The following is a 122,991-nucleotide window of genomic DNA, read 5'->3' as shown; positions in this document are numbered from 1 at the left end:
GGAGGAACAGAGGAAGATTGTGTGGGTAGAGCCTGACCTGTGGTGAAAGGAAAAAGCACGGGTTGAATTCAGACCATTAGTTACTACCTAACAGAAATGAAGAATTATTTGTAAACAAGAGTATGTATCTATGATACTTCAATATCTATATTTGCTTGTTTTTAGACTGTGAATTGATGTGTAGGAAAAGCTCTTTCTATTTCGCCATGTTTGTAAAATAATTAAAAAATTACATTTGTAAAATGTGTATTTGGAGTCCTGCCTTTCTGTGTGGAATCGAAAGGGTGTGCTACTGTTTGAAGATTAAAAAACAACAACTAAAAATTAGGTTTTTAGATCTATTAAAAAGATGAATCAAAGTTCAAAGCGAAATTGCCATCCATTCAGTTGTTCAGTCCCACATACAGGGTTCACAACAATATGTGAAATTTAGTTGACTTACTTGTGTGTTGCCTCACAGTAATATCATTGGGAGGTACCATTTCTTCGTATTCATCCGTCCATGCTTGTCTAAAATTAGAGTCTTGAAGCACAGTGGAATAACAGCCACAAATCTGAAACTTTACCTGAGAAGTTGTCCAGGAAAGCATGCAGACAACGGCTTGAATTTAAGTTGACAGGATTTGACAGGGGCGGCACGGTGGCGCGAGTGGTCAGGGCGTCGGCCTCACAGTTCTGGGGTCCAGGGTACATGGTCCAGGTTATGTCCATCTGTGTGGAGTTTGCATGTTCTCCCCGAGCCTGCGTGGGTTTCCTCCGGGTACTCCGGTTTTCTCCCACATTCCAAAAATATGCATGGTAAGCTGATTGGACACTCTAAATTGCCCCTAGGTATGGGTGTGAGAGTGCATGGTTGTCCGTCTCCTTTTGCGCTGTGATCGGCTGGGCACCGATTCATGGTGTCCCCCGCCTCTGGCCCGGAGACACCTGGGATAGGCTCCAGCACCCCCCGTGATCCTAATGAGGCTAAAAGCGGTTCAGAAAATGAGATGGGGGAGTAATGGACAGAAAGTTATTCAAATTTAGCAGAAAAATAATTTGTCCCAAAACACAATGTCTTCTGAATTATCTATAGATTGTGTCAGTTATACCCCAACTGGTTAAAAGCAGGTGCGGTTAGTTTGCTGTGTAGATGTAGTGGCACGGTCTAGTATTAATACTGGTACACTTTAAACCGCACTTAACACACTTTGAATTCTGTGGCCCTTCTACATTACAACTCATTCATTCATTTTCTGTACCAGGGGGCAGCTGGAGCCTATCGCCAGCTGAGTTCGGGCACCAGGTAGGGGAGACCCTGAATTGGTGGCCAGCCAATTGCAGTACATTACAATTAATACATTTTAGATTGGTAACTAGTATCCATCTTACTGCTCTAACACAAATTCCGCTTCTAAGTTTTTAAATCCTTTACTGAAATGGAATGGTGTACCTAGAGATAACAAGATTATTTTTTTGATGTTAGATTGTGAAGCAGTTTCCTTAAACCGGTCTATAAGTCAACATTCCGTGGAGTTCAAGTCCACCAAAGAATAGCCATTTTAAGCCACAGCATTGCTCAACAGACATGCAGAACACGGTCTACTCAGACTCAATGTTTATATTAATTGTAGCATAAACACAATGTATGTACAGTGGTACAAGTGAGCAAACACCAAAGCAGATCCTTATTGGGTTGAAAGATTTCACAAGTGAATCATTAAAATGTCTAAGTGGAGACTAAGACAGCATTCATGAAACGTCCTAAAACCAGAGGCATCGTCTAGCTGGTTACCACAAAAAAGGAATAAGTATTATTGATCTACTGTACATATTTATGTATATTTAGTGATAACTGTGATCAACCACTTAATTATTTTATCAACCGCTGCTCGTGCTTCCTTCGTGAGGTTCTATTTGTTCTGCCAGTGACCGCAACACCTTCCAAAGGGCTCCCTGGTACTTTGGCATCTCCACCCAAACACGTCGAACGATAGTGTTTATAGTATGTACTCGGTCTGTCTCACCCTGCAGAGCAGCTTCAAGTGAAGCAGTGGTTGATGGAGTGCCATCAATCATCTCCTGGATCTTCTTGGCCCTCTGCTGATATTGTTCCTGGAAAAGCAACACCGACCAGTTTAATGCCAGCAATGAATTCACAAAAAATTGTCATAATGAAAGGTTATTAATAAATGAGATTGCTCTTACCTGACCCTCTTGCATTTCAGTGATCTCCTCATCAGCTTCTTTCACTGACTAGAATAAACTAAATGTCAGGTAGTCGAACAACACACTTATATGCTTTAGAGATAAATTCCCAACCTTGATTAAATCTTTGAGCTTTCGCCGTAAACCGTCATTCTTCAGATTAAGTTCACCTTTGGTGGAAATATTTGTGGTACCGCGAGCCATGACCTCATTGCGCTCAATGATGTATCCTCTCCTTTCCACAACTGCTATGCTGTCTTCCATAAGCCGTTCACCCTCCTTTATCAGCTGATGGAGCCAACGCTGTCATAATAAACACATACTCAGTCCAAACTCCATAAATTTTAATGGGGGGCTATTTAGGTTGCTCAACTAGCCTCCATGTTTTTTGGGACGTGGAAGGAAGCCAGATTACCCAGAGAAACTAAGACGATATTTTGTACACATTTAACAATATCAGTTACCAACCTTGATTTTTTTTGACAGTTTTGTTGTGCATTGTGGAAACGTATTTACATAATTGAATGAAAACTAGTCTTCATAAACAGTATACGCAACTGTCCTGAACCGTATATCGTTAAATGTTACAGCCGTACTTTTCAACAACACATTCCATTTTCAGGAAAACAAAAACCCCTGCAGGTCAGTGAGGAAATAAATATCCAATGTACCCTGCATTTGCTTCTAGTGATACAGTTGTGGTCAAACATTTACATACACTTGTGAAGACCATAATGTCATGGCTCTCTTGAGTTTCCAGTTATTTCTACAACTCTGATTTTTCTCTGATAAAGTGATTGGAACAGATACTTCTTTGTCACAAAAAACATTCATGAAGTTTGGTTCTTTTGTGACCTTATTATGGGTTAGCAGAAACAGCTGTATGTATATTTTTGACCCAGCAGACTTGATCACTTTTTCTGTTCAACCATAATAAAGTAAAAAAAGAACCAAACTTCATGAATGTTTTTTGTGACAAAGAAGTGTCTGTTCCAATCACTAGCAGAGAAAAATCAGAGTTGTAGAAACAACTGGAAACTCAAGAGAGCCATGACATTATGTTCTTCACAAGTGTATGTAAACTTTTCACCACAACTGTATATGGGTTGAAATTTCAAACACAACATACTTTCTGATTTTCTCGGGGCAATTTTTATGTACCTCCATACGGTGAATGTCATCCCTCATAGTTTTGATTTCTTGTTGGCCCTCCTGCACCACTAAACGCGTTTCTTTCATGACATGGGTCTTCTTTTCCCATAGCATGATCTGACGCCTGTTATACCAAACAAGCAGAGTTGCATATGCCGCTGAATAAACGGTTAAATATACAATACATTGAAATATATGAGCTTTAGTTGATCAGGGAGAAATAAGAGTGTATCATCAACCTACTCAGCTTCAACCAGACTGCTGAGAATGTTTTCTTTATCCTCCTGGATCTTTTCCAGTTTCGCCTCAATTTGTAAAGATTCACGCTCTGCCTCCTAAACACACAACGCATTAACCAACAACATTTTGAAAGGAAATAAGACTAGTGCATTAAAGAACGAGAACAGACCCTGAGCTTATGAAGAAATTCAGTCTCAATCACAGCGTTCTCCTGTTCAAAAGCATAACGCAGCTGGGCGTTCTTGTTTAGAAGGGTGTTGAGCTTCAGCAGGTCCCTTTGAAGCAATTTATTGCTCTTGTCCAACTCATTTTCCTCACGCAGCACAATTTCAAGTTGGCCTGGAAGAGAGTATTACAACTGGTGTAGATCTGATCACCCTTAAGCGTTTGTTTGAATTAAATCTGACGTACGTTCCAGATATAGTTTCTTCTGACAGATTACAGTGTACTTGGCCTGAAGTTTATTATATTCCTTGTTGTGTGTCTGTATCGCCAGGGTTAGTCCTATGAGTATTCCTTGAAGCTTCAGCCACAGGTGCTGATCATGCTTGATTTTTCCTGACAATGTGTCAACTTGTGTTTTTATTGATTCTGCCTTGATTTGCAGCGGGCTGAGGTCCTCATGCTGGAATCACATGCACACAAATTAAGCGAGTAAACAAGGAGAATCCCAACAATTTCCATCAATCCGTGGAAATCGTCTAAAATCTGTCTAACACTGATTTGATCATAGAGAGAGAGAGACAAGGATTCCTTACCCCAGTTCGTGATGCAATGAGATCAATTTTCTTGTTGATGTTTGAAATGGTGGTTTGCTTCTGTGAAATAAGTGCATCGATGGAAGAACTGTTTGTCTGGTTAGATTCAACCACCTTGTTGTACTTTCTAATTTCCTCATCAAGTTCCTTCTGAGTTCGAGACAGGTTTTCCAGTTTTTCATTGATCACATTGCTCTCTAGGGCAGCCACCATTACCGAACTCTCCAATTGCCATAGCTGATAGATCTAAATACAGACAAAAGGACATGGAATTTTGCATTTGCCTCAGTCAAACATCTCTTGATATTACAACTATCTTAAGTATATGTACCTTTTCTTTCTTAAGATTGGCTTTTTTGTTGGTGAGACGTTGATAGTACTGAGCAGCCTTGCTGTCCATGAGCTTCGTCAGCATTTGGGTCATGATGGCGTTTTCTAATTCCAAGTGTCTATTTTTGTTTTTTTCCAGTTTTCGTCTCTGATCGCTCACATCACCATGAAGACTGTTATCCTCCTAAATAAGCAGAAGACAAGACATGCCAATTTGCTGGTCCATCAAATCACATTTGCCATTTGAAGTCACAGTAACCTATCACCTCATGATGTATACATTACGGAATTGGATAGATTAGACTTTCCTTTGCCACAACCCATAGGCCTTTTCTTTGTAAAATAAACAAATGAGCACGTGGTTGCAGTTTCAATCCCATTTTGCTGTTGGCCAGTCTAGTATTGTATCACTACGGAGTGACATAATGGACGGAGAATGTCATCATTCAATTAGTACAACACGAACACTACCGACGTAAGCCTCTTATTTTTACAGTCGAGCAAGCAGTAACCTGAGTGAATTTAGCACAAAAATAGCCTATTCTGTTGTCTTGATGCAAAAATTTTACCAAGTTTGTTGTTGTTGTATTCCTTGCAGGCATTGTCAAAAGTGCAACAGTAAAAAAAATAATAATAGAAAATTAAAAAAAGAAATCCCAGTTTTTATTTCAGATGCTAAATTATTAATTTTTATAGAGATGAGAGTTGTGAAAGTAAGATATTTAGCATTTAGTAAATGCCATGTTAAAGGAGCCAAACATTCTTCTGTTCCAGGCTCTCCTGTGTTTCTCCTTGTCTCTAACTCACACATTATGAAGCTTTGGCCTCTAGTTTGATCCTAGACTGTAAAATCTGATGTTCCTCGGGTCTTACTTACTCATCTGAGCCACTTTCAATTTTGTATTTTGACAAAACACAACAAGTATATCTCATTTACCTACTCCTTTTCCATTGAGTCATATGCCTTGTGCCGGATTCTGTCCTCCTATTACGCCATCAGTTTTTAAGAAAGCTGATCCACAACACTACGTAAATTATGTGACTTTGATAGAATTTCAAAAGATACGGATCTGTGTTTTTAATACTCTTTGACACGATTCTGTCATTGCTAGTGTGTAAAAATGGGTGAGTGGGACCTGGACTTTAAGCGTGACTAACCTATCTACCTTAGTGAGTTCTAGGAGTGTCCGCTCTGTTTGCGCCACAGCACGAACGTAGGTGCTGTATTGGGTCTGCAGGATTTCAAACTGGGACTGCTTCTGACTGATCATCTTTTTGGAGACATCACAGTCCATCAGGGCGCAGTTCAGCAGCATCGTGAGCGTCTCGCTTTTTTCTTGCAGTTCAGAGATGGACTTCTTATTACCTTCAATCTCTCCATCCAGCACCCTCACTTCATGTTGTGCCATGCTATGGAAAACATGGGTAGCGGGACTATTAATTTAAGAGATATGACATTGTGAGATAGATTCATATATTTGTTTAATTGGTGTTATACCGATTATGAATGCCATCCACTGATGCCAATACGACATGGATACCATGTTAAAAAACAACACTTTTCTTTCCATTTTTATTAATAAATTACTGCATACTCACTTGAAAGTATAAAGTAATTGCTATGATAGCTTGGTCAGACACTGCTTAACTCTGTCTTGTGTGGCATTGACTCATCGTGCTTCAATCAATTTGAAGTGGGCTTGCAGTGAACTAACAAATTCTACTAGTGACAAACTCATTTTAATTTATACCAGATGCATGAATATAAATTTCATCACCCCTACAACCAGGCCTCAGGGTGGTCATGTTGGTAGAGACGACATTCCCATTAAGTGATCAGTTGTTTATTTCACAATACATTTACTTAATTTACTGCCACCCTGCCACTTTACATGAATTGAATGTCTACTAATGATCAATACAATTAAATTGGACCCTCAACCCCAGAATTGTGAGGCGGACGCGCTAAGCACTCTCCACCATGCCGCCTTACTCAATACATATTTCTAATTAGAGATTATTCCATTCCATGAGGACCGGACAGTCAAACAATAACAATGAGATCCTACAACATTTGTTTCATTCTCTAATCTAGAAAAACAATGGAAATGGTAGCATAACCCATGGCAGCTTCACCATGTCAACGCACCTACTCATGATACCCTGAATCTTTCACATTTTAGATCAGGCTCAAAGAGTTTACTCTAATCTGAGCATTTTTCCCCTGCAAAAACAGCAAAGAGGTTTTTTTCTGGTGCCTTTATCCTGACCAAGTTCACTGAATCTGCTTGAAAAAGTGTAAGGTCGACAACCATCAAATCTTAAATTGTTCACTGGCATAAAAAATGTAACCTTTACTTTTAAATGAGGTAACAAATCAAAGTTTGAGACACCAATTTTAGTTTTTGGAAAAGCAAAGAACATTTACTGTCAATGGAAAAAAGGGGCTATATATGGTCACTGCAGGTAATCGCAATTATAGCCAACTCTTTTTACTATTCTATAAAATGACTTAATGTTTCCATAAGTCCCCATGTCAAAAAGAATAATATTGAAAAAGTACATACCCAAACATTGTGTGTGAAACTTTGTTTCCTTATTAAAAGGAACATACACTAATCCGTCTGCTTGAAAAACATTCTCACCTTACAGCCTCTTGAATTGTTCCAAATTCTTCATTTTGCTTCCTCATATTGAGCAGGCTAGCATTCCACTGCTGCAGCAGTTGTTTTTGTGCCATTGCCAGAGATTCCATTTGCATTTCAGCCTGAATACACATTTGCATTAAGTACTAATGAGTTGCCACATCCTCACTACATGTCAACAGATCACCGGTCAATTGCAGGGAATGGGCAAAGGATCAATTCAGCTATCTTAAAAATATAAAATTTAAAAAACAATCTTTCAGGATCTGAGAGAATTGCAGGAATTTTGTGCTGTATTTACCTCAGAAAGAGCCTCTTTGGTTGCTTGTGTTGTCTCTGCCTGGGCACTAGTCTGGACAACATAAAGCTCCATCTCTTGTGTCAGTCTGTCCAATTCCCTTGTGAGGCGATCTACATAAATATCCTGTAGGTACAGGCAATTTCAGTAACAATTAATCCTTTGATTTATTCATTTAAGAAGTCTAAGCATTTAATGCATAGTTTAAAAAAAACAAATATTTGTGGTCAAGCATGCTTTTATTCTGTTTTGGTGGTCAGGACAAAACCATGTCAAATATATTTTATATGGGTTTGGTGCCAATGTGTGGATCTTGGTGTTAAGAAATCAAATGTGCAAGTGAGGAAAAGAATTTCATTATGTTGGGCTTCAGTCTCGTCCAACAAAACTAACTGAAAAATGTTTGGCGATTTTCCTTTACGGTTAATTATTACATAATTGTTTAGTTGTCTACACATTGTTTCTGTGAACCAACTCCTGGCATGTATCAGTTAGTATTCCAAACCAATCTTATTACATTCCATTCATGTTAGTTGACGCTGATGTGATGAAATAATAGTTCTGCGGTTCAGAAAAACAAAATGTATTCTTCAGTTTACCCAGTGCTTTTGTTCCACAAAATGTGATTATTCTGAACACCTGTTTTCAACCTAATTATGTTTTCATTCTTTTTAACATTGAATTTAATAACAGACAATTTACCTGCTTTAACTTCTGGTCTTCGGCCGCTGATTTATCAGTTCCCACTTTCTTTGTGACATTCTTCGTAGCTTTTACATCAGAACGTAAATCTTCACTGACAGCTTGTGTGAAGGTAACATGCAACATCACCTTTTCTAGTTCTGTCTGTAGCTTGGTTACTATACAACAAAAACACACACACAGTAGTATTAAAAGAGCTTCTTGCACTATAGTTGGACATATGTACTGTGACAGAACTGTCAGAAACATGTTATGAAGATGCATGGGCACTGTTTTAAATCATCAAAAACTGCGTAACTTGAGCGGAAGCTATTGTGAGCCTTGATCACCTTGAAATAAATCAGGAAAACAAGTGGAACTGTGCAGGAACATTAACATTGTTGAAATTAATGAGCATAACAAATGCCAAAACTACATCAACATATCAAATGTCAATTGCAAAAAGCAGCTGTTCTTCTATTGCCAATATTTGTTCCAACTTGACTTGACTAATGCACACACGGGCAAACTAAAAACAGTTCAGACATCTTTTTTTTTTTAATGGCTGTTTGAGGCATACCAAGAGCGTAGTTAGACTCAATTGCAGAGAAGCAGGCAAACAGAGGGAATGAGTGGACTACGGTAAACTTTAATTACAAAAACAGAAAAATAAAACCTTAAAAAACTAAAAAACGGGGAAGGTGACAAAGAAACAACTAAGACAAAGAAAGCAAACCTTACAGAGAAAACATGGAGGCACGTCAACAAGGCTGACGATCCGAATCAGAATCTCTTTCACATTGACCTATTTTAAAGGGTTTAGTTCGTCGTTGTGTGAGGACCGTGGAACAAATTAAAGAGTTTACATATAAAGTACAGCTCTACTTATGAAATTTTCCAGTTATGAAAAAAGTTCTGGAACCATTTAATTTTATAAGTAGAGGTACGACTGTATATTATATGGTGATATGCATTTTAGTATATGGTACCGTAAGTTTATAGAATATATATATATATATATATATATATATATATATATATATATATATATATATATATATATATATATATATATATATATATATATATATATATATATATATATATATATATATATATATATATATATATATATATATATATTCTATAAACTTACGGCTTGTTTTGAAACGGTTTGCGTTAGGCAATGAGATTCTTTTCAATTCCTCGATGTATTTGATGTATAGCCCTTTTACTCTTAATGTCTTTGCTATACACGTGTGACTTTCTTATCCTCATGCATTTTTAACACTGGATATATATATATATATATATATATATATATATATATATATATATATATATATATATATATATATATATATATATTCTATAAACTTACGGTACCATATACTAAAATGCATATCACCATATAATATACAGTCGTACCTCTACTTATAAAATTAAATGGTTCCAGAACTTTTTTCATAACTGGAAAATTTCATAAGTAGAGCTTATATATATATATATATATATATATATATATATATATATATTAATGGCCCCAAAATACCCAAAAAGGCTCAGGAACATAAGGATAATTGACATTTCTATTTTGGCTGCAAAGAGGAATATAATTGATTATATGTAATATGTACATTCTTGATTTAAAGTTTGTGAGTAATGCATTGATAAATAAATGTTTTCGATGTATGTTTAGAGCGTCTCACCACTGGCTCTGGTCCTGGTGCGCTGGTCGCTGGTACTGGAATGGCATAACTTGACTTCCTTCAGTTCATCTGTTGCCACTCGATGTTTGTCTTCAGCCAAAACCTTGGTCTTCTGTATAGCTTCTAGTCGTACCTGGACTGTTTTCAGCCGTTGCTGTTCCCCATACAACACGGCGTAGAAATCCTCTGTTTGAGTTGCCTCGGTCTTGGCAAGCCCTGTCTGCAGAAGTAGCACAAAGAGCAACATAATTCGACTTTCCCCCCAGTTGCACTTGACATAGCTCTTCAGCTAACAGACATTGATGAAGAAGTAGGTCAGATTTCTTACCTCTTCATGCAGTTGCACTCTTAGCCGCTCAAGTTCTTTGAGGATTTGGCTCTTCAGTGCTGCTTGCTGTTTGGCAATCTGAGGCTGTCAACGGATGACGTGGGAAAATTAGGGTTATGATTCTTAATTCCACAGAATCCATGCAAACTCCACACACTAAGGACCCACCTGGGATCGAACCTTCGAGAACTGTGAAGCCGACCCGCTAACCACTCGAGCACTGGGTCACTAACAAATAACATATGTATATGTACCTCTACTTACAAAATTAACTGGTTCCATTAGCTTTTGTAACTTCTAATTTTCGTAAGTAGAAACATATTTTACATTGAATTAGCATAATTTGTTCCGCAATCTTTAATACTAAACCCTTTAAAAATGGATAAAGTATACCAATTCTGATTGAAAATGTATGCAAATGTAAATATGTAAGCAAAAAAATAAAATAAAGAAAATTATTTATTACAATTAAATCAATAGCTCTCCACACACCTGTAACCATACGATGTCTGCTAAAGTGAAATCTTTTTTTTCCATTTCCCACAAGTAACAATAATATCAAAGGAAAGGAAGAGTTACATACATGATCAGCATCAAGAACAACAAATTCTTCTTCCTCGTCATCGTTTGTAGCTGTCTCCTGTTCATCCTCCTCCCTGACCATGTCCGTAAGTCCGGGAGTTGACAGAACTTCAGAAACGTCTGCCAGCTCTGAAGAAGAAGAAAAAAGATTGCCATGCACCTTGATCATCATAACGCAGGGTTGTTTGCAATAAACACACCAGACGCAGGTTGCAGCACAAATTCTTCTTCAGCACCACTGATGAATGGTAATGGGCCGACATCAATTAATTCAGATAAAGGATTATCCTGTGACAACAATGACAGTGAAAGGATAAAAAAACAATTCTGCAGATGCATAGTTTGTTGTTGTTTTACTCAGGTAGATTAATGGACAATAACTGATCTAAAACATTGTCTTGGCGTGTTAAAAAAAAATACCTCCTCAGAGGCACCAATATATGGGGGACCATCGGTTGCAGGTTGTTCATGTTCATCCTGCTGCTGTGTTTCCCCCTGATCATCATTTTCGTCCGTGATGTTCATAGAGTCGGAGGTTAAATGAACTGCAAACAGAAAAGATGAACCCTTTTGAGGGATAGTGGTCACTACAGTGGACATCTACTTGCAAATTAAATTGCTTCCAGAGTAGATAAATATTTTGCCTTGATATTATTAATAATTAGTTCCACAATCTTTATTACCCCCCAAACCCTTCAAAAATGAAAAAAGTCTCATTTGATATTAGGTCATCTCCTTCCACTTATCCGAAGTCAGGTCATGGGGGCAGCAGCTTCAACAGGGAAGCCCAGACCTCCCTCTCCCCAGCCACTTCATCCAGCTCTTCCGGGAGGATACCAACGCATTCCCGGACCAGCCGGGGGACGTAGTCTCCCCAGCGTGACCGAGGTCGGCCCCGTGGCCTCCTCCCAGTGGGACGTGCCCGGAACACCTCACGGGGGAGGCATCCAGGGGGCATCCTGATTAGATGCCCGAGCCAACTCATCTGGCTCTTTTCGATCCTTAGGAGCAGCAAGCGGCTCTACTCCGAGCCCCTCTCAGATGACCAAGCTTCTCACCTTATCTCTAAGGGAGAGTCCGGACATCCTGTGGAGGAAGCTCATTTCAGCCGCTTGTATCCGGGATCTCTTTCTTTCGGTCACGACCCACAGCTCGTGACCATAGATGAGGGTGGGAACGTAGATCGACCGGTAAATAGAGCCTCACCTTTTGGCTCAGCTCCTTCCTCACCACGGCGGATCGGAGCAATGTCCGCAGTGATGCGGACGCCGCTCCGATTCGCCTGTCGATATCCCGATCCATTCTTCCCTCACTTGTGAACAAGGAGGCCCCAAGATACTTAAACTCCTCCACCTGGGGAGGGACCTGATCCCTGGACCGTAGAGGCCATGCCACCTTTTTCCGACTGAGGACCACAGTCTCAGATTTGGAGGTGCTGATTCTCATCCCGACTGCTTCACACTCGGTTGAGAATCATTCCAGCGAGAGTTGGAGATCACGGACTGTTGAAGCCAACAGAAGCACATCATCTACAAAAAGCAGGGATGCAATACTGAGGCCACCAAACTGGACCCCCTCAATGCCACAGCTGCGCCTAGATATTCTGTCCATAAAAGTGATGAACTGAATCGGTGACATATGGCAGCCCTGGCGGAGTCCAACCCCCACTGGAAATGGATCCGACTTACTGCCGGCTACGCAGACCAGACTCTGACACTGGTCATAAAGGGACCGGACCCCGCACAACAGGGGTTCCGGAACCCCATACGCCTGGAGTACCCCCCCACAAGACTGCCCAGGGGACACGGTCAAACGCCATCTCCACGTCCACAAAGCACATGAACACTGGTTGGGCGAACTCCCATGATCCCCCAAGGACCCTGCTGAGGGTGTAGAGCTGATCCACTGTTCCACGGCCAGGACGAAAACCACACTGCCCCCCCCTGAATCCGAGATTCGACCTCCCGGCAGACCCTCCTCTCCAGTACCCCAGAATAGACCTTCCCGGGGAGGCGGAGGAATGTGATTCCCCAGTAATTGGAACACAACCTCCGGTTCCCCTTTTTAAAAAGGGGAACCACCACCCCAGTCTGCCAATCTAGAGGCACTGTCCCCGATGTCCATGTGATGTTGCAGAGGCGTTTCAACCAAGACAGCCCCAGAACATCCGGAGCCTTTAGAAACTATGGGCGGATCTCATCCACCCTGGGGCCTTGCCACTGAGGAGTTTTTTAACCACCTCAATGACTTCAACCCCATAGATAAGAGAGTCCGCCCCAGAGTCCCCCGGCTTTGCTTCCTCATGGGAAGGCACGGCGGTGGCATTCAGGAGGTCTTCAAAGTATTTCGAAAATTTCCTTGAGGCCACCCGGAAGTCGTTCTCCATGGCCTCACCGAACTCCTCCCATTCCTGGGTTTTTGCCTCAGAGATGACCAGAGCCGCGTGCCGCTTGGCCACCCGGTACCCGTCAGCTGCCTCCAGAGACCCATGGGCCAAAAGGGCCTGGTAGGACTCCTTTTTCAGCCTGACGGCATCCCTTGCCGCCGGTGTCCACCAGCGGGTTCTGGTTACCGCCACCACAGGCACCGACCACCTTGCGGCCACAGCTCCGGTCTGCCGCCTCAGCAATAGAAGCGCGGAACATGGTCCACTCGAACTCAATGTCCCCGCCTCTTTCCGGACATGAGAGAAGCCCTGTCGGAGGTGGGAATTGAAACTCCTTCTGACAGGGGACTCCGTCGGGCGTTCCCAGCAGACCCTCATGAAACGTTTGGGTCTCCCGGACTGCACTGGCATCTGCCTCCGCCATCGGAGCCAACTCACCACCAGGTGGTGATCGGTTGACAACTCCGCCCCTCTCTTTACCCAAGTGTCCAAGACATGCGGCCGCAGGTCTGATGACACGAGCACAAAGTCAATCATCGAACTGCGGCCTAGGGTGTCCTGAAACTAAGTGCACATATGGACACCCTTATGCTTGAACATGGTGTTCATTATTGTCTATCCGCGACGAGCGCAAAAATCCAACAATAGAACACCCCTTGGGTTTCGATCAGGGGGGGCGCTCTTCCCAATCACTCCCCTCCAGGTCTCACCGTCATTGCCCACATGAGCATTGAAGTCCCCCAGCAGAACGAGGGAGTCCCCACAAAGGGGCACTCTCAATCCATTTCAGTTTGGAGGTGTTGGAAGCAATCAAACTCTGCATTCCATATCAGTTATTCCTTCTCCGTACGGCTATTTATCACAAGGGTAACTTGAGATTGAATCCTTGATCTCATAACTGTGAGCATGACTGCCCAATCTATTCCAATTTGTTTGAATTTTTATTAATAAATTTATAATTTATTAGAATGTTTTACATTTGTATTACTGATTGCTTTCTCATTTTCACTTTTTAAAATTTCCATTGAAATATTTTTCCCAAAATTTGAATTATGAATTCATTCCATTCATTAAATTATGTCTCTTTTTTGCCCATAACAAAACACATACAGGCAAGGCTAATATTACAATTGGATATCAAATGGGCCCCACAAAATATTGTCCCAGAGCTTAATTTTGGTCAATAAAAACAATTAAGCAAAATAATATAATTCGTCCAGAAAATGGAAAAATTGCATCGTGGTCATTAGCCCCCAAAGCATTATAATAAACAGACCAGACTGAGTGTCTTCTGGAGCACTACTGCTGAATGGCTGGGAGTCCACATCAATTTGATCGGATCCAGTCTGATTCTGTCAATAATGACAGTGAAAGGATTAACATAATGAATCTGGAGGGGCATGATTGATTATTAAAAATATCTAAATCCTGGGGCACCAAACATTTACCTGCGAAAAAATAGAGAGATTCTCTTGATTATTGTTTGTAGCTTGGTCATTTCCATCCTGCTGCTCGGTTTCTCCTTGTGCCTCCAACTCTACATCACTTATTTCAGATCCAGGCTGATCCTGCGACAACAAGAACCATAATACTCTTTTTCACACTTTCATTTTTTTAAATCATTATTTCGAAGCATCTTTTAAAACACTCAAAGCCACTGTATAAGAAAAATGAAAACGGAAAAAGGGAACCCATGGTGGGATGCTGAGCAAGAGAGACAAAGTTGGAGCGTCAAGAAAGAGTGAAGTGGGCAGAAGAGTGTTGATGTAGGGGAGGTCGGAAAGGTCGGATGGAGCAAGACTGAGGAGCTTTGAATGTAATGAGGAGAAACTTGGAATTTAGGGTCTTTCACACTAATTGTTTGGTTTCTTTGGACCAAAATGCAAAACAATTCTTGTTTGATGCCATTTCTTTTCATGTGGCAATTTTCACAAGAGTCCTAGGATTTGACAACAAACCAGCACATATCCAAACATCATTCAATCTTTGGACAAAACTGTCTAGTGGGTAATACGGTAAAAATGTGTACCGTATTTTCCGGACTATAACTCACAATATTTTTTCATAGTGTGGCTTTTTTTCTCTCTCTCTCTGACCAGAACAACCTGTTATATATTTTATTTTAGGTTAGAATTATCTGAAAATACTGTGTTAACAGATGCTTATTCAGACCATTTCCTCCATTTTTCTATTGTTACTTTAACGTAGGTTTGTTCTTGGTTTCTGGTCAAATAAAAAACATACCACCCGTGAAAAGTGTTACGTTTTATTTCCTCTTGCATGATATAGCTGGTGTGTCTTATACTGAGCTGCGACTTATAGTCCGGAAAATACGGTAAGTAAAAAAATCATGGAGCTCCAGCGTGCTGAACTCGTTTTCCCCTTTATCCTGCTGATAAATATCTTAAACGTATAGGTATTTTTATGTGTGTTCTTATGTTGGCGTTGACCCAAATTTCAAGTACTACTTAGACATTCCATCTCCTTGTTTCCAAAAATGCCTGTGGTTTCGGAAGAAAGATATGTACGTGCAAAAAAGTGTGTGATTGCAGAACAGGTTTGAACTACGGTGTGTCACTTTCCTACATATAGCACCACGATTCTCTTGGAAGCAAACCGAAATCATCTCTCCGGAGAAATTTGATCTGCACCAGAGTTCACTGGTTTGTAGTCACACCAGCACAAAAGGTGTGCAGTACAAGGTTTTGGGGTTTAGTTGTAACCAGACAGGGCAGGTGTGAATACGGCCTTTGTTTGGTAGGAAGCCAGTTGAGTTGGTGGAAAATTAGGTGTGAGACAGCATTCTGTGTGATGAAGTATGCTGCTGGGTATTGGATGAAATGCAGCTTCTAGATGGATTTGTTAGCGAGACCCCAAAAAAATTTAGTTGCAATCGCCTGGGAAGTGACTAGGGTGAAAAGGGTGGAGGTGGTGTGGAGGTGTAGCAGGAAAGATTGCCAAAGATGTGGAGAAATTTGGACTGGTGATAATTTAATAAATTATGTGAAACCAGACAGATAGATAGGAGCTGAAACATGAGAGGTGTGGGGGTGATATCAATAGAAAAAGAGTCAGTGAAGAAGAATGCTGCAAGAGATAGTATCAAATTCCACTGTGAGGTCCAGTAAAATGAGAATTGAATGTCAACCCAAATCGGAAGCTACAAGGATACTGTTAGGAAGAGCAGTTGAGTAGTTGCAAGTACACTTACCGGCCCAAGGGGAGATACGTTTGTTTGACCATTATTTGCAGTCTGATCAATTACATCCTGCTCCTCCGTTTCTTGCCCTTCCGCCTCACTTCTCTGCACATCATCAGGCTCGTCTTTGACACTCTCCATTAGAGCTGATGAAATTGTACATGGCAAAACATAAACAAGCATGCAAAAAACATAAATAGTAAGGGCAATAAAGCTTCATTCTCATTTACAAATATCAGAAAATTTACATAAGATCAGAAAATATGTCTGAAAATGAGTGGCTGCAATTCCACAGTAAATTCAATGGCTTATGAAAATATTGATACATTAATTTTGACCTCGTCGCTGTGTTCAATCACCGAAAAACAGGAACCAAAACTCATGCAAATTCCATTTGCGCCATATGAAATTAATCTGTTACCTTAATTGATTTAAATACACTGCAATTATTATGGATGTGCAGAGTTAGGAAATCGGGGTATAATCAGGAAATGGGCAACAATCCAGCAAGATGTTCTACAACTTTTCGGCGTGCACTATCGCCTATTTACATAATTATTATTGACAAAAATGAAGATAATCGTGTAAAACAAGCATTTTTCACCGTTTACCCGCGTATTCACTGACGTTTCCGTTGCAATGTTTGAATTTCCATAACAAGCCAAGGTGCAAACAGACAAAAAATCGTGCACAATGACATAGTTAATGAGACATCATAATGGATGGTAAGGGAAATTCTTTGAACGCCAATCTTTTTGTATTCTTTTGATTATGACTGACGATGATTAACGTGCATTATTTTGCCTGTTAGAACGACATAAATAGTCGACACGAGATTTAAGCACATAACGCGGTGGAGAACCCACCTGGTTCGTCGTCACGCGTCGTATTTTAATCAATATGAGTTGAATTGATTGTTTACCACTGAAGTAAATTATTCCTCTTCAAAAAGATGATGTTGATGTTTGCATTCCAAACATTTTTGCTGTCTCGAACGTAAACGCGTTCAATCTCGCGCACGCAACGGCGAGTATTCAATTAGCAATTGGAATTTTGTCCATTGGCATAACATTTTTTTAATTAAAACTGAGCATTATGAATTTCAAGTGTTTGGTTAAAAAAATATTGATTAAAAAATGTGAGAGGACATGCAAGTTGATTACACTTCCTGAATCCAAGCTGATGCTCATTAAGCTCTCCTCTTAATATCCAATGACAATATCTATTCAGAATTAAATGAAAATAAGGTTTGCTTCGAAGCAAAAAATACTATATATATATATACATATAAAAAAATAATTGAACACCTAGGAGGGATATTGGCCATATTCAGGCAGTTTGCATTCTTTTACCTGATATGTCATAATAAGTGGTGGACTTTCGGCTTGCATGTCATGATGTTCAAGTGCCACAACGGGGCAGTAGAGGGACGCAAGTATATGTAGTTGGGAGTGGTTGTCAACAACAACAAGGTTCCCATTGGCAATGCAGGCAGCCATAGCCTGTGTTTTATCTTTCTCTCAACATGTGCAATAGAAAAAAACTGCATTTTTCCCCACACCTCCATTGTTGCCAATTTTCTGCAAGAGTGTTTCTTAATGAGGCCTAAGTTGAATTACTGATTCCCTTTTCGTGTGGGTGTCAACATAGTTTCTAAGCATTCATATGTACCTTGGAGCAACTTTGTTTAGGAGCCAGACAAATATTAGTTTTTTTGGTCATTTTAAAGTAATTTCTATGAAAGAAGAGCATACGACTTTGTGCCCGAAGTCAGCTGGGATAGGCACCAGCACCCCCCTGCAACTCTTGTGAGGATAAGGAATATGAATTCATATTTAAAATTAAAATTACACATTTTATTTAATTTATTGAGTACATTAACACATCTCTTATCAGTGAAGTCAAGTCTTTCCAGTTCACACCAGCAAGGAATGGTTTACTAAACTAAAAGCATATTATCAGATCAGAATTGTCAAACTTTATGACGTCAATCATAAATTGGTTAGAAATTCATGATCAGAGGTAAGACTATGTTCGGTGTGAAGGATGGGTAAATCGGCCAATCAGATTTTAACTAAGTTGCACACAAAAAAAGGTCCTGGGCTGTCCTAATGTCCAGGTTAGTAGGTTTTTAGCCACAGTGAGGAAAATGTTTCTCGAAACAGACAAGCTGAACTAATCGAATGTATATTAGCCCCCGTTAAAAGTTCTCCATATTTACTCCTGCAGTTGTTTCATATTTTCCGGCTAGTAACTTCTGTTTCTGGGCGGAAAAAAAGGATCAGACATAGTCCTTTTTAAGATTCAAAGTAGTGGTGCAGCTTTATGTTAATTTATATCATATTAAAGAAACCAACTAATGCACTGTCCGCTGGAATTTGTTGTGAAACCATATGCTAAAATCGTTGAGCCTTACATTTGTTCTCGTGTGTTGCAATTGTGCGCATTAGATTCATTGTGCTGTTGCTATGACGATGCCGTTTTTAGACAGTGATGGCTGAAGTGAAAGATTAAACCCAAAAGATGACACATTAACTTTTTGATTTGTTTTTGTTGTTGTTGTTATTGCAAGTTCTAAAAATAGAAGGAAATAAATTACCCTTGGACTTGTTAATGCACTTATGAAAATCACTACAAAGTGCACCATGTCTCTACAAAGTCCACCATCGATACAGGTGTAGTAGTAACATTATCTGCTCATTCATTGTTCTTCTAGGTAGAATTTGTCGTAGAAAGCTTTTCCCATCTCTAAATGCGAAAAGACCTTCAATTAGCTGACCTGCTTTCACCCAAGTAGAAGACGATCAATACACACCAGTAATGATGTCATTTTGTCTCAGTGAAACTGACAAGACCGCAGGTCTACTGTGATGACCCATTTAATGGGTTTTGTCTCATTGCAGGTGTGTACATGTTATTGTGAGAAAAAATCATGTGGGTCAATCACTGCTACATGCGGCATTAACTCATTGGCTGCTACTGACGGCGATAGCCGTCCAATCCATCCAGTTACTAATCGTTGCTTTCCAATTTAAAATGGATCAATCATTGGCATTGGCATTGGGAAGGAATTAGGTAGATAATTTAACAGAACAGGAAACTAAATGGAGTAGTGGTTATACAGTAGTTCTCTTCCTACAATGTATATTAAAAAGTCAACTTACAAGCTATAAAAAGGAAGAAATATCTGTCATAAAACAAGCTGAAGGAAATTTCGGTCATGGTTTAATTGGTTGTGATTTCAGATTGCAAGACAATGTTTTTATGCACAATATTGTAGATTAGTGAAGTTGGAATGCACTTTAAATGCCCAATATCAGATTACACTTTTGAACCAATGGCATATTCATTCAGTGATTCTAAAAAGGAATAAAATAAAACCCAAGAAGTCATGCAATGCCATAATTTATCAATGCATCTTTTTTTAATACAACTTCTCATCAGGTCTCAGGGGGTGTTGGACAATCTCCAGTTACAAGAAATTCGAAGTTTAATGCATGTGCAAGTGTGTGGCTAAAACAAAAGTTGAAGGAGCATAGATAGTACTCACACAATCACAGGCACATGTTTCTTGAGCCTGTCTTCATGTTCTTCTTCCCATGAGCCTCCCCTGACCCTTTCCTCTCTGCAGAATGCAGGTAAGGGAAGCCAAGCAGCCTGAAGCGAATGTCAGAGAGAATTATTCACCAGCAGACAATTTGATTTCTTTGTCTCAGAAGCCTTCTTCTGGCCAATACACACAGGTGGTGGTCAAGCAGTTCTGGACAGAACTTGCAGATAACATGTATGATGTAGCAAAATGTAATTGATACCATCCTGATTAGATTTCAATAGTTCAGATCTGTAAAACAACTTCAATTACTTAAAAAGGGAAAAAACGGTATATGGAATTGACGTTTATATCGTTTCTCTAGACGGCCCAGTGAAAGAGTGGTTTGCGCGTCGGCCTCAGTTCTGGGATCGAGGGTTCGATCCCAGGGTTGGTCCTAACTGTGTGGAGTTTAGATGTTCTCCCTGGGCTTGCGTGGGTTTTCTCCGGGTACTCAGGTTTCCTCCCACATCCCAAAGACATGCATGGTAGACTGGTTGAACACTATAAATTGCCCCGAGGTATGAGTGTGAGCGTGAATAGTTGTCCGCCTGCTTGTGCCCTGTGATTGGCTGGCCACCAATTCAGGGTGTTCCCCACCTGGGCCCACAGTTGGCTGGGATAGGCTCCGACATTCCAAGCGACCCTGGTGAGGATAAGGAATATGGAAAATGAATGATCCAAATTGAAATTGATCAATTATTTCTAAAGAAAAAAATTAAATTATGATGGCTGTCAAACTTTTTCATATACCTATCCATAGTATATACCTACAGTATATATACAACAAGCACATATTTTTAAAGAAAATCTGACGTGATAGAGAAAATCAGATCAGTTTTGGACTCTGCGCCCCTTTTTTTTTAAATGCTGACCTAGTTGAACATAATGTGTGTTCTCCAGCCTTGTCATGATCATTACAGTTATCCCTTCCCCCCGACCACTGTATCTACATCTATACAAATTTTATATGAGAAAAACAGCAAGTAGTTAAGTCAAACCAGAAAAGAAATTCAGAAAACAAGACACAGAACAAGAAAATAGGTTAGGTCATCCACTCTATCCACTTTATCCACCCACTCTCTTCAGTCCAAATGGGCAGATTGATGGCTCTTATAATGGAGACCACACTTGCAGTGGGCAGCACAAACTGTCCACAGTAACTCAGTGGTTTTTCCCAGCAGATTTTCTGCTTCTTTGAGCGTGCACAGTTGCCAGTGCAGTGTATTTGTGCACCTTTTTTTAAAAGGCTAACACTACATGAGGAAGAATAGTCTTAAAACCCGAGGACTTCAGTTTACAAATCTCCCTACTGTAGAAGTCAATATTGTAGAATGACTAAAAATATTGTCTCTCTTTAGAAATCAAGGATGAGGTAAAATTGAGTCAACTTTAATATTTTCATATGTTTCAATTTAATCTTCATTTTAACGGTGAACATACAATAGCATACACTACAGGTAATCTGCTGTCAGGCTTTTTAACAAAACAAATGGCTGAATGCTAAGACTAACCGTATGTATACATGTACATCTATGTATATGTATGTATATGTATATATGTATATTTCAGCAACACACTTATTTATTTATATATTTATTTATTAACTTATTCCTTACCTATTTATTTATGTCTAAAATGTCTTTTCCTGTGTCTATTCTCACCCTATTGCTACTGTGACAATGAAATTTCCCAAATACGGGATGAATAAAGTTATCTAATCTAATCTATCTGACATTTAAAAGTTCTTTTCACCAATTTTATTCATTTGTAAACTGATTGTTGTTTAAAAATGCCATAGTAAAACAGGAGGTATTCTACTGGGTGGTGGAGAATGTGGTGTTACGACAGTATACTGTGTATGACAGTGAGTGCCATCTGGCTTTGATAGAGAGCTTAAACAAGCTGAGAAAAATTTCACCCCTCATCATATGTGCAGACATAAAAGATGGACTTTTTCTTTTTTGTCATGGTACTTGCTATGACATATCAAGCAAAAGAATGCAAACTGCCAGAATATGGCCAATATGCCTACCAGGTGTAAAATTCTTTATTTTATTCTTTGTATTGAGACAATCTTCACAGTTTTTTTTTCTTTCTTTAAAAAAAAAGTTTGATGTTCTGTGCGTGCATGGGTATTCTCTGGGTACTCAGGTTCCAGCCACATCCCAAAAACAAGCATGGTAGGCTGATTGATCACTTCATAATTGTCCCTAGGTATGAGTGTGTGCATGCATGGTTGTGTGTCTCCTTTTGCCCTGCGATTGGCTGGCAACCAATTGAGGGTTTCACCTCCCTGGTGCCCATATTTAGCTGGGATAGGCTCCAGCACCCCCATGACCGTTGTCATGATAAGTGGCTCGGAAAAAGAATGAATGACTGAATGGCCTGAGTTGAGGTATTATCATTTGAAGGTGCAATATAGTTTGTTCTAACAAGGAACACAATTTGAACGGAAACATGAGCACTGATGGTAGTGCTAGCCCAAGAAAAAGTAGGATATTCGAGAATGAATTTCATCTACAACGAACAGTGGATGTTGTATATTCATCTGTGCGATTTCTGGCTGCGACTACCCCCTGTTGAAGTGCCCTTGGGCACTCAGAATCATAGTGCTACCAAGTGGGAAACGAATACACACAACCCGCTGGGCTACACTTTCTATGACACTTGACACGGAAAGACACAAAATCTGTTCACAAAAGCAACAATGCATTGGTTACATTATGACTTTAGCACCCATTTACCAAGTGCTGGTTATCTATCCCTTTCATTTCTCTCAGTTTTTTTGTCAGCTCTTTCAAGGAGGGAGAAAAAAATTAGAAGAGAAAATATATCTGCTGTGAAAAAATCCTCACAAAAATGAGTCAAGTTGTTGGTCTCCCAAGCCCAGAGGCTTTACCATGCAATGTACTGCCTTGTTTACCTGCTTTCCCAGATGTAGGTTGCCTGATGGTAGAAAACAGATACAGCCTAGAGGAGGTCTGTGGCTCCGGTTGTGGACTGACGCCATGCTGGGCCTACTTATTATCTCCAGATGACATCAGCCTGAGCAGCAGATGCCTTTTTAGCCATGGGGACAGTGAGAAAGAGAGGGAGGGTTGATGAGAGATAACATGATTTTGCTATTTTATACATCTACATTCATTGACCTGCCTCATTTTATAAGAAGGGCAGATTTAAGGTGCATTCATATGTAGTTCAACATTTTATTAAATAGTACAATATATTAGGAGGAGCATCTATTCTCACAAACAAAAGGCTCGCTTGATAAGATGCATATTTATCAAATCTCTTGGTGCAAATTGAAAGCTACAGTTAATGTCCAGTGCTGCTTTATGTTACCCTGGAATTTAGATTAATTAACGTAATCGAGTGCTGCAGGAATAATCCAACTTTTCCAGATCATCTATTGCTCCTGGGAACCAAATTGCGAGAAATGGTTCACCACAAAATATTTTTAGTCATTCTACACTAGACTTTTAGCTAAGATAGGCTCCTGTGTTCACCATTTGACTCATGTATTTCATTTAAATCACACTTCAGCATCCACACAAATGAGTGCACCATCCGCAAATATATTATAAAATATATGTTAGACTGAATGCTTTTTGTTCCCTCCAAATCACTGTAATAAGTACCGTCACTTGTTCATGTTCCTGTACTATGCTTTGTTAGGGGTGCATGCTAATGCACTTGACAGACACTAATTGGACAGTTTCCTCCCCTTTATTTTATCTGTATACATTTTTTTGCCAGATATTCAAAACTAAACAAAGACAGGTGATTCTCATTCTGTTTCATGTTTTTGTGTACACTTGTTCATGTATATGTATATGTTTCGCTGTGCATGTGTACAATGTTGATATTATTATTCCCCCTGTTGCCATCATATTCCCAAAGAAAATTGATTGTTTTGTTTCTTTTTGTCAGGGATACGAAGCTTAAAAATAACCTTCACAAACTTTGTAAAATATAAAACAAATCCAGCATATGCTGGTGCATACTCTGTATATTTTATTACTTCTTACTAGTCTCACAAGCATTTGACATATTTGGTAGCCCTGCCTCATTATTGCAGTCAGAACTGGAAGAGCAGCAATAATCCTGTAGTATGAGGCGGAGTGGAGCAGAGGAAAATTTAATCTTCAAAAAATTCTTTTGTCTTGCTTTTTGCTCCTTGCCTATTTTATGCAGTGTGAAATATTAACGGCACTGAATGATACAAACTCCCTACACAGATCCGAGAGATTTAAAGATTTCTTTTAATTATGTATGTCTTTATTTCTGTATCCATGGAAATGTTTCTTTCAAAAAGAATGGTTTTGTGTGTAATCACTGAGGCTCCAACTCAACTTTCTAATCAGTCTATTCCTACTCACATGATCTCCACATTAAAAAACAAATAACATGAAGATAAATATATTTCTACATGTATATTTACCTAGAGGGCAGCCCAGTGAAATAGTGGTTCGTGAGTCAGCCTCACATTTCTGAGGTCGAGGATTCAATCCCCGGTAGGTTCTGACCTTGGAGTTAGGGATGTTAAATCCTGGCTTGGTTGGGTATTCTCCAGGTACTCCGGTTCCCTCTCACATCTGAAAGACATGCTTGGTAGGCTGGTTGAACACTCTAAATGGCCCCAAGCTATGGGTGTGAGCGTGAATGGTTGTCCGTCTCCATGTGTCCTGCGATCGGCTGGCCACCGACTCAGGGTATCCTCCGCCTCCAGCACCCCCCGCGACCCTAATGAGGATGAAGCGGTTCAGAAAATGAGATGAGACAAACAAAATAAAATCGTTCATATAATTTGGGGTTTAACTTGAGATCTTTTAAATAATTGATTTTAAAGCTTAATACATTTCAAATCTCAGACCATCACTGTGTCATAAATAAGAGAATAAAAGGAAAAAAGAATCGAATTACTTTATTCATAGTCCCAGATACTTACATTTACAACATGGACTGATTAAGCATTTATTAATATTGATTAACACATCCTGCAGCAAGATAGATAGAACACATTTTTGTGTCATTCCCACCAAATGTTGCACACTGGGTGTAATAATGACATTGTGATTCAATTAATTTCCTTTATATTGTTCATCTAACGGTAGGTTACAACAAAGGGTTGATGCTTTTTTGGCACATAGGAAGAATACCTCTCAGCACTTTTATTTTCCTTTTTCAGTAGCATTTAACTATGGCCTTGTCTGAGCAGGCAGAGTCGGGGCAGCCCTTTTAATGGGTATTGACAACCGGTTATAGCTGAATTTTCCAGCACACTTAAAAGCCCATGTTCAACTGATTAGCTAATTAAAACCTCCAGCTAAAGCCATCGACCTATAGGAAGGACGCTTCTCTTTTTTTCACCTTCCATTTCTCACGAGCACACACACAGAAGGACAAATCAAGTGTTCAATTTGAAAGTAACAGCAAGGATTAAAACCCTGACACTAAAAGATCAATATAAAAGAGGTTTTGGCTATGATTTGGGCTATCAAACTCATTTTAACTCAGGAACCACATTTACCCCAATTTTACAATTCCGGCAAACATTCCAAATGTTCTCACTGCAAAAAACTTGTCAATCTGCTCTAGAAAAGATTCACAGTTGTGTTGTACTTGTGTTAAGAGAAAAAAACACACAAATATTAAAGACGGTAAATGAGCGAACAAATGTGCGAATAGTTTGAGATAACACAACCAGATGAGGTTTGCTCAGGTTTACGGAAAGCAACTATTTCACTCATGCACTTATGCAACAAGGACACAATGTGCACAGAAAATAGGCCATGTTAGTTGCATAATCACACGCATAATGAGTCTTATCTAACTCTATTTCAACATGGCGGTCATTTTTATATGCATCTAATGTTACGTGTACTTCATTTGTGTTAGAAAATTTATCAATCCTTTGTTTCAGAAGCCCACGTGAACTCGATTCCATGGGAGATGAAGTGTTTTTTTTTGCAAACTTGCATTTTGTCCTCTGTATTCATTAGCCTGCTGCTCATCTCTCTTGGGATGGAGGATTAGGCCGAGAGGGGAAATGAATGCTTTCTGGGTAGTCGGCCTTCTCTGTGCTAACAGCAGGAGGTCTATTGTCTGGTTTGATAAGCGCGCGGGACACGGGACATTTGATCTGGCAGAACTGACGCACATGAAACAGTTTGTTAGCACAGGGCTGGAGAAGAACCACAATCGTGTTGGCAAGAAGTACGGATGTTTCCATATGAGGGCCACCGTGTGAAGGAGAGTTTTGTGAGATTTTACAATCTGCGAGACAAGGCAGCTCTGTTCTGATCCAATGAGGGGTGCAGGGTCGGTTAAATTTTCATGCAATCAAACGTAAATGAAAAGGCATTTCCATATCACACAAGAACAATCTTACTTCATTATTCATCATTCCTGGCTAATGCAATATCCCATTTTTTTTTCACCATTCAGTTTTGCCGCACCGGAGCGCACTGTTCCCCTTTTTTTCCACAAAAACCCATCAAGGGTATTTAAATCGCTAATAATGACTTCCCTGTCCCCATTGAGAGAAGATGAGACTGAGAGGGAAATTAAGGGAGGGCGGAAAAGACTTTTAAAAGAGCTCACGCTTTGCTGTGGCACAAATCCTCTCAGACTAACAAAACCAAATCAGTCTACAGCCCGCAGCAATCCACAGACCAATCTATGTTCACACGCACTGGAAGATGATCCTGTAAATCTATGGTCTCAAGGGGCTTTTTGAGTGCTTCTCCAGAGGCGGGGGGCTGGATGGACGGGACAGCACGGTTCAAGGATTGAAGGAAAGGCGTTAATGTCCCCCAATTGCAGCTAAAATGTTACATTAGGACATGTTAGCTCCAATGTGGGTGTAGTGTTCCACCGCACTAAATTGGGACAAGCCATTAAGTCAATAAGGAAGAGATTACCTGAGAAATAGAGGCTAGCTGTCTGCTTGATCAGACTCGAACACCCCCACCCCCGTGGCAAAATTAGACTCGGGGCCACAGGAATTAGGTATTAGTGTACATACTGCCACTTTGACCTCCAATAGTTGGTTTGAGAAGGAAATACGTGTGTGTTTAACAAAGACAGGTTTGGTGCCTGGAGAAAAAATATGATGTGTCATATGAATTCACGTGTTTAATCAGGTACTGCTGAGACACTGAGGCATAATATTATTTTTATAAATTATTTTTAAAATGTAACAATATGTCTAAAGATAATTTCCCCCTGCCTGAGACTATCATGCTTTGTGTTAAAATTGTATGAAAAAGAGAGTGGTGTCTACTTGTTATAAAACTATACTCTTCAAGCTTGCCATATCATTTTTGTATAAATCAAACAGATCTCAAAGTGTTATATAATAAATAGATAATCTATAAGTAAGTAATAAATAAATAAGTAGTCAACAACATAAATAAGGAGTCACATATAAGTAGGGAAGTATACAAACAACAACAAACAAACAAACGGACATACAAATTATCAATGAATGAGTCATAAATAGGTAGTCAACATGAATAAGTGATCTAATAAGTAGGTAGTGATAGACAAATGAAATGACTACATTGGTAACGACACAGTACTTGATGTGATTCTTGTTCTGTCTTAGCTACAGTAAAAACAAGCTCCACTCTTGTCTGGTTTCATGCAAAGAGTGAGTTGGATGAAGGAAGGAGTGGGTAGGCAAGGACTGCAGTATGTCAGGTTTCATCCGCTCTACACTAGGTGACAAATCCTGTTCTGACAGCGATGCTACACCTTCTCCTCCAAACTGTGTCTTTTGCTCACATGAAAACACTCTGCCTCTCATCGGTGGTTTACCTGCATCACCCTTCAGGCTGCCATTTTGCAGCATATGGCACTCACACACAAGTGTGTCTGCTCGCACTTCCTCAAAAGCACTTCAAGTCCATTATTGTGTCCTTCCTCTCTGTCACTCTCTATTACTACATCCATGTAGTCCATTATAACAGAGCAAACTGAAGGTTATTTGTTGTTTAATTATTGTGATACTTGGGTTAATACATTAGGGCAGGATCCAGAGTATGATACAAGTAAGCCCAGTCTATTTTTAGAAATGAGGAAACGTGTACCGGCCACACTTACGTATACTATAAAGTATGTATTATACGTAATCAACAGTTCTCCCCTGGCTAATCATGGTAGGTGCCAACTCCCTCTGAATTTCTGTAATTATACCTCTCTCATAGCACGTCAGACATCAGATTGATCCTTCAGTGCCTCGCTAAACGAGTTTGAAGATTAGACCAAGAGGGAGCCGAGCTTCAGCAATTTCTGTCTGTCAACTAGTCCCTGTTGGATCTCCGTTTCAATGTTTGACATGATGAGCTTCTATGCCAGCTTGTTTAAACCTGCACATCAGCATGCGCAATACTGTAAGACAAACATATACAGAAGAAGTTTCATTGGAACAAGGTAGCTCATTTTCCTGCATTTAATTCTGGAACACATGGAAAACTTCAATACTGTCTGGAATAAAATTCATTCTACTTAAGTGTACTAAAAGCTGGATCGAAAACGGTGCTGCCAAAGGAAAATCATTTCTCATTGGTAATCAATAAAGAATTGGTCTGATTACCTGTCCTTGCATTGATCTGCCTGATTTGCATTACATTGTTACATCTCTTTCTCTCATTGTAAGGATCTGCACTATTTTATAAATCTCTGCTTGTTTATTTTCTTCATTACTGTGACATTGTTTTGCTGTTTGACACTTCGCTTGGATTTTATCAAATATAACACAGTTACAAAAAAAAAATATAACACACACAGACACCTCGTATCCAGCGTCTCCTGACTTCTGAAATGATTAAAAAATATGCCTTATTTTGACAGGAAAATAAAATCTTTTGAATTGCAATTGGCTGGCCACCTATTCAGGGTTTCCCCTGCCAGATGCTCATAGTTAGATGGGATAGGCTTCAACACCCCCTTGGCCCTTTTGAGGATGAGGGGTACAGAAAATGAATTTAAAATATGTAAAAATCATGAATTAACTGCTTGCGATCGGATGGTCACCGATTTAGGGTGTCCCCCGCCTCTGGCCCGGAGTCAGCTGGGATAGGCTCCAGCACCCCCGCGACCCTAATGAGGATAAAGCGATTCAGAAAATGAGATGAGAGAGAGATTTCACTGCTGTTCAGTTTTATGATACAGCAGCCACCTTCTTTTAGTGTGTGACATGATAGGTTAAGCTTGGAATGGATTAGCTCAACCAACATTACTTTATGGGCGAAGAACATTTTGTCTCTTACTGTAATTGTCTCTATGGATTTGCTAGAAAGAATCCTTCATGTACAGTGTTTGTGTATCTTTTAGATAGTCTCAGTGAATGCAGGTCATCTATGAGTTAACTGGAGCCATCACGACGTGTGTTTATATGTATGCTTGCTGTTTGTTGGTTAGGATCTGCTCCTGCGGTGCGATCGCAGTGACCGCTGTGATATTGCTCTTTAATTATCAATTAAGGCAGCCCCCCCATCATCCTAAACGGAGTGGGGGCGTGGAGGCGTATGCGAAGGTGATAATGAATACAGAACTGCCATTGGAACGGTAACCTGACTCATCCTCTGGATTCAGTGGGAAGGAGGAGAAAAGCTGGCTGGTGCGTTAATGAAACAGGCTGTGGCTCAGACAAAAGAAAAGACCCCTCCCTTTCATGCACATCTCAATCTTGTTTTGATCATTTTCACAGTATTTTTTTTAGTTTGTGTTTTTGTGCTCATTTTGCATCATTTTTGCCTGACACACACACAAAGGCACCCCAACCTCAATAGACAGAATGTTCACAAGACCATTCTATAACACCTTCCCAGTTTCCCTTGACTGAGGGGTCTTTTTTTTAGCTTTCTGCCCATCCAGTTGAAGATCTGTACTTCAATTACATATATATATATATATATATATATATATATATATATATATATATATATATATATATATATATATATATATATATATATGTATGTATATAAATGTGTGTGTATATATATATATCAATGGGCACCCTTGGCAAGTAGTTCAACATGCTCCCTGTCTCCTGTCCATAGTTAAAAGTGGAACAGATGATGAATGAATGGATGGTTAGAAAGAGGAATGGGGAAAGAAAGATAGATGGATGAATGAATAGATATAACATAAATTTGCTCTTCAATAATTGAAAAGAAAAAGGTGTGATTGAATATTCTTTCATCCGAATAGCTGATACACCTGCCAAGACTCAATGAATCTCATCCCCAGTTAGGTGCAACCTTCAATCATAGACCCTTTGCTTGAGAAGAGAGAAGATTGCGAGCTCCCAAGGTTCAATGCAATGCAACATTTTGAGTCGAAGCCATTGAAGAGCTGCAAAAGGCATGAAGGCATGGGTTTGTGCCAGGTAGCTGCCCGTAAAAATCACAGATGTGTGTACAAGGCGGCCTGCTGAAGGTGGTGTGCCGTTTCTCTGGATGGCACTCAAAGTAGTTTCTTTATCTGTTCATCTTGGACACCCACTGTTTGACTGTGCTGCCAATTCCGGCTTCAGCCATCAAACCTTCAAACAAGTATTTGAAACTAAAACCATGAAAACTAACCTTAAATGTTCAACAAATGATTAGATAAGAGCCAGTCCACAATATAAAACATGCAAAAGTCTAACATTTTTAACACACCAAGACAAAACAACCTCCACTGTTCGATGAAATTGTAGATTAAAAAAGTATTCTCCGATGTCCTACTTTTTCTTGGGCTAGCGACTACCATCAGTGCTCAAGTTACCGTCTAAATTGTATTCCTTGTTAGAATTAACTACTATATTGGATCTTCAATGAGAACGCTTCATTTCAGGTCAATTGATTGCTAAAATGCCATTCTTGTTGTCACTGCATATGTGTTTTGGGCAGATTCCTTTTGCTTTGTTGTCCCATCTTTTTTGTTTTGTTTGCTTTTGTGTTGAAACAATATCTCAAAATACTCATGTTTGCTATGTGAACCACTATTTACTTAGATCTAAGTTAAATCTTTAGCTATACGGAAACCCTGGTTGACATAAAAGATCTACAACTGGAAAGGTTGAGTTGATTTCATCATGCTTTTCACTGCCCAAACAGTCATATGCCAATTTCGTGTCTGGAATCTCTCATGCGAAAAGCACAATTTAACGCACCACCCTGTAACACACAGCCAGTAAATCACAGCCTTCCCATTGAGTACATAAAGCAGCGTTCCAAGACATTATATCAACAGTGCTCACATGTAAATTAGATGATTTTTTTTATGGCTGACATGTATCATTGCAGCAGCAAAGCACAAGAAAAACAGCACAGGCAGTGAGAGCTGCCCTTTTGCCCTCCTGTTTGCTTGATGGACTGCGTATTATACCAGCAAGTAACAAAAGGCAAATGCTCCCCTAAGTTATTCAAAAATATTTTTTTACATAGAAAAGAATAATGAAAGCTTGACAAAATCCTTTTCCACAACTGTATACAAGTTGGAATTTCTATAGGGAACATGACTGAGAGTCAGATTCCTCGTTACGTGCGTCGTCAACCTGACCGGCCACATTGCTGAGTGCAGAGAAGCTGCCACACCTGTCATAAATCCGCTTCCGTGATATAATATGGAAAAAAATGGAAAGCTGGGTAAAACCTGACATGGAGGAGAGTGAAGAGAGCTTTGCAGTTTTAAGAGAGAAAAAAAGCTCGTAACATCAGTTTAATAACTTTACACTGAGAATAAATCAATGCTTATATGACGCCTAAGAATATATATATATATATTTTTTTAATCCATTTTATGGTCAAAGCAGGAGTTATTTCTTCACCAAGTCAGACAGTCACATGCTTTTAACCATTCATTTGTTCTACACAGTCATTCATCATGCAGGAATGAATTCATCGCAAATGTCAACCGGGTGAATTGATTCATACTGCAGATGCAATGTAATTGATGAAATTGCAGTCGCATTTTAGGTGATATTTTGTGTAACACGTTTATTTTATTTTCATATATATATATATATATATATATATATATATATATATATATATATATATATATATATATATATATGTATATATATATGTATATATATATATGTATATATATATATATCAGGTTTCAGGTCGGTCCACCTGTGTGGAGTTTGCATGTTCTCCCCGGGCCTCCGTGGGTTTGCTCCGGGTACTCCGATTTCCTCCCACCTTCCAAAAACATGCATGGTAGACACTAAATTTCGTTGTTGTCTGTCTGCTTGTGCCCTGCAATCGGCTGGCCACCGATACAGTGTGTCCCCCATCTCTGACCTGGAGTTAGCTGGGATAGGCTCCAGCACCCCCCGCGACCCTAATGAGGAAAAAGCAGTTCAGAAAATTAGATGAGACATTAATTTACTTACCCAATCCAAAATAGCAGCATTATTTAATTGATGAAAGCAGCAAACTACTGACATGTACTGACATTGCTGGATGAAATCTCACGTGATTCATAAATGTAATAAACACCTTAATTCATAAGGAACAACTTGGCAAATAAATGAGTACTAATATGTTTCTTGCTAACTCACTAAATTACACGTGTGTTTCACACACTTTATTAAAGACACACATTAAAGAAAAAATGTTTTCCATTTTTGAGATTAAAATAAAACCACTGTCAGCATTATACCAAGCAAAACTTTTCCGTTTGATTCAATGCAACCAAAGAATTGTTAAAATAAGATTTTTTTATAAAAAGAAAAGAATAAAAAAAATCTATTTAGCATTGAGTGTTATAATATGCAGGGGGAGTTCTGCTCATTAAGTTGTATAACTGAGATTACACAACACACCACACCACACCCGTATAATGATGGAAAATTGAAAGAGACAAAAGAAATAAGAGAACAAAAGAATAATGGCAGTAGCAATAAAGAAAGCAGGGCAACCTTCAATTTTAATTGGGACTTTTCACAAAAATTCAACACAAGGGGGCCGATTGGATACCATTTTGTCTCACTTATATACAGTATGCATTCACGTACTAACACACGTGCCCAACCATGCATTTGGAGTAATCCATACAGATCACAGATCAATTTTCTGAGGCTAATGGGGGTGGTGCGCTACACCACACACGAGCTAAAACTCGCCCGGAATTGTGGAGCCTCGTCTGCAAGCCATACAAAAGAAAGCATTTTTCGAGTACTACTGTTGCTTTCTTCAGAGCGCTCTTGATGTTGTAAGAAAAGAACCTTAAACAGTACTACTTCCAAGAATACAATGAGCCTTTTAACCCTTAGAGAAACTAGTCAAAAAGTTAAAAAAAAGAGTAAAGAGGAAGAATGCAACAAGTTAATCATTTGTTAATTGGGGTCTTTAGCAATTTCAGGGACAGTGGTCAGTGTCCTTCTATTCAAAAGTTATCATTAACTTAACATATTCACTGTCAGTTCAGCTCACTGGGTATGTGTTGTGGTAGTTAATAAAAGAGGGAACCTGATATTGGAAAAACTTATTGACATCAAATCCGATTTAACTGAGAGGAGCGGTAAGCAATGGAATGATGACCAGAGGCAGCCAGATTTAAACTGTGTAAGATCACGAAACTAAACTAAAGAAAATAAATAAATCAAAAACTTCCAGAGCGGGATCACCGGGGCCACATTTAATATTTGAATTTATGTCTTTAGTCTTTCAATTCATTATAATTTGTTTTTGAAGTTATATTTAAGAAGAAAACAAACAAATTATATTTTATTTAATTATTATTTTTTTACTTGTGGTTTTAATCATCATTGTAAACTTGTTCCTTATTTGTTTAATGAATGATTACATTTCTTTGAAAATGTTTATGTATTTTTTATTGTCTATTGCAAAATACTAGCTAATAAAACAATTGGATTTCAAATGCAGGCCGCAATTGGCCCATTTGAGACCACTGTCTTATGTGAATGTAAAAACAACTTTTAAAAGGGGAAAGAAAAATCATAATTCTTTTAGGAAAGCATTTATAGGGTCGATTAAACTCTTGACTCACAAATACCATAGAATTATAAGTGAGCCAAGACATTTAGAGATTTACTGAACATGCATTTTCACTGTGTGATAAACAAGTTTATCCAGGCACATTTGATGCATACAAGCAAGCACCACAGAAACTCTAAATTTGCAGGTTGGTTTTCAGGGAAAGAGCGTATCGCTACAATCGACCAGGCAGAGAATGTTGTCGTTCAACCACACAGAGAATGGCGTTGTTCGTGTTCAGGTTGAAACCACATAGATCCCCAGCCAGTGTCGACAGGCAGACAGATTGACCAGTCAGGGTGAGGGGAGGTGCGGGGGTGGCAGCAGTGTGTAAAGAGCTGCTCATGTTGTCATCTCGCCAGCCTCCAGCAGATGTGCAGAGGGAGGAAGGGCCCTCCCTCCTCGTCCTCATCTGTCTGCATCGCTACTGTCTTCATCCCCCCATCTCTCTGTCTCTTTTACTCTACAGATTGATTAGCTGTTCACATGTCCTCTGCCAATCACCTCCTCATGCATCATGGCATCAATTCCTTTTTATCCACGCCTCCTCTGGCTCCCCTCCTCCACCCTCTCACACGGACTGACAAAAATAGCCCCTCCTCCCTCCTCTTTATCTTAGAAAATAGATGCTCAAGCTTGCCAAAGTGCCCGCGGAAAGCCTGGACAGGGCTTTCACTAAGCTCACTGCACAGTAATAGGCAGACAGGAGGAGAAAAATACAGTCCAATTTAGTCCATGTGTCTTGTTTCAGGAAATTGCTTTTTAAGTGGCAGCAGGTCTTTTTGCACCCAGGTGAAAGAGTAAGAAACCTTCACCTGCACACTTGGTTATTTGGGAACAGTCACTTGTGAGCATGTGTTTATTTATTCATTTTTAATTATTATTTTTTATCCTAGCAAGGTTCACGGGGGTGCTGGAGTCTATCCCCGCCGACTTTGGGCAGTAGGCGGGGAACAGCGTGAATTGGTTGCCAGCCAATCACAAGGCACAAGGAGACAAACAACTAATCACGGTCAGACTCATAACTAAGGAAAATTTAGAGTGTTCAACCTGCATGTTTTTGGGGATGTGGTAGGAAACCGGAGTACCCGGAAGAAACCCACGCAAGCCCGGTGAGAACATTCAAACTCCACACAGTGAGTACCAACCTGGTTGCACTGGAGTATAAGTCACATTTTTGGGAGGGCATTTTTTTATTTTATCAGAAACTAAGAACAAATGTTAAAGTAAAATAGTACAAGAAAAAAAACACGCAGAACATGCAACTTCACACAGGACTCCATGAGGGATTGAAACCTTGAATCAAGAATTTTGAAGCAGTATGTGTATAGCATGTATAAGGTTTCTTTGTTTAATTTTTTTTGTTTTAAGATATAAAGAGACATCTTTAGATAGCAGAAAAGAGCAAATCTCACATTTCTCACACAACACAAACACTTATGAGCATCTAGAGCACATGTGTCAAAGTGGCGGCCCGGTGGCCAAATCTGGCCCGCTGCATCATTTTGTGTGGTCCAGGAAAGTAAATCATGAGTGCCAAATTTCTGTTTTAGGATCAAATTAAAATGAAGAGTATATATGTTTATTAAATTTCCTGATTTCCACCCTTTTAAATAAATAATTGTAATTTTTAATCAATTTTTTTCTGTGTTTTTAGTAAAAATCATTTTGTAAAATCTAAAAATGTATAAAAAAAGCTAAAATAAACATTGTTTTAGATCTATAAAAAACTGAATATTCAGGGATTTTAATCCAGTTCTTTTAATCCATTTATAAAAAAAAAATCTATATATTATATCTAAAATGGTCCGGCCCATGTGAAATCAAGTTGACATTAAAGCGGCCCGCGAACCAACCCGACCGAGTCTGACACCCTTGATCTAGAGCAGGGGTGGCCAACTCCGGTCCTCGAGAGCCGCTATCCGGTCTGTTTTCCATGTCTCCCTCCACCAACACACCTGAATCAAATAATCAGGATCGGTATCAATCTTCTGGATGGCTTGCTGACGAGTTGGTCATTTGATTCAGGTGTGCTAGAAGAGGGAGATATGGAAAACACACAGGATAGCGGCTCTCGAGGACCGGAGTTGGCCACCCCTGATCTAGAGTATTTGGGCCTAAAGTCATACAGCAACACAAGATTATTGTCATTTCATGGAGTCTTTGTGGGCATATTTTCCATCTTAATTTTTGTTCCGGAATTTGTAACAGGATGCCTCCAAGGCATTGAGACAGAAAGCACGAGCGATAAACAAAGGAAATCTAATTAGCATGCAAGCTATTTGTTAGGCAAAGCTTTTTACCCTTGCTGTTTGTCTGTAAGGATGGTGAATCAAGTCGTAATACCCCTAATGTCAGTTATTTGTAACGCTCTCTTTGTTGGCAATGAATCGCCGGTCCAGGGAACTTTGCCAGCCAAGCTATCATTACACTATCCATCATTGGCAAACGTGCCAGAAAGCACACATGATTCCTGGTGCAGGCCTGACACTGGGGCCGATGTGCGTGTGAATATGAGAGCATGAGTACACTTTTGTGTCCTTCTGAAAGCGACAGTGGGGTTTCACCATGGCCCTTTGTTTCCACTAAAAGGTACTATTTAGATCATCACTGTAGTTATGCATGATATGATTCAAGATATGATGGCCATAGCTGCAGCTGCACAATTCAGCCAATAAATGGAATAAATTGGAAGTTACTATGTTTTGCTGACATTTGAAATTATAACTACAGTTCTCTGTCAATGGTAAAGTCACCCCCCTCCCCCCAAAACCTCTCCCTAGGGTCCACTATTGGACACAGACTAGTCCTGGTGGCACGTAGTCACTGAGAAAAAAATGATAATTAGTCTGAAGAAAGTTTTCAAATCTAGTGCATCGTAATCTAACTTAATTTGAAATTTTAATCACGGAAAAGGTGTGAAGAAATCTGAAATTTTCAGAAATATTCTTCTAAACAGACCAAATAATGAATTAAAAATAAACCAAAAGAAAATGAATTAAGAGACTAAATTGGAAGGTTTGCACCTAGATAAAGAGGCATAACTGTCATTTTCCAATATTTTGAACTGTTACATGCATAAGATATGTCTAAATGGGAGTGTTCACTAATTGAAGTGTGCTATCTGTGTAGTTTATTATTTGATCGCAATCGCATGTGCAAGTGAATTTGTTCTGAAAATGGTAAGTTTTGAAATTGATGTTCCACACCCACTAATAGGCCAGAGCACTGAGAAAAGCTGGTGTGGAGATTGCAACATCTGGTTTTTAACTGCATGCTTATGCATATTTAAATTTATATACATGGGCATCTCCTGTAGTTTAGTATTATAGTATGTGAGGAATGAGCTCAGCAGCCATGTTGACTTTTTTTTTACTTTTGGATTGGATTTATGAGAGGAACGAAAGAAGTAGTGATGTCCCACTCAAATACTCTGTATCTTTTTTGGCTTACCATATGGATAACATTTTTTTGAGCATCGGACAGTATCGGATTTGCGACACGATTGAATATGACTATTGTGCTTTTTGGCTGCTGTATATCAAACCAATGGGCAAATATATCTGTCTATGTTTACTTCTCTTTAGAAACCAAAGACTGTAGCTTTGTAAACAGAGTATTTCTTGTCTTCAATACAAACAGTGTGATTTAATATTTACTGGTTACGTAATGGCGGCCCGGTTTCCTCACACATCCCAAAAAATGCAGGGCAGGCTGGTTGAACACTCTAAATTGCTCCTACGTATGAGTATGAGTGTGAATGGTTCTCTATTTCATTGTGCTCTGCGAGTCGCTTGCCACCAAATCAGGGTGTCCCCCGCCTGGGGCCCGAAATCAGCTGGGATAGGCACCAACACCCCTGCGAACTTTGTGAGGATAACCAGTACAAAAATTGAACGAAATAATGGTTCTGTTGACTAATAATATGGGCATTTGATCGGTGTGGGGGGAAAAAAATTGGATTCAAAGTCAAAAAGTCAGTATAGGAACATCCCTAAACAGAAGTAGGACTTGAGCTGACAATGAAGGGACATTTTGCAATGTCTGGAAAAGGGAGCATGTGTTGGTCTGTGTTTACATAACTGCTATTTACCGTGTCAGCATCAGCTTTACTTACTCCCACCCGCCTAACCCTGATTGTCTGTGCCTTAAATACCAGCAGTCAGGAATTCATTTAATTCACACGGCAGCCAGCAGCAGTATTTCTCATTCCCATGTCAAAAAAACAACTCAATCCAGACAGATGCACCTTACTGCCGATCCTTTTTTTTCCCCCTACATTGCCCGACTATAGATTAAAAAAACAGTTGAAGCAATACAACATACAGAACAATGTTAGTCGTTTCCAACAAACTCTTTGAACACGACCGAGGTTACGTGCAAGGACTATTTTTCCTAATAGTAATTATTATAGCTGACTCACTCACCATCAGTGCCAGCGATAAATAACAATCCCTTTTCACCAAGTCATAAATTCCATCAGTGCCTGCAGATGAGTTAAACTAATGAAAAAAATATGCTACAGAAGATGGATTGTGCTACAATGTTTCCTAAATGGATAGAGAGTGCTCCCATGATTTTTAGACTATAATATGGTCCCTCGTAAGTGACACTTTAGCAAGTGGACTTTTCTTGAGGTACAACCATATTTCAGCCACTTAAAATGGATTTTGAAGTCTTTCTACCTCAAATGAGCTTAGTGTTTTCAAAATATATATGGACAACTAATCATGTGACTTCCCTTGACTTAAAACCTACAACAGAATTCATTATATCGCTGTGACAGAGAACTCCTGTCCTGGTACTGTAAAGTGATATTTTCCCTAATTTGATCTCAGTATTTTCTCTATCAAGACAAACAGTGAAACCAAATTAAATCTATATTTATAATAACAGGCCATACAAACATCGTAATCTAGACCAAAAAAACATGCAAGGACTTGTAGAAAATAATTCTCTTCAGACACATTCATAAAAATTTAATAAATTGTATTTATAGTAGAAGTAAGTCGCACCAGCCTAAGAATACACAAAAAAAGAGGCGAATATATATATATATATATATATATATATATATATATATATATATATATATATATATATATATATATATATATACATATATATATATATGTATATTCAAATCCTATACTGTCTGGTGCTAAAAAATTGTTATATCGGAAGCCGATAGCGATACTATTCACTCATTCATTTTCCAAACAAATCCTCTCCAGGGTCGTAGGGGTGCTGGACCTGGTACTCGGTCGTTTGGTCGCCGGTCTTTTGGTCTCCCGGAAGGTCATTGATAATTACCATTTAAATCGTTGCTCAAATTCCCTAAATACAAATTGCGAATTATTATTTAGTCATACTTAATGCCCTATTAATTATTAGGCTAAAGAAAAGCTCCAAATTTCCCGTACTTTTATTGTGTGTTGTTGGAGAACTTGTTAAGACCCTGACTGACGTCCCTTCCTGAGGGGACAACTCATGTACATACAAACTCTTATACACTCACACGTCTGCTCAGTGAAACTGCTCAGGGCCATTGTTGACTTTTATTGATGCGTAGACCGTGTTATTTTACCTTGTTTTGTCGCCGGTCTTTTGGTCGCCCGTTGTTTGGGTCCGGGCGACCAAAAGACCGCCGACCAAAAGACCGGCGACCAAAAGACCGGCAACCAAAAACATAACCGGCTATCAGTGGTAGCAGAAGAAAAAAAAAACATAAAAGTCACAATTGAGTATTATTCGCATGCCAAGTCAGACAAAGAAAAAATGTTACTTATAGTCTGGAAAATACGGTAATAGAAATCTTGGGAAGCTCAAGCAACTTCACACATCAAGGCTTCCAAACGATATACTACATATCTACTGATCAGAGAAAACTACCCAGAAAATATCAAGCACCAAGTATTTTTTGTTATTTTTGTTACACCGCAACTCCAGGACCAAAACAAGCTTCCTCCCAAAAAACTGCAGATTTGATAGAGTAAGTCAGTTCATCCCAGGTTTCAATTCTGCCTGTTCCCCAAAGGAAATTAACTGGCGGATTCCTTCTGACAGACAGCTGTTCCTCCCGCGGTGGGACTTTTTCATAACCTGCTCATCTCTGCCCCCCACCCATCCCCACCCATCCACACACACGCACGCGTGCGCACACACAAACACACCCTACCCCCAAGAGGATAAATCTGCAATCAACTGGGTTTATAAATAGCATGGCACACTTCACTGCTGCTCAGCCCCCCCTTTACCCTTTTCAAAAGTTACTGATACGCTTCCCAATCCACATTCAAAGTGTCCAATACCCTTCCTTTACACTTCCGTTTCCCACCGCTGACGTTCTAACATTTCAGTAAACACATTAACATCTTCTAATTAAAGTAATTTGTCCTTCACGTAGCTGTGCATTTGTCCTAATAGCTTTCAGGCAATTAGGCTCCGGGAGCAGCCGCCAGATTAGCCATTCCGTCTTGCTTACTCTGCTTGGAGGGCCGCGAACCCCTCAGTGAGTTCCTGCTACTTATTGGAAGTCTGGCCTAATCGCCTCATTACTAGGTAAGATTAACGAGATGTGTTGTTTGAGGTATTAATGTCTTGGGCAAGAAGACTGGCTCTTATTTTTGGAGCAATGTACACTTAGAGAACAAAATAAAAGAGTATAATTACCAATGAGTGGCTTTACATCAATAATAGAAGGCCTACAGCTAAACATAGGACACGTAAACTTATAACTTGAAAGATTTGGAACAATTTTTACAATGAGAAATGCTTTCAGAGTGAGATTTTCATTATAAACTCTCGTGTAGAATTCCATTTGATTGTGAAAATGTGCAAGGCAAACTTCATAAAATATAAGGATGAAAAAAGATAACCTCCAACCCCCCAAAAATGTAAGCAATCAATGAAACTTTCTATCTAATAAAATGAAAACTTTCTGTCTCAGACACACAGATGTGGCTTGTGTGAGTGTTTCATATAATCCATTACACATTCATCCATTAAAATATTTTCAACTCATGGATTGATTATGTCAATATGATGTATTCTTGAAACATTAAATGTAATTTTTTGAAAAGAAATACTAGCCACTGGTCCCAAGTAAACTTCGATAAACAAATAAGAATAAAATCATTCCAACTTTATGAGCAAGAGAGTTAAACCATAAACAATTTAAAAGGCTTCCCAGATCTTTAAAAAAATGATTATTTCTAATAATTAAAAGTACATATTGTGTTAATGTTAGATATGTTTTGAAACATTTTTTGTTCTTTATTCAAATGTTACTCAAATTGTTTATTTTGCATTCCACATTTAGGAAAATGTGAATAAACTGTTTTGTTGTTTTATTTAAACAAATACAATTGTTAACAGTGGATTTTCTTTGTCATTTACAGCAGTGTTCATAGTAACACATAAAAGATTAAAGCCTAAACAGTCAGAACACAAATTATAATTTTTACAAAAGAAAATAAATGTCCCTTTGTTATAAACAGAAAAAAATATTGCAAAAGTTCTGCTTTTTTTGTGTAAGCAATTTTAAGAACAGAAAAAAATGGTTTGTCTGCAGGTGCTTTTTATCAGCAGGTAGATAAGTATATTTTTGTGTGCATCACGTGTGTGCACGTCTGTGGTTACTGTGGCGCTACCAGACCCCTGACCTTTCCATGTCCTGATAGTGTCTCCAGGGAGAAAAAGTGGGAGGCGTGGGGGAAAGGGGGAGTTGGGGGGAGGAGGAGCTGCAGGCCTTTGTCTTGATGCTGAAGGCCTTGGTATGACTGCAGCCTGCATGCATGTCCATGAAGCAAACCAGCTGTTTTTGTGACTCCCGCAACAAAGATGATAGCCACCGAATTAGGATGTATTAAAAAAAGAGATAATTCTAAAGCGTAATATAATTCTGATCATATTCATTCAATGAATTTCCTCTGTTTCCATGTTCTCTGCCATTAAACAAACAAGATATGCGCATCTTTTTGAGGAAATGGCAAATTCAATTGTCTGGGGCAAAGGCGAGTGTAAGCTGTACGCTTGGCAGACAATAAGTGCAAGGCTGCGCGACGTGTTAATGGAGAAGCCACACATATACCCCCTTGCCCCCCCTCCTTCTCAAATCCACTATTTGCTCATCCATCACTATCACCTCTCGTCTGCTTCTTCCATCACTCCACCCAGCCAATTTAGTCCTCAACCACAGTTCTCTTCTCCGCAGTTTACAGTGCTTTTGTCCTCCATCCTAACCTGTCCCTCACCCACGCCCGGTGCTGAATGCCAGCTGCATTTGTGGATTTTATGAGTGGATGTTTTTTTTAATGCATATATAGGTGTGGGTGTGTCTATGTATGTATTCATTTCTGCATGTGTGTGCGGAGGTGTGTGTTGGTGTCTGGCTCTCCTGAGTTGTTTTCGGTGATTAAAACTAATGACAGGGGGAAAAAAAACTCAAACTGCACCCAGGCTTTGCCATCTGTCACACCCTAAACCTGATACTCCTGTCCTAACTCGGTCTTATTTTCCTGGACCTACTTCAGTCCTCGCATATGCTTTCACACATACCATACAGTGTATCACTATATAACCAATAATTTAAGGAGATAGGAACCAAATCTGAGGAGCACAACTTTGGGCCCACTCTATCATGTTGGAACCATTTCAAAGAGCTAGACAAAGAATTAAAGCTCCAATCCATAACACAACTACCAATCCATAACACAACTACCAATCCATCTACACATATTACGTACGGTGTAGCCCCTCGCCCCGACCCGCACCCCCACATGGTCCCTAGGCTCTCTTTGCCACTCATTAACCTTGTCACGTTTATGCTATGAATTAAATGATACCAGTGATGCATCCCCACGCACGAGGAGCACACTGTCCCAGAAAGCCCCCCTGCCCACCACTACTCACCCCCTCCTCGCCAACTGCAGGGACTGCCCCGGGCGCCACTCGGCACTCTCCTTGTTTCACGCATGGTGGTCGCTTTCTGTAGCCCAGCAAGCCATTTAAGTGTGGATCAGGAATTAAAAATACATTCATTCATTCATTTTATGAAGTGCTTATCTTCACAAGGGCCACGGGGGGTGCTGGAGCCTATCCCACTTAACTATGGGCACCAGGCCCACCATGGACAGCCAATCGCAGGGCACAAAGAGACGGACAACAATTCATACTCACACTCATACCTATTTAGAGTGTTCAACCAACCTACCCTGCATTTTTGGGGGATGTGTGAGGAAACAGGGGTACCCGGAGAAAACCCACGCAAACCCAGGAAGAACATGCAAACTCCAAAAGGTGAGGAAAGCCCAGGGATCAAACCCTTGATCTCAGAACTGTGGGCTGACGTGCTACCCACTCCTCAGCAAGGCCGTCCATTAAAAATACAATCCAAAATATAAATAAATTTCATGTTTACACCCCACTCAGTGAGAGAAAAGGGACAAAATTAACAACATATTTTCAAATACAATCCTCTGTCCATCTTGGAAGACGAACCCCCGTTTTTAGAGAACTGTGGCAAAATGCTAAGCGTAGAGATCAAATTCTGTCAAACTACATGAGCTTGGTATTTTCATCTTCGAAAATGTAAGAAGTAGACACCCAAAAATATCACACTTTTTTATTTTTAAATGTGTTGATTTGTACACATCCATTTTGTCCATACTTTTTTTGTTCAACTTTGTGGTTATAATCTCTCCAACCCACTTCTGCGAGTCACAAATCTCCAATTTCAACAGCACCAGTTTTGGCACTTCCTTGTCATGTTGTTTATGCCAAAAATCATTTGCTACTTTTGTGGCTGTGAGAGCTAAACACTCTGAAAACTTGAACAACAAAAATCTGAACCTTCATTTTCAAATGTTCTATAAAAAAGCCAATTACACACACATAAATTAAATTGCGGGTTCAGCTCCCAATGAACATTCGGTGAATAAAATGTAATTGGTTAGACTTAACAAGAAAAGACCTTCTCTTCCTGATTGTGCTTGAAATTCTGATCCTAAAATTCCAAAAATGCACCATGTAATAAAATCAATTGCCATCTTTGTATCATACACCAGTCGTTTGTTTTGGGCACTGTGGGTGTAATTTGTTTAGGTAAAGTCGGTACACGGTCGATTGGTCGCCAGTCTTTTGGTCGCCGATCTTTTGGCCGCCGGTCTTTTGGTCACCCGGAAGGTTATTGATAATTACCATTTAAATCGTTGCTTAAATTCCCTAAATACAAACTGCGAATTACTATTTAGTCATACTTAATGCCCTATTAATTATTAGGCTAAAGAAAAGCTCCAAATTTCCCAGACTGTTATTGTTTTTTTGTTGGAGAACTTGTTAAGACCCTGACTGACGTCGCTTCTTAAAGGGACAACGCATGTACAAACAAACTCTTATACACTCACACGTCGGCTCAGTGAAACTGCTCATGGCCATTGTTGGCTTTTATTGATGCGTAGACCGTGTTGTTTTACCTTGTTTTGTCGCCGGTCTTTTGGTCATCGGTCTTTTGGTCGCCCGTTGTCGCGGCCGGGGCGACCAATCGACCGCACATGGTTAAAGTCAGCACACAAACACACAGACTCATGCTATGTTGCCAAATAACAAAAATAGCCCCATTTTTAATATACTCCGTATGCAATTTTATACTGTAAATTGTCGGCATTACGGTAAGTGTTATATTTTTAGCAGGCACATGGAAGTCTAACCAGGCATGACTCTCTGGTCTCTCAGTAAAGCATTAGCTTGACACTTTGGATAATGGCAATAATATGCTCATAAATCCAAACACGGTATTATAATATGCCGTGTGTGTGTGTGTGTGTGTGTGTACGAGTATAGATGTTTGCGTGTGTGTGCGTTTCAGCACCGGGAGAGCATGTTTACGTGAACCCCTGTGTCCTCCTCATTATGACCCTTATCTGTGTTGCTGTGAACAATATGAAAGGAATAGGATGCATTTACATTTTAAAAGGCTCCTTCCCTCTCTCATTATACTGAATGTAGAGTGTCTCATTTGTCTCACACACGCATTCCATATTGCACTCTTTACAGGGATTGCACATGTGAAATCTTGCTCTTTTCCAGATGAGCCGAGTGAGTACATGAAGCACCAGTTGGAAACACACAAGCTGAAGGACTGCAGGGCAAGGTTGAAATAAGAGAGTGAAAACACACAAGAGACACTCGAGAAGGGGAATTTCGCAACAACAATGAAAGAACCGCCGAAACCATTTCAGGTTTTAAGGACAGATTCATTTTCAATTTACAACCACAAAGTGTAAAAATTGTGTTCATGTTTCACAGAGGCCTTTTCTCCAGTCGAAGGTCGAGTCTTTCTTAATTTGCTTTCTATTTGTTATGATGAAGAAATGGAAACATTTTGAAAAGCTTTTTATCCCGTTATTGTTAAGAGATTTTACATTTTGGAATTAACTCAAGATGTTTGAGGTTTTGTGGCTGTGCAAACACTTCAGGGCTGCAGTGTTGAATTTTTTTCTAATGGTTGATGTGCATTTTAGCAGTCTATAGGCCATTTTATGGCATTCTTCTATGTAATCAGACATTTGGACGTCAATCACTGTCAATATTACTGAAACAGAACAGTTCAATGACAGCCCTCTCAGTTCGAAATGATTGGATTTATATTGTCCTCAAAGCAGGACACATGAGTTGGTCACAATTTATCACTATTGATCACATTAGTTGCTTAAAGCACTGTAACTTTTTTCAATTTTTTTTGTTTGGGCTGGGGTTGCCCGAGGGATACACTGACAAAATAAAAATACTGCGAACCAATCATTTTCATCTTTCATCGCACCCAAAATAGCTCTTCCTATTCTCTATTGGATTGTATTGTCGTGAGGAGTACATTTGAGTAGGATTTTGAAATTGTGCATTCTGCACCAAATGCAAAAAAATGTCTTTCTTTCTGTTGAAATGCATGCAATGTACATCCGACTGAACCATTTAATGTAGTATTCAATTAGATTCAGTTCGATTCGACTCCATTGGATTGGAGTGAATTTGATTGGATTCAATTGAATTGGTTTCGATTCAATGTGATTCTATTATTGACATAAAACCAAACAAATTGGCAGCTGTAAAACAAAAAAGAATCCAAAGATGCAAGGCTGCAGTTGCCATTTAGACAGGGGAAGTCAGCACAACAGCCAATGAACTTTGCCTTCTTTGGGGCCGTGTGAGCTGTGAAGATTTTATACTTTTATAGGCTTTGGTAAAAGTTCAGCTTCAAGGTATGAGTATACAAAGCAAACCCTAAAAATCTCAATCAACAAACCAGTTCGATCACTACATGATCTGTGGTGCATCACAATGAGCCGCTGTTGGAACCGTTATGAAAGAGATTAAGACAATCATGTGAGATGTGACGTAAAGGTCACTCACTGTGGACGAAAAACAGCTGAATCTGCCGTGGCTCGGGGAATGATGTGTTGGTCCAAAGAGAATTAGGGGGAGGTTAATGTCCCAAACACACGTATACATTTGCAGGATGTTTTCTACAGCTGTGATTGCAATGCGTTACTTTCACGGCCACCAAGTGAAACACTGAATTCCATACACACACCATTCCAGACACAGATGTATTCTTGTGGTTTGCATGAAATATATATATATATATATATATATATATATATATATATATATATATATATATATATATATATATATATATATATATATATATATATATGTGTGTGTGTGTGTGTGCCTTAACCCAAAGTGTGTCTGAATATCATTTAATGTATTACATTAATTATATATTATTAGTGTTATTAGTATTAGTATTTTGAGCCTCACAATGGCGACGTCATGCGCAAGCCAGTGGCAGTAGCTCTGTCCATTCTTATTTGTTTTTCGTGTTTTACAGCCCTTCTATCTTCTTTTAATTACATTTTAATATTAATAATACATTCCTTTTTACTTGATGTTGTACTTTATACTTTTTACTTTAATGTTTTTACAACTTACTTTGTTCTGTTAGCCTGGCTTCTTTCTGCTTTCTGCTACTTCTTTTTTGGAACCATTCAGCCATGCCTACGCTGTCATACACATGGGACTAGCTGTTACAATACGCAGCAGAAGGAGCAACACCTCAATACCACTGGAAATTCGGAGCTGGAGAGAAGTTCTGGGAGAAGAAGCAACGCTTCAGACCAACCATTCCATCATGGGATAAGATGGAAGAGCTGTCGGCGCTTACCAGGCCAGAAACGGAGTCGAGGGCTTCTGCTCTGCTACTGTTGTCTTCAGCTCCAGACTACTGAGGAACTGTGCGGATAAGCTTGGAAGAGTGACAATGCATATTCTCTACCTCGGTCCCAGTCTGCAGAAGTTCCCCATCTTGTGGAAGACTTCCTGTGTGTGGTTCCAGTTTTATCCAACTTTACAACGTCTTTTTCTTGAGTCTGTATCCGTTTTTGCTACCGCAACCAAGATGGCACCGTTCAAGTGGCAGCCGGTGGCGGTAGATCCGTCCACTCTTGTTCGTTTTGTGTTTTTGCTGCTTTTCTGTCTTAATGATTTGATTTGGTGATTCTTAATGATCCCATTTACTTTGCTTTCGTTTGTACTTTGTGCTTTTGCTTTGTTGTTCTGCGGCCTTTGCGACTGTACTGTCTAGCTTGTAACTGTGTTTTTTTTCTGTATCTGCATTTCCCCCTTCTTGCTACTGTCTCAATCAAATTTCCCGAATACGGGATGAATAAAGTTATCCAATCCAATTTTCTATTCAAGTGTACGCAAACAACATGAAGTACTTCCCACTCCAAAGTATTGCACTCGCAGGGTTTTTATCTATTCAATATTTTTTACTCCAGGACACTCACATTGTCCAATTTTTTTGCACTTTATCTTTTCTTCAAATTCCTATCAAATCTGAGCATATCAGCATGCAATCAGCTTGCAAACAAAGCTACTCTTCTTTAAACGTGAATCTGACAGACTTTCAGACAATCATTTTTTTAACAGTGCATTGTCAGGTCTAGATTTAGAGTTGCAAACTGAGGTGTACTGGAGGAGATGCAACAAAAAATATAGTGCAAGAATGAGACCCCATGAGTGTAAAACAACGCCACATTTTGCCATTTTTATGTTCATTCTCCCCAGACAACAGGGAAAAGAGCATATAGTATCCCTGTGAGTAATTTTAGATACTTTGTATGTGTTGTCGCTCCACCAATATTAAAGTAGCTGTTGAGTTGAAATAGATACACAGCTTACCTTAATTTATAATTCAGTTTATTTATCTATTTATTTTCTCAGAGTTACAATCTATTAGTCAATTTTTGCTCTGATTTTGAAGTGGTTGGAAAAGTCAAAATGTTTGTGAGTTTTTCTTTTATTTTTAGTTGTTAATCAGTTTCACTTTTGACTGGAAATGACATAAAAAGTTGGAATGAAATAGATTCAATTTTTTAATTTTGAAAAACTGCTGGCAAGAGTCAGAACGGACGCTCTTTAAAATATTTAAAGGTATGTTTCTAAGTATTTTCTAAAAAATAATTGGAGGTGTTCACTGTGAAAAAGAAAAAAAATATGATATACTGTACAAAGGAAAACCAAGCTGAGAAAAAAAGAGTAAATACTGTATGGTTTACATTGGCAGTCGGCGGAGGATGCTAAATCTTATCTATAATTGGCAAGGCCTGTGTGTATTTGTGTGGTGCCGTGTGCATGTGTGTGTGACTCACATGGTAAAGCATTCATCACTTCACTGTGCTCCTTTTGACTGCACCCCAAAGACAAAAAAAACAGACAGAGCAGTGAGAGCATAAGAAAGTTTAAGTACTTCCAATGGCATTGATCAGCCATTTTTGTCTATACACAAAAAATGACTGGTTAAAAAATATGAATACTGCACATACATGAAATATAGTAAATTACATGCATTGACTTTTTTTGTTTAAATCGCCATTCATTTTTACATTTAGAGTGTTCAATTAACCTATTATGTGTATATATATATATATATATATATATATATATATATATATATATATATATATATATATATATATATATATATATATATATATATATGTATATATATATTTCTTTTGGATGTGGAAGGAAACAGGAGAACCCAGAGAAAAGAGAAGATGCAAATTCTACCCAGGAAGGCTGAAGCACTGATCTCAGAACTGTGAGGCAAATGTGATACCCAGTCATCCACCATTCCAAATTCACTCTTCATTTTTGTTTCTTCCATATAATTTCTGGCGTCACTTCTCGCACAGCTAAAGAAAATCCTTCAGAATCCATAATTCATGCTTCACTCCTTTCCGCCTTTTTCTTCCACTTTGTGTGTGTGTGTGTGTGCAAAAGCAAGAGTGTGGAGCTGAATACAGATGCAAATTCCTTCCACAGAAGTCCAAACAAACATGACATGTGCATTTTCACCTTTGCACATACACATTTTGCCCTAGTGACCAATTTTAAATATTCGGCATGCAAAGCAGGGCAACATTTAAATGCTAAGAGTACGAGATCACCAGCGGAATATCAGAGAGTTATCTGGCACACAAATCAAATCGCATGCAAACTTAACCCGCAAGTTGGGCCAGTCATCAGGGAGGAAAGTCAGTGTACCTGAAAATGTTCCCCAAATGTTAGTTTTAAATATATATATATATATTTTTATTAAGTCAGAGGAGAACTCATGCTATCGACGTTCTGGTCCGAATGAAGATGCACAATGCAGACGTTGAATCTGTCTCAAAATTTGGGTGAAAACAAGTTGCAACCAATTCCACGTTTCCTGTTTTAACAAGTGGATGATTATACTGCTTTAGCATGCAAATTTTCTATTGAGGACGTGCTATCATACACTTTAATTAAACAGATCAAATGCAAAGATGTGTAAATTAACAATAGATTAATGCCCAAATTTTAATAACAAGGTCAGCGATTTCTATTTTTATAAATGAATATTAACGATCTGGCACGGTGGAGGACTATCTGGCTCAATGCCCGACAGTTCTAAGATTAAGGTTTTAATCCCAGGCTTTGACCTTTCTGTGTGGAGTTTGCATATTCTCCCTGGGCCTGCAGAGGTTTTCTCCGGGTGTTCCGGTTTCCTCTCGTGTCCCAACAACATACATCGAAGGTTAATTGACCACTCAGAGTTGTCCTTAGGTATGAATGCGAGCAGGAATTATTGTTTGTGTCCTACCTCTGGTTGGCAACCAGTTAAGGATGTACCCTGTCTCCTGCCCATAGTCCGATGGGATTGGCTGCAACAGCCCCAATAAGATATGAAGTATGGATAATGAGTGAATGAACGAAAGGAAATGTTCCTTCATTTTATCAATTTATTTTTATCTCATGCCACTAAATAAATAAACAACTACTCAGAGACAGGAAATTGTCAGTATCTCTATGCTCGAAGGTTGTAGGTTGGATACGGAAGCAAAGTTATGATTGTTAAACGGAGTAATAACTTAAAATGCACATGGTTTGTTTAGTGACATTTAAAACAGCTGAAAAATACAGTCTATTCATATTGACTATTTATATATTTAATGAAAGGCCTTCTTTAGGAAAGCTAAATGATGGCAAAATTTTCCATACTAAATTCCAAGTGATGCTTGACTTTTGCTTTCAAGTAGATTCATTCCTTTTGCATTACAGTAAGATTGTTTCACTCATGGCTTTAATGGCAAGCACATACACACACACACACACACACACATGCACACACACGACACACAATGATGAGCCTCATAAATCAGCAGATTCTCCAAGACTCATTGCACCCAAGGACAGCCTCGACACGTGGATCTGACATGGCCAAGACCTTCTGGTCCCAAGCCACCTTCTCTCAATGTGTGTGTCAGTTTGTGTGCATACGTGTCCGTGTTTTTGGCTGTCTCAAAAAGCTCACTTTCAGCTCTGTGCTCTGCCCTTACATTGATTTGCTAGTTGAGCTGAGTGTTGTGTGTGTTCGTGTGCACGAGTGCGTTTTTTCCCCAGATTCAATGCAGGAAAGCTTTCGATAGTTAAAACCCAAATATCCTTAAAAATACCGTGTTTTTGGACTGTAAGTCACACCAGCCCATGAATAGACATTGATGCAGAAAACAGGCTGTCAGTGGTCAGAGAGAGAGAGCAGAAAAAAATACAAAAATACAATCGTCTTGACAATGTCAAGACAACAACAACATCGATATTTGTACAAGAAAAATGCTTCTCGAATCTGACCAAGAGGACTTGGACTAAAGCTCCAATAACCTGTTATTTTTTATTTAAGTCAAGCGTAGAGGAACTATTAATACCTTATAGTATGTATGCACACATATATACATATATATATATATATATATATATATATATATATATATATATATATATATATATATACATATATACATATATATATATATATATATATATATATATATATATATATATATATATACATATATATAAGTCAAGCGTAGAGGAACTATTAATACCTTATAGTATGTATGCACACATATATACATATATACACATATATATATATGTAGATGTAGATGTATATATATAGATGTAGATGTATATATATGTAGATGTATATATATATATATATATATATATATATATATATATATATATATATATATATATATATAGGCAGACTATTAAAAAGAAGCGAGTTATAGTCTAGAAAATATGGTACTGTTAAACAATAGTGGCAATTAAGCTATAATGGCACTCAGTACTGTTAAGACTTCCATCAAGGCCTCTCACAGTGTTAATAAATACACTCACAATCAAAACCTTCGTACTTAAATAGGTTTCATGGTTTCTCCATTGATAAACATTTCTTGTAGGTACGTACTATTGTTTTTTTTTTTTCACGTTTTGCATAATCCTGCTAATTGACCAAAAATAAGGCGATGAAACCATAACCTCCTCGGTGGAGGTAATGAGCCGTTAATGACCACCTGTTCAGGGTCTGTGGGGAGCATGCTATAGCCAAACACTGTGTTGGTTAAACATGATTACCACACCATTTTGTGTGGTGGGGGCGCAGAACGGCATGTGCGTCAAAAGGGAGCCATTGAATTTTAATGATGTTTAAAAAAGCCTTAACTGATTTCAGAATCGAGACTATTCAAGTAAGAAAGTTCAGTACGTATATGACTGTCGTTTTCTCTGAGGACAGATGAGAGCATGAGATACTTTTCATGAATTCCATAATGCTTAGTGTATGAAAAGACCTTATTTGTCTGTGGTAATTTGACTTCCGAGTTGTGAGCCATTCCACTTTTCCAGCGACAACTATTAAAAATGTTCGTTTAAAATTCAAAATCAGCAGATGTTTGACAGTGGACATTGTACACAAATTAAAGGACTTCTGACCCAATTTAGATCATTCATGGAAAACTTTCATCATGCCCGGGGGCAAGCTTTTGCATTTACTTAGTAGCACGCCGGCCTCACAGATCTGGGGTCCTGGGTTCGAATCCGGGTTAGTCCACCAGTGTCGAGTTTTCATGTTCTTCCAGGCCTGTGTGGGTTTTCTCTGGGTACTCGGATTTTCCAAAAACATGGATGGTAGGCTGCGGGCCGCCATTTACTCAAATATCGAATCAATTAAAGGCCATTTGTTACCCACTATGAAATATTGTTAATAAAAACGACTAATTGTTCTAATATACTAACATGATTAAAGACAATGTAAAACAATGTACTGTGCTTAAAGTGCACAATTATGTGGAAAATCAAACACAAACAACATACCAGTAATATCTGTATGATGATGTCCATTTAAAGGGGCTTTTCCCTTGCCCGTTTTCAATTTAATTTGTGTTTTTTAGCCTTTGTCACATTAATTAAACGACTGATAGTGCCTTGGCACCTAAATTGACCAAGCATCAGCTTCCCTCACAAAACAAATATAATTTGCGGCACTCCCATGTCAAGTTACAACTGCACAGCTTTCATTCATATTCCATGTGCACTCTGACTTTTTTCTCATCTGACTTTCCACAGAGCTAAAGGATAATACTCGTTCTTCTCCCCCCACTCAGCTTCTGAAAGAAATCTAATTTATCTCAGGCCCACTCTTGCTAATTTAGACTTAATGCTTCAAATCTCCCTCCTTCACCCCAAGCACTTTTATCTATCTACAGCTCTCTTACACACAATGAAATTCAAGTGTAATTCTAAAACCTTCCTCTGAATCTAATCAAATTCTTCTCACCGTCTCTCACTCTAATGTGTGTTTAAAAAGATCTAATGCTATACAGTACTGTCTTCCTCTCTTACTCAAACCCTATCCACTTCTTCATACCCATTTGCGTCTGTCAAGCGAATGGGCAAGACCAAAAATGAAATAAAGCTACTTTAAACAAATGAAAATGCCAATAAATGCAACTTGTGGGTAGTATGGCAATGTGTACGTTTCTGAATATTAATATTGAAAAGTAAAGTGATACACTATGATTCAACGTGTATGTGAGACATATGGTCACGAGGTGCAAATTATTCATTCGTTACATTTTTCCCATTCCCCTCCTTTTATTATCTTTGTCTCTCTCTTTGACCACAACCTCTACTCGAGCACATCCTCTCAACTAAGGTGTTGCCAAGGGTGCGAGATGTCTTGTCAGTGAAAATGTTCCCACATATGAAAAAGGCTCCTGGGTTCTGAGTGGACACATCCAAGAGGAGGAAAAGGTCAAGTTGAATACAGTGGGTAAGTAGGGAGCGATGAGGTTGTAGCTGGGAATGAAGGTGATTAACACAAGGCGAGAAGAAGAGGCTCTGCTGTTGAAAGAAGGGTGTGTGGGGTAATGCACTGCTTTGTGTCTAATTTACTCCTGAAAAAAATCCATCTTCCATTTTGTTAAATGGTTAGCAACTTGTCTTCCTTTATTAGTATACTTAGTAGTCGTAGTATAATTTGATTGAAGTTTACAGCAGGACATCATCTTGTTGGTGGTCAATCTGATTTTTAGAGATTATGCACAAAAGATTTATCATGAGGGTTGTTTGTGAATTGTGGCTATAATGGTAAAAAAAGCAATCTTTCTGAAACGATTCCTGCAAAACCCTATGTTGGTTTGCGAAATGTTGCTAATCAGATTTCTAAGAAGCAACTTCTGATCAAAGTGTTCAAGCAGTGGTTTAAGGGTACTTTGTTGGACCTTAATGTGAGATATGTTCATTTCCATTGGTGGGGAGCGAATATTGAAGTATGTCTTTATATATGACCAGTCCACAGTGAAGACAGCTGGGATTGGCGTCCCCTTCTTTGTAAACAATAAACTTATAAGTGATACTGAAAATGGATGAATGGATGTTTATTCAACCAACAACTACTAACAAAAGATTTGTACAAACCTTTAGTGATGCCAGCTGAAATCCATTCGCTCTATGAAAGCCAACAAGACAGCTGCCAAGTTTGCCAATTCCATGTCGGTGAATTGGATTGGATTGGATTGGATAACTTTATTCATCCCGTATTCGGGAAATTTCATTGTGACAGTAGCAAGAGGAAAGGCATAGTTATAAGTTAGACAGTACAGTCGCAAAGTCCGCAGAACAACAAAGCAAAAAGCACAAAGTACAAAGCAAATCAAAGTAAATGGGATCATTAAGAATCACCAAATCAAATCATTAAGACAGAAAAGCAGCAAAAACACAAAACGAGCAAGAGTGGACGGAGCTACCGCCACCGGCTGCCACTTGAACGGCGCCATCTTGGTTGCGGTAGCAAAAACGGATACAGAGTGCATATGTGGGATATTTGGGGGGTGTATCGTGTTTGTTACTTCCTTACAATGCGACCCAGTGTCCAAGTTTTAACTGCATTTTTAATTTTAAAACAAGTAAAACTTAACGGCTCGTTTTCTGATTCAGAAGGGCTCCAAGAAATTTTCAACATCGTTAAATTCCCTAAAATGATATAATAATCACGATTAAACAGGAGGAAGGGGGGGCGGGGGGATGTGCCCCAGAAAAATCATACAATTGGACATTTTTAACAAGGAATTCTGATTTAACTATTGCGGAACAAATAAAATTATTTTTGTACAATTGTCATGAAGCAGGGCGCCATACAGTTTGTACCGATTTATTTTGATGGTGTTTAGTAATAGAAGTGAATGGGGGATTGCTCTGTTTTGAAGTCAGGTTCCAGTGGCAATCTTAGATATTGCAGGGTTTAAAAATAAAAAAAAACATTGAGATTTGTTTTCAAAGACAGGAGGTTGCCCATTTATCCCAACCTCTAGTTACAGTAATGATTGAGCGAATAACCTTGTCCATTTTTATCCGGCAAATAAAATCGAGGTAACAATAAAACTGATTTAGTGCCTCATCAAGCGTTGTACCTCGTGTCTACAGTATCTCTCAGAGAGCCCATAAAAAGTCATTTCCTTTGTAATAGCAAGCATTGTAGATGCTTGCTCAACAGAAAAAGCATTTCCAAATGTGTGATCAATGTGTCACAAGGGTCTCCAACAGCAGCATTTTACTTTCTGTGTGCGTCCCATTGCCTTACCACAACCATTCAAACTAAGGATCATGTGACTCTTGTGGAGTTATTAAAAAGTAAAGCTGACTTAAGACAGGTGTAGAGTGTTTATACGATGTTTACCTTTGCTCTTTCTTTATTTAACATGGCCGGGAACTAATTAACAAAACTAACCTGGCTTCTCCTCGCTCCCCAAAGGCTTGTTTGCTCATGCCATATAACAACCTCTTGAAAAATTAAAATGACCTCACAATAAGCATATTTGCTCCCCCACCTGACACTATTGAGGGATGCTCAGCAACAGTGCAAGGCGCTCCAATCAATGGCCTTGTTCCCTCAACGGTGGGCCCGCAGCTTGTAATTTGCATGACATTAGCAGATAGGCTCCCTCTCGCTGTCACGCACACAACTGCTTGTGTATTTAGCATATACACGCACGGCTCCACATGACAGACAAAGGGGATTTAAAGGGAGCATTAATAAAGTATGATGGTGATGTTGATGTTGCATGGAGGGACAAAATAAAAGGTAGTTTGTTTCGGAGTGGAATCGAGAGTTGACTCTTTAGACATCATATCCGAGAAAAGATATAAAAATAAAAAAACAACTTCCACTGCATGCACGCACCTTTCAAGGTTTAAATTAATTACATTTTCCATTTCGTTTATCCTCAAGACTTGCAATTAGTGCTGGAGCCTATTCCAACCAACTATGGGCAGATGGTGGTGGACACCCTGATTTGGTTGCTACCCATCACAGGCCATCATGAGAGAGGCAACCACACCATATTTAGGGAAAATGTGGTGTACTCAACCAGACTACCATGAATGTTTTGGGGATGCGAGAAACCAGAGCACCCAGAGAAAACCCAGGCAGGCAAACATGCCACATGCAAAGGTCGGAATCTACCGGGGATTGAACCCTTATCAGAACTGAGAGGCAGATGGGCTAACCACTCATCTGCCGGGCCCCTTACACTCAAAATTTGATACGGTTCCTTTTCACATTACAATTTTTGCACGTAACCCAGGATTTGACAACAAACCCATGCATGGGCGAACATCGTTCAATCATTGGACAAAACAGTCTGCGCAGGATAAAATATGGAATTGAACAGTTACGGAGCGCTAGTATGCAGCACTCGTGATCTTATTCATGTGGTTTATCCAGATACAATTGGCAAATAAGAGGGTATTAATGAAACTTTGACTTTTTTTGCATCTGGCCAAATAGCTAGAAGACAATCATTCTCCTCATCGCTTCATGCCAAAGCCCGACATAGCCGACGTACTAGGAACCAAACAATATTTCCCATAATCCATTATTTACTTGAGGCTACGGAAGCCTGTTATGTGAAAATGGGGTGGGATTTCAGCTTTGGTCCAAACCATGGTGTTGTCGCGTTCCTACATGAACGGTTGGAAGTGAACCGAGACCAAACGTCTCGGACTGGCCGTTTGGTCCGCACCACATTTCGCTAGTTTTAATTCACACCAGCCCAAAAGGTAAACACTACAGACTTTCTAAGTTTGGTCTGGTAAACAGGGTAGGTGTGAATATGCAATAAAGTGCCACCTAAAGAGTTTCCACTTGCAAAACATCACTTGATCACAAATTGACTAGTTGCCATGCGACACCACTGAACTTCTGCTCAAAACATATGGCCATCAAACTAAAAATGTAAATAGTTCGCACAATCACACGCATCATGCTACGGCCTTGTGTTTTATGTCAGCTGTCATAAAAGAAAAAGAAGCATCGCCCTACACCTTTACAATGTTTTTTAAACGTTTATAATTTTAGCGACATTTAACTTTTTTCCCCCTCAAACTAAATAGTCAAATCAAGAGAAGATGGTAAAGAAATGTGAAAATGAAGCAGCATGAAAAGTGGCTTGTTGCATTCAGATGGGAAAACGTTGTTTAAAATGGGACGTCAGCTATTATATAACAGGTGGGAAAATGTATTGTCCTTCCCCAATGTTAAGCCGAGCTGAAATTCTAGTTGTAACCCTAACCCTAGCTGTCACCCTCCCCAGCCATTCACCTAACCATAACCTTGGCAATTGACCTTTTGCAAAAGCTCCGCCCCACTTAGATACTGTTGATACTCCGTCTAGCTTGGAGACTCCAACGATACAATCTAAGGCAGGTAACTGTCTATTGGAGTATGTTAGTGTTTTGTTTTGGTGGCATACCAAAGAAATATCCTCCAAACTGAGAAAGAAGGGTTTGCATTATGCAGTGGAGGGTTAAAGTCACAATGCAAACATTTGTCCTGAAGAAGAAACTACGACCATCACAGTAAAAGCATCCAGGTCACGATAAATTTGAGCCCTCGCAGGCGGTTCAGATCTTGATTTTAGATGTATCCAGCGCAGCGTTGTTGAGCAGCCACGTTCTAGTACTGTAGTAAGTTATCTTTTATTTATTTGTCTAGTATTTGTCATGTGAGGATTACTGTTAGGTTGGCAAGTTAGGTGCTCCGAGGCTATTGCGCTACTCACGTTGATAGAATCTTGTCAGAGTTGGTCATTAACAGTCAGTAAATATTCTTATTTACGGGGTTATTTAATTGCATGGGGTAGTTAGGATGACCATCTTTGGGGTGTTTTTAGACAACCTTAAGCTGCCACCTGGACTTAATAAATACATGTACAGCAAGCATAGCATTGCGATACAAGAGTGTTTGTCCACAAACTGTCAAGTGAAAAAATAACACACTATACACATACACAATATACACACAGAACAGACTGCGGACGAGGACATGAAGTTAACTAACTTAAGTTAATTATAAACAGCTATGCTTAGATGTCATAGCGATGTCTTCCAAGTAAGATATAATATTCAATGACAATGACTCGAACTTTATCCAGTTTTAGGAATATTCCTGCATCTACGTGCTGGTTAGGCATGAGAGCTTGGTATTTCTGCCTCTGGTGTTTTGCCTATGAAATAACCATTCTTATGGTGGCTACAGTGCATGTTTTTTAAATTCTTGTTGATATGTAAAGAAAAAAAATCTAGGAGTTTAGGTATATAAAGACTAGACATAGTTATGATTGTATAAAAATAGGCTTATAGAATTGTACCCTTAGATAGACATCGAAAATTACATTTGGTGAGTAGTTTGTCCTATCAAATTTTAACTTTATTCTACTATGAGCAAGACAAATGTAAGGCTTAAAGAAGCCCCAGCAACAGTAGCCCGGGTGCATTCAAACACTCTCAATCCATTTCCACTGCGAAGCAGTGAAACGGTTCGTTCATTTGGCAGCTAAATGACTCAATGTGATATCGACTAGCTCACCGTGGCAACCTGCAGAAAATCCTCCGCCTCCCCGCTAGCCTGCCAGACTATCTCTTCAGACCTGCCTCCTCCTCCCGTCGGCACCCCCTCCCTCCCACTCTCCCATCCCCCACTCCAGAAGCTCCAGGGAAGCAATGGCATGTGAGGTGGGGGCTCCCAGCTTTGAGAAAGGAGAGTGAGACACATGGAAAAGAAGGCCTGGCAGGCTGGTGGAGGGCGAGGAGAAGAGGAGAAAAGACAGAGCTGCAGCCCACAGGAGCAAAGCAAAGGAAAAGGAAAGAAAAGATGAAAATCCTCCCTCGCCCAGCTCTTGTTGACAGTGACACTAGGAGAGTCATTTTGAGGCAATGAGCCAGAAAACAGAGAGCAGCCACTGCCATTCATCCACAAGCACGGCACTCACCACTATCCCACAATCACATTCATCTTGCGTGGAAAAGCACAGGGGCGACGAAATGTGTAGTAGCCTTATCAAAACAGCCCTTTTGGGACGCACTGACTCGTATGCACTGTCGAGTGTTCAAGGCAAGATTATACTGAGGAGTTTTTTTTCTGTCTATAAAACCACACCATTACTCTGTGTTGTAAATGATGTGAAGTGAATATTAATCCTCAGCCAGCAGTTCGTCCTCCCTCCCTCACTTGAGAAATGAAAAAAAAAAACATGAAAATATCATTGGTTTCCTCTCAATCAGCCCCAGGTCATGCGCTCATGACAGGAAGGAAAATACAGCGTGTCGTTAAGATGTCAGCTAATCAGCATTTGCTGGTAATCCTCCTCTCTTCCGACACATCCACATGGATACCCTACCAAAATCCATCCACCCCATTTTTCTCCACCCCTGTCCAAACCCTCTTCTACGACTGTTCTAAGCCTGCAAAAATCATGCCACACCCCCTGCACTGCACCATTTTAACACCGTATGATTACACCAAAAAAAGCAAAAAGTACACAACATGGATTTTACATAATTAGTTTACATAAACATAAATGCCCACATTGCTATTGTCCTCATCCAAAATTCAACTTGTTTCAGCAGAATGCACCTGTTTCTTTAGAAATGGGCTTTGTGCTCCAATTCTTCACAGATGAAAATTGTCATTGCCAAGATACCTGTGAAGCTTTTTACCTCTCATTTTCGATGTATCTACCGCCTAAAAAATGAAATGCTTAATAGCAATTTGTAAATATCTAAATCCCTCTTTCAACTCACCAAACGTTTTCCACTTTGCATCAGTCTTTCTTAGATGAACTCGGGCCCAGAAAAGCCGGCGGTGTTTCTGCGTGTTTTTGATAAATGGCTTTTGTTTTGAATTGTAAAGTTTTAAATTGCACTTACAGTTAAAGCGCCAAACTGCATTTACTGACATTGTCATTTTCCTGAGTGTTCCCCATGTGGGGATATTCTTAACACATCGACGTTGGTTTTTAATTTAAAGCACCTGAGGGATTTAAAGTCACAGGTATTCATTCAATGTTGGTTCTCGGCTTGCCACTTTCATGCAGAGACTTCTTAGACTTATCAGAATGGTAAATGACATTTTTGATCTTAGATGATGAAATACATAAAGTCCTTGTAATTGTACAAGAACAAGGGTGTCAGACTCGGGTTGGTTCGCAGGCCGCTTTAACGTCAACTTGATTTCACGTGGGCCTGACCATTTTAGATATAATATTTAGATTTGTTTTAATAAATGGATTAAAAGAACTGGATTAAAAGCCCTGAATATTCAGTTTTTCATAGATCTAAAACAATGTTTATTTTCGCTTTTTTAAATATAATTTGGATTCTAGAAAATGATTTTTGAACTAAAAACACGGAAAAATTGATTTAAAAATTACAATTATTGATTTAAAAGGGGGAAAATTAGGAAATCTAATATACATCTATACTCTTCATTTTAATTTGATCCTAAAACAGAAAGTCGGCACTCATGATTTACTTCCCCGGGCCACACAAAATGATGCGGCGGGCCAGATTTGGCCCCCAGGCCGCCACTTTGACACATGTGTACAAGAAGGAACATTGTCCACAAACTGTTTTACTATTTTCTCACGTGCCTGTTCACAAGGTGTACCTTGCCACATCTTTGCTTGTGAATGACTGGGCAATTTCAGGAAAATCATTTTATAGTCAACCAAGGCACACACCAGTTCCCAATTAGCTCACTATTTGTTATGTTCTGTAGCCTGCAATAACTCTGTTTTTTAAGAAGCTGATTAAGCCGAAAGGGCGGGGCTATGCCATACCTGCGGCAAATTGGTGCACCCAGTATTTAGGGCAACTGCCACAATGAGGGGATCATCTGGGTTTCCTGTTAAGAATGGCGAGCTGATGAAAGATGGATCCAAACAAAACTCTGGAAAAGGGAATAAAAAGGCATAATGGTATTTATTTAATAAGGGGAGCATGCCAAAAACATGAGGATTACAAGGTATAACAAAAAACAGAAACATGTAATTCAGTCAACCATTCGTGTACCGCTAGAGCACAGGTGTCAAAGTGCCGGCCCGGGGGGCAAATTTGGCCCGCCACATCATTTTGTGCGGCCCGAGAAAGTAAATCATGAGTGCTGACTTTGTTTTAAGATTAAATTCAAATGATATTAGATGTACAATACATTTCCTGATTTTCCCCTTTTTAAAATCAATCATTTCAATATTTTAATCCATTTTTTTCTTTTGGGTTTTTAGTTCAAAAAGCATTTTGGAAAATCTAAAAATAAATATATAAATATTTTCCGTTTTCCACTTTAATATTGAACATAATTTAAAAAAAATATTTTGTTTCCTTTTGAAATAAAAAACATGATTCAAAGAAATTTTCCAATACTAAGGAAAAAAAACTCAAATAAACATTGCTTTAGATCTATAAAAACAGACTATATAGGTTTTTTGATCCAGTTCTTTTAATCCAATTTAAAAAAAATTGAAATATTAGATCTAAAATGGTCTGGCCCACATGAAATGGCGTTGATGTTAATGCGGCCCGTGAAACAACCCGAGTTTGACACCCTTGCACTAGAGGAAGCTAGGGTACACCTTGTAGTGGTCGTAGAACTGTTTGATAACTACTGACATTGAAAATCTTCAGCCACCTGTCTATTATTGTCCATCTAACTGTCATAAAACAGTGAGGCAAATTATTTCATTGCCAATTTCAAGCATCTGACCACTGACACCATCGTGCATGGGTATCCAAACTGGTGCCGGTTGTGGCTGCAGGTTTTCATCCCAATCAATGAAGAAGATACACTTTCACCGATCTGGTGTTTTAAAAATGTGATCATTCAATTGCAGTCAGGTGCTGCTAGTTCCAGTAGAAACCTCAATGATTAAACCAGGGGTGGCAAACACACGGCTCTCGAGCTGCATGCGGCTCTTTGCTTCTTGTCATATTTTGTATATATATGTGGCTCTTTGCCTCGTTTAATGTTTCCCGTTTCATGCAACTCTGGCTAAGTGACATTTGATGTGAGTGTTGACGATGGACACTTACCTTGAAATGAACATGCTGTTTTGTAAGGGTTATGGTGAATAATATGGTTTTAATTGTTTTGTGTGTGTGTGTGTTTGTCTGCCTGTCTGTTTTGGCAGGTCATTGCGTGGTGTGGCTCTTCGTCTCTCACAGTTTACATTTTTTACCCTGTATCCAACTTTTTCACCAACCGTGGATTAAACTGACCGCGCTGGATGAGTTGGAACAAAAACCAACACACACTGCAGCCCATTATGGAATAGTTTGGATACCCCATGCAGTAGAAAAAGTTGTGTTGAACTGTTATTTTTGATCTTCTACGTAATTCTATCTCAAATCCAATGAGGGAGGAAAAACTTTCAAATAGGACTCCAAATCTAACTTCTAAATAAAAACATCCCATTCAAAAAATGTAACACCTCTGTTTTAAGGCGCAAGCTCCCTGCCCATCCAGTAAACCAGTATAAGAATGTAAATTATTATGAACTCTTCTACCACAAATACTCAAAAGATTTGAGCAATTTCCACTGTACATTGAACCAGGAAACCACCATCTAAAATGAAATGCTGAAATGCCTAATCTTATGTACACATACACAGCCCAGCTGATTATCACTAAGCCACTCAATGGAACACGTCATAGAAAATGTTTATGCCACAGCCACGTCAATAAGCCCAAGACTCCATTATCTGCACATCTTTACTTGTGAGTCAGCCAAGTGTTCAGTAAACACTACTACCTGCCTCTGACGCACAAACAAAGGCACTTAACCCTTTCACTGACGCGCACTTGATAAGAGGCTGACCTTTACTTGTTTTCCACACTATGAACAGGGAACATGTATAAACAGGAACTCCCACTGCAATGTGCTTGGTGGCTGCTTTTAGAATCTTTTTCTATTCATTGGCAAATGTTATTAGATATTGACTTAACCAAATGAATCACACGTCATTGCAGGATCCATGTACATACATAGAAATTATCTTGGGACTCTATACTGCAGGGGTCGGGAACCTTTTTGACAAAGAGAGCCACAAACAATTCATATTTTCCAATGTTATTCCTTGTGAGCCATACTACGAATTTAAAAGTCAAAATACATACATGTAAACGAGTGCCTTTTCAATTTTTTTTTGTAATTTCACCACTTTCAAAGTAGAAAAAAATGAATATTTTTTAAAAGATTCTTATGCTGTTGCTAATCAATGAGAGGATGCATTCCAGAAGAGTCTACTGCAAAAAAAATGAAGATTAAAGCAGTTCTAGATGTAATATCTCAGTTCTGTCACCAGCAATTCCCATATTTTAGCTCACAGGTTAGCAAAGAGCCAGATGCACCCATCAAAAGAGCCACATGTGGCTCCCGAGCCATAGGTTCCCTACCCCTGCTCTATAGCATACATGATCAGGCATGAAAAAAATGGTCCCAGCACAACACATTTTTAGTTTTAGTGTGACCACTTGGAAACAGTGTATCATTTTTTTATACGTTTTTGTGATGCATGCCAAGGAAAACTGATGAAAACCATAGAGGTAGAACTTCACCTTCAAGGGTGTGTCGCCTAAGTACAATTTGAGCAAGATTATTAATTTCACCTAGAACTGATGTCGAATATACTGTTACATAAAATAAATGCCGACTGGTTAACAACTTGTGGGGTTTTTGTTGTTGTCTGTAAACAAAACACAATCAAGCTAATTAAGCTATTCTTGAAAAACATCTCTAGGTGACAGTATTGCTCTGCATAAAACATTCCTGTTTGCATTCCATGACAAAGCACCTCCACCATATACTAATGAATTTGTAGGGAAGAAAATTCTATCAAATTAACAAGAGTTGCTTCCAGAGTTGACAGTGTGTTTTTATGACACCTGAACTCTGATCGCTTTGAGCAAACATTTTAAGAGAACAACCCTGTTACCATGACTGTGATTAAACGTGTACTTTTTTCTTTGTGTTAATGCTTCTGTCCTATTATTTTCTCCTATTCTGTTTTTAAAAGCACTTTTTTTCTCGTTGTAATTGTACTGGGTGGGCTGAGGAATGAGTGGTTAGCGCATTGGCCTCACAGTTCCGAGGTCGAGGGTTCGGTGCCAGGTCAGTCCTCACGGTGTGGAGTTTGCATGTTCCCCCCGGGCTTATGTGGGTTTTACTCCGGGGACTCCAGTTTCCTCCCACATCCCCAAAACATGCAGGGCTGGTTGAATATTCTAAATTGCCCCTCGGTTTGAGTCGGAGTGTGAATGGTTGTTCGTCTCCTTGAGCCCTGTAATTGGCTGGCCACCAATTCAGGGGTACCCCACCTGGTGCCCATAGTTGGCTGGGATAGACTACAGCAAAAGACTGAATGTAATTCTACTGGCCATTAAGGCTAACCATTCTACCTTTCTCTACAGTTGTTATTTTTGGATTTGACTAATTTTTGTTGCGGAGGTCAGTCCTCACGGTGTGGAGTTTGCATGTTCCCCCCGGGCTTATGTGGGTTTTACTCCGGGGACTCCAGTTTCCTCCCACATCCCCAAAACATGCAGGGCTGGTTGAATATTCTAAATTGCCCCTCGGTTTGAGTCGGAGTGTGAATGGTTGTTCGTCTCCTTGAGCCCTGTAATTGGCTGGCCACCAATTCAGGGGTACCCCACCTGGTGCCCATAGTTGGCTGGGATAGACTACAGCAAAAGACTGAATGTAATTCTACTGGCCATTAAGGCTAACCATTCTACCTTTCTCTACAGTTGTTATTTTTGGATTTGACTAATTTTTGTTGCGGACATCAATGAAACGATGCAAATTGGCATCTGTGCTTTATGCAAATTTTGGACATTAACATTGCATTTCATTCATTTTCAACAAAGCTTATCCGGGTGGGGGCCATGGGTTGACTTAGGTGAAATGTGGAGTACACCCTAAACTAGTAGCCAGTCAGTTATTGGGCACAGATAAAGACAGACAACCATCTGGACTCACAATCACAACCCCACTAGCCGGGAATCGATCCCTTTCTGCCCACACCTTAGTCAGGCGAATCAAACACTACACCCTACGGCAGGGATGGCCAAACCGGTCCTCGAGGGCCGCTGTGGGTGCAGGTTTTTGTTCCAACCGATCCAGCACAGACATTTTGACCAATGAGATTTCTGAAGAAAACAAGAAGCACCTGACTGCAATCCACTGATTGCACTTGTAGGACACCCGATTGGTGAAAAGGTGTCATCTTGATGGGTTGGAATGAAAACCCGCACCCACTGCGGCCCTTTGTGGAATAGTTTGGACACCCCTGCCCTACGGTTTAGTGCAACATAATTCAATTAAAATGTATTACATGTGCTAATTAACTATTAACTTGCCGGTCCCACCTGCTTGTTTGGAACCAAAAGACAGTTGTTGCGCCATAAAAAAATTATCTTTAAAAAAATGGGTTAAATGAGAAAGGAAAAATTCAGTTACATGCATAGCACAGCAAACGTGTATACAATTATGTACAGGTATACAAATGCCTTTTAGGAAAAAGTAATGAAAATTGATGGTCAATTTTAAAAGTAAGGATGACGAATTTTACCTTTTAATTAAGCAATGTTTGGGTGTTCACTGCAGTGTGCACTGGAGAAGGCATTGATTTTTTAATGTGCCGAGTGTAATGCTTAAAACTGCCACAAGAGAGAAGCAAGTTAACATATTTTTGGTCAGGCATACTCGTCGATAATCCTTGCAAATGCTCAAACCTTGAGTTTACACACTTAGAGAAGGTAAAGAAATTCAATCACTCGTCTATTAGGATCCGACAGCCGTTTCTGGCCACCATGAAAAAAAAGTTCAACTCTCTACGATGCACGGTTTGGGCAAACATAGCATGAGAATGTTAACATAAAACATCCTTCCCTCCATAAACCACGCTGTATTTTTGCTATAATCCTTGTAACGCGTGATTTATGGATGGGTGTGTGGGTGTGTGTGCACCTGGAAACTCGCTGGCAGCACCAACGTATCTCGCCGAGTCTTCCTTTAGGATTGCACCTGTATCTCGCTGGCAGATAATCGACCCAAAATGACGTTTGTAAATGTTGTGAAAATGCGTCCTACTTTACGACCAATCAGGAACGCGGTGCGTTTATGGAACATCACGTAAAAACAACGATTCATTCATCAACTCTGCTATCAGCTTTAACAAATAAAAGATTTGAGTTTACACACTTAGAGAAGGTAAAAAAAAATTAATCACTTGTCTATTAGTATCCGACAGCCGTTTCTGGCCACCATAAAACAACTTTAACAAAAAAATGGCTGAGTGTTAAGACCTACCGTATGCATGCATGTACATTTATGTGTATGTATGTATATATGTGCTAAGCAACACACTTATTTATTTATATATTTATTCATGTATTTATTTCTTGACCTACTTATTACCTATCTATTTATGTCTAAAATGCCTTTCCTATTCCTGCATCCTCACCCTCTTGCTACTGTGACAACGAAATTTCCCGAATACGGGATGAATAAAGTTATCCAATCCAATCCAATCCAATCCAAAAAGCGAGAGACCCCTAACATACCCACTCACACACTCACACACACACACTCACACACACATTCCTCCTTAAATCACGCTTTATAATTATAGATAAAATAAAAAAGGTGAATATTAGCACTAGTATATTTACCGCTGCCTGCTTAATGGTGCTATTGTGTCACCCTTTTGTCAATGCCTTTTGTGACTTATTCACAATTTCAGTTAAATAGTTTACAATGCTTGTGTATAATTGCTTACCTCATTCACCGACTTTATATAAATAATCCATTGGCATGTATTATTCTCATTAGGGTCACCCATGAGCTGGGCACCACTGCTGATTTGGTATTCTTCATGAAGAGTTCTTACATATTCTGGCTTTATGCTTTATGACTATTCACACATTCATCCTCTTTCTACACTGAGTAAATCTCAGAGCACACTCATGGGCAAATCAAAGTCTGCATGTAGGTTTTGGGTTGTGGGAGAATGTCAAAGTTCCATCTCAAATGTGCTGTCACACAGACTGTCACTAATGATCACCTCCCTGTCTGTCCTACATTTTCTGACTACTGTCGATTGATAGACTGTGATGCAGTGGAGAATTTCTTTCTTTGGAGGAAATGCCATCTGAAATAAAACCTGTAACTAGTTTCAAGTTCTACCCATTATTCAATAGACCCGAAGCAGTCATTTGCCTCATAACTGCTCTTACTGATAAGCATCCAATTTTCCCTTCATTTCCTCTTAGGATGAAATGAAACTGCAAAGCCATGACATGCGTTATTGGTTTATAAAGAGTAAAGCCATAATCAAAATATGATTCCACCGAAGATCAATCCAGAATGATGGAAATACTGAGTCTTTGTCAACAGGAGGATTAATTAAAAGTTGCTTTAACTTTTACAACTGTCATTCTTTCTTATAGTATGAAAGAGGAAAATACTTTTGTAGCATATATAAAATCACTTAAAAGCTATCTTTCAGTCCTTATGAGATTGAATCGAATTGTACATATAATTGTATGAAAGAAATGTATTTTGGGCTTCAGCAAATACGAGAAATCTCTCCATCAAGGAAGCTTTTGTCACTGACAAGTGTCAGTAGATCCCCACCTGATGCGATTAGATAAGATAAGGACCCCATTGATGAGTTGAAAACCTTGTTATTGTCTTGTCTCATGTTTCATTTTGTGCCACAAAGCAAATCCGTGTTGTTGGCTATTATAAATCAAACTCATGTTTAATTCACATTTCTGCTCATGACAACAATCCATTTCACATTATGACTTCCAAAAATAGCGCACAATGGGCTCCCACTGTGACGCGCTGGTAAAGGTGGGCGGGGAATGCGCCCCCAATAAAAGCGCAGCATCCTCTCATCACCTCATCCCTTCTTGTATATATTTTACTTTCACGTTTTAACACTTCAAGTGCCACCATCGGCCATTTAATGTGATTATCAAATATAGTAAGCTTCTCCCATTACCATATATGGAAAGACCGTCGTGCCTGGCTGCTATAGGCCGAGCATCCCACCCCGTGGGGAACCTTCACTTTAACCCCTCAACTGCTGGATTTTATGGGTACCTAGAACGAAAACAGGAGCCTTTTGAATGTGTATTTATGTTCATAATAACGCATTTTGACTGGGAGGGCCTAGCAGCTGGCAGGAATCAAACGATCGCTGCCAGCCCTCCCCAGTCAGAATGAATTGGACGTCGGCCGCCGTCAAATGAGTGTTTTCACCATAGATTTGACTAACTAAGACAACACATACTCTGCGAGTGCTATTAAGATGCTTAGGTGTATGTTAGGCACTGCATATGACAATGTTTAAGCATTAAATATCTTTGTTGGTGCAGGCGTGTCCCTCCTCCTCTCGGTCAGAAATAGCCCGCTGGATCCTGACCTACATCTCACACGACGTGATGGAAATCCACCAGAAAATTGGCGCAACACGGTGCCAAGAGAAATGTCATCTCCGCGTGTGACCTTGACTCTTTATTGTCGTGCGCACACAATTGCGAACCGCCCCCACATTCAACGATTCGAGGAAAAAGGACTGTATCATCCTCACTGATGGGGGTTCATATCCCCCGCAGCTCAAAAGATCCACGCGGTTGTTTCTTTACAGATAAAACATTTGAACCAATTACAGGCACTTTGCATGGAGTAGCATTTTAATGGGTGGTGAATCTTTGTTTTGCCCGATTTCACTTCACGGGCATTGACATGATTTTTTCATATATATTTTTTTTATTGTAGATGTACTGTACGATGTATTGTAGACATGCAGCACTCGTAGGCCAGATGACAGATCATCTATTCATGGCACCCTCTTGCAGTATCTCAACACTCATCTTCGGATCTGGGAAGCTTTCACGATGCCTTCAATGTCCCCCATCAGCTCGTATTTTCGAACACCAGTCACCCCGACTTTGCTACATGAACGATCATGGGTTGAAGTTGAACATTTGAAAAGAGAATATCTGTATCTCCTCATCTCATCTCATTTTCTGAACCGCTTTATCCTCAATAGGGTCGCAGGGGGTGCTGGAGCCTATCCCAGCTGACTTCGGGCCAGAGGCGGGGGGACACCCTGAAATGATGGCCAGCCAAACGCAGGGCAAGAGGAGGCAAACAACCAGTCATGCTCATTTATACCTAGGGGGAAATTTATAGTGTCCAATCAGCCTACCATGAACGTCTTGGGAATGTGGGAGGAAACTGGAGTACCCGGAGAAAACCCACGCAGGCCCGGGGAGAACATGCAAACTCTACACAGGTGGACTGACCTGGATTTTGAACCCAGGACCTCAGTTCTGTGAGGCCGACGTGCTAAGAATATTTGGATTATAATCTAAAATGATTAAAAATATAGTTATATATTGGTTTACAGGTTGTTTTTTGTGACAATGACCGAGATCACCGGAATTCACCATTTGGTACATTGAAATTATTACCTTTGGACGTTTTTCGAAAATGAAAATTAAGATTAATCTTAAAATTGGTGAAAAAATAAAATTTGATAAAAATATCATTTTTGGAATGATTTGAGAGGAGACGGCAGGGTGAAAGAGTAGTTAGCATGTCTGCCTCACAGTTCTGATATCAAGGGTTCAATAGCCCGTATGGTTCGCGCTTCCTTTGTGGGGTTTGCACGTTTTCACTGAGTGGACTTTCTCTGGGTACTCGATTTTCCTCCCACATCCCAAAAACATGCATGGTAGGCTGGTTAAAGACTCGAAATTGCCCCTAGGTATGAATGTGATGAATGAATGATCTGTCTCCTTGTGCCCTGCGATAGGCTGGCAACCAATTCAGGGTGTCCCCTGCCTGGGATGACTGGGATAGTCTGCTTTTTAGATGTTCATCTCGTGCTTCCAAGAAAGGCAAGTTCTGTCTTGGGGGTTTTCTGCGACACAGTTAACTGGACCGATTCCAACTACATCACACACAACTTGGATTAGCTCGACATTGCATGTGTGTCGATGGAGAAGGCAGTATCAGCAGTGGAAGGCCGCTGTCACTTTGTCCTGCAGAGGATTTTGATTTGAAATACGACTCATCATAGTGGCTTGTTGGAGCGCCACCATTGCCCGTCACATAATGATATTCAACTGCATTTTCGACGGATGGTGCGTAAGGGCCTTCCTAGTGGCTTATGTACAGTATGAAGGATCAGAATTGGATGCCACAGCCTGTCGAGTAGTACAGCTTGACAATCCCACAGTATCATTTTGGTATCTGATCAAAATTAGATTGATTGTAGGGTTGGAACTTTATTGTCAATTGTTACAGTACACAATCCCAGATATATTTCCAGAGACAGTTCACAGCTCACTCATCGGAACGCCAAAATATACAATTTCTGACCCATTGGTTGAGGACTGGGGCTTTTTAGCTTAGTGGCCAGTTTACTTGACTCCCAACCAAATTTCCTTGACTGTGTTGGTTAGAAAGCTTCTGTGTGGATGAAATATTAGATCCACATAGATGTAAGTAAATGCTGAAAAAAGCAGTGTATATTTTTCCCCATGACATAAAAGTGGTATTTTGATTGACCGTTAAAAATGAACATTCGCAGTGACTTATATGTAGTACAGTATGAGAGTGAAGGGAATAGATTTTTGACACCTGGGAATCTCCATTTTATATGCTTATTTTTATGACAGTGCATCCAACGAAAGACAAAACAAAACAAAAATTCAGTTATTGGCCTTTTTTTGGTCTCACATTGACAGCAGTGGGGATTTACTGTCAATTCTTTTCAGTTTTCCAAATTGATTAGTATAAAGAAAAAGCACTTGGTCAAACAGCAAATACAGGGTGATGCAAAAATGACAAAAAAATCATTGCACAACGTGAATTCTGAACTCTTCAACTGACTGAAATGACAGGAACAATGACAAACTTTAGCTGGCATCTTAAAATAAATATATAAAATAGGAAAGTTAATGTCACCTGAATAACCCTAACAAATCTCATTTTGAGTTTAACTTCATTTTATATTAAATTTGCTTGAAGGATAGGAGTTATGCATTCACTGTAATAATTCTGAGCATAATTGCCTATTTTTTTTACTGTGCTGTTCCGAGGCACTTGTAAACCCATTTAACACTTTCCTATGAGTAGAATTTTAAATGTTCTTTTCTTTATTTTTATTTACAAATGCATACATCGATTTCACACGTGATCAAATAATAATAATAATTAATAATAATAATTATTCATAACAATAATAAAACAATTCTCACACTGTACATTTTGTTGGTATTTGTTCATGATCATATCTTAGTTATTCTTGACTCCCATCTTTGCACAGCAGGTTAGTGAGCGCAACTGTATGAACAGGTATAAGTAGATATCTTATTATTATAGTTATTATAATTGTAATGTCCTCTATGTAAACTTCAGTAGCGTGATGACAAGTAAATCTACACCGATGCAACCAACTCACTCCCAAATACTCTACACATTTAACTTGACATTCAAACTCAACTCACTGGCTGCCATTGACGGTGATAGATGTGCAATTCATTTGAACTGCTATGGTTAACTTAATGACTTTTTCATCTGACATTGTTCTTTGCCTTTTTACTTGGATGTTATTAGAGCTCATCCTTTCCAGAGAGGGCATTCATAGTATTCTTTTGTCCAATCCATTTGAACTTGAAGGGCTCGTACTAAATGATCAGTGGCATTGACCTTGTAAGACATTAAAAAAAACCTTTTTGATTGGGATAGGCTGGTAGTGAATGATCAAGGGCGACATTGAGATGTTGATTGAAGGTTAAAAGAGCAAAACAAAAAAACAAGCAAACAAAAAAACCTCGATCGTAGTTGTAAAAAGGCTAAGATTCCAACCGTCCGTGAAATCAGCATCCAAAGCGCCACGCCCCCTTGTGCCCGCCCCCACCGCTGTCGTCACACAAATGTCTATTTGCATGAAGTGTTTTCTGGCCGCAGCTTCGACTGCTGCAGAAGAGCGAGTTTCCGAGGGGAAAGCGAGGGAAGCGAAGCACTGTTCTCGTGCCCTTTTCATTTGAAGAAGGTAAGGTGTCTGCAATCGAAGGCAAGGAGAGAATCTGAAGAACAACAAAAAGGTGAAAAGGCTGCACTTGAATGTGAAAATGGAGCTTCCCGCCGCGGGAGAGCGCGTCTTTGCGGTGGAGAGCATCGAGAAGAAGCGTAGCCGGAAGGTTGGTCACATGGAAACGAAGAGTTACTCTTCGCTCCTGCTGTTTGCATGTTTGACAGCTCGTGATGTTTTAAGACGATCTGACGATTTTTATTTGTTTTGTCACTGCTTTTGCTGTTTATCTGTGCATTCACAGGGAAGGGTTGAGTACCTGGTCAAGTGGCGTGGATGGTCCCCAAAGTAAGTGACCCCGTAAACCTCAGCAATGATTCCTGTAACTACCACAAATGTGTGTGATCACTTGTTAGAATCATTTTTTTTAAATCACCTTAATTTGATATTTATTTTTAGGCCCTTCAAAGTTAGGTGTTGTTCATTCTAATATTCATTCACCAGTATGTATTTGTCTCAGTACACATGCCAATCTGGATTTTTAATTAGCAGCATATCTAAATAAAGCTCTTGTGTTTTTTGGGATTCATTTGTACTGTTTTTTTTGGCCTAATTTTCCCGTTCTCGTTTACCAGGTATAATACTTGGGAACCCGAGGAGAATATTTTGGACCCACGGCTGCTTGATGCCTTTGAAGACAGGTATGTTTTGTTTTATGAGTTGGACAAACCAGCCGTACGAGTGTCAAAAGTCCTTATTCAGCATACATTAACAGGACTAAACATGTTGAAACTCACAGTTTCCCTACTTTTCCTCCTTTCATTACGATACTTGGCGAGTGTCACTCGTCAGCATGTTTTAAGCAAGATTCAGGTGTTGTCATAGCAGAAACTGTGTAAAATCCACAAAAATCCCATGTTGACAATGAATTCAACTCATTGATTGTCTGTTATTCAACACCACCATTAGGACTGGATTAGGTTTAAAACTGTTGTCATCAGGGAGTCATAATTGAGGTTAAAGTCAGAGGCGCAAAGTGCAGCGTCTGCCGCCCTTTGGTCACATGATCGTACTTTGCATGTCAGCGTCAGGTTAACATGCTTGAGTCGTAACCCGCTGCCCTGCCCCACAGTTTCTACAAGCACCTGTACAAATGTCTGCAAAACTTGGTTATACAGTCATCTTTCTTAAGATACTAAAAAATATTGCTTTTGCTTTTACTTTCATAGAAGTTAAGGTGTGCTGAACACGTCATGCAACTTTGAAAAGGCTGCTTTTGCTTTTACTTTTATAGAAATTAAGGTGTGCTGAACATGTCATGCAACTTTGAAAAGGCATAACCTACTAAAAAAAGTTTATGCTAATACCCGTATTAGTCTTGTAGACAATGTACGACACATCTTGTGTTCATTCTCTTCATTAATTTCAATTGTACAAAAAATTAAGTGTTTTTTAAGTGCTAAACTTAATGGATTCTGAAATCACTTTATTATTAAAAGGGTCAAATGTTACCAAATTCTTTGTGATTTGTTTTAGTTGAGGGCCTTATCCGTGTCACTTATGACTACTTGCTAAAAGGTTTGTTCCATGAAGGACTGCCCTCCTAAATACGGAACTGAGTATTTTAAATACATATTGTGTTAACCTGTCACTGGCCTTTTTCAAAACCTGTGTGTTCTTTCACACACTGCAACCTTTCAGGCGCAGGTCACACGTTAACATGGACATCACTCTCCGTCTGTTTTAGCAATTACCCACCCTCTCTTGCCCTCACTCTCTCTCTAAAGGGGAGATTTTATTGAAACTAATTGCATGTCTCTCCGGGGAGCCAAATTGTCCGAATGCCAGGCTATGAAAATACACTGAGTCGTCACTGTAATTAGATGTGAGGGAGGAAGATGGGGGAGGGGACTGACATCACTTCTTTCTGCTGTATTGAGTTACTGCTGTGGCAAGAAGAGTAAAGAGAGAGGGGGGAAAAAAGTCAGCAACGACCTAATACCTCAGTTCCTGGTACAGTCACACAAAAAACAGCGCTCTCGTTAAGAGCCTGCCCTTTCTTTCTCTTACAGGGAACGTCAAGAGCAGCTAATGGGCTATCGTAAGCGAGGACCAAAACCCAAACATCTTCTGGTCCAGGTAAAAATCTAAAATCTGTCTGTGAAGAATGAATTACTGCCTGCAACAAAAGAATTCTATATTCATAAAATGTGTGATGACTAACAGACGAGCTGAGTATAGCGAGTTACTTACTAAAATGTAATTAGTCTCTTACTGCTTGGACAAACATGCCCTGTTCAATTTGCATCGTGGGATACCCACATTGTTTGATGAGCTTCTTGCCCGCCAAAAGAATTTACCTTCCTGTGAGTTACAAACATCATCCCTGTGATTTCCAAAATAAACTTTTTTGTCAAGAGCAGTTTTCCACAAATACCAGAAAATTACTCAAAGGAAAAAAAACTATTAAATGTAAAATAGTCTGGCAGAACTCCATCCTGTTAGGCAGTTAGTGCAATGTGTCTGTCAATTGCCACATGAAACAAGATTTTTTTTATTATTCTCAGCTTCATTTGCTGACGGCCAAAAGTAACAGAAATAATTTACTCCATTTACTTGGCACATTAATGCCTACTCTTTTAATGTTAACTATGGAAATGTTATCTTGCCACCTTTAATTGGCAAACGCTGTGCTTTGGTGGTAAAAAAATTTCTTGGTGAGACAAAAAAGCTACCATTGCAATTGTGTCCAAATGTCCATTTGCCTTGAAACTTCTTGATTGTGAATAGCATGTTTTGTGCATCGTCCAACTGTTCTAAAGGGCCAGGATTCCTTCCACAGAGTGCACTGCTTCTTTTCCTTTCCGGAGGTGTCAGTGGTAACACATATTGAAGTCAGTGACAGGTCACCAAGCAGCCCGGTGGCATTCCTCTCAGCTGAGGTCAATGCTGCTGGAAGCACTTGAAACAAATGTCACCAGGGGTGCTTGTGAACAGCAGGGGACCAACTGAATACAGACGCTGCCAATGACAGAAAGGAACTACTCTGTAGTGCAGAGGGTAGCTTGAACGAATGGTCAACAGCCCGAAGCCAGAAGCAAATCCTGTGTGGAGGAATCCATTATCGTTTTTTTCACTGACAGGACATTTTTGAAACCTTTTCTCAGTGAGTTGGGCAATATTTCTAAATGTTCATTCATTCATTTTCCGTACCGCGTATGCTGGAGACTGTCCTAGCCAACTATGGGCACCAGCCTAGTGGACACCCTGAGTTGGTGGCCAGCCAATCACAGGCCACAAAGAGATGGACAGCGATTGTTGCTCACACTCATACTTGAGGGCAATTTAGAGTTTGAACCTAAACTGCATGTTTTGGGGATGTGGGAGAAAACCAGAGTATTAGAGATCTCTGCACCACTGAAAATCAATTGAAGTTATTTACAAGCTCTCATTTTCGATAACCGTTTACTTAACAGGTCCCTTCATTTGCCCGGAGATCCAGCATGCTTGACGGCCTTCATGAGTCTTCCCTGCAAGACGGCAGCTGTCACAACAGCATCTCCGTCCCAGTACTGCAGCCCCAGATTCAACAGTACAAACTGAACAACAAGAAGCACCACCAGTACCAGCCCGTGAGCCGAGAAAGCGAGACTGAGCCGCACGCCAACGGCAAGAAGTTTTACTATCAGCTCAACACCAAGAAGCACCACCACTACCAGCCGGGTCTACAGGCGCACGAGTCGGTCCTTGTGAAGCCCAAAGAGGTCAGCGCTCCAGAGCTACCCGTCAAGGGATACAATCTCCCACCTGTGCTTCAGCAAAAGTGGTTCCGGGACAAGACGTCTGGAGTTTTGACCAAAGTGAAAGACATCACTATGGAGCTGAAAAAGATCCCAGCAGACCTCAATGGTCACAAAGAACTAGAGAAGGTCAAGCCTAAATACTGTTCCTCAGCTCAGCAAAACGGCATCAGTGGCAGTAAATTGAAAATTGTGAAAAACAAAAATAAAAATGGACGTATTGTTATCGTCATGAGCAAATACATGGAAAACGGAATGGACTCCTCCGATGTCACCAATGGCGATTCCCAACCCGCAGAGAGGTTTTCACAGGGAACGGACTGCGCGGAAAGGCACCTGGAGAAGATGGAACTGGTCAAACATCTTGGCCTCGTGAATGGATTTGCAAAGAAACCCAAAACCGTTTGCGGATTCACAGGACATTGCGCCAAAGAAAACCAACAGGCCGCTCGACCTAATCTTGCTGTGAAGGAACAGGATCAAAATGTGGAGGTTAAGGGTCAGTGTCTGCTTCCAGTGGATCAGCCTTTACAATTGACAGCCGAGCCTCATTTGGCCTCTTCACCTCTGGACACCTCAGTTCCCGCGTCCGCTGACAAAAGAAACACCCCAGATGAATTTCAAGGATTAAAGCGACACATTTCTGTCACTGACAGCGAGGAGCATAGGAGTAACAAGAGGTTTTTAAGCTCCCATCACACTATCTCCTCACCCACACAAAGCATTAGCACTGACCAAAACGCCCTCCGGGCTCCCTTTTCATTGCAATGTGACTATGCTGATCATAATCAAGAGGAGCCTATAGACTTGAGCGTGAGGCCTCAAGTTTCTGCTTCCGAACTGAGCCATCCACAATTGCACACACAGGATGAAACACAGACAGACACACAAGTAAAAAAGAAAACACACAGTCAGCTCCAGGATGAAACACAAAACATTGGAAATGTGGACACAGTCGATACGTTGACTGGTGCGGACCAGGAAAATGAAAAAGTGGAGCCGTTTCATCCGTTCCTTGGGAATATAGTCATTACTGACATTACTACAAACTGCCTCACAGTCACCTTCAAGGAGTATGTTGCAGTGTAACTGTATAAAAGAGCATTTAATAAATTTGTATTTTCAGAGGCTTGAATGTAAACAGGAAGGTTTTTATAAATATATATAATTTTGTATAGTAAAAAAAAGCATTTGGATTCTTCCTCTCTTTATCTGCTCATTTCCTGCATGACTTTGTCATTTAATCACATGGAGTCATCTCAAACTTTGTTCAGAAAGCAGAGAATGTTAGAACTAACTGAAAATGCACTTATATATTTGTTTATTTGTTTTTTTTAACTGTGACTATATGGTTTACCTTCAAACACTTGTACAGATGTAATACGATAGGCTTTATGGGAGTGTTTGAACGGAAGAAATTTATATTGAAACATGGTAAAATACACTGTATTGTGTGCGCGTGTGTGTCTTAGCATAAAATGTGACCGGATGATCATACATTTAGTTTGGATACATGCTTAAAAGTAACAAGGAAAGCACCTTTGTGATGGTCATTTGCATTTTGGAGGGGAACAGTGTGTTACAGTAAACTTTCAATGTTGTGTAGGTTTTTATTTATTCCTGCCTGTGTTGCCTGACATGCTTTGGACACACGAGTAAGATGCTAAAGTCAATGCGGCCATTGATTTAATTTATGATTTGCAGAGCTGCAGTGTTAATTCTTTGAGTTACTCCTTGTTCTCCCATTTATGATAGTTGAATTGTTGCTGCATCTGATATATACACATCTTAAGCACGTTTAGAATGAGCACATTTGAGAATCCCCACACACACAAAGGTACCTAAAGATTCTTTCTACCTGTATAACCTCCTGTTTTCCACTTGAGGAGGCAGTTTGAGACTGAAATAAGCGTTCCAACACATGATTCCAGAGAGTGAAGCACTTCTATCTTTTGTGAACATGCTTCCTATACAGTTTTCCAAAAATAAAATTGTTTGCAAATTAAAGTTTGTCTTCCACTGGGATTCTTCTTACACACTGCCTTGCATGTTGCCTGTTTATATCACGTAAGCAGAAGTTAGCGACATAACACGTTGATAACACGTGTCTCATATAAAACCCGAACAAAGAGGATGTACAAGCAATGGAGCCTTTTTGTTGGTGAGTAATTAACAGACTATTTGTTTTTGTACTTTGTCATTTGTTCTGTATACCTGTAGCCACTGTGAAGGCACTTTTAATTTCTTGGCTGCCACTGACGGCGATACGGATCCAAAAGATTTGAAAGTGGAGGGCTGTCAACCGAACGGAATTTTATGTTTACTCAGTTTATCTTTTATCTGTCAGTGAACGGTCATGTTTCAGTGCTATCAATACGTGAAAGGTGTCCAATCCTTTTAAACTGTAATGGCTGACGGATTTTGTTGGCCACCCAATGAGTAAATACGATAATCAAACAACTATTTACAGAGAATTAGTTTAATAAGCCCTGAAGTGTGTCTGATATTAAAATGCGTATTTTGCCCTTATTTAATCATGACTGCATGAACTTCCTCTTCTCAGTAGAGCTCAGTCCTGTAGCTAGATGTGTCCTTGAAGACTTGCAATATTGTCGTTATCTTGTATTTGCCAGTTAATAACATAAGCTTATTGTGTGAAGTGGAAAATCCCATCCTTGGTCAGTTTCGGTTCCGCCCTTTTGACAGTATAAAGGTAATTGTAAATAATTTATTTGTCTGCGTATTTGTAGACGACAGCCATTGCCTGTAGTTCACCTGTGCCTGTCTATTCTGTAATAAAAGCTTTGAAGAAACTGTTGATCATCTCCAGCCTGTATTTGGACAACCAACATCTTCGATATCCAAAATTAATCGAACCTGGCAAGGAAGAAAGGGCTCTCTTCTTTCAACATTTTTAAAGAAGAGGAGGCTCATGCAGTCTTGACTAAAAAAGGTCAAAATACACATTTTAATATCAGACACACTTCAGCATCTATTCTGTATTCATTCATTTTCGGAATCACTTAATTCTCACTAGGGTCGCAGGGGTGCTGGAGCCTATCACAGCTGACTTCGGGCCAAAGGTGGAGGACATATCCTGAATCGGTGGCCAGCCGATCGCAGAGCATGAGGAGACGGACAACCATTCACACTCGCACTCATACCAAGGGGCAGTTGAAAGTGTCCAATCAGCCTACCATGCATGTTTTTTTGCCAAGTGGGAGGAAACCGGAGTATCTGGAGAAAACCCACGCAGGCACGGGGAGAACATGCAATCTCCACACCGGTGGACCGACCTGGATTCGAACCCAGGACCCTAGAGCTGTAAGGCTGATGCGCTAATTGGACACTCTAAATTGTCCCTAGGTATGAGTGTCAGCGTGTATGTTTGTCCGTCTCCTTGTGTCGTGCGATCTCGGCTGGCCACTGATCCAGGGTGTCCCCTGCCTCTGGCCCGGAGTCAACTGGGATAGGCTCCAGCACCCCCCGTGACCCTAATGAGAATAAAGCGGTTCAGAAAATTATATATATATATATATATATATATATATATATATATATATATATATATATATATATATATATATATATATATATATATTCATATATATTCATATATATTATATATATACATTATATATATATATATATATATATATATATATATATATATATATATATATATATATATATATATATATATATATATATGTAGAATATGTTTGAGTGAGGGAGGTACAGTAGAAAACCATTGAGGGATTGCATCATACATGTTTACACTGCATGAACGGGACTGAATAAAACTGCTGCACGAACCCTGAGAAAAAACACTGTGTGTTTTCCAATGTCAATACTGCTTCGTTCTAAGACTGAAAGCAAGCGCGTTTTGGGGAAAAGACGTGAGACAACGACAATAATTAATATCCTGTTTCCTATACAGCCTTGTTCTTTCCGTAGATGCGATTCCATTTACTACGCCCGCACAAGAGGAGAAAATGGCTGTCCTCTCTTCTGCGCTATCCTCTCTCTCTCCTCTCTCTCTCGCCTCTCTCTCTCTCGCTCGATCTTTCGTCAGTGATGTTTTGGGGGGTAAAAAAACGCCTCGCGGCAGCTGCGGCGACGTCAGAATTCCTTGTTTTGGGGGCAACAGCTGCGAAGTCCACGCAGGCTTGGAGACATCATAAAAAAAGGCAATTGAGCTCCATATTTAATATTTCAATGCTCCATTAGAATGCGCAGAATATAAGAACCCCCCAGAGGATTTAGATGATTGTTCTCTTCAGCCTTTTTTGAGATGGTTTTGTTCTGAATGTGGCAACAATATGATGCATGAAAGGGGCTTTTTTGGGGGAATGAACATATTTTTTCAGAATTTTGATGATCATGGCGAACAGAAGAAGGATGCGTTCAAGAGCTCTTTTTAAATGAATATTTGACGGGGCTGCTGTGTGGGAAATTTGTGACTTCGGGGAATGCGTTATCGAACTACTACTAACAATAATATATAATTTAATGTTGCATAGAGGCAAAGGAAAACGGGTAAATTCCCAAATTATTTTATCGCAAGTGCACCCTAGCAAAATAGCGCACCTTTTCGTTACGCAGCACGTGAAATTGTGTTTAAAAAAACACCAACTTTTTTGAATTAGGAACACCCTAAAGCCCCTAAACGATGTCTCAAGAAGAAAATGTTCTCGCGCGTGAATAAAAAGAGCTGTTGTTATAAAATCAGGTTACGACACAGCAATTAAGCTCGAGTAACTATTAAAACTTTTTTTTTAAAAGGAGCGAGAGCCCCAGGAAAAATGGTCTTCAGAATCAATTTCATCATCAATTCCTGAAAATAATTCGATGTAGAAATGAATATTGTCTCTTTAAAAAAACGGCATCCGTCTTAAAATATCCATTAACAAATAAGCCGTCATGTGAAAATATTTGTATTTTATATTATTATTATATTTGTGTATGGACTAGTACTCTGATGGAAAAGAACGTGATCAACAAATTATGCATATTTGTTATTAGTGCGATTGATTTGAAATATTTTTGATCGTGGCTTGATAAATGTGCTCCTCTCCCTTTGTTACAAACATTAATCGACGCCTAACATACCTGTTTTTTTTTAAACGGTAAAAATAATTCAACAATGAACCAATCAGTTTGCCGTGTGTTAAGGCTAAAAATATATTTTAATAATCATCATGATTTATATTTCGAAATTATGTTTTGTGTCCTAATATCAAAGATATTTGCTTTTATATTGTTATTCAAATTCGTTTTCTTGTCACAACGATTGGATAGTACGATTATTATGATCATTGTTACTCTTATTATTATATTACACTTTTCATCATTACCAATTGTTTATAATTACTTCCCTATGCTGTAAACAATTTCAAATAAATTGGGGAAATGTAATATAGTCGGTATTTGCAATAAAGGAACGGTTTCAATACGGAATTTTTAAGGCCTTACAATAATGCTCTATATTTTATTTGTATTCATTTTGCTGTTTTCTTATATGGTAATAATGCGGGAATTGCGTATGGAATTTGGACTTGGCACATGACACTTGACGCCAAATAATGTTGTATTTAAATTGCTTTCTGGGGTTTTTGGGCTGAGTAATTTCAATAGGACGGGCCAAAAAAACATATTTATTTGCATGTTTTTAAATACCTGAGTTCATCAGTCTGGAGGGGAAAACCCATACAAAACCGTGCATCAAAATAGGCTACATTTTCCAAACAACCCACACAGTTGATGACAACATTGTGTGATGACTCAATTAAAAAAAAAAGTACAATCCTTGAAAAAAACACTTAGATGCCATGAAAGTATCTTATTATAGCCTCCAATTTAATAACAGTAAAGCAAAAACCTGAATTGAAATGCTGTTATTTACCTCAAACAAATGGAAATTGGCGATTAATCATTATACTTGTATAATGAAAATAAAAACATTCTATTCAATTCAATAAAATGCTGGATTGAATGAAGGATAATAGACGTCTCGGCTAATTTATTCAAATTGTAAACGTTGTATTGTAAACAAATAAGAAAACGTTCGTACATATTTTTAATGCGCCGCATCATATGCAATTGAATGTAATGAAGCGATCTTTTCAAGCTAAGCTCCTCCCCTCACTTAGCAACCCCAGCACGTAGCAACGACCTGGCCAATGGGCGTCGTCCTAGCGGGTCCACCGACTACGGTTTCCTAGCAACGCTATAAAAAATGCGCTGACGTCCATTCTCTGCTCAAGAGTATTATGGTCTGTCGGGAATTCAGAGTGGCAGCGACCAGAGGAGGAGGAGAAAAAAAAGACGCTAGCAGGCTAACGGTAGGTTGCACTGGAGTAAACATGGAGCTGTCTGCCGTCGGGGAGAGAGTGTTCGCCGCCGAGTCGATCATCAAGCGCAGGATAAGGAAGGTACGCCGCCCGTCTCCTCACTTAAGCGGAATAAATGCTGTCCTCTAATAGTATTGTCGCCTGGCGAGCTAAAGTCACGCCTGTTGTGTTTGTGACGGCATGCAGGGTCGGCTCGAGTATCTGGTGAAATGGAAGGGCTGGTCTCCTAAGTAAGTCTCGCTATTCTCTTCTCGTGTGCGTCAATGGACGTCGTTAGCTTTGCCGCGGCTAGCGTGATGAAAGCTCCGCGGGGGAAGCGAAACACGCGGGGCTAACGCGACCATCGAACCCGGCCGAGCTTTCCGAGCTTTGCGAGCTTCCTTCCCTCCACGCTACGAAACGATCGTTTTTTTTCTCTCCGCGTGTGTGTTCCAGATACAGCACGTGGGAACCGGAAGAAAATATCCTGGATTCGCGTCTGTTTGCGGCATTCGAGCAGAGGTAGGTTGTGCATCACGTGTCGTCTCGTGCACTTTGCTCGGTTGACACTTGAACGAAAGCCGAGTCTCACTTCACAACAGGGAACGGGAACGGGAACTATTTGGGCCCAAAAAAAGAGGTCCGAAACCGAAGACCTTTCTGCTCAAGGTACGCATTCGTCTTAATTTGACTTTGTGTTCAAATCTGAAGCCTCTGCTTCACAAAATGCACGATAATGACCCATTTAAAAAAAAAAGTCAAATAATGATCATTTCTATCCATCTGGATGTCACTTTTACATAAAACACACAACTAATCAATTATATATCTTGTTTTTTTAAATGTATGTGCTGCCACTGACGGCCACTTTCCACGTCCAATCCATTTCAGGTTTTATTTATTTTTTAATTTTAACGCTACTAGCGTTTCCAGTTCAAATGGATTGGTTAATGACAGCAACTGTTAACAAAATATGAGTTCAAATATTTTTAAGGCCTCACACTAAAAAAAAAGCTTGTTGTATTTTATTTCTTGATTTATTTTCTGGGCCTCAAGTTTTAGTTGGCCTACATATGCCCAGCATGCGTACTTCTGACAAGAGTGTTGTTAAACAGGGTCAGTGGAAGTTCAGAGGTGAAGACGAGGTCTAGAAAGGAACTTGGTCCTGTAATTGTCCGTTTTATAGCACTGTCACACGTTAATTACACTTTGGAATCTTGGCCTTTTAAACATCCCCTTTAGGATTACCACACAGTAATAAACTGTCAAGTGTCAAACATTTAAAAGGTAACACACGTGACCAAGTGATTCATTCGTGTCCTTGAATTTTTCCAATTTTCTAATAGGCCCAGGCAAAAGATAGCACCAAGTCTTATGAGTTTCGGAACGAGGCAATGCGAGGGATGCACATTCGCTACCCCACACCCGAGCCCGCCATGGCCCCAAGGGCCAGAGAAGGCCTACGGTCTGTCGTTCCCACCATTTTCCCACCGAGCACTATTAACCGAGGCGAAAGCATCCTCGCGGGCCCTCCAGATGAGCCTGAAGCTTTCCCCGAAGCGCTCGAGCACGTCCCCAAAAAAAGAGGGCCCAAGCCCAAACTGCGTCTCAATGCGTGCTCAACCTCCGAGCTCGTGAGTCACGGCCCCCCAAAAATGCTCCAGCTGCAAAGTAGCCAAGACAGACTACACAAAGTTAGTCATCACAGATACCTGGGCAATCACGGTCACAGCCATAAGCACCATCGTCACCGCCACCACCGTCACCGTCATCGCTCACGCAACCGGCCTGTCTCGACAGCGGGATCCTACGAGCAGCTTTACGTGGGCAGCAAGGACCCCCACAGGACTAAAAACAGTTCGGGCCAGCCCAAACTTGTGGCCGCCCGCCCCACGCATCTTTTGCCCACGGAAAAGCCCTACTTTCTGGACAAGCCGTCCCCGAGCCGACTCCACGTGGACTTGGACGAAGTGACGTGGCGGCCCTCCCTGTGTAGCGTGGAGAAGATTCTGGTGACCGATGTGACCTCCAACTTCCTGACGGTCACCATAAAGGAGAGCAGCACCTCGAAAGGGTTCTTTAAGGAAAAGAGATGACTCGGGGACATCATTTTATCATTTGGTTTGAAGTAGACAAAGGAACTTTTGTCTCAATATCAAGGAACATTGTTTTCTTTGTTGACATTTTCTGGGAAGCATTGAGAAAATTTTAATCAAATTCTCCTCTCTTTATGCACTGGATACATTTGTAAAATTTGTACATTTGACCTTTCTCAAAATAGAACTGGGAAAAAAAATTGTCCCCACCACACACATCTCATGCTGGGAGATGATTTGTTTTTGTTAATAAAGCCATTCTATTTGGGTTGGTTGGGATGTAAAAGTATTTGACAATGATTTTTGTTCATGAGTCTTTTTTTTAGCACTATGTGTTGAAAAGTCTATTATTTTGTCTATGTTGCTGTCAAAATCCATTGTTGTATCACGTTGGCAGCATTTCTAAATGTACTAATTTGCGTGTGTGTACAGGCCCAATTGCATTTCCCTATTTACAAAATAATACATTATTATGCATAAGTAAGAGCAGTGAGTTTTGAATTGGAAAAACAGGATTTGCTGTATACATTGTTTCAAATGAATAAAGCGTTTCATTTGTTTAAAAATGCTTGTCTTTGTTTATTGATACCTCAATTAAAAATCACGTTAATAGCAAATGAGGTAATCGCATTGGCATGGCAATTTTTCAATTTGAGGAGATACATTGTTTTAATGTAATAGTGCATTTTCAATCTGAATTGTTACGTAAATGTTAAAAAATGAACTCAGAAGGCCACGAATGATTCCAATTTCAGAGAGGCCTATTTTTTCAGCTTTTTTTTTAAATTCGTGCACTATTGTGTTGATCGAAAATCTCGGCAATAATCATTTTCTTTTCTGATCGGAAGACACATTTTAAAGAAATAAACGTTTTCCCTTCTGCTGCAACACTGGCCGCTTATTATAGGCGTTTTTTTTTTAATTATAACAAGCATGCGCGTCCACGCCCAACTCGCACGCGCATTTCAAGCTATATGTTGTGCAAGTCGCTTCTAAAATAATAGCCATAAATGTCCACATACGGGCTGAGAAAATTCAATCAAAACTGACTAAAATTATACTCATTTCGCCAGCAATGATTCAATCGTGATTGTTTTTATTTGGTCATATCCGGGCTTTCACACACACACACACACACATTCTACCAGGCTACGATATACAAAAATGATTATACATACTATTCCAACAATTGAACATGCATTATTGGATGGATAAACGCTATCTTCAATATCTTTTCGCTTCATTCACTGATCTTTTTTTTTAGTTTTTAGGAGGACTTTCCGTTTCTCTCTGGTTGAATTATGACGACGCCGTTCTTTTCTGTGGAGAGAAGAAAATTAAAACATTAAAACAATGAATCCGGTCCAGTCAGAAATTGAACATTTTAATACACTCCTGAGCGAGGCATTATCTCTCACTGATTTTTAGACAAATTATTTGCATTTACTTTTAAGCAAGTTTCCAATTACGAGTAAAAAAACACGATGACCTTGTCATAAATCATTATTGTGTGCGTGGGCCACAGCCCACAATCCTTGTTACTCACATTTATGTTTTTCTTTGGGTATATTTCCCACTTGAATACTAATGAACGCAATTATTCAGCTGTCTCTGATATAAAATATAGCGTTTTAAAGTTTGCTCATTTTATTTAAAAAAATAAATGTGTCCAGGAAGGAATTCCTGATTCAAAACAGAACGGGAATTTTTATTGTATTATAACATTTTTATTAAGGGAAACTAATAGGGAGTTGTCTTCAACATAATTTTTAAACTTTCGTTTAGTCACATTTTTTTCATTTTTTCCTTACCGCTTATCCTCACAAGGGTCACGGGGGTGCTGGAGCCCAACCCAGTCAACTACGGGCACCAGGCGGAGGACACGCCCAATCGCAGGGCACAAAAAGACCGACAACCATTCGCACTCAAACGCTCAAACCTAAGGGTAAATTAAAGTGTTAAACCGGCCTACCATGCAGGTTTTTGGAATGTAATTTCGTCATACGCAGCTGGGTATGATGACAATTAGGCTTTTGACGAGTCAATGATGATGACAAAGCCTATGTCTGATTATTATTATTATTATGTAGGAGGAAACTGCATCACCCCGAAGAAAACCCACGCAAAGAGAACATGCAAAATTCCCATAGGGGCGTCTGGACCTGGGCTCAAACCCTTGTTCTTAGAATTATAGGGCCGCGCAAACCACTTGTCACCATTTGAGCTAAATTTAAAAGTACTCATTAATTGATGTTATTGTTGTGGATTTTTTCTATTTGCGTGCGTTCATATTATTTGGGTTACGATACAAATCAGGTGGTGACCTTGGTGCACATCATCAGACAGGGTATCCATAGTTCCTATCACAGCGTGGGTAGCAATGAGGGTTCAGCCAGTGCTCCATGTTGGTCTCCTGTGCTCTCTGGTCCAGAACCTGCATGTGAAGCATGTGCTCCTGATGTGGAGAGAAGGTCAGACAAATATACAGTGGTGAAAGGCAAAGTCAAGAGAAGCTAAGAGCAAGAGAGATGTGCGACATAAGCAAACTGAACAGGCAGAACGTGTTATAACAGTAGCATTAAGTGTAAAGTAATAAAGTAAAACATGAATCAGTGAACTTCTCTGTCATCAAGTATTCTTGACACTTACATTAAAGGTAATTCAATCACTATCACATAGTATTTTATTATTTTTCTAAGTACCCGAACACTGTGAATAGTGTACCTGGCAGTGATTAAATTAATAAGGCACTTTTGCACTATATGAAGGATTTTAGGGACAAAAGATTGGACAAAATGTGCTTATGTTCACAAAACCAATGTATGCGTTCCCTTGCTCACCCTCATGGGCTCATCAGGGTGGCCCGGTGTCCTCGGCCTTTCCTGTCTTTTGCTACGCAGCAGCTGCTTAGCAAGGCTTTCTTTAATGATGGGGTTGGCATCTTAAAAGAAAATACACATTTGGAAAGAATGTACACATTTTTTTACCATGCTTAAACCTCTACTTACATTACACACAGAAAATTTTACATTTCACTGCCGTTACCACAATAATAAACATCAATTCCATTTTTAACAGGGAATCCTCTCATTACTTGATTATGGTTCAGTGGCAGTGATAACAAGAGATGTCGAATCCATTTTGACTGGAGGGGTAGCAGCGATCATGGGTTTGAGTCGAAATTATAGATATTTTATTATAGCTCCTATAACATGATGTTGATTAGTTTGCTCAGTTTCATTATTTTAAGTTGTAGGTAATATCCAACAAGTACAACATGGTTCTTTAACAACAATTCATTTTCAGAGTAATTCTAACTCATTGGCAGCCAATGAGTTAATCTATTTCGAGACTAGTTATTTGTTTGTGCATTCATGTTGAGTGTGTTAGGTGTGTTGTTTTATGTTAATCCTCCTCTCCTGAAACACTAGCTTGTGTATTCACGGCCATGAAGAAAAATGTTCCAACTAGGGCTTTCTGCAAGGTGATTTGGAAGTCTCCTCAGCATCGTTCTCGGGGGAGCCATTCTGTTTCTAGCTAAGATAACACATCACTGACACTCCTTTCCCCCATGCCCACCCCTCTTAGCACACACTCTCTCTAACATGGCCTCTATTTGGAAGTTGGCTATTTGCTGAACGGTAACAAAGTGGCCATTCATTCTCCTCGCTCCCTTGGGAGTCAGGCCTGTGCAGCGCCATCCGGGTGGACGCATTCGTTTTCTCTCAGCTGCTGTGAAAATGAACGCGGCTCTGTGTCAACACACGGTCAGATTTGTGGTTGCTACTCTCACGGCAACGTGGCAAAAACACTAACAACCTGTGAAGAAGGATATTTGCTTTTTCAGAAGAAGGACAAACAAAGATTATGCTAGAAATAACAATCAATTATGCATGGATTGCAGTGCTATGCAAATGATCAATAAAGACCTCAGTGGAACATTCTGGATTTAAATAAAGTAGCTGGAAAACAAGTTATAATGAGGAGTTGCACGTGTTTTAAAAGCTGTGTACAGCCAAGGAAATGAACCCCGATAATATAGAGTTAGAATTTACAAAGTTTCACTCATATCAATGCACAGAAACCTTTACTTAATTAATTATCACCAATAGGGCAACCTTCGAAGTCATCATTTTTAGTGGTTCCCTACCTGTGTAGATGGTCAAAGTGACCAAAAAAAGCAGGAAGACCCCCAGTTTCTTCATCGTCAAGACCTTTTCAATCTCCAATTTTTTCTTCTCTGAGGTCTGAACTTGAATTCCAAAACTAGTGAAGAAGGAAAATATCCAGCTCCTCCTCTGCAGTGCCACCCACAAAACATAACAAGCGATCATGTTACTGACTCACAAAATAAAGCAGTTACTCTGCTATTTAAAAAAAAACTTGAATCATATTTATAAACAGTAGCCCATTCTAATATCTTCAAGGACATTGATTGATGAGAGAGTAGTAAACAGCAGAGGCCATTGTGTCGTGTTTATTTATTGTTGTTTCTGATCCACTAGGTGGCAGTGTGGGGAAGCAACCATTCCTCCTTAAAAATGTAAGGTCGGTCCAGTTGTATGGAGTTTGCATGTTCTCCCCGGGCCTGCGTGGGTTTCCTCGGGGTACTCCGGTTTCCTCCCACATTCCAAAAAAACATGCATTGTAGGCTGATTGGACACTCTAAATTGCCCCTGGGTATGGGTGTGAGTGTGCATCTTTGTCCTTTGTCTCCTCGTACCGTGCGATTGGCTGGCCACTGATTCAGTGTGTCCCCCGCCTCGGGTCTGGAGACAGCTGGGATTGGCTCCAGCACCCCTCACGACCCTAATGAGGATAAAGCAGTTCAGAAAATGAGATTAGATGAGACGAGAGAAGGTTTTCACGGATTTCCATAGTTGTGTCGTCAGGGTCCGGGCACTATCTTGCAAGCTAAATAGTCTTTGTGCCAATGACGAAGATCTCGTAGGCCCTACGTCACGGTTACTTCCGCGAAATGTACCCGTGAAAATGTTCGCTTGGAGACCCTTCACTTTTCCATCCTCACGTGTCTGCGCATCGATATGATCAACACCAGGAAGACGCGTATCCTTTTGACTCGGCCTGGTTGTTGTTTAGCGAAAACAGCCGGTTCTCCCGTATTTTGCCGTCGCTGACCTCCATTCGCACCGCCATGTCCGCCACGGAGGAGAACATCAACATCGTGCGGGGGGAGGAGTGGTCGCTTCTCTTCTGGACCTTCGTGTCTGTTATGATCCCGGTCCTCATCACCCTGTGGTGCAGCGTCCAACGCTCCAAGAGGAAAACGCACATGAAGCAGTTCTTCCGCCAGAGCAGACATAGCTGGCACTACACGGACTTGTTCAATAAGCCCACTTATTGCTGCGTCTGTTCCCAGCACATCATGCACGGGGCCTTCTGTGATGGCTGCGGCGTGTGCGCTGACGAGCAGTGCCTGCGCCGTGCAGACCTGGAGCTGTCTTGCAAGGAGATTATGGCCCCTTCCCGACCGGACGGGGTTGTCGCCCACCGCTGGGCTAGGGGCAATGTACCCCTGGCCAGCTACTGTGTAGTGTGCAAGCAGCAGTGTGGGACGCAGCCGAAGCTCTGTGATCTCAGGTACGTCTTGGATCGGGATTCGGATCTAGGCGACTCCAATCAAATTGGCTCTCAAAGTGTGGTGGTTCAATGGTTTTGTGGGGCTTTTTAGGTTTCATTTGTTTTGTGCTTCTATTTCTCAATTCGCTATTTCACAGTTCTGGGGTCGAGGATTCCATCCCAGGTCGGTCCTTACTGTGTGGAGTTTGCATGTTCTGCCCGGGCTTGTGTGGGTTTTCTCCGGGTATTCCAGCTTCCCTCCCAAAAAACATCCAGGGTAACCTGGTCCAACGCTCTAAATTGGCCCTAGGTATGAGTGTGAGTGTAAATGGTTGCCCCTCTTCTCTGTCCTGCGATTGGCGGTACTCGGCCGTTTGGTTTGCCGGACTTTTTGTCGCCGGACGTTTGGTCGCCCGGAAGGTTTTTGATAATTACCATTTAAAATTGTTGCTCGAATTCCCTAAATACAAACTGCAAATTATTATTTAGTCATACTTGATGCCCTATTAATTATTAGGCTAAAGAAAAGCTCAAAATTTCCCATACTTTTATTGTGTTTTGTTGGAGAACTTGTTAAGACCCTGACTCACATACCGACTAAAAGGGACAACGCATGTACATACAAACTCTTATACACTCACACGTCCGCTCAGTGAAACTGCTCAGGGTCATTGTTGGCTTTTATTGATGCGTAGACCGTGTTGTTTTACCTTGTTTTGTCGCTGGACTTTTGGTCGCCGGACTTTTGGTCACCGGACTTTTGGTTGCCGGACATTTGGTCGCCGGTTGTTTGGGTCCGGGCGACCAAACGTCCAGCGACCAAAAGTCCGGCGACCATAAGTCCAGCGACCAAAAGTCCGGCGACCAAACGTCCAGTCACGGCGATTGGCTGCCCACCGATTCAGGGTTCCCCCCGCCTGGTGCCCGTAGTTAGCTGGGATAGGCTCCAGCACCCCATGCAACCCTTGTGAGGATTTTTATAGCAGTTACTCCAAAAAAATATTACAAATGGTAGAAGCTTTGTGGTAGTAAACTTAAGATTTGGTATAGAGAAACACTTTGGTTTTGACACATTTCTGTTATTTTTCTGACTTCTAGATGTATGTGGTGTCAGACCACAGTGCATGACGAGTGCATAGACAACCTGGTGGACGCACCCCATTGTGATTTAGGCGAGTTCCACAACCTAATCATCCCGCCTCACTATCTGCACCAAGTCAACAAGCTCGGCCATAGACAACCTGATGAGTATAAAAAGGTGGGCTTATGTATTCATTTGTTCTCACATGGGGCTCATTCCATTTTTTTTTTGGTAAACTTTATCAGGCTTTCCGAATAATTTAGGTTGGAAACACCCAGGGCTTGCTTTTTCAAGTTATCCTCTGGGATAGGAGGGTTGGATTTCCTTTAAATATTTGATTTGCTAATAAGTTTTGCCGTGATTGGATCACTATTCTCTCTGGAAAACACTTAATCTGCATTTATTAGCATGATAGCTGGGAGGAATTCTTTTGGAAAAGTTAGCTCAGGGAAAAATAATGAAGCAGAATGTGTCACAGAATAAACAAAAAAGTGGAGATTATATAAAAGACTAAATAAGTCAATTACTTGCCTGTTCAATGCTCGCTCGGATTTCAGTAACAGACGGGCAAGGTTGGATATTTTATCCATGCTACCTAAGAAACTATATTTTATAGTTACTACAAGCATTGTCATGAAACGCAATATATTTAATGAATAAGACGTTGTTTGGATGTTGCACACCATCGACAAATGGCATAGATGTCAAACCTAAATTACACACTCATTTTACATAAAACTGGGAAGTTCGGATTGTAATGGCATTGGACCATTTTTATTTTAGCTGCACTGCTGTCTCTTGCTTGTTTTGCTCGTAGCTTGCGCTGGACTGTGGAGAAGGATGGACTCCAGTGTTGGTGTTAGCGAACACACGTAGTGGAAACAACATGGGGGAAGCTTTGCTGGGAGAATTTCGCACCCTCCTCAACCCCGTGCAGGTCAGCCAGCATGATCTGAACACCTTGTATCTGTAAAATGTAAAGAAGAATTAAAAGCTATCTATATATTTCTACTCCAATAATCTACCTTTGTCTCGTTACAGCTAAAAAAAACTGCTTTCTGATTGATTTAACAGAATAATAGATTAAATACATTTTGTCAAGTACTCCTGCTGCGGCTGCTGGGCACTCGAATTATCATAATTTGAATTTATTGTGTATTTGCGATAACTATAGGTAGATGACAGTTCGTTATGTATGATTGTAGAATGAAAATTGAATCATTTCTTTATTTGTTTTTCCATGATCCAATCATGAATCAGAATCTTGTGCTTTGATGAAAGGTGTCATAATAAACAGATTCTTAAGAAAAAGACAAATTAATGAATTAAAACTTAAATATATTCTGCGAGAAGGGAGCTGTTTATAGCTATGGAGAGTTATACATTTGATGTTTTTTGAAGCGCTTTTTCATTCATTTCACAGGTTTTTGACCTCTCAAAGCTTGCACCTTCCAAGGCCCTTCAACTGTGCACTTTATTACCACCTGGTTGTGTTAAGGTGCTGGTGTGTGGAGGTGATGGCACTGTGGGATGGGTGCTAGATGCCATCGATAGCATGAAACTCAAGGTGAGTGAGCATGTTGCGTCATTGGAAATTGCCAACGCCTCGATGGAACGCGCCATTACGTAAGTGTTCCGGTTTGGTCATGTTTGGCTAAATATCTGCACATCTCTTGGTCAGGGTCAAGACCAGTTTATCCCAAAGGTGACCATCCTCCCACTTGGGACAGGAAATGACCTTTCAAACACTTTGGGCTGGGGTGCTGGTTATGCTGGTGAAATCCCTGTTGAACAGGTTCTTCGCAACATCCTGGATGCAGGGGTGGTCAAAATGGACAGGTGGGGTCTAAAGATGACACCGTTTTATATATCACATTCAGAGACATTATGCCTAAGGCAAATATTTGGCTCTTTTAGTTGGAATGTGCCAAGTGATAATGTTGATCTAAATCACAGCTTTATACAATAACATAGCAAGGCTGATTCAGTTTCAGGAATAGCACAATAATCCTCTGTAATCCTACTTCTAAAAAACTAATCTACTGCAGCTATGGCAGTTATCATTACCTAAAGTGGCAAATATGTTGTTGCTATGGGATATATTTGTGATTAATGTCATTATTTTTAGATGGAAAGTGCAGGTGTCTTCCAAAGGCCTCTCTATTCGAAAACCAAAGGTGAGTGTGAAATCTATATGTATCACACTGGTGAATAAGTATTATTAAGACGAATCTTTTTTTTTAGACCACCAAAAGTCAGTTACCCAGCTTGCCCACAAAATGAATTAATTTTTAAAATTATTTCAGGTGTGACGGATGACCAATCATATGAATTAGATTTCTATTGGTTTAATATATATGACAAAGGTTTATTTTTCAACTGCAAACAGGTAACAAACAGTCTCATCCCTTCAGGTCCTGTCCATGAACAACTACTTTTCTGTGGGTCCTGATGCCCTTATGGCTCTCAACTTCCACACACATCGTGAGAAAACGCCTTCTTTTTTCTCTAGTCGGATCATCAACAAGGTCAGAGCAGCTTTATTTTAATTCCACCCTGCATTAAAAAAGGAAAAAACAACAACCCTGTTTTTCATTTGAAACTATTTTTCATGACTTGACCAACACTGTCATGCGTTTCTGTCATTTTTTCTCCAGGCTGTGTATTTTTTATATGGCACCAAGGATTGTTTAGTGCAAGAATGTAAGGATCTGGATAAGAGGATTGAGGTACAGCAGATTTTTTTTATGAAATGCCCTGTTTACTGCAAGTTTGTCTTTTTTTATACCCCAGTATGCACCTGTAAATATATATCATAGTTTAGTTAGTAATCAGTAGTTGTAGAGTTAGTAGTAGTCCATTTTGGATTTGGCAGCAATCTTTGATTTACTGTCAGTTATTTATTTTTATATTACTGAAACATAATCTACTTGTGATTATATTTTTGGGGCAAGCATACAGTTAACAAAACACCGTATTTTGATAAATATAATAAAAAGTATGCAAGGGCATTATGTAAACTATCAAACTAAACAGAAGTCAGTTATTTTACTGTGGAGTGAAAATTGTATGTTTAACTGGTACTTATTTTGCATAAGTTAAAAAACCTATAATAAAAACCTATATATATATGCCGTATTTTCACGACTATAAGGAGCACCGCATAATAAGGCGCACCCTCAATGAATGACACATTTTAATTTTTTCCATATATAAGGCGCACCGCTCCGCATTACACTGGTCTACCGCACCGCATTATACAGGTCTACAGTAGAGGCCGGGGTTACGTTATGCATCCACTAGATGGTGCTGCGCTAAAGGGAATGTCAACAAAACAGTCAGAAAGGTCAGCCAAACTTTATTAATACCTAGATTACAAATCAGCTTTCTGACAACTCCATTCACTCCCAACATGAATAAACAACAGTTTTTTTTCTCTGAGGTTAAAGTATTAGTATTTTCGTGACACAGCAATAGCATTTTAACTCATGTTAGCGGTGGGCGAATGCGGCATCCAACACGCACGTCTCCATCTCACCAAAGGTGTCATTAATTGAGTCAGTAATTTCTGCCTTCCTGAAAGCTCGGACCACAGTTGAGACTTCCACTGGGAATGATGGCCAACATAGAATCAATGTGCTAGATCGAGCTCAACCGAAATGAAACGCTGTTCTACATATCTCACCATTCACCGCGCACCGGAAATAGAGTCGGGGTTGCGAGAGCTGTTGCGGCTCAATATATAGTTCGCAGTCTAGCTTTGAATGCTCTGTTGACGCCAATCTAGTGGCTGGAGTTCTTTTGTCAATTCACCCGGAATGACGGCGAGCACCAAATTATTGTGCTCGCTGTCATACTGGTTGTATTGACAAAAGAACTACATATCCCAGCATGAACCGCGCACGGGGGAAAATGAAGTCGCAGGCTGCTTACCGTAGTTGCGAGACCTGTAGAGGATGGTGTACCCTATCGACTGATTTATTTTATCGTGATAACAATTTTAATATTGGTCCATATATAAGGCGCACTGGATTATAAGACGCCCTGTCTATTTTGGAGAAAATGTAAGACTTTTAAGTGCGCCTTATAGTCGTGAAAATATGGTATATATGTATATACATATGTATATGTATATACATATGTATATGTATATATATGTATATACATATGTATATGTATATATATATATATGTATATGTATATATATATATATGTATATGTGTATATATATATGTATATACATATGTGTATATATATGTATATGTATGTATATATATCCTATTTAATTAATTCTTTACTTTAGAGCTATCGTTAAGCCGCCTTATGTTATTGTTTGCTTTTATATATATATACATACATACAAATAGACATACATGCATATAGACATACAGACATAGACATACAGACATAGACATACAGACATATAGACATACAGACATATAGACATACAGACATATAGACATACAGACATAGACATACAGACAGACAGACATACAGACATATAGACATATACATACATACAAACACAAAAACACGCACACATCGTTTAAAAACTACATTTTGTTTCGGCCTACAGCTGGAGCTCGATGGCGAGAGGGTTGAATTGCCCAGCCTGGAGGGCATCATTGTCTGTAACATTGGCTACTGGGGGGGTGGCTGCAGAATCTGGGAAGGAATGGGAGATGAACCGTTCCCCCCCACACGGTAAGACTAGCATCAACTCTCTTAATGCACACACTGTTTGGTCCCTGGTGGCAAAAAGGGTTGAGGTTTTTTCCTTCTGTGTGTCAGGTTGGACGACGGTCTGCTTGAAGTGGTGGGTGTCTTTGGCTCCTTCCACTGTGCACAGATCCAGGTCAAACTGGCCAACCCGGTACGGCTGGGACAGGCCCACACTGTCAGGGTAAGGACATTTTTTTCTCATGATGTCTTTGATGATGACTGAAATTGTATTATTATTATTATTTCGCATAAGTTTAAAAAAAAAGGACGGGAAGTTTGTTGAGACAACTTTGCACTTGGTTTGGCGTTAACTGGGAAGCGCCTTCCTCTCCAGCTGATTCTGAAGAGCTCCACGATGCCGATGCAAGTGGATGGCGAGCCGTGGGCACAGGGCCCATGCACAGTCACCATTACGCATAAGACCCAAGCTCTTATGATGTATCACAGCTCAGAACAGACGGACGACGACGATGATGAGGACGGCGAATCTACCGCTTCGGAGACTGAGAGCCCCACTCCTCAGGACTCCCCAAGGCCCCCCGGGGCGGCATCTGCACGAGCTTGACTCAGCACTGATCACCCTAGATCATTTTTTGAAAAATACTCTGTAATCATATCACACCTGTGTTTCATTTGTTTTCCCCCCCCCCATTTACCAGTAGTGAAAAAAAACAAGCGATTTTTTTTCTTTCTTCTAAATGGTCAAATTTCAAAATGTTCCCCCCGAGCCTGCGTGGGTTTTCTCCGGGTTCTCCGGTTTCCTCCCACATTCCAAAAACATGCATAGTAGGCTGGTTGGACACTCTTAATTGCCTCTAGGTATGAGTGTGGGCATCAATGGTTTTTCGTCTCCTCGTGCCCTGGCTGTCCACCAATCCTGGCTGTCCCCCGCGGTACTCGGACGTTTGGTCGCCGGACTTTTGGTCGCTGGACGTTTGGTCGCCCGGAAGGTAATTGATAATTACCATTTAAAATTGTTGCTCAAATTCCCTAAATACAAACTGCGAATTATTATTTAGTCATACTTAATGCCCTATTAATTATTAGGCTAAAGAAAAGCTCCAAATTTCCCGTACTTTTATTGTGTTTTGTTGGAGAACTTGTTAAGACCCTGACTGACGTCCCTTCCTAAGGGGACAACTCATGTACATACACACTCTTATACACCCCCCGCGACCCTTAAGGATAAAGCGGTTCAGAAAATGAATGAATAGATGTTAGTGTTACAGTTTTTTTAAATTGCCAAATGAAAATGGAAAAAACATGATACACAGTACACTTCAAAAAGCTTAATTGCTATTAATAACTGCACTTTCACTTGCAGCATACACTGCTGATTGAATGTTTGATTTATATAATAGTGGCTATTTTAGCTCTGCATATATTGAAGACTGGTATGCCTTCTGCCAATGAAATGATTTTATTTACCACAAAGAGAATGGTCATTTTTAGTAGTGCAAAACTGACATAATTCGACAATAATCAGACTCGTTTGATGAAGATGGTCTTATCAACAGTGTTTGCATTTTGTAGAAGTCGTGTTGTCAAATATTTGGAATGTAAAATGTGTTGGTTACTTGTAGTGCTGAAAAACAATCACTGAGTACTGTAGCAAATTGCTAAAGGTTTTATATGCCACTTGCCTCTTGTTGCAGATGTTTTAAGAAGTTGCTCAAATTATTTTGCTATTATGGACTCTTTTTGCTTTTTTCTCACTTATGTTTGCCCATAAGGCCTCTGTTGCACATCAATCACTGATGGTAAACTTGTCAGATCACACTGGGAATTTACATAGTTTTAGCTTTCACAATGATGTTTGTTTATGTTTTGTGGAGTTTATTTACTAGCTCTGATTCATATTTGTGTATGTTGGGGTGTAGCTCTGCAAATATTTGCTTGAATCTGGAAAGTATACATCCTTGGATACTGATCATTTCATTTTATTCATTCGTATATTGCTGAACTGGTCAAAAACGTCTACTAGACTTGGCCATCCTTGTTACTAGTATTGTTTTTGTTCTATTACACTGATTGTTTTTCAGTAGGAAAATTTGGTTACACTTTATCTGAATGGTTCTTATGACATGTCAAGTTATAAGTGGGTCTCTGTCAAGATGTAGTTGCAATGATAAAATTATGATTACAAAAAAAAAATACTCGTAACAATGAATCACGTGTGCTAACATGGCTAAAGACTTTTTTTGTGAAGTGACCGTAAGAATGTGGTTGTGCTGTTTAGTTAGAATTTCCTAAATTATTACTTATTTGTTGACAGCATAAACGCTTGCATTTAGAATATGTTCACATTTTTGCTTTCTTTATATTATTATATTCCGTATTTTTAATGTTTTTATTTTGTCAACTATCGCTGAACCTACGGACCGATAGCAATGAGTACTTGGTTTACTGATACCTTAATGATATGTAAAAGCCATTTTTGCTTGTGCTAAAGAGAAATGTTCTTAAAGTTACAATACAGTGTGGGATTGTCAAAGTTTTGTGACTTTGTTACTTAGAATGTTTTAGAGGTCGACTCAGTTGAATGTAAGAAAGTGATACTATTTATGGATTTATTTTCCCATGAATATTTTCATATTAAAGTTTGATTGTTCGCACTTTCTGCAGTCATCTGTTGATAAATGGGATATAAAGTGTCAGGACTAAACCAAGTTCCTGTCACTTATTAAAGGTTGGGAGAAAAATGAACAGAGTAGTGATAGTTTCAGGCAATTGATTTTGTTAAAAGCCAATTGACTAAAAACCAGTTCACCTCCAACACCCCCATAATCTTCATGAAGATGACTGATACAGATTATGAACAATGGAAAAAAACAGGGTGTTATGCATACAAAAAACAGGAAATCCATAATCCAATAAAAAGAAGAAAACATTTAATTCATAGTAATTGAAGCCTTACAATATGCCATTTGAGAAAGAATGATGCTTTCTTTTTAAATTATGCCTTTGGATGGTGTCCTGTGCAAATAAATGTCAGGTTTGCTGTCTGACATTCACAAAAAAATGCATAAAGAGAAAAGACCGCTTGTGGCAATTCCCCAATGGCATTTTGCCCTTTTCTTTTGTCCATTTTTATTACATTCGGAGACTGATTACATGGACACTCCAACTGTAAAGAAATGGATGGATTACACGATTGGGACGTAAGCGTTTTCAAAACACATTTACAATCTCATCGCTATAGCAAAAACACAAGGCACAAGGACTTCAAGACACCTCGACACGTCTCCTTTTGAATAAGGATGAACAAAACGGCCTTCAGTGGTGGCTAGAAATGAAATTGTGGCATCTCTTGTTCCACAGCAAGAATGCATTCTGTTGGGTTAATTCTGGGATGTTACTATATGTTCATTTGGAATTAATGGAATAAAGCTGAAAGGAAGTTTTATTTGCATGTGCAAATTTATAATATAGGGGGGAATGTTGGGGTAATCATTATTATAAATGTGTTTGCAATGAATATAAAGCCTTATAATATACATGCTTACTATATTAATCAATATATTTGCTTATTAGGAATAGTAATGCTCATCCTAAATGTGTAACTATATTAAACAATATAGTTATATGTGTTGATCGCCTACGCCAAGGTCGAGAGATACGAGTTCGAAAGGACATAAAACAATCCACTGAGTTCTTGCTCCGAGGACTGATTACTGGAAGATACACGTCGACCTCTTCCCCAGATGCGAGTTCAACAGGGAAGATCGGCGAAGGACGCTTAAATTGTTGTTGGCTCAACGGATGGCTATCAATCAACTTGTATATTGTTTTTCCTTTGTGACGCTTGATATGGAATTGTTTTGTTTCTTGCTTACGCAAATGGAATCGATAACCTTGTAATTGTTTTGATTTGAAGCCTTAAATAGGCAGGACATAATGCCGCTCTTTAGAATAATCTTGGGTGGGGCGAGCTGCCGGATGTATTCTCTCTTGCAAGAATTAAATGTGATGTGACTACAGATGCCTTTTTTATTGAAAGCTGAATTGGAAAAACCTAAGGATAAACATACAATTGGATGAACCTAACACATTCAAATTCAGGCAAAGCCTACCAAATGTAGCAAATGATAAATGATCATGCATAACTGCAACAACATTCTTAAAATCTGCTGTTGCAATTCCTCATTGACCGCAGTAAGGTCGGATATTATGAAATTCATCTGGAACTACTTGCTCAAGACCTCAGTCTTGCACTGCTTCCACTCGATCATATCTAATGTTGCACTCTTGAAAAATGTATAGTAATGTTGTAAAATGTAGACGAAGGGCCCACCAAAATCAGAGTTCCTGACATTAATCAATTCTGCAAGATTTCAGAAAATGTGAATTGGGAAAAAAAAGATTGATCAACTATTTAAAAAGTTAGTAGTAAGTAACTAAATCCTATCAATCACCATGCATTTCTTTTTTTATTCAATCAATAGACAGACAGCATAGTGATGGGTGATTAGTGAAACCAAAAACCTTTTTAACAACAAATTATGCAACATGAAACATACTCCTCACTCACTTGCCGATGCTGTTACAAATGAGACTTGTAATTTTGTGATACATCAACAACTGCAATGCATAGCAAAGCAAACATCTACAACAATCAACCAGAATATTCAATTTGACGACAAAGTTCAATAACTACACACATGGATATTAAACGGGAATCGCCAAACATGCCCTAGTACGTTTCCTCATACCTTAACTTTTTTGGTGTGTCACTTTACTATATCCACTAGCGCATTACATTTACCACTTAAGATTGTCTCGATCAGATTCCAAGTCACTTGATTTAGAGTATATGCATGAAGATTAGGATTTTAAGTGGAAATAACATCTTCCCAATTCAGAAATTAAGACCTGCCAGAAATTTTGTAGACGTGCGAAATTCATAACATGCTTTTTGTTCCAGAACTGGAAAGTGTTGTTTGTTGCTACAACCAGCAACTGTTCTGCTGCTAAAAATTCAGAGACCGCCTTGTACATTTCTTGTATGAAAACACGAGGCATACACAATCCACATGGTGTTTACATGAGCACTCGTGTTCTACATTTCAAGCATTTCATGATTTTTTATATTATTATTTTACTTTTTTTCAATTATTTTATTATTAATTTAATGAACACCCACCCCACATTTGAGTGAATGTATGACATAAAGCAAAACTATTTGGAACACGCACCCATCAGTGGTTTGGTTCCTGGAGGAATTATTTGGAGATCCTCACCATAGTTAATCGGCTCTTAAAATAGATTATCGGCAATAACGGACAAGTCTCACCTCTATTTGTCCATTCGATTAAGTTTAAATGTTAAAAATCATAGTTAGGAGAAACACACAACACTGATTCCAAAAGTGGCTTTAAACCGGTGTGTGAGGTGTATATCACTAATGACTTAAGTTAAGGTCATTAAATTACTATTACTATCGGTGATCTGCAATTGTTGGCAAGTGCAGGGTAAACCCAACCTCTTCCTCAAAGTCTGTCAATTGAATAGGTTAGTTTAGCCATGACTCTAACGACAAATCCCCCCAAAAATGAATGCATTCATTCTACATTCCCTGAACAAATGATCCCAATGAAGATTTAAGATTTAAAAGTCAAGCAAAATGGACAGTAAATAACGGGTATGAGAAGCTAGTGCTTGCTTTTACCAGTTCGCAAATCCCTCGAATATCGCGGTTAATTTAGACCAGACATGATAATTGAAAAATCGCGAAGTAGGGTCTCCCCTATTATAACTACCCTTTTCTTTTTCAGTGCTGAGTCCTAGTAGCAAGAGTGGCTACCGCTTACAAGTTTCAGCATGGGTTTTCACATTTTTATGTAGTTAAAAAATAAATAAAAAAATTTCTTCTGTGCCGAGTCCCAGTAGCAAGCAGAAGACATGGATTCCGCTTATGAATTTCAGCATGAAGAAGTAAATTTGCGATAATCGAGGGAAGACTGTAGTCTATGTTATGAGCAGTAAAACATTGCTGAGTTGCGCATAATATCAGGTCTTCATTGATGGAATGTTTCCCATGTTTTTAGCATTTGAGCAATTAATTTTAACCATTTAATTACATTATTATTATATCAAATATGGAACAAGGATTTTCTTTTGGCTGGTTAACCACATGCAGAAGCTATAATGACAGAGCACTACGATATGTTGTCTGGCGAGTGTGTTCTTCGGGACTCCAGTTTGCACAATGAAATAGAAGACTCAGAATCGAAAATCCAGAAGGCTGGATACACTGCTTCAGTGAAGGGGAACACAAAAGAGTAGAAGGGATAGGCTCTATCTGCTACATTGTAGAACGTAACCAAGCCCGAAGTGCAATTTATAAACACCCCGATACGTTTCGAATTTTTCTGGGTGGCGAGCACAACCTGATTGCTGTTGTGCCAAGATGACAGACTGACGTTGAACCACTCCACGCACCAAGACTTAGCGTTGCGGCCCAGCCGACTGGTGGGACCTTTACGGTCAATGCTACCGTAAGCCAACCCGATGCCAGTATAGTTGTGGTTTTGAATCGTAACTTCCCAATAGTGACACCCGCTACTGAAACCCTGTGAAGCGAGTACTTGCGAGCAGACAGAGAAGCGTTCGGGGCAGTCAATGTATGATGGAGCATTAGGTTGCTCTGACACAGATGCCTTAGTGAAGCCCTCACTTAGTGCGATGCGTTTGTGCGCTGTCATTGGATCAAAACTGATTGCAGTGCCATCTGTTAGCATAGGGAAAAAAAAGAAAATTGTCGTTAAAATTAGGGTGAAATTACCATACTGTCTAATCTTTAATCTCATCTAGGATTTTAACAGTGAATGGAATTACGTTGGGGGAATTGATGATCGGCTAAAAATGACTACGATTAGATAAATTAATAGTTTTAATTGTTACAAACTATAACCTCAAAATGATAACACTTAGTATTTAAACTAATTTACATTACCCATGAGAATGAATGGGAAATAAAAGATTTTTCTCTGAGGGGAAAGTATTGCATCTGAAATACATGCAGCATATATTAAACAAAAACAGCTAATTTGAACTCCACAATAAATTCTTATTGCATACTGCTAGTGTGAAACTAACATCATTATTTTGACTAACTAAAGTACAGCGGCCCGGCGGCTGAATAATTGGTCGTCTATTTGTGCCCTGGGATCGGCTGGCCACCGATACAGGGTGTCCCCCACCTCTTGCCCGAAGTCAGCTGGGATAGGCTCCAGCTCCCCCCACAAACCTGGTGGGGATAAAGTGGTTCAGAAAAATGAATGAATGGATCAAAAGACCTCTACTATTTACGAATGCTTCTACATATGATTTTTTTAAAATTCAGTTTGAACGGAGGTGCTTTGGGTTGTTATCATTTGGTTGTGGCGTCATTTTAATGGCTCGAATACCATATTTTCTCACATATAATCCGGAGTTGTCAGAAAAAAAATGACTGAATCCAGGGTACGGCTTATATTCGACTTGACATGCATGAAATTGCAAGGTGGCAAACGCCATACCACAAGACAATGCGATTGGCACGGTCATTTATTTCAAAATAGAGAAAAGATAAATCGATAAAACGCTGAACAAAAATGTATTTTGACATCTATGAATGAAATTAAAAAAAAAAAAACATCTTGCATAAAACGTTGTTACCGTAATTAAACGTCCTCTGACTGGCCAGACACGAGTAGCCTTGATAGCTGTGTTCGTAGTGTTTACCATGTCAGCACATCCCAATAGTTAAGGCTGATCAAGGTCTTGCAGTCGATCATTAAAATATCAGCCTTGATACCTGTGTAATGTGTATCTCATGCTATTATTGCACCCAGAGACTTGGTGAACACTAGACCGCTACGGACGCACTTCCTGGTTGTACTGCTCATGTTACTTCGTTTTTGAATTTGTCTACATGCAGGCAACACCCTTTCGGAACACAGAAAGGAAATTATTGTACATTTGTGAGAACAAAATAAAATAAAGTTCAGCTTTGATTATTTTCTTTTTATTTCTTGTTCGAAAGTGTCAACTATTGCAGTAATCTGAACCATCGAAAGAATCAAGATATTTCGACATTAGAAGCAATATGGCCGCCACAACATCTTAAACTTCTGGTAAGAAAATTGTAATTTCTGTTATTAAAAAGCATTAGATTCTCGTCAAGCTAGACTTATTACCTTTTGGATACAGTGTCTCAAAAATACCACATGGAATGATTTTTCTTAAGAGTTTCCTTTCAAAGTAACACATTTGTACTCCCTATTAAAACCATGTATACGGAGGTGAAAATTGTGAATCAAGGCACGTCTTATACGAGAGAGAGAAATTGTAAAATTCAACGATCTTAAGGGTGCGGCTTATACGCGAGAAAATACGGTAGTTTTCTTATATTTTGCTCTCTTTGTTTAGCATTCATGTTTCATACAAAATTGGTATATTTTTAGAATTATTAGAGTTCAGGTTTTAGCATTATAGCTTGTGGAGCGAATTATGCTAATTCAATGTAAAATATGATTTACTTAGAAAATCCAAGTTATGAAAAAACTTCTGGAACCAATTAATTTTGAAAGTAGAGGTATCACTCTACTACCTCATAATATTGAACCAGTTTAACCATCTCATTTCAGAAACAGCACAAAACCATCAAATTGCTAAGGCCAGATAGAAAATAAAACGTGGAGGATGACAATTCAGCGACATAAACCTCCCCAAAAGTGCTGAAATCAAAACACTGCTTTAGGCTAAAGATGACTTTAAAACAAAAAAAGCAAATTTGAAAGGTTTTGATATACAACCACATCTGTGCTCCTGTTCTAGACCACGTGTCCTGATAAACTGATTATTCAAACACTACATACTATTTAGATTTTGGGTTAGAAAGAGTAAATTCATACTAGTCCACTGCGATGCGAATAACTGTCACTGAAAGGGATACAAATGCTAAAGCATATACCTAATAAAGACAACAATGGAGCCACTAACAAGCAAAAAAATATAATAGGCAGCAGTTAAAAGCTATGAAAGAAAAAAAAAGTTGGACGGGGCCAAATATTATAACACAACCTCGGACCGCTGAAATTTTATGTAATTTACTTCACTTGCTTTGAAAAATGTTGCAAACCAAAATTATTGGCAATTTGTTAAAAAATAATAAAGGCTACATATAAACCATGTGTATTTCATTCTCATATCCACCTTTTACGTAAAACTCAATGATTTCAGTCTACACCAATAGTTTTTGAGGGGGTCAAATAAGGAAAATTATTTCCATCACATCATTTTAATACCATGCAAGGGGACTTGGATACTTTAATGTATCAGCCATTCTGTCAAGAGATTTGGTATCTGTTGTAGGTTTGGTTTTGAAAGGAATTCAAACGGCATCAGCAGTTTGTTGTGGCTTGTAATTTGGGAATGGCATGCTCAAGGATGGCTTGAGAATTTGTGGATCAATAGGGACAAAATTAATAGGCCAAGTACGGTGATAAAAATAGATGAATGCATAGACATACACTTCAGCAGGTCGGATCTTTTTTCGCCAATAACGTTGGTAAGGCTGCCCTTTTCTAAAGCAAAAATGAGACAAACAAGGACAGAAATGCTGAAAAAATATCTTATACCAATGGAGTAGTGTCACAATATGCACAGTATGTATTCATGCAGACAAGGTGTACCTGGTTTTTCTGTGAGCTCAGAAGGTGTCTCGTAGGGTTGAGATCCGTGTCTTTGTTCCACTTCATTTAATAGGTTGTTTTTCAAAAAGGGAGGCAATTTTTGCATTCCTATCTTGCAAGGTACCTGGTGTTCCTTGGCCTCATATAATTTTTCTAAACAAAGCATTTTCAAATACATTATATCATTACAGTAATCCCTTGATTATCACGTCTTCACTTATAGTGAATTCACAACTTTGCGAGTTTTTTCCGCAATCAATTATTAAAAAAAGAAGAAGTGAAAATCCACGCTGAAACTCATAAGTGGAAGCCACTCTTCCTACTCGGACTCAGCACTGAATAAAAAAAAAGTTATAATAAGGGTGACCCTACTTCGCGATTTTTCGATTATCACGGCCATGTCTGGTCTACATTAACCGCGATATTCGAGGGATTACTGTAGACTTTTGGTTTAGTTAGAGAATATAGTGTCATATTTGCTCACTTTGGCAAATAATGGATGTTTGTTTGAGGGGAAAATAGGCAGCATATATTAAAAAAAACAGTTAAACTGAACTCCACAATAAATCCTTGTTGCATACTGCTACTGCACAAATGCAACATCATTACATTGACTAACTAAAGTACAGTGATACACCTAGTATTTACCTATGCTTCCATTTTTAAAATTACGAGACACTGAGGAGTCTCTCTGCAGCCAGCACGCATGGCAGACGCACTCGTCTTATATTATATCTTTCTTTCTTCACCACCCACTCTACATGCACAACTCTTTACAGCCAGGGTGGCGCAAAACACACATCAGCTTGTGCCAGCGGATGCACCACGAGGAGCATCACATGGCCACATGGGACCACGTGACTGGCGAGAGAGGGATAGAGCGAGCAAGGGAGATTTGACCTAGACCAGGGGTCTCAAACTTGCGGCCCGCGGGCCAACTGCGGCCCGCGGGACGATAATTTGCGGCCCTCGTCTTAATATGAAAGATCGATTTTTTTTTTTAAATTTTTTTTTTAATTTTTTTTTTTTTTTTTTTTTTTTTACCCCTTTCCCCATGATGGCACAGTTTAAGTGGCAGCCAGTGGCAGTAGCTCTGCCCACTCATGTTTTTCTTGTTTTACAGCATGTTTTACATTAAAAATTAGAGGGAACATTGACATGCACCTGCTTGTGGCAGGTGTGATACTGGTGTGCCGATAGCGAGCAATGATGATGTCGTGACCGGATGATTCGCCTAAAGACGTTTCGCCGACGGACGTTTGACAGACGGACAGGTCGTACTAGTATTTGTTAGTTTAATGATTAAATACAAATACTAGTATTTGTATTTAATCATTAAACGCTGTTTTCAGCTGGATTTGACCGAATTTGAGAGCATTTTGAGCCGTTTGGCGAATGGACGTCTATAGACGTTTTTTTGCCTCCATCGCGATATCATCCAGTATTTGTATTTAATCATTAAATGCTGTTTTAGGATGGATTTGACCCGATTGCTGTCATTTTACGGCTCGGTTCTGCTACATCTGCCTGCCCAAGAGTGCTTATTCCCGGACTGCCATTGAAGGTAGACGAACATTGATTTTTACTATAATTTGGACAACACCGGCGGCGGGCCGGATTAAAAATCCTAACGGGCCGTATATGGCCTGCGGGCCGAGGTTGAAAAACTTGTACACACACGATCCGGCGGGGCGAGCGTTCGAATCCCGTTTCGGCGAAACCTCCGTTCGGCCGAATGAACGTTCGGTGGAACGTCCATTCGGCGACCTGCCCGTCTGTCAAACGTCCGTCGGCGAAACGTCTTTAGGCGAATCATCCGAGTACCGATGATGTCGCTCACACTGGTACTCAGTGCGCTCAGGGAGGTTGTCTTTCTGCTCAGACCAACAAAAAATTAGAGGGAACTTTGGTTCGGAGCTGAATGAACCAATCACGGTGAGGTATACGGCTCTGGGGGGCGGGACATCGGCCGGGCTGTCCAGTGCCTCGCTCACTCACTCATTCATTCCTCCAATCAGCTGGGCGGAGGAGAAGCCGTGAGGCCGATCACTCCGCTCGGCGCGCACACTCCTCCGCTGCTCTCAGCATAGAACTGAATGAGGCGCTATGATCCGTGATCCAGCCTGTGTCAGTGTCTGTAGCCATCTCCGCGATTGAAACGGAGAGCGAAAGTGCACATGCGCCACAAACCCGCGCGACTGAATGTGAAAGATCAACCCGAGACTCATTCCAAGTGGAAAAACATATTACAGAGCCCCAGAGATGTCTCTTTCAAAGCCTGCCGTGAAGAGAAAGGTCGGTGATGAGCACAGACAGTTTCAAGAAAAGTGGGGAGTGCAATATTTCTTTGTTGAACACAGGGGCACCCCGACGTGTCTCATTTACACTGAAAAAGTTGCGGTGCACAAGGAATACAATTTGAAACGTAATTGTACTATGAGACATGCTGAGGAGTATGAAAAATACCAGGGAGATGAGAGAGCCAACCAGGTTGCCAGTCTTAAAACACGTCTTCTGAGGCAACAGGATCTCTTCAAGAAGGCTACCAAAGACAGTAATGCAGCAGTCAAAGCTAGCTACGCCGTTTGTGAGTTGATTGATCCTGTGCTAAGTGATCCCAAATGGCTCATGGACTTGGCTTTTCTTGTTGATATCACACATGAGCTTAATGTACTGAACAAGAAGCTACAAGGCCAGGGGCAACTTGTCAGTGCTGCCTATGACAACGTGAGAGCATTCTGCACTAAACTTGTGTTATGGAAAGCCCAGCTCTCTCAGGCAAACCTTTGCCATTTCCCAGCATGCAAGGCTCTCGTGGATGCAGGTACACCATTCAGTGGTGAGAAGTATGTTGAGGCCATTTCGAAGCTACAGGAGGAATTTGATCACAGATTTGCAGACTTCAAGACACACAAAGCCACATTTCAAATTTTTGCGGACCCCTTCTCCTTTGATGTGCAAGATGCCCCTCCTGAGCTTCAAATGGAGCTCATTGACCTGCAGTGCAACTCTGCACTCAAAGCCAAGTTCAGGGAGGTGAGTGGAGAAGCAGACAAGCTTGGGCAATTTTTGAGAGAGTTGACCCCCAGCTTCCCTGAACTTTCCCGAAGGTTCAAGCGGACCATGTGCCTTTTTGGGAGCACATACTTGTGTGAGAAGCTCTTCTCCACCTTGAACTTCAATAAGTCCAAGTACAGGTCCAGACTTACTGATGAGCATCTTCAAGCTCTACTGAGGGTCTCCACTGCTTCCTCCCTCAAGCCAAATGTGACTATGTGAGAAGAAGCGCTGCCAGGTCTCTAGCAGCAAGGAGTAGGCAAAAGAAGCTGTGTTCAGAATATTTCATGTTCAATGTTCCATTCAAGTTCAGAAAGTTAAAGGTTAAAGAGCTGTTAATACCGACATTTGAAACGGAATAAAAATAATTCATTTTCTCTACTTAGCCAGCCAGTGTATATCTACTGTATGCTCATTAGTATTATTTGGTTTTATATTACTGATTGATTTATTTTTTATTCATCTTTAAGTTAATTTATTTAATTCATTATTTTTTGTTAAAAAATAAAGATATTTGATAACGTTGGAAAGTTTTATCAGTGCTTTTCTTGTGGAAATCCTGATGCGGCCCAGTCTCACCCAGACTCGGCCTCTAGCGGCCCCCAGGTAAATTGAGTTCGAGACCCCTGACCTAGACTAACCACTTCAGCGATTGGCTGTTTGAATTGAGGACAGAAATGCTGAAAAAAAAATCTCATACCAATGGGGTAGTATCACAATAAGCGCAGTAGGTATTCATGCAGACAAAGTGTACCTGTTTTTTCTGTGTGCTGAGGTGTCTTGAAGGGTTGAGGTCTGAGTCTTGGTTTCAAATCACTGAACAGGTTTTCCATAGAACAAGACAGTTTTTGCATTCCTATTTTGCTGGGTTCCATGTGTGCTTTGGCCTTATTGAATTTTTCTAAAGAAAATACATTATACGATATGACTTTTGGTTTAGTTATATACTAATACAGTGTCATATTTGCTCACTTTGTGGTGTCTTCCTGTCAGACTTGAACTTGTCTGCCTTGGCTGCTAAAGGAATGTTGTTTATCGGGTAGCTTTTCAAGATGTTCTCCTCTAACAAAGAAAATATTTCGTTTTGACCTTCAACTTTGCCACATTTTCTATTTCAGTCCCAAACTCCAACAGTTGATTTATTTAAATGACAATGAAATTAGTGTTTTTCTTCAAACGTACCTGGGCATTTAAAAAAAGTTTAAAAAAAAATGTATTTCATGCTTATGGTAGAAAAATATATAACTAAAACAAAAACCTTTGAAAAAAATCAGATGCCCTATAATTAATCGGGTGGATAGCTATCAAACATGAGTTTGAATACAACTAGATTCTAAACGGCGAACACATACTTATGAGGGTGTACAAACTTGTGCAACCACTTTTTTTAAAACAAATCACTTAGACACGTCATGGATAGGTGTTGCCCCACAGCACAAAAATAATTTGGAATGATTGATCCGTCTTATATTTTTAATTGGTAAAAACCTGTCACTTTTACAGTAATACAGATATTTAATATCTTGGAATAAATGCTCTCATCGGAAAGCTTACCCGTTTTAAACATCGGTTGTCTGGCAATAACAGGCTGAGCCAGAATGTAACGCATCTGGTGCTTCAGATCAACTGCAAACTCCTCACTTGCTGTCAATATTTTGGAGCTCAAACTGATTCGAGGAGTGTGAGGATCAAAGGTGGCAGCTTTGGGCAAGCAAATTGAAACCTATGAAGAGTGAAACACAAATTTCACAATACTACCGACGTTCCATAGAAGAAGTACATTCTGGATATTGCCCCCATGTTCGTGTACAATGTTGCTCCCGTTTGCTTCGTCACTAGCATGAACATTTGCAGTACACTAATTAGCACAGAGCTCCCAGGATAACATTATTCTTACCTGCAGAAATGACATGGTTTGTGATTGACAAAGTAGATTTTGGATGTCTGCTTTAGATGTGCTCAAGCTACTGATATTTTCCAAAAACTTCTTCATCAAAACCCTGAGCTTTGTGTTGGAAGACGCCAGTTCCTGGTCCACTTCGCTCATAGCGGCACGCTCCTCAGCGGCCAGCATCGCTTGGATCTGTTGATATTCGTGTGCAATAGCCTTCTTCTTGCTGGTGGCAATGCCCTGGAATATGAGCACAAATGATTCACACACAATATTACATGGAATATTATGAAAGGGTTTCTTTCTAAAATCTGAACAAACAGACCGTTCAGCCACAAGGCTTAGTCCAGGGGTGACGAACACATGGCTCTCGAGCCGAATGCGGCTCTTTGCTTCTTATCATATTTTGTATATACTGTGGCTCTCTGCTTTGTTTCATGTTTTATTCTCTCTTAATACACACTCAAATTCATCAGGGACCATTCAAAACAAATTATAAATTATATTTTTTATGCCGCTTCTGACGTGTGTCTCTTTAATTCTCACAGCTTAACATTTTTGCTCTTCGTGTCTAACTTGTTCACCACCACTAGCTTGGGCGGATAATATTGAACCTGGAACATTGGTCACTTTTTCCAAGTTTTTCAGAAAATTCAAGGAATTGTGTCATAATCTAACATTATATTATAATTGTAACATTGTACTCCTAGAACTGTATATACCCTTACTGCAGGGATATCAAACTTACTTTGGTTTGTGGGCCACATTTATGCAAACTAGTTCTCATGTGGGCCGGTCCACTTCATTTTTGGCAAAAATAGTCAACCTATGTCTTTGAAGGTGCGAGACATCCAATCCATTTTGACTGGGAGGGGTGAACAAACGTTCGTTCACAGTGCCCCGAATGGAAACCCGAGCGGGATGCATGTTTGACACCCCTGCGTGCATGAGCATCGTACACAATTAAAGTGTGAAGTTACCTTAAGGCCAAGCTGAATTTCTTGCATTTGTGATACAACAGTTTGATTCTTTTGAATCTTCTGGTCCACAAAATCCAACTTCTGTCTCAAGTTGGACTGCGAAGAGAATGAGAATATGCACTTAAATAATCATTGAGGAGATTACTTAAGCAATAAAAGGTTTATTATTTAACTAACTCTAAACCACTAATAAACATGTTTTTGAGGTGGTTTGGGTTCAGTTCTGTGGCCAGAAGAATCCCAAACTAGAAGGCCAGAGAACGCAGAACCTCACAAGAATGTACAGTTAAATTACAGTCTAGGGATGTCCCGATCACATATTTTTCCATGCAAGTCGACTCTGAATCACCTGAATTTGTGGATCTGGCAATACAGAGACCAGATCCATTGCTTTGGAAATGTATTTTGGATGAAAAATATCACAATGTATTTTCTCTAACCAATTTGAATTTAAAAAAAACGATCCAACATTGAAGCCATGTTGGATGATTATTAGTAGGGGTGTGCATGCCTCATATCTGGGGATACGATTCATACCCCGTTTCACAAGTCATGATTCAGTTCGATCCCTATTACACTTTAAAATGATAATTGCAATTTGTTCCACGCAAAAAAATCTAAATTAAACTAATCAAGTGACATGAAAGTACATGTTTACCCATTTATTTCTGAAACCTCATTCAGCACTGAATTAAACATGTTTTATGTTTAAACAACATATGGGCTTTATTGTATTTTTAAAAAAAACAACACCCTCGTAAAAGCACGGTTGGATGTCAAGATACACTAAAACAACTTTAACAATTTTGTTGTTGTTTGAAGGCTTTAATTCTTGCAAAGTAATTTCATTGACAGTTACCAACATCAAATCCATTTCAATTGCAAGGTCTGGTATGAAGTGATCACGTCCCACTGCCATTGATGGCGATAGACGTCAGAACAGATTGGACGTCTATCAGCGTCAATGGCAGCCAGTGAGTCCAAAACAGATAAACATATTTCAAAACCCCAATCGGTTTTCCCCCCCGATTCCGATCCTCATAAGGCAATCGGACCTGAGTGATCCTTTTTACACACCTCTTGCTTGGCCCTCTGCTGCTCAGGTGGGATGAAGTCGCAGGTTTTGTGCATTTCCGGGAGGCAAAGCGTACAGATAAGACAATCGTGTTTGGTGCAAAAGATCTCCATGAGTTTGTGGTGATCGGGGCAGATGCGTTCCAACAGGTTATCGACGCATTCGGTCAGCTGGTGGACGCCGAAAACCGGGTTCTCGCGGTGAGGTCGCAAGTGCTCGGCGCAATAGGACGCCATGCAGGTGAGGCAAGTCTTCACCGCCTTGGCTTTCATGCACGTATCGCAGCGTACGACGGGACCTGGAGCCCCTTTTCCGGTAGGACATTTGGACGTATTTTCTACGCTTGCCGAGCGGGTTTTAAAGGCCTCGGTCACGGCAGTTAGGACGGTGTTCTTCTTTAGTTCCGGCTTGACGTAGAATTGGGTACGACATTGTGGACAACTGTAGCTTTCCTTCCAAGTGTCGAGCAGGCACTGCTGGCAAAAGTTGTGGCCGCATGGTGTGGTCACCGGACAGTCAAAAGTACTCAGGCAGATACTGCATGTCAGATCGTCACTTAAGCTGAGCAGAGACATCTCCGGGGTGTCCACGTCCGCCATGATGACGCTCCAAAAGTGAGGCAGGAGGGAGAGGCGAAACTCTTCTCATGAATCGAAACTTAGTGCGGAGTCTTTTATCACGTGACACTCGGTAGACGTCATTTATTTTTTTATTTTTTTAAGTATTCTCTCAACTCATTTTCTTAACTGCTGGGGGTGCTGGAGCCTATCCCAGCCGACTTCGGGCCAGAGGCGGGGGACACCCTGAATTGGTGACCGGCCAATCGCACAAGGAAACAAACAACCATTCACCAACACACCTGAATCAAATAATCAGGATTAGTATGAAGTTTCTGGACAGCTTGCTGATGAGTTGATCATTTGATTCGGGTGTGGAAGCGGAGGGAGATATGGAAAACAGACTGGATAGGGGCTCTCGAGGACCGGACTTGGCCACCCCTGATTTAGAGTGTCCAATCAGCCTACCATGCATGTCTTTGGATTGTAAGTATTTTATTTGATCTCATCTCATCTCATTTTCTGAACTGCTATATCGTGGGGGGTGCTGGAGCCAATCCCAGGTGTCTCCGGGCCAGAGGTGTGGGACACCCTGAATCGGGGGACACCCCGAATCGGTGGCCAGCCGATCGCAGGGCACAAGGAGATGGACAATCATGCACACTCACACATATACCTAGGGGCAATTTAGAGTGTCCAACCAGCCTACCGTGCATGTTTTTTGGAATGTGGGAGGAAACCGGATACCCGGAGGAAATCCACGCAAGCCCGGGTAGAACATGCAAACTCCACACAGATGGACATGACCTGGATTTGAACCCAGGACCCCAGAGCTGTGAGGCAGCCGATGCGCTAGCCACTCGCCCTACCGGACTGCCCTCTATTAATTTATTTTAAGTATTTTATTTTATTTCATTTTCAATATTTTATTTTATCTTTTTTTTAACTAGTATTCAAACTTGCCTACTCAAAGACATCTAGTATTTGATAAAAAAACTATTGACAGTTATTCAGATACATGCAGATGTAGTCATTACTGACATCAATTCAAAATGATCAAAAATACAATGTCTATTACTTTCTTGATTGCTAATTAGTTTTATTGATTTAAGTAACTAATCCAATTTGTGATTAAAACTGATCAAATATTGGAAATGTTTAAAAAACAAACATTTTTTAAAATAAAAACGTTTTTTTTTTCATTTATTCATTCGTTTTTTCGTTCGTTCATTCACCCAACTTCTGAACCTCTTAAAATATTTATTTTGCGTGTTTGAGCTTGCTTTATTTACCTCACTGAAATGATTGAACATTTTTAAATGACCCTACATTAATAGGGGTTCGACGGGAGTTGTTTACACTCACAATCATTTGGTTTCCATGTTTCATTTCATAATAAACCAATTATAGTATGACTCACACAGGTCTTTTTAAAATACATTCCAAAGGTTATAATACTAAGGTGTGTTCTATGAGGTTGTTTTTTGCCTTTACAAACCCTTATGCAAGAATTGCTCATCGTGAAGGACATTTTCACACTGGGCAATAAAAGAAACAAGTGAGCCCGTGTGATACTAAAATAGTACTTTTGGCAGGTTATAAAACTGATGCATAACAGATGTCAGCATAACTTATTATTTATGTTTTTATTATTGTTGAATGCAAATGTGTTGTCTGTCTCCACGTACCCTGCGATTTGCTGGCCACCATTCAGGGTGTCCTCCGCCTTGTGCCCAAAGTCAGCTGGGATAGGCTCCAGCACATACCGCAAACCTTGAGGATAAAGCGGTTCAGAAAATGAATGAATACACATGCATGATTTCAATGATGTCTTTTATGCAGTGGCGGTCCGTGCATTTTCTCGTAGCGCCTTCAACGGGTAAAATCCACTTCCTAGCAGCATTTAATGATTAAATACAAATACTGAAGCTTTTCAGACATTACAACCGGGCCGGGGGGTGATTTTCCCGGGAAAAGACAGCGATGGACGTCAATGGCGAAAAGGCAAAAATTGCACTAAAATGGGGGAAAATCCACTTCCTAGCACCATTTAGTGATTAAATACAAACACTGGAGCTTTTCAGATATCAGAACCGGGCCCACAATTGAAATATTATTTAGGAATATAGCCATATTTTACTCACCAAAAATCCTTTTTAACTGTACACAATATCCATCCTCCTTTCTTTCTTTCTTCTTTTCTATCGCCATCGAAGCTAATGCTGAAAGTCGAGCCTGTCCTGTCGTATTTCTGGCATAGTCCGTCTTGAAAATGGCTTTAAATCAACACAACAATATATTTGCTTGTGCAGCTCGTGAGCTCCAGATACAGTTTGGTAGCTCTGGCTAATCACTAGCCAATCATAGTTGGTGAAAGCGATGACGTATCCATACGCCTGCGACAAAGCATTGTGGTGTTGCCAACTCGATATCTGATTGGTTAAAGCAACAGTATTATCGACGCTTGTTTAATGCAGCAGAGCCTGCAGAATAATTGTGAAGGCCTTGAGGCAGATTTCTGACCCTGGCAACAAATAATGGCTGAAATGTGATTGGTTAAATGCCTCAATATGAAAATACACATCTGGAAGCAGTGCAACCAGGGGGAAAAGCAATGAAAGGAAGCTAACAGACAATTTGGAATTATTTAACAATTATTAATGGACAAAATATAATATATGATTCAGATATTTCTTAGGCCAGCAGAGAAGGCTTTGAAGGCCCTGACAGCCCACCACTGCTTTTATGCAAGTGATTGATTATTTGGAATTGCACAAAAACTGTTTAGAAGTGCCATAGGGACACTTCATTACAGTAACCATTAAGTATGTCTTTGTTATTCTAGCATCTACAGTATATACATTAAATACTGTAAATCAGTGACCACATTTGTTGATGAAATTGATAAATGTGGCCAACATCTGTGCTATCTGCCCCGTGAGAAATAGGAACATGGCTAACTTTACTACTAGACAAATTTCCACCTAAGCAAAATCCTTTTTGTTCAATGCATTTTTTTAGTATAGCTCTTTGTCACAGCTGTCCTTTTATCATAGGATATATACAGGCTTCAGCAATACCCTTAACAGGTTTCCATTTTCGTTTCAGGGCGACTTGTTACTGCCACCTAAAATTGTTTTAAAATCACATTTTTTGGTTCTTGATGGATTGAGGAATAACAGATATAGATATTTTGTAAGAACACACCATGCTTCTGACCAATAGTGTTCATTCATCTTCCGTAATGATTATCCTCACAAAGTTCACGGGGGTCTGGAAGCTATCCCAGCCAACCAGGGGCAGCAGGTTGCAAGCCAATCGCAAGGCACAATGATACAGACAATCTTTCACACTCACAATCACATCTCCACTGAGTGGGAATCGAACCCAGACTGCCTGCACCAAAGTCAGGCAGAATAACCACTGCATTGTGTGGACCCCCAATAATGTCTTTTTGTATATTCTACTATGGGAAAGAGATCACACAAAATATTTGGGTTTTAGAATGTTCTTATGCATATTACTGTGTTTGATTGTATTCAATAATTAGGCAAAATAATTGATATTTATTGTTGTTAAAACATCACATAGTATATTGGTTGACTTTTGCGCTGCTTCTCATAAAAGGTAGATTTACATGTACACTGTAGGCTCGACCTTGTGGTTGTAGTTTGCAGCAGAATAGATTTATAATGTATCACAAAAATGACTGTGTCTAATACTTTGGCTAAATTACTGTGTTACGGTTATATATTTGCTTGCAATGAAGAAAGTGCTTCGCTTACTACTGCTTGCAACAAAGTAAATGCTTTGCTCCTTAATTAGACTAAATAAAAGGGAAGCCGAATCCACTTGGACTGCTGGAATGTGGAGGAGATCCTTCGGCTGCACATGACCTTCATTTGTTTTGACTATTTGACGTCTCACTTCTGTTTCCCACCCCTCCCTTGAGAGTTGAGACGTCCATTGTAACTAGGGTCCTTGACGTTAATAAACAAGAAAAGAAGCGTTTGATGCCAGAACAAAGTTTTAAAAACTTCATGGTACACTGGTTTGGTAACCATTTGTCAATATGAGCACACATATCTTATTTTTGGCCCCAATTTATGTTTTATGTCAATCATATTGAGAAAAGACAATTTTAGTCAAGTTGATTACACTGGGAAATGGATAAAAGCTTGGGGAGTTGTACTTATTTATGATGAACACCACCTATACAAAACTGTGGCAAGCCTTCAGAAATAAATGATCATTTACTGACAGTTTGTTACTTTTCATCAGCTTGTTCATAGTTGCTCATCTTAGTGAGTTGATCAATATCCTTCATCAAGCTAGCAAACTGTTCCTCCTGAAAGTACATTGAGAAAAATTTTCATTCATTAACTCATTAACTTTATTTCTCATTTTGTTCATACTAGTATTCCTAATTGAGAATTTTTAAGGACAAAAAAAAGAACTTTTAATTGACATACAGTATGTTCATTTGTATTGGGGCAACTTACCAATATGTTCATGCGCTCAGTTGCGGCAATTGCAACATTGATCTTGCGCATATCATCCTCTCTCTCTTCCTCAATAACTCCCAACCTGTCCAAAGCCAAGACAGTAGAGGCATATGAATACAACAGTATCAACTTGATTTTGCCATCAATGGCTAATTGTAGGACGGCCCAGTGGATATGTGGTTAGCACATCTGCCTCACAGTTCTGGGGTCATGGGTTGGATCCCAGGTCGATGTTCGCTGTGTGGAGTTTGCATGTTCTCCCTGACCTTGCGTGGGTTTTCTCTGGGTACTCCGGTTTTCTCCCACATGCCAAAAACATGCAGGGTAGGCTGGTTGGACACTCTAAATTGCCCCTAGGTATGAGTATTGAGTATCGGCGTGAATGGTTGTCTGTCTCCTGGCTGGCCACTAATTCAGGGTGTCCACCGCCTTGTACCCGTAGGTAACTGGGATAGGCAGGCTCCAGCACCCCCGCAACCCTTGTCAGGATTAGCGGTTGAATGTGTAATTGTATTTCCATTGAGCATATTCATTGGAATGATGGCTAAACTCAAGCAATACCTGACCAAATGAAATAGTTGATTTCTACCTGAAGGTGGTGCTAGCAAGCTGCTCCTCTCGTACAGCCAGCAGATTCCGGAGCTCATTCATTTCAGCCTGATGTATTGCATTCTGGTCCTGAGTTTGGTTAATGAAGTCCTCCAGTCGTTTTGCCATTTCCAGCTCACGCTCCATCACCTGGTCGACCCCCTGGCGAACCTCAGATAATTCCCGGGCATGCTACAGATACACATTTTAAAGCCTGTGAATCCATAAATCATGGACATTATATAAAAGCTTTGTAAAGCAAGTATGACATACCCGATCCAGTGCACTGAACTCCCCCTGCTTAGACTTTGTCTCTCTGGATTGGCGGTTTTGTGTATCTTTAATCCAGGGAACTGGTGCACATGGTTTGATTGCCTCGTTCTGATAGACAGGTGAATTAATTCAATCAATTTCTGAACCGCTTATCTTCACAAGAGTTGCGGGGGGTTCTGGAGCCTATCCCAGCTAACTACAGGCACAGATCGAACCCTCAACTCCAGATCTGTGAGGCTGATGCGCTAACCACTTATTGTTATAGTCACATTATCAGTCAGTCAAGCTCAAAAAATTAATTCTTCAAGAAAATAGTAATAGACATCAAAGTGATTAGCACGTTGGCCTCACAGTTCTGGGATCGTGGGTTCGAATCCAGGTCGGCCCTCCAATGTGGAGTTTGTATGTTCTCCCCTGGCCTGTGTGGGATTTCTATAACATTCTGAAAACATGCATGGTAGGCTGTTTGGACACTATAAATTGCCCCTAGTTATGAGTGTGAATGGTTGTCTGTCTCCTCGTGCCCTGCGATTGGCTGGGATAGGCTCCAGCACCCCCCGCACCCACAACCCTTGTGTGGATAAGCGGTTCAGAAAATGAAGATGAGATGATATATATATACACATAATTACACTCACAGTTTTTGGTGATGAGATTAGGGGCTCTTGTGTTTCGAAATCTTGGTTGCCTGTGGGAAGAGCTTCAGAACTTGCCTGCCTCTTCAGTCTTTTTTCAGGACGTCTATGTGGAGCACTTTGGGTCCTAATGACTGGATTTCTTCTCTGAGCTTTGTTGTCTCTGCAAAATTAATAAACTCAAGTCAAAAATATCTTCATGAATTTGGAGTGTATTAACAGAAATGGTCAAATCCATTTATCCTTCCTTAAAAATGTGTATCACAATCCATTCATTCATTCATTTTCTGAACTGCTTTATCCTCACTAGGTTCGCAGAGAATGCTGGAGCCTATCCCAGCTGACGGGCCAGGGACGGGGGACACCCTGAATCGGTGGCTAGCCAATCACAGGGCACAAGCAGACGGGCAACCATTCACAGTGACACCCATACCTAGGGGCAATTTAGAGTGTCCAATCAACCTACCATGCATGTCTTTGGAATGTGGGAGGAAACCGGAGTACCCGGAGAAAACCCACACAGGCCCGGGGAGAACATGCAAACTCTGGATTTGAACCCAGGACCCCAGAGCAGTGAGGCTGACGTGGTAACCACTCAAGCCGCCGGGCCTGCACTCCATGGTGTTATACAAAATATTTTTTACTGTTAACATGTGCTCACCAGCACTCCCTGCGACCATTGTGGGGATGAGCCTTAGCAAAATGAATGAACGTTAACATTAACCCACGTACCCATCTGACCTTTTAACAGCCTGAGGCAGCTGTTGAAGGGATGATTGATGAGGGCTGAATTTGACCAAATCTTTTGGAGGAACATAGTTTGGCTTGGTCTGTATTCTTGGGCTTTGAGAAAGAACACAACTGGCACTTTTACAAAAGTATGATAACAACAAATGATAGATTATAGAGAAAACATACTTGTTAATTGTGATCTTATTTATCTCAGGGCCCAGTGACTCTGTGATCTGGTTCAGAATCAAAGGTAGAGGATGCAATCTCTCTATTGTCTCCTATTGAACGGAAATGTTCTATGTCAACTGCATGGAAAGCCAACACTAAACATGCAATTTCAGAGAAACAGTAAAAAAAAGTACTATATTTTTTCGGACGATAAGTCGCACCTGGGTGTGAGTCACACCAGTCACACCAGCCAAGTAATGTGCAATGAAGTGGAAAAATATATATATATATGTGACACTGCAGTATAAGTTCCGCTTTTGGGAGTGCAATTTTTTATTAATTTTTTTAAATTACAAAAGAAAAACAAACATAGGTAATTTTAAAGTAACAATATTAAAATGGAAAAACGGCTAAATAGGCATCTGTAAACATATGTTTTTCAGATAAGTATAACTTAAAAAAAAGACATCAACTTAACAGTCACATACATAACATACATAAGCGCACTTGAGTATTAGTTGTAGGCCCAGACATAGTATGAAAAAAGTGTGACTTATAGTCCGGAAAATATGGTAACCAGAGAAAAAGCTGTATTGTCAGATATACTTGCTTGTCAGTTGTAAATAAAATAATTTAATACAAACAAATCTAATCCAGTTTAAAGAAGAGAATCCTTTTGGGTACTTTGTTACAATCGTAATTTACGTAATACGTAATTTAAGAATACATTTGGAAGAAAAAAATATTTATTCAGAATTGCAACAAAGTATTCAGCTCATTTATCTTTTCCAATGACAATGAAACTGATAGATTAGATCTTTCCGCGGCTGTAAAAAAGAATCTCATCTCAAACCAAAGATGAAAAATTGAACATATTCTCTGTTTACCAGGGCCCCTGTCAGTCATTGGCCTTAACAATTGTTATCAATGGTGATCCTGGTTATGACGTGTAACAGGTAAAGGCTGTTTATAACACATTGGTCACGAGGAAGTCACAGAAACGCATTTAAGGTCACCACACCCAGCCACAGCACACACTATATTTACTCTCTTGGCAGGAGATATTGTGAAAGTCAAAGTACAACAAACCTTTCTTTTGTTTGTTCACATATTTTTATATTAATTTATGAAATTTCCTTTAATTATGATTTTTTTTATTAATCATTACACACCCCCACCAAAAAAAGGTCAGGGACACTAATGTTTCTGTAGACTATAGATTCTGTAATGTAATGTAATCACAAAATATATTTCCATCCAGTGTTGCAAGAATCTGCCCTGCGATTGGCTGGCCACCAATTCAGGGTGCCCGTAGTTAGCTGGGATCGTGAGCGGCCGTTTGGTCGCCGGACTTTTGGTCGCCGGACGTTTGGTCGCGGACGTTTGGTCGCGGACGTTTGGTCGCGGACGTTTGGTCGCGGACGTTTGGTCGCGGACGTTTGGTCGCGGACGTTTGGTCGCGGACGTTTGGTCGCGGACGTTTGGTCGCGGACGTTTGGTCGCGGACGTTTGGTCGCGGACGTTCGGTCGCGGACGTTCGGTCGCGGACGTTCGGTCGCGGACGTTCGGTCGCGGACGTTCGGTCGCGGACGTTTGGTCGCGGACATTTGGTCGCGGACGTTTGGTCGCCCGGACCCAAACAACGGGCGACCAAACGTCCGGCGACCAAAAGTCCGGCGACAAAACAAGGTAAAACAACGGTCTACGCATCAATAAAAGCCAACAATGGCCCTGAGCAGTTTCACTGAGCGGACGTGTGATTGTATAAGAGTTTGTATGTACATGAGTTGTCCCCTTAGGAAGGGATGTCCGTCAGGGTCTTAACAAGTTCTCCAACAAAACACAATAAAAGTACGGGAAATTTGGAGCTTTTCTTTAGCCTAATAATTAATAGGGCATTAAGTATGACTAAATAATAATTCACATTTATTTAGGGAATTTGAGCAACAATTTTAAATGGTAATTATCACTAACCTTCCGGGCGACCAAACGTCCGGCGACCAAAAGACCGGCGACCAAAAGTCCGGCGACCAAACGTCCGGCGACCAAAAGACCGGCGACCAAAAGTCCGGCGACCAAACGTCCAGCGACCAAAAGACCGGCGACCAAAAGTCCGGCGACCAAACGGCCGAGTACCAGCTGGGATAGGCTCCAGCAACCCCTTCCACGACCCGTGTGAGGAAAAGCGGTTAAGGAAATGAATGAATGAATGTTGCATGAATGTTTTTCATACTGCTTTACTTATTATCACATTTCGCCCTCTTGGCTCCTACCTGATCCCGTTGATAAATGATATCAACCAGCAGGCTATGCAACACTGCCAATCGCAGAGGTAGATCCACATAGCCATCAAACGAGCTCATTTGGACCTCACTGCATGGATTTGATACTGTTTGGAGAAATCCCCTCATTCTATCCCAATGCTGCTTTAAAAATGCATTCATGAAGAGCATGTACTCCTCCTTCTCACCAAATCTGCAGAAAAACAATATAGGGGTAAAATAAGAGTGAATGGTAAATTCTCTGGGCTGTTTAAAAGTTATGCATAATTTGACTGTTGGGAAAAATGAAAGTGCTCACAGAGTGAAGTTTGCTAAGTTCTGGATGACTTTGGCAGTTAAGGTGAGTGTGCGCAGGGTATTTTGCTCTGGGTACGGTTGTGTCAAACCAAAAAGTGATGGACTGAGGACAGCGGGACACAAAAAGCGAAGGAAGAGGGAAGCAGAGATGAGACGTTGACCAATCTCTGGTCTTCCTCTGTCTTTGCACAGCTCTGTCCAACTTGAGAAAATCTTGTTCAATTCTTCAGGAAATTGTCTGAAGATAT

The 122,991-nt window shown here is 39.9% G+C and overlaps 8 protein-coding genes across 20 annotated transcripts in view; 4 read left to right on the top strand and 4 right to left on the bottom strand.

The window, feature by feature from the left end:
* card14 (caspase recruitment domain family, member 14) overlaps nt 1-247 on the top strand; it is a 32,926-nt gene extending 32,679 nt beyond the window's left edge. The window contains exon 20 of the mRNA XM_077604743.1: nt 1-247. This exon is cut by the window's left edge and continues 162 nt beyond it. Within this exon, the coding sequence (XP_077460869.1) occupies nt 1-46 (46 nt within the window). The 3' untranslated portion in view covers nt 47-247.
* Nucleotides 248-1,582: 1,335 nt separating this feature from the next.
* ccdc40 (coiled-coil domain 40 molecular ruler complex subunit) lies at nt 1,583-66,411 on the bottom strand. Of its 11 annotated transcripts, none has more exons than XM_077604731.1 (25): nt 66,328-66,411; nt 24,529-24,830; nt 23,011-23,147; nt 20,046-20,730; nt 16,508-16,641; nt 14,745-14,864; nt 14,573-14,648; nt 11,331-11,455; nt 11,111-11,198; nt 10,912-11,039; nt 10,329-10,412; nt 10,001-10,220; nt 8,313-8,470; nt 7,614-7,736; nt 7,313-7,434; nt 5,834-6,077; nt 4,669-4,851; nt 4,338-4,583; nt 3,991-4,204; nt 3,749-3,918; nt 3,583-3,674; nt 3,349-3,463; nt 2,302-2,490; nt 2,188-2,235; nt 1,583-2,094 (listed from the first exon to the last, which is right to left on the bottom strand). In XM_077604731.1, exons 5-25 carry the CDS (start codon nt 16,634-16,636, stop codon nt 1,861-1,863), a joined length of 3,108 nt encoding a protein of 1,035 aa, XP_077460857.1. In that variant the 5' UTR covers nt 16,637-16,641; nt 20,046-20,730; nt 23,011-23,147; nt 24,529-24,830; nt 66,328-66,411; the 3' UTR covers nt 1,583-1,860. The 11 variants fall into 11 exon arrangements, with proteins under 11 accessions (XP_077460857.1, XP_077460858.1, XP_077460860.1 ...); XM_077604732.1 differs by having other exon boundaries at nt 20,046-20,152; XM_077604734.1 differs by having other exon boundaries at nt 24,614-24,830.
* Nucleotides 66,412-72,321: 5,910 nt separating this feature from the next.
* LOC144077906 (E3 SUMO-protein ligase CBX4-like) lies at nt 72,322-78,222 on the top strand. Its single transcript, XM_077606010.1, has 5 exons — nt 72,322-72,584; nt 72,720-72,763; nt 73,051-73,116; nt 74,488-74,554; nt 75,892-78,222. Exons 1-5 carry the CDS (start codon nt 72,516-72,518, stop codon nt 77,302-77,304), a joined length of 1,659 nt encoding a protein of 552 aa, XP_077462136.1. The 5' UTR covers nt 72,322-72,515; the 3' UTR covers nt 77,305-78,222.
* A 2,933-nt stretch (nt 78,223-81,155) lies between these two features.
* cbx8b (chromobox homolog 8b) lies at nt 81,156-85,209 on the top strand. Its single transcript, XM_077606252.1, has 5 exons — nt 81,156-82,649; nt 82,755-82,798; nt 83,004-83,069; nt 83,150-83,216; nt 83,894-85,209. Exons 1-5 carry the CDS (start codon nt 82,488-82,490, stop codon nt 84,641-84,643), a joined length of 1,089 nt encoding a protein of 362 aa, XP_077462378.1. The 5' UTR covers nt 81,156-82,487; the 3' UTR covers nt 84,644-85,209.
* Nucleotides 85,210-85,722: 513 nt separating this feature from the next.
* On the bottom strand, nt 85,723-89,151 carry c7h17orf67 (chromosome 7 C17orf67 homolog). Its single transcript, XM_077605705.1, has 4 exons — nt 88,794-89,151; nt 87,484-87,584; nt 86,968-87,098; nt 85,723-85,963 (listed from the first exon to the last, which is right to left on the bottom strand). The coding sequence occupies exons 1-3, from the start codon at nt 88,975-88,977 to the stop codon at nt 86,982-86,984; spliced, it is 402 nt and encodes a 133-aa protein (XP_077461831.1). The 5' UTR covers nt 88,978-89,151; the 3' UTR covers nt 85,723-85,963; nt 86,968-86,981.
* A 427-nt stretch (nt 89,152-89,578) lies between these two features.
* On the top strand, nt 89,579-96,645 carry dgke (diacylglycerol kinase, epsilon). 2 transcript variants are annotated; one of them, XM_077605703.1, is made up of 11 exons: nt 89,579-90,244; nt 91,322-91,481; nt 92,122-92,241; nt 92,728-92,871; nt 92,986-93,143; nt 93,433-93,481; nt 93,719-93,832; nt 93,962-94,033; nt 95,881-96,008; nt 96,096-96,207; nt 96,280-96,423. In XM_077605703.1, exons 1-11 carry the CDS (start codon nt 89,799-89,801, stop codon nt 96,307-96,309), a joined length of 1,533 nt encoding a protein of 510 aa, XP_077461829.1. In that variant the 5' UTR covers nt 89,579-89,798; the 3' UTR covers nt 96,310-96,423. The 2 variants fall into 2 exon arrangements, with proteins under 2 accessions (XP_077461829.1, XP_077461828.1); XM_077605702.1 differs by having other exon boundaries at nt 89,580-90,244; nt 96,361-96,645.
* Nucleotides 96,646-100,416: 3,771 nt separating this feature from the next.
* Nucleotides 100,417-113,552, bottom strand: trim25 (tripartite motif containing 25). The gene is made up of 9 exons (XM_077605701.1): nt 112,709-113,552; nt 111,632-111,727; nt 110,658-110,891; nt 110,315-110,483; nt 109,733-109,822; nt 109,515-109,661; nt 105,704-105,856; nt 105,542-105,595; nt 100,417-102,756 (listed from the first exon to the last, which is right to left on the bottom strand). The coding sequence occupies exons 1-9, from the start codon at nt 113,303-113,305 to the stop codon at nt 102,185-102,187; spliced, it is 2,112 nt and encodes a 703-aa protein (XP_077461827.1). The 5' UTR covers nt 113,306-113,552; the 3' UTR covers nt 100,417-102,184.
* A 3,257-nt stretch (nt 113,553-116,809) lies between these two features.
* rasal3 (RAS protein activator like 3) overlaps nt 116,810-122,991 on the bottom strand; it is a 9,638-nt gene continuing 3,456 nt past the window's right edge. For both annotated transcript variants that reach the window (XM_077605695.1, XM_077605694.1), the window contains 9 exons: nt 122,745-122,981; nt 122,438-122,639; nt 120,183-120,274; nt 119,997-120,107; nt 119,268-119,427; nt 118,630-118,737; nt 118,358-118,548; nt 117,766-117,850; nt 116,810-117,611 (listed from right to left, as the gene is read on the bottom strand). In XM_077605695.1, coding sequence (XP_077461821.1) covers nt 117,531-117,611; nt 117,766-117,850; nt 118,358-118,548; nt 118,630-118,737; nt 119,268-119,427; nt 119,997-120,107; nt 120,183-120,274; nt 122,438-122,639; nt 122,745-122,981 — 1,267 coding nt within the window. In that variant the 3' untranslated portion in view covers nt 116,810-117,530. The remainder of the gene's footprint in view (nt 117,612-117,765; nt 117,851-118,357; nt 118,549-118,629; nt 118,738-119,267; nt 119,428-119,996; nt 120,108-120,182; nt 120,275-122,437; nt 122,640-122,744; nt 122,982-122,991) is intronic.

The sequence above is a fragment of the Stigmatopora argus genome, chromosome 7 (genome assembly GCF_051989625.1).
Source record: "Stigmatopora argus isolate UIUO_Sarg chromosome 7, RoL_Sarg_1.0, whole genome shotgun sequence".
NCBI classification, from domain to species: Eukaryota; Metazoa; Chordata; class Actinopteri; order Syngnathiformes; family Syngnathidae; genus Stigmatopora; species Stigmatopora argus.
The sequence above is the reverse complement of the archived record's forward strand: the minus strand, read 5'-3'. Positions and strand labels throughout refer to the sequence as shown.

Bases quoted from the DNA above. Each gene is read 5' to 3' on its own strand.
- c7h17orf67 (XM_077605705.1), bottom strand. From the start codon at position 88,977: ATGATCGCTTGTTATGTTTTGTGGGTGGCACTGCAGAGGAGGAGCTGG. The intron at 87,585-88,793 runs GTAGGGAACCAC...TTTTCTTTTAAG, and splicing joins CACTTTGACCATCTACACAG to ATGCCAACCCCATCATTAAA. The intron at 87,099-87,483 runs GTGAGCAAGGGA...TCTCCACATCAG, and splicing joins ACCCTGATGAGCCCATGAGG to GAGCACATGCTTCACATGCA.
- trim25 (XM_077605701.1), bottom strand. From the start codon at position 113,305: ATGGCGGACGTGGACACCCCGGAGATGTCTCTGCTCAGCTTAAGTGAC. The intron at 110,892-111,631 runs GTAACTTCACAC...CTCATATTCCAG, and splicing joins AAATTCAGCTTGGCCTTAAG to GGCATTGCCACCAGCAAGAA. The intron at 105,596-105,703 runs GTACACCTTGTC...TTTTTGCTTTAG, and splicing joins TGAGCTCACAGAAAAACCAG to AAAAGGGCAGCCTTACCAAC.
- cbx8b (XM_077606252.1), top strand. From the start codon at position 82,488: ATGGTCTGTCGGGAATTCAGAGTGGCAGCGACCAGAGGAGGAGGAGAA. The intron at 82,650-82,754 runs GTACGCCGCCCG...GACGGCATGCAG, and splicing joins TCAAGCGCAGGATAAGGAAG to GGTCGGCTCGAGTATCTGGT. The intron at 82,799-83,003 runs GTAAGTCTCGCT...TGTGTGTTCCAG, and splicing joins TGGAAGGGCTGGTCTCCTAA to ATACAGCACGTGGGAACCGG.
- ccdc40 (XM_077604731.1), bottom strand. From the start codon at position 16,636: ATGGAGAGTGTCAAAGACGAGCCTGATGATGTGCAGAGAAGTGAGGCG. The intron at 3,919-3,990 runs GTACGTCAGATT...ACTCTCTTCCAG, and splicing joins GAAGAAACTATATCTGGAAC to GCCAACTTGAAATTGTGCTG. The intron at 3,675-3,748 runs GTCTGTTCTCGT...TTGTGTGTTTAG, and splicing joins AATTTCTTCATAAGCTCAGG to GAGGCAGAGCGTGAATCTTT.
- dgke (XM_077605702.1), top strand. From the start codon at position 89,799: ATGTCCGCCACGGAGGAGAACATCAACATCGTGCGGGGGGAGGAGTGG. The intron at 93,482-93,718 runs GTGAGTGTGAAA...TCATCCCTTCAG, and splicing joins TCTCTATTCGAAAACCAAAG to GTCCTGTCCATGAACAACTA. The intron at 96,009-96,095 runs GTAAGACTAGCA...TCTGTGTGTCAG, and splicing joins GAACCGTTCCCCCCCACACG to GTTGGACGACGGTCTGCTTG.
- LOC144077906 (XM_077606010.1), top strand. From the start codon at position 72,516: ATGGAGCTTCCCGCCGCGGGAGAGCGCGTCTTTGCGGTGGAGAGCATC. The intron at 72,764-73,050 runs GTAAGTGACCCC...CTCGTTTACCAG, and splicing joins TGGCGTGGATGGTCCCCAAA to GTATAATACTTGGGAACCCG. The intron at 73,117-74,487 runs GTATGTTTTGTT...TTTCTCTTACAG, and splicing joins CTTGATGCCTTTGAAGACAG to GGAACGTCAAGAGCAGCTAA.